The sequence below is a fragment of the Amblyomma maculatum genome, chromosome 1 (genome assembly GCF_055883805.1).
Source record: "Amblyomma maculatum isolate TAMU_Amacu chromosome 1, ASM5588380v1, whole genome shotgun sequence".
Lineage (NCBI taxonomy): Eukaryota > Metazoa > Arthropoda > Arachnida > Ixodida > Ixodidae > Amblyomma > Amblyomma maculatum.
In genome coordinates, this window is record NC_139344.1 from 317,528,907 (window position 1) to 317,653,809 (window position 124,903).

The 124,903-nt window shown below is 47.1% G+C and overlaps 2 protein-coding genes across 2 annotated transcripts; both read left to right on the forward strand.

Moving 5' to 3' along the window:
- The first annotated feature begins 46,367 nt into the window (after window positions 1–46,367).
- LOC146207200 (metabotropic glutamate receptor 1-like) lies at window positions 46,368–81,860 on the forward strand. The gene is made up of 9 exons (XM_084576388.1): window positions 46,368–46,577; window positions 49,367–49,832; window positions 52,316–52,562; window positions 62,476–62,711; window positions 63,320–63,566; window positions 70,021–70,195; window positions 72,487–72,613; window positions 80,067–80,533; window positions 81,213–81,860. The coding sequence occupies exons 1-9, from the start codon at window positions 46,368–46,370 to the stop codon at window positions 81,684–81,686; spliced, it is 2,649 nt and encodes an 882-aa protein (XP_084432514.1). The 3' UTR covers window positions 81,687–81,860.
- Window positions 81,861–86,377: 4,517 nt separating this feature from the next.
- On the forward strand, window positions 86,378–121,125 carry LOC146207201 (metabotropic glutamate receptor 1-like). Its single transcript, XM_084608361.1, has 7 exons — window positions 86,378–88,003; window positions 102,901–103,150; window positions 103,701–103,939; window positions 105,669–105,912; window positions 112,641–112,815; window positions 113,688–113,814; window positions 117,768–121,125. The coding sequence occupies exons 1-7, from the start codon at window positions 87,274–87,276 to the stop codon at window positions 118,703–118,705; spliced, it is 2,703 nt and encodes a 900-aa protein (XP_084464487.1). The 5' UTR covers window positions 86,378–87,273; the 3' UTR covers window positions 118,706–121,125.
- The last annotated feature ends 3,778 nt before the right edge of the window (window positions 121,126–124,903 follow it).

Below are 124,903 nucleotides of genomic sequence, written 5' to 3' on the forward strand. Positions count from 1 at the left end.
GACAGTTTTAGAACCCACTCCACCCTAGAGGATTTCCTTGAACAGAAACAATTTACTGTATAGCAAGCCTTTTTTTTTCTTGCAGTTAATGTGCATGAGAATGCAGATGGGTTATATTTTGAAATTTTCTTTAATCTAACTTCAGATATGAATGACAACAAGCCTAGAACACACGTCTACAATCTTCTCGTCTATGGGATATCCTGAAAAATACTACAAAAAATATAACAAACACTTTGTCTTGTGTAGCCTAAGATAAAATTGGATAGCCTTAATAAAAACATCTTGAGGAAATTGACACGAGTGTTCACAGAATGCTTGAAATTGTGAGGTCGTCAAGCAAAAGAGATCGATACTTTGTAATAATTTTCGTTACGTTTTGCACAGCAATTTCGCAACAACGCTGCGGCAGCAGATTCCCTCACCAACTATAGTAAGCCGGCGCTCGCCCCACGAACAGCTGCCGGCGGCTACAAGTGTGTCTTTCATTCGGTCTTTCGCTTAATAGATGCGCACGAAATGACATGAGTACTTACTTATCCGGGTCTAACAGGTAGCCGCTCTATAGCAGACGACGCGGCTCGGCCAACACCTGCTGGCTAGGCTCGCACTAGCAGCACAGCGGCGGGTCGTACGTATACGAGTAATCTCCAACTCTCAGCCATTCGCCTTGATTATCTGACTTTATCATGAATTCGAAATTTCCTTACCCTTCGCGAGCAGTTTACGTTAGTTAATTATTACTCCTCATCAGCAGCTTATGTCACCTCAGGTTTTCCACAGGACAGTGTTCTCGGACCATTGTTGTTTCTCATATATATATATATATATATATATATATATATATATATATAAATTATCTACCAACTAATACTTATTGCTATGTGCTTTTGTTTGGTGATGACTGCATAATTTACCGTAAAATACAATCTGCCCTAATAATACGCTCTAGGGGGCTAGTTGGTGCATGATTTCAAAAAAACAAGAAAGACGGATCCGAACAAACCAAAAAGAGTGAAATGCCAGAAAAAACACGCGAAGCCGTTCGTGAAATATGCAGTGGGCGTAGTATATCAGATCCCGCTGACATGTGGGAAATACTACATTTGCCAAACGGGCAGATGAATTAATGATCGCCTTGCAGGCCATAATCGCGCGATTAAGAATGACACGCGTACTCTCGTACCACCCCATTGTATAGAATGCGGGGAAAAAGAAAAGAAAACACGTGAAGCGAAGCTGAGGGAAACAAAAACCTGATAAGGGGCAAAGACACCACAGCCCGTGAACTTGTCGAGGCTTATCACATAAAAAGATCCGGAAACGATTGTATAAGTACTCCCTCGGTTGTGATATACAAAAATGAAAGTGTGTTTTTGAATACGTTCTGAGTCATGTTCTCTTTTTATATTTTTCTACAAGTATTAATGATGCCATTTTTTTTTTATTGTTCTATAATTTTTCGATCATGCTGATGTGGGATCATTCATTTTCCCTTACCCTTTTTTGGTCTATATATTCACTCGAATGTAAGTGAATAAACAGCTGTTCTTTCTTCCATCAGTGTCGTCTGTTTTGCGCACTGTGTTTTTGTTTTTTTTTAAATACACTCTGCCGATGATCACCTCTCCAGCAGGACCTCAATTTTGTTCACGAGTGATGTGAAAATCGGCTAATGATGTTTAACCCCATCAAATGTAAAGTAATGACTCTCAGCCGTAAACGAAAAAAGTTCTCCTACCTCATAAATATTGCAAAGTGTGACAGAGACTTCATCCTACAAATACATAGGTATTCAATTAAGATCAAACCTTTTCTTTTCCGAATACATTACTTCCGTCTGTGCTAAATCATCCCGTGCACTTGGTTACCTCCGCTGAAACTTTAAGAAAGCACCTGCTCATGTTCGTAAACTTGCGTACAATAACATAAGTACGGCCCCAACTGTAATTTGCGTCTGCAATATGGTCACCATACCAGAAATACCTGCAAGCAAAGCTGGAATCAATACAAAACACAGCTGCCAGGTTTATCTCCAACAATTACCGTCAACAACTAAGTGCATCTGAAACGAAAAAAGAACATCTCCTTCGGTCCTTAGCTGGTCGCCGCTCAGTTGCACTTCTGATCATGTTGCAAAGGTATGCCTACAGCGATAATTTCGCGTAATATTCTGCGTCATAATGCATGCTTGGTACACGCGCAGGTATTTACATATAATTGTACAGGTGGACGCGCCAGAATTTCAACATGCGGCATCCACGACACTGTGGACTATATATTATTGGCGTGTCCATGTATGCGTGCGAAAGAAGTGTGCTAGCCGCTTTCTTGAAGCGTTTAGACAAGAGGCCTTTGTCGGTGGAACTGCTGCTGGGCGCTTGGCAGGACACGGGGAAGGGTGTCAAGGCAGTGCGCAGAGGTGGGCAACCTCATGAGGTTTCGACCTCATGAGGTCAACCTCAACCTCAAAATGACCTCAACCTCACGCAGTGAGGTGAGGTTGAGGTGAGGTCGGCCACACCTGAAATATTTTTGAGTGAGGTCAGCAAATGAAACCTCAACCTCATGCGTGAGTTTGAGGTTGAGTGAGGTCGTAACTTAGTGAGGTCGGTTTGTGAGGTCGAAATTATTGCTTCCCACAGAGATAAAATAGCCAGAAAAACACCTTTCATAATACCTGTCGTGTACACTCTTTTGGCTCTACCAACGCGCACGTAACGAACGGTTTGCGTCTGTGCGTTTGTGTTCGACACGAAAAAAAAAGGGGGGGGGGGGGGGGGGCGTAAAGTGCAGCGCGGCAAACAAGTGGGGTCGGACGAGGCTTGCAAACTCGAAAGAAAGTGAAACAAGATCCCGCCACCATTCCGAGCGAGTTTGGGAAGTAAAGAAAGTCTGCGCAAACTCGAAGGCTTTCCAGACATACGTGGGTGTGCCTACTTCTGGGAAAAAAAAATTACAAAAACTAGAATAGTAGAAAAGAGGGAAGCGCAAGATCTAACAACCAAGGAACTGCTTGGGGAGGACGGCCCGAGAGAGGAGGTTTCACAGAGGCATATGGAAAGAACAAGGATGCAGAAGAAACGAGAGATGAATGGCTTGACGATAAGTCGCCCCACGAATTAGTAAATAAAATCTGCTTTTGCTATTGTATATTGTACGAGTTAACGCGAAAGACAGCAATAGGACTGGTTGTATCTGTGCAATCCACTCTTTCATTATTATTATTATTATTATTATTATTATTATTATTATTATTATTATTATTATTATTATTATTATTATTATTATTATTATTTCTGTCACTAGACATTAAACTAACCCTCGCACAAAAAGCTGAATTTTATGTGCCCTTCTCGAAAAATCATTGAAGAACGGTTATAGTTTACAATTGAATGTGCTATTTTGTTTGTTCTATGCACTGAAGTTGATCATCTGTATATTTATCTTCTTTATTTTTATTAGTATATATTCTAAACGTTGTTTTGTATGTTGTACTTTAATACTAATTACTTGTTACACTGCTTCCCATTTTTGCTTTACATTTCTACCTATCTTGCTTTGTTCTGGGAGGTCCCCCCGACAGTCTTGTACTACGGGACCTTATGTATGTATGATATAAACTTGAAACAAACAAGTGACTGACGACTGCCTGCAGTCATTCCTTTCTCATACCCTATGTGAGCTAGCGCCTTTTTCATTTACTTGTTTGTTTATCGAGGGCCTCCCCTCCGTTTTACAGCTTTTTGCAGCCAAAGTGGCGGGCGTGCCTTTTGTTCGTAAGCTGGCTTGCGTTCTTTCGGCTCCGCAGCCAGTGTCCGATCTCAACTAGCGGACGAAGCGCGGACCCGGGAACCCCTCGGCATTTCTTGGAAAGTAAGCCTCTGTTTTGGGGTTCCTTCTGTGAGTTTGTGAGCTTTAGGTATTTTTAAGTGCGTTTCTGTCAACAGGTCGAGAGTTACAAGGACAGTGGCAGTGTGGGCGAGAGAGCGAGATGCGTACGCGGTGCTCGAGCGTGTGAATGCGCGAGTGAAGATCTGCGTCTCCCCTTCTCTTTAGTTTTCCAGTACACTTGCACACCCCTATTTTTCCTCCTTTCCTACTTTCGTTTTGTGTGGTCACTTACCAGTGCCCCCTCTCGCGTTTGTGCACCCGTTTACTCACAACCATCCGCTTTTCTGCGGTACGGCCGATTGTAACCCCCCCCCCCCCCCCTGCCCTCCTCCCCCTAAGAAAAAAAAAGGAAAAAAAAAACGATTATTTCTCTCACAACAGTCTTTTTTTTTTTTTTTTTTTTTACTTATTTGGCTTTTGGTTGTGCGCTACCTCCGACTGGCGTATTCCTGTTGGTCTAAAGAAATGTAAAGACAGGCCCTTCTCGCTTCTCGGAACGCCGCGGCAGCTGCGCGGACTTCTGTCTCTTGTCGACCATGCAGCCATCTCATCGTTTCGCAGGGGGGACACGCCAGTCAGTGTTCAAACTCTGCTCTTCCTCGTAGACTCGTCGCCACCCTGCTCACCACCCGCTGGCTTTCCTCTCTTGACTGATGTTATGCAGTCGAAGGAAAACAAAGCGACTCCCGTAACATGGGTTAAGTGTTCGCGCTTCATCCTTCCAGTGGGCGTGCTTCTCTCGCCGCGACTAGAAGCTGGTGTCTCAGCCCATAGCAAAGGAGGCTACCCCCCCGTTGTCATCGACACCAATCGTTCCTAGAACGTCTGCTTGGAAGTCACCCCCAAACGGCGTCGGTTAGCCGCCCGAAATTGGCAAAAAAAAAGGCAGCATCTAAACAACACCCTATGTTCTTCGCCATTTACCGTGGCCGTCTTTTTCAAGCGAAGAGACGCAGCCATGGCCGTGGTCGGCGACTTGCTGTAATTTATGACGAAAGTTTCCGCCCTTTCCAGCTCATGTCTGCCCTTCTTCTTCGAGGTCTATCGCATTGTTGCGTTCAGCATCGGGGGAGCATGACATGGTTTTCGGCTATAGCAGATGTGGTTATGGCAGATATAGCGAAAAAATCTAAATATGCCGATAATGATATGTACGCGCAGTTGTCCAAATGACAAAGACATCGAAGGCCATTTCCGTTGCATTAGCCACGCAAAAGAAACGAAAAGCACTGTAAACTTGGAATGCATTCACTGCGACATGACGCTGTGTGGACGAGCAAACCAGCAGTTGAGCTTCTCTCAGCATGTCAAGGTAATGTGCGAATTATCTCTCTTTAATTTACATCAATGAAAAAAGGACTGTTTTGGGGCTGCATATTCACCGTTAATAATTATATGTAGAAGAGGGGGTAATCTTTCCAATAATTTGTCATGGCGTTTGTTCCATGCAGCACAACCCAATCGTCAGGATTATCGAAAGTATCGCAAAGTCAAAAGTCAAGCACGCTTTACCTTTTCCTAAAAGCCGCGTTCAGACTACGTGCGCAGCGTCTCTGCATATGGCAACATTTTGTTCCGTCCGCGTCTTGTGATCAGTCCAACGTGAGAAGTCAATTTGATAAAAGAATGTCAATACGCTGTAAACGCGAGATTACTAACACATCTTTTTTTCATAAACTGGCTAACTCTGAACTCAGCTACAAAGTCTACGAAATGAGAAACATCGATAAGTGGCATATTAAAACACACAGAACAGCTTACAGCTGTCAAACACTGGAAAATACGCTGCCACGTCTCCTGAATTCCCTTCATTTCAATAATATCCCACTAGAATATAGCTCATACAAAAAACTGCTTGAATATTTCCTACTTAACGACACTCCATTATGAAAGTAAAAATTCTACATGGTGATTTCATTTTGCATGTGAATAATTATGTATGTGGTTTTATTTTTGTTTTTGTGACGAATACTTGTCATGTGCTTATGTAGTTTTCTGTGATACATGTATTATCGTTTCTCTAAATATTGTGTACTACTTTTGCTGCCAAAGTAAACGGCTGGGTGCCTGTGGCCTTGTCAAGCTGCCCAAGAGGCAGCTTTTACTGTAGGCATACTGCCACCATATACTTTGTGGTGGTGAAATAAAGTTATTATTATTATTACAAAACAATGTTATGGTACTACAACTTCCATATACACGTAAGTGGTCGATCTATTTTTTTTTTTTTTTTTGTAACAGAGACGTAACACTGAAGAAACATTAGATTGCTTTTGATGTTGTCATCCGATTCGATTTCAAATCGCAGAAAAATGTCTTCACCAAGAAATTATTACTTGCTTGTCATAGAGGAAACACTGTTTGACGGTCACAGAGGAAGTCACAGTGCGGCGTTTCACTGTAGACCTTCGGACGTTCGCATCCAGCCGCGCCAAGGACGCAGAAGCATTACAGCGGGAATTAGGTCAAAAGTCACCATATCAAAACAATTTATAAAAATAAAATTTAAAGAGTTGAAACTGACCAATTATGCTGCCGTTATTAAATCAGCCTGCTATAAATCAGTAGCCTCGCCAGCAAATGTTCATTTCAATTTTCTTTTTTTTTTTACTTTACGAGTAAGCCTCATCATGTTCAATGTTGTTTAAAATTTCTGCCATCATTCTGGCGTGTCACTGCACAGAACTTGTCTCCTGACGTTTTATAGTTAGTGTTCTCAAGGGAAAAATCTTTTCTTTTTTTTTTGAGGTCGCGCAATCGACCTCAAACTCACACTTTGAGTTTGAGGTGAGGTTGAGTGAGGTCGGTGGTGGCATCAGAAAAATTGAGGTGAGGTCACCTGGTCAAACCTCAACCTCAAAGCATGAGGTTGAGGTTGAGTGAGGTCAGGAAATTTTTATTGAGGTTGAGGTGAGGTTACACTTTTTGAGGTCAAATGCCCATCTCTGGCAGTGCGTGCTTTTTGCCGTTTTTTGTGCACCAGCGGGCTTGTATTCGCGCTGTAAAGCAAGCTGCTGTGCCTGTATATATATTTCCTATTCCTTCTCCCACATCATCATCCATCATGAACCTCTTTCTTCTCCGCTTCCTCAGTGCAGGGTAGCAGGCCAGATTTTAATCATTCCGGCCAACCTCTCTGCCTTTTCCGTCCGTCCGTCCGTCCGTCCGTCCGTCCGTCCGTCCGTCCGTCCGTCCGTCCGTCCGTCCGTCCGTCCGTCCGTCCGTCCGTCCGTCCGTCCGTCCGTCCGTCCGTCCGTCCGTCCGTCCGTCCGTCCGTCCGTCCGTCCGTCCGTCCGTCCGTCCGTCCGTCCGTCCGTCCGTCCGTCCGTCCGTCCGTCCGTCCGTCCGTCCGTCCGTCCGTCCGTCCGTCCGTCCGTCCGTCCGTCCGTCCGTCCGTCCGTCCGTCCGTCCGTCCGTCCGTCCGTCCGTCCGTCCGTCCGTCCGTCCGTCCGTCCGTCCGTCCGTCCGTCCGTCCGTCCGTCCGTCCGTCCGTCCGTCCGTCCGTCCGTCCGTCCGTCCGTCCGTCCGTCCGTCCGTCCGTCCGTCCGTCCGTCCGTCCGTCCGTCCGTCCGTCCGTCCGTCCGTCCGTCCGTCCGTCCGTCCGTCCGTCCGTCCGTCCGTCCGTCCGTCCGTCCGTCTGTCTGTCTGTCTGTCTGTCTGTCTGTCTGTCTGTCTGTCTGTCTGTCTGTCTGTCTGTCTGTCTGTCTGTCTGTCTGTCTGTCTGTCTGTCTGTCTGTCTGTCTGTCTGTCTGTCTGTCTGTCTGTCTGTCTGTCTGTCTGTCTGTCTGTCTGTCTGTCTGTCTGTCTGTCTGTCTGTCTGTCTGTCTGTCTGTCTGTCTGTCTGTCTGTCTGTCTGTCTGTCTGTCTGTCTGTCTGTCTGTCTGTCTGTCTGTCTGTCTGTCTGTCTGTCTGTCTGTCTGTCTGTCTGTCTGTCTGTCTGTCTGTCTGTCTGTCTGTCTGTCTGTCTGTCTGTCTGTCTGTCTGTCTGTCTGTCTGTCTGTCTGTCTGTCTGTCTGTCTGTCTGTCTGTCTGTCTGTCTGTCTGTCTGTCTGTCTGTCTGTCTGTCTGTCTGTCTGTCTGTCTGTCTGTCTGTCTGTCTGTCTGTCTGTCTGTCTGTCTGTCTGTCTGTCTGTCTGTCTGTCTGTCTGTCTGTCTGTCTGTCTGTCTGTCTGTCTGTCTGTCTGTCTGTCTGTCTGTCTGTCTGTCTGTCTGTCTGTCTGTCTGTCTGTCTGTCTGTCTGTCTGTCTGTCTGTCTGTCTGTCTGTCTGTCTGTCTGTCTGTCTGTCTGTCTGTCTGTCTGTCTGTCTGTCTGTCTGTCTGTCTGTCTGTCTGTCTGTCTGTCTGTCTGTCTGTCTGTCTGTCTGTCTGTCTGTCTGTCTGTCTGTCTGTCTGTCTGTCTGTCTGTCTGTCTGTCTGTCTGTCTGTCTGTCTGTCTGTCTGTCTGTCTGTCTGTCTGTCTGTCTGTCTGTCTGTCTGTCTGTCTGTCTGTCTGTCTGTCTGTCTGTCTGTCTGTCTGTCTGTCTGTCTGTCTGTCTGTCTGTCTGTCTGTCTGTCTGTCTGTCTGTCTGTCTGTCTGTCTGTCTGTCTGTCTGTCTGTCTGTCTGTCTGTCTGTCTGTCTGTCTGTCTGTCTGTCTGTCTGTCTGTCTGTCTGTCTGTCTGTCTGTCTGTCTGTCTGTCTGTCTGTCTGTCTGTCTGTCTGTCTACAGCGATAGGCCTTCGCCGCTTCCACTTAACACTCCAATGCGCACATCTAGGCGCTTACACATTCATATCAGTTTCTCGCGCATCTTTGGATGCACAAGAGTAAGATTGAAAAGCGTTGGGCTTAGTACTCCACCCTGTGGGACTCCACGAGAAGTGAAATGAGATGTTCTGCCATCCTCCGTCTGCATAAAGTGAGAACTGTTGGATATATAACTGCGTATCCAGGAAAAAACACGACCGCCAAGCTCGGCAGCTTCAAGAGCGTCCAAAATGGCCTAGTGAGTGACGGGCTTGTCGACTTAAAACCACAATCGCCGCAACTTTCAATATATGCAGACGCTATCAGTATCTGGGCATCAGGAGTTACGCGCCCATAGGTTAGAGCGAGGCTTCAAAAGGCGGCAAGTATAGTTGCGGCCTACCTCCTCCAGCAAGGTCTACACATATCAACTGAAAAGTGTTCACTAGTTGCATTTACACGCAAGAACATGTCACCTTACACCATACGCATTGATGGAAAAACAATACCCTACGAAAGCAGCCATCGCTTTCTGGGAGTTATCATTGACCGAAATCTTTCGTGGACTCCCCATATTTCATTTATGAAAAAGAGGCTGACAGCCATTACTCACGTACTTGTCTGTACTGGGGGAAAGTCATAGGAAGCGTCCGCGCGGTCGATGGTCCAACTACACCGTGCATTATTCATGGTGTACTGTGATAGTCAGCACTTCAGCCATCGACATGCACCTGTGCGTTGTGCGACGAAGACAAAGAAGAAGTACGCTGGGCTCGCCGTTGCAAGGTCCTGTCCTCACAGCTCTCCATCTGAGCGTCAATAAACGCCCTATTACAATTGGCGGAGGTGCCGGAAACGATCCCACCCAAACTGGAACTGCGAAGCCGTACACTACCCTCTACGACCGCCATGCAAGACGAGTCCACTTCGACGCTGCCGGCCGTTCCACCCACGATCATGTGTGCTGGCGTCGTGCGCCAGCGTGACCCTTGCCTGTTCAGCGGCACGGCCGATCAAGATGTCGACGACTGGCTGTCATCGTATGAAAGAGTAAGCAGCTACAACAAGTGGGATGACTCATACAAGCTCAGTAACATCATATTCTATCTGACGGACGTGGCGAACTTCTGGTTTCGAAACCATGAGGCTGACCTGTCATCTTGGTCGACATTTAAAAAGAATTTCGCGGAAGTGTTCGGCCGCCCGGCAGTGCGTAAGCTTCGTGCCGAACAACGTTTACACGATCGTGTTCAGCGCGCTGATGAGACCTTTACCAGCTACATAGAAGACGTCGTTGATCTCTGCAAACGAGTCGACCCGGCCATGCCGGAAGCAAACAAAATCCGCTATATCCTCGAGGGCATTTCTGAGGACGCCTTCCAGATGCTGGTAGCGAAAGATCCCACCAGCGTTAGTGAACTCGTGAAGCTTTGCCAGAGCTACGACGAGCTCCGCAAGCGTCGCGCTTCTAGGCGCCGCTCCAGTGTGTGCGACGAAGGCGTATCCGCATTAGCCCTGGGTGGTTCGCCAACTTCTGAAGGGAGCCCGCTGAATCAAAAGATCAAAGATTTTATTCGTGAACAGGTCGCACGTCAAATCTCACTCCTTCCCCATTTTCAAGACTCGGGCCGCCTCGTTCCTGAACTGGCTCCATCTTTGGCCCCTGCTATACGCCGTGTCGTGCAAGAACACGTCGCTGATGTCTTGCCGTCCAACCCCGTGGTGCCGCCTGTGACGGCACCTCTCACGTATGCCCAAGTAACGGCTAGGCCATCACCTTCGCCCACGTCTGGCTCCTATGTGCAGGTCCCTGCCTACCGTTCACCGCCGCATGCTGAGCCTTCGTTTCAAGCCCCACCCTCAAGGTTCCGCCCTCATCCTATGAAACCTTGGCGTACTACGGACAACCTTCCGATTTGCTATGCCTGCGGTCGGCCGGGCCATGTTGCGCGCCTTTGCCGCCAGCGCCTCCAACCTTCACAGCCTGACATTCGACTTTACCCGTACGATACCGACTCACGCTCGCAAATGATTCCGCCCGGTTCTCAATTTGTCCCACAAGATCGCCAAACCTATACCACTCGTCGATCACATTCTCCTCGGCGCCGATCGCTTTCTCCAATGCTGCGACGTTCTACCAGCACCGTTGAGGGAAACTAACAGTCGCAGTTCCGGGGGCAAGAATTGCGCTTGTTTCGAATTCCTCAAGTCCTCCATGTCGTCCCGCTAATGTTATCAAAGTTTCTGCAGAAGGCGCCACAGTTCTCGCTCTCGTCGATACCGGTACAGCCGTCTCCGTCATCAGTGAAGCGCTCTGCCGTCGAATTCGCAAAGTGACCACTCCGATTTCCGACTTTTCGCTCCGCACCGCCTCATCACAGCACATTCACCCCTCCGCATCTTGCACAGCCCGTGTGCTCATTCAAGACGTCTTGTACCCCATCGAGTTTATTGTTCTGCCGAACCGCTCGCATGATATCATCCTCGGATACGATTTTCTATCGACTCATCAAGCCGTTATTGACTGTGCTCGTGCGCAAATTGCCTTCGCCCCCCTCTATGATGCCCCCTTCTGTGATACCCCTCCCCGCACTGCAAAACTTCTCGTCGCCCATGACACCGACATTCCTCCGTTCTCTGCTGCCCTCGTACCACTGTCTTGTGAGTGGGTAACTCCTTTGACTGCGATTTTTACACCTTCCGAAGCCACCTCCCGTCATCCCTGCCTCCTTTTTCCGTTCGCAGTTCTCGAAATTCAAGACGGCAAGAGTGCACTTTACGCCTCGAACCCATTTTCTTGCCCAGCAGTCCTGCTCCGTGGCGAATGCATTGGACGTCTTGAAGAGCTTGATCCCAGTCATATCACCACTCTTGCTGACTCAACCCCCTCCTTCGACGTTAGTCTGTGCTCTTGCGATGTTGCGACCGCTTCGACGCCCTCCGACGTTTTCCAACATGCTATTGATGCTGATCTTCCACTTGCGCAACGTGATCAACTTGTCGCCCTCTTGCAGAACTTCGCTTCTTCATTCGACTTTCCTCAAACTGACTTGGGCCGCACGTCTGTCGTAGAGCACACCATCGACACCGGTAAAACTGCACCTTTGCGCCAGCGCCCCTATCGCGTGTCGGCTTCGGAGCGCCAAGTAATTGCTGATCATGTGGACGACATGCTCCGTCGTGGTGTCATTCGGCCATCCCACAGTCCCTGGGCGTCTCCAGTTGTGTTGGTACCTAAGAAAGATGGCTCCTTCCGGTTTTGTGTCGACTACCGCCGGCTCAACAAGATCACGCGCAAGGACGTCTATCCTCTGCCACGCATCGATGACGCACTAGACTGCTTGCAGGGCGCCGAGTTTTTCTCCTCGTTGGATTTACGATCTGGCTACTGGCAGGTGCCAATGGCTGACGCTGACCGCTCTAAAACTGCCTTCATCACACCAGATGGATTATATGAATTCAACGTCATGCCCTTTGGGCTTTGCAACGCCCCGGCCACATTTGAACGCCTCATGGACACTGTGCTTCGTGGATTCAAGTGGCGAACCTGTCTTTGCTATCTCGATGATATCGTAGTCTTTTCTACCGATTTTCAATCCCACCTGCTCCGACTGAAGGACGTTCTCACTTGTCTCGCTACCGCCGGCCTCCAGCTGAATCTGAAGAAGTGCCGCTTTGCTGCTCGCCGACTAACAATTCTAGGTCATGTCGTTTCTAAGGATGGCATTCTTCCCGATCCCACCAAACTTCGTGCAGTTGCCGAATTCCCACGCCCAAAATCACTGAAGCAGCTACGAAGTTTCATCGGCCTGTGCTCCTACTTTCGCCGCTTCATCTTAAATTTCGCCTCTATTATTGCTCCTCTCATCCAGCTCCTCTCCGGCAGCTCCGACCTCTGCGCATGGACACCTGCTTGTGATGACGCCTTCAACACTTTACGCCGTCTTTTAGTTTCGCCTCCCATCCTCCGCCACTTCGACCCGAATGCGCCAACTGAGATTCACACTGACGCTAGCGGTATTGGGATAGGCGCCGTTCTCACCCAACGCAAACCTAGTATCCGAGACTATGTGGTGGCGTACGCAAGCCGCACCTTGACCAAGGCAGAGTCCATATATTCTGTTACGGAAAGAGAATGCTTGGCCATTATTTGGGCTATCGACAAATTCCGTCCGTATGTCTATGGCCGACCATTTTATGTGGTCACTGATCATCACGCTCTGTGCTGGCTGGCGTCCCTCAAGGACCCGTCCGGCCGCCTTGCTCGCTGGGCTCTTCGCCTCCAAGAGTATGACATTCGTGTCATATATCGCTCAGGCCTCAAGCATACTGACGCGGACGCTCTTTCGCGCTCACCGCTGCCTCCCTCTTCGTTGTCTGATGAGATCTGCGACTACGATTTGTCTTCGCTTGCCACTATCGACATGGCCATGGAACAGCGGCGCGACCCGTGGATATCTTCACTTCTGGACTTTCTTTCAAGTCACTCTCCAGGTCGTTTGTCTCCGGCGCTTGCCCGCCAAGCTCATCATTTTTCAATTCGTGACGGGCTGCTCTATCGCCGCAATTATCTTCACGACGGAAGGAAGTGGCTTTTAGTCATCCCCCGTCATCTCCGCGCCGAAATTTGCGCTGCTTTCCATACTGATCCCTAGTGCGCCCACGGCGGAGTGTTGAAAACCTACACGCGCTTGCGTCTACGCTTCTTCTGGCGTGGAATGTACCGCTTTGTCCGCCATTTTGTCCGCTCTTGCCAGTCTTGCCAACGCCGAAAAACTCCTCTCAAGTCCCCTGCTTCATTGCAGCCGTTGCCCTGTCCTGCCCGTCCGTTTGATCGTGTCGGCATAGATATATACGGTCCCCTTCCTACAACTTCAGCTGGCAACCGCTGGATTATCGTGGCAGTGGATCATCTAACCCGCTACACTGAGACATCATCATTGCCCTCTGCTTCCGCACGCGACGTGGCTGCCTTTATTCTGAAAAACCTGGTTCTTCGCCATGGTGTCCCTTGCGAACTGCTCAGTGACCGCGGACGCGTTTTCTTATCAGACGCTCTTGAGGCTCTCCTGAAAGAATGCCGCATCATACACCGCACCGCTACCTCGTACCACCCTCAGACGAATGGACTGACAGAACGTTTTAACCGCACTCTCGGTGACATGCTGGCTATGTACGTGAACACCGACCATTCCAATTGGGACCAAGTTCTACCGTTTGTTACTTACGCATATAACACCGCGACACAGGCCACTACTGGATTCTCTCCATTCTTTCTCCTTTACGGGCGCGAGCCACCCTGTACTATGGACACACTTTTTCCCTACCGCCCTGACGTTTCCGAATCTTCCCCGCTATCCGATGCCGTCACGTACGCAGAAGAATGCCGTCAGCTCGCCCGCTCTCTCACAACAGAAAATCAGTGGCAACAAAAATACCTCCGTGATACCGGCGAAGCTTCGTCATATCTCCCGAACACACTGGTGTGGCTCTGGGTGCCCTCCACAACCCCTGGCCTTTCAAAGAAGTTTCTTGCTCGCTACCACGGGCCATATAGGGTCATCCAGCAAACATCTGCAGTCAACTACGTAGTTGAGCCCGTCACGCCCTCTGCGGACTTGCGTCGTCGTGGTCGTGAAACAGTTCATGTGAACCGATTGAAGCCATTCTATGACCCCGCTGTGCTTTCCGCGTCATAAGTCGCCAGGATGGCTCCTTTTTTTTACCCGGGGGGAAAATGTACTGTGATAGTCAGCACTTCAGCCATCGACATGCACCTGTGCGTTGTGCGACGAAGACAAAGAAGTACGCTGGGCTCGCCGTTGCAAGGTCCTGTCCTCACAGCTCTCCATCTGAGCGTCAATAAACGCCCTATTACAATGGGATTTCTGCGGTACAGCTTACCTGCACTTGGAAATATCAAGAAAACCAACTTAGGATTTCTACAGAGCGTTCAAGCTCAAGCTCTGCGAACCTGCCTGGGATTGCCGAAATGTGCCTCTACGGCTGCTACCATTTTAATTGCACAGGAGCATCTCATATCTACCTACCTAACAGTTGACGTCCTGAGGGCACATTTCCGACACATCTATCGGGTTCCCTGTCATCATTTGGCCAGTCTTCCTGTTACCAGGCCGCGTACATCGTTTACAAACACCGTTGATGCGCATCGCGCTATACTGCCATCCCAGTTTACACCCGCATCTAGATCGTCCTCTTTACTATAGAGCCTGCATAAACCACACGTGCTTCTTTCAATACCCGTTATAAGTAAGAAGGTCGAGCTATCGCCGACAGAACTAAAACAAATCACTCTTGAATACTTTCATGAGCACCATGCAAATCGTTTGCACGTCTACACCGATGGTTCAGTGAATGCGGTGAGTTCTTCAGGCTGCATGGTCATACCCTCAATTAATACAGAAATAAAAGTTAGGAAAATTCACCAGACTTCTTCAACAGCTGCTGAGCTAACCGCTCTTCGTGTCGCAATTAGGCATATCAGTCAGCAGAGTCCCCAGCGGTGGTCTATTTTCACAGATTCAAAAGCAGCCCTGCAAGCCTTAAAAGCGGCTCTTCGCCGTGGATCCTATGAACAACTCGTTGCGAAAATACGACAAATTCATCACTGTGCAATTAATGGAGGACATGACATCATCTTCCAATGGCTTCCAGGGCACATCGGCATAGCGGGCAATCTTCGGGCGGACGAGGTCGCACGAACGGCCCACCAAGACAGCGATTGTGTGTTGATTCCCTCTTCCAGGGCAAAGGCAGGCTTCGCGCACTTGCGCGAGAACACACACTCTCCTTGTGGAATTCTGGCCAGTTTGCGAACTGCCGCTTAAAATCCCTGGACCCTGACCTGAAGCTCTGCCTTCCACCTGGCCTACCCCGACGCGAAGAAACATTGCTGTACCGCCTATGGGTTTGTGTAGCATTCACAAACTCGTATTATTTTATGATAGGCAAACAGCCCTGCATGTACAAACTGTGGATGCGACGAGTCTATAGGCCACATTCTTTGTGAGTGCCCGATATACAGCGAGGAAAGGCAGTGTCTGTGCCGTACGCTGGAGCATCTAGATGGACACCCATTGACTGAAATTAAGATTTTAGGACCCTGGCCACGGCGATCGTCTGCGGTGAAGGCCTCCCAGGCACTGCTCCGCTTTATGAAAAGCACAGGCCTAATCGAAAGACTATGAGTTTGCTATGGCATGACTGTGACGTGATGTGATGTGACGTGTCTGTTATGTGATTTTACTAACTTCAACTATCCCTCTTTCCCAACGTTTATATCCACTCATCCCCTTCCCCCAGTGCAGGGTAGCAAACCAGTTGCTTTTACTGGTTAACCTCCCTGCCTTTCCTCCTCATCTTCCTCCTCCTCCTCCCTTGGATGCACAAAAACCTTCAAATAATTAGGATTATCTCGCGCCATACCACTCTGGAATGATCTCCCCGAATCAATTGTTTCATTAACTGATCTTGTTGCATTCCGTAAACACGTGCCAGACTTGTACTGTTGATAACCCGTCCGCATTATTGTACAATCTTGGAGTTTTGCTGTTATATTCTGTATGCATTTCATGTATTTGTTCCGTGTAACCATGCTTATATTCCGCAATTTCTTTTATGTGTTTTATGATATAACATCATGCATTGCTTGTTGTTTCGCCCATTATTAATGACAGTCTTTTCTTATTGTAACCCCCCTCGCGCAATGTCCATCGGGGCCTGTAAGGTTCAATAAATAAATAAATAATAATAATTGAAACATGAAAACTGGAAAAGGAGGTTCAAAGATGTCGAAATGACCAGAATTAAAGACTAATGCTTCTTCCCAATTATTAAATATAGAGTATCTAATTTACACTTGCAGGCAAAATCTAGGTTTGCGACAGTGCATGCTTTCGTCCACAACAGGCGAATACAAGAAGGGAGGCATACTCATCTGCATTATTGATATCGTAGCAGAAGCGGCCAACGTAAGTATACCTAGCGATCATTCTGCAACTCTCCGTGTATCGCCTCTCTGCTACGCGGCACTCCAAAGCCCGAGCAATGCTATATGCTTCAAAACTGCTAACTGGTGTCTTGACACAATGAGAATCACGCAGGAAGCTGAGGCACTGAAACTGAAACTGAGACTGAAACTGAGGAAACTGAAAGAGGTGCGTGCATGCTTTCCAAGCTGTCCCAATTTCAAATAAAAAGATAGCTATCCCAATGTGACGCTGCACCTATTTTGCTCTGAAAAGTTATCCAAAAATCAATATCCTAAATGACAAACAGTGAATGGATATATGATTCAGCATACACTTTCTCGTATACTTATGCGAAAAGCGACGAAGATGCACAATGAAATGTTCACAGTACGAAAGTTGTATATTAAGATGTGTTCTCATTGATAGATCAGGTTCAGCTTGCGGGATATATATTTCGCGAGAACTTTTGCCAGCAATGGAGCGGGAGCCATAGACCACGAAAGGCTCGCTTTTCCCTTGCATTGTTCGCCCCTCCTTCCCCCGTATGTAGTTTTTAGGTGTGTGTGTTTTTTTTTTTCAGAACATAGCATATTGTCAATATTCCTTCCGTAAGGTATATTTTTTAGACAGCTGTCGACTTGAACGTTAGAAAATGCAAGTGTAAATACATTGTTCTTAAGTACAATGAATTATTTAAGCATGTGCTGTTGCAAAAAAAAAAGTTTCGATGCTTAGCCTCCAGCTGCACTATTTACGGAGAGGCTACCGAGCAGAAGGCAACTTGCGGGGGACGAGGTGAACAGTCGATAACGCACCATGAAGTCCCTAGATCAGCAGATCAAGAAGCTTTAACATGCCCTGCCGTTATGTGGCAGACCCATCTGGCGAAGTAGAATAGTTACGAACGCTCCATCTCTGTAATCATCTTTGGTTCGGTTCGTTGGGTTTAACGTCCCAAAGCGACTCAGACTATGAGAGACGCCTTAGTGGAGGACTCCGGAAATTTCGACCACCTGGGGTTCTTTAACGTGCACTGACATCGCACAGCACACGGGCGCCTTGCTTTTCGCCTCCACGGAAAAGCGGCCGCCGAGGCCGGGATTCGATCCCGCGTCCTTGGGAACAGTAGTCGAGCGCCGTAACCACTGCGCCACCCCGGCGGGTGTGTAATCATCTTTCGAATGCAAAGAAAACTCTTGCCATGTATGCTAAGCTAAGTATGAATGTGTGCCATGTAATCATTAGTAAGTAAACATCTCTAACAAAAAATAGTCATCATTAGTAACAAAACAAAAAATAAATTTAACGCAGAGTAATATTCTAATTTGGGAAATTCGACAACAATGATCGTGTGGCATGCCATTGTCGTCTCGGCAAAGATAGCCGCAGCGCGCCTACCAAAGCACGTGGTAGCAGGATTGAATGCCGGCGGTTCGCTGTCCCGTTACCGCCTGGCACAGCGGGTATTGCTAAAATATATTTGTGGAGACCCGATGAGGAGTTTCTGTGGTTCATCTCCAGAATCGCAGCACAAGCATAAGAAGAATAAAATGCTACCTGAACCTTAAATCATTAATCTTTGACCATCGACGCCTTATTTTTCCTTCCGCTTTGCACTTAATATTCTTTATCCCTAAAATCATCTTATGACTAATTCTTGTCAATACCAACAACAACAAAAAATCCCAGCTTCTGGTCGAAACGTCGAGTCCAATAAATGTTCCTTTAAATGAAGCATACACTTCGCTCTATAGTTTTGTGTGTGTGAAAAACTTTATTCGGAGGAAGCTTGAGGTAGCCGGGGCAACCTCACGCAAACACTAGGTGGGCTCCTCAATACAGGAGCCCATTGGCGACCGCTGCGGCTCGGGCTCGGTGGACTAGGGCCTTCTGGCTTGCCAGATCGGAGCAGCCGAGCAGGGCTGCCTCCCAGTCCTCCCGGGTGGGGTTGGGGGTGAGGTTCGGGGTTGACTGACATGCCCACACCATGTGGAAGATGTCCGAAGACTTCTCCGCACAGTGCGGGCACTTTCCTGTACAGGCAGGATCAAAGTGTTTTAAAACTGCCGGACACAACAGCGTTTTGGTGTAAAGGCGGAGGAGTGTGCGGTCCTCCACCTTTGTAAGGCCCTTACAAGGCTTAGGATAAATTGCATGGCCGAAATGAAATAATTCAGTAATTTCTCGAAAAGTGAGAGCCGGATTGGATATATATATATATTGTTATGGGGTGTACCACGCTGGCATTCAGCAATGGAGAAAGAAGTGTCTGGGTGTGGTGACGAAGACGACGCTCAGTGTTGAGTTGTGCGGCTAAGCGGTGCCCATCGATTTCAGAGTGCTAAGACCCATCAGTGCGTGAATTCCACTCGTAATATCTTTGTTGGAGGTGAAATCATCGATCCCCGTACAACAGGCTGGATCTCCGCAGTAGACGCCACATCGGTACCGTCACCATGTCCACAGACCCCAACCTCTCTACGGCCGCCGCCCCAAATGTCATCATGGCTCAACCCCGGGACCCCGGCACCTTCTGCGGGACCGCCGACGTTGATGTGGATGACTGGTTGGCACTCTACGAACGGGTAAGCAAACACAACCGCTCGGACGCAACCCTCATGCTGGCAAATATCATATTTTATTTGACTGGCACCGCGCGCGTCTGGTTCGAAACACACGAAGACAAACTGACATCTTGGGACATATGCAAACAGAAGCTTCACGACCTCTTAGGCAAACCCATTGGACGCCGCCTTGCTGCCAAGAAAGACCTGGCATCTCGCGCCCGAACAACGTCCGAGTCATATATTCCCTACATACAAGACGTCCTATCTCTGTGCCGAAACGTCGACTCGGCCATGAGTGAGGAAGATAAAGTGGGCCACATATACTAAAGGGTATAGCCAACGACGCTTTTTACCTCCTCTTATGCAAGGACTAGGTGCTCCTCGATTCGGCAGGCGACGTGCAGTTCACGCACAAACACACAATGAGACGTAGGTCGACGAACTTGCAGTAACAAAACGAAAATTAACCTTATATAACAAGAACACGAAGCACAGGGTACAGAAAACTTATTCACACGTGACAGAGAGGCGACACACTTCTCAAGAGACTGGGCGAAAGAATAACTGCAAACTGAGCGCATCGCTCTTTTTACGACTTCTCTGTCGGGGCCTGCCTGCTACGCTGTCTTCTCCTCTCCCAGCGAGAATCAAACCAAAATCAGAACAACCAGAACCGTCGATGGCTGCGCGGCGCGCTCTAAAATACCCAGCGCAGAAGCTTCTAGGCGCGGAGGAGGAACGGAAAACAGCTTAGCGCTGCCAAAGCTATGCCTTCCCCCCCCCCCCCCCCTCGGCCCTCTGGAGAGGTCACGAATTTACTCGAACATGGTCAGCACGCGCGGCCCTCTGGCGCGAAGCGAGGAGGAGGGCCGGGACGCGTATTTGGGTTTGCTCGGTACGGTGGCCCCGCAAGGGACAAAACGACAGAAGAGACGAAGAAAGCGGGCTGTTCCAACTGGCATCTATCGCCCCCAGGAGCCGAGCAGCCTAGCGATTAGCGGCGCATGCTTTTTCAATGGGCGTCATGTTGGACGCGGCACTAGCTTGAGAAAGCCTATACTACTACTACTACTATTATTATTATTATTATTATTATTAGCAGTAGTAGTAGTAGTAGTAGTAGTAGTAGTAGTAGTAGTAGTAGTAGTCGTAGTAGTAGTAGTAGTAGTAGTAGTAGTAGTAGTAGTAGTAGCAGTAGTAGTAGTAGTAGTAGTAGTATAGAGGAAGACCGTTTCGCTAAGTTGGCACTGGATTGTCTGTAGGTAACGGCCAAATTAACTGGCTAAATATTACCTTCCCAGTTTTAGTTAATAATGATAATAATAATAATTGGTTCACAGGAAGGGAAAGGCGCAGTATCTGTCACACTTGTGTCTGTGGACACCAAGGGATGAAGGTGTCCACAGACAAGGGAGGAAGACAGAAAGAGGAGCCGTAGCGGAGGTTTACGAAGCAGTTGAGGTGTCCACAGACACAAGTGTGACAGATACTGCGCCTTTCCCTTCCTGTGAACCGATCATTATTATTATTATTAATTAAAACTGTGAAGATAATATTTAGCCTGTAATTCGGCCGTTAACAGTGCCAACTTCGTGAAACGAGTCTTCCTTTATACTACTACTACTACTAATGATAATAATAATAATCAGCAGATATATTACTGTGTATTATTATTATTATTATTATTATTATTATTATTATTATTATTATTATTATTATTATTATTATTATTATTATTATTGAGTAGTAGTAGCAGTAGTAGTAGTAGTAGTAGTAGTAGTATAGGCTCTCTCAAGCTAGTGCGGCGTCCAACGTGACGCCCACTGAAAAAGCATGCGCCGCTAATCGCTAGGCTGCTCGACTCCTGGGGGCGGTAGATGCTAGTTGGAACAGCCCGTTTTCTTCGTCTCTTCTGTTGCTTTGTCCCTTGCGGAGCCACCGTACCGAGCAAACCCAAATACGCGGCCGGGACCGTGCGGGGGAATGCACGCGTGACTCCGCCCATGACGACGAGGGCGAGTAGGCGCGCCGCGGTGGCCGAGATTACGTAATCGGTCGCGTCGCGTTCTCGTAGCTTGTAGAACATTCCATCGCCGTCTTCTGCGGCGCGCGCGCCGAAACATTGAAGGGCCACCGCGGCCTTACAATGGGCATCTCTACTGGCCACGTTCCGGAAACCATCAACTCCAACTCAGCCTCTCCTGTGATCACTGCAGCCTCTAACCCCAGCTTTATGCCGCGAAACCGCATAGAGATCCTAATAGAGAGATTAGAGAGATTTAGCTTACCGTGATCCGCGATCCGCCACCCTGGCTCTCTACCGCGCGTGGGCGGGGCGCTCAAGCTGATTGGTCCCGACGCGGCAGGTCTGTGTGCCTACATCTAGTATGTGGCGCCATCTGTCGGCGTCAAGGGGGGTCTGAGCATGCGCAGTGGAACGCGCGGTGGCGGATCCCAGTAGCGGATCACGGATCACGGTAAGCTAAAACTCTCTATTTAGCTTACCGTGATCCGCGATTCGCCACCGCGACCCTCTACAGCGCTTGGGCGGGGCGCACAAGCTCATTGGTCCCGACGCGGCAGGTATATGTGCCGACGTCGAGTATGTGGCGCCATCTATCGGCGTCAAGGTGATCTGGGCATGCGCAGTAGAACGCGCGGTGGCGGATCGCGGTAGCGGATCGCAGATTACGGTAAACTAAAACTCTCTAATGACTGGCGTACCGCCGACGATCGCCCCATCTGCTTCAACTGTTCCCGTGTTGGTCATATCTCCCGTCACTACCGCAACCGCTGGTCCATGCCGTAACGCCCATACTATGTCAATCGCAGTGGAGTCTGCACCGCGCCATTTCTCACTTCAACCTGACCCGTCCCGTGCAGATCCTGTTCCACCTGTTCGCGTCTGCAGCCGGTCGCCTTCCCCGCAAACCCGGCGTTCCCGCTCTCCTCTTCTTCGTCGTAATTCTTCACAGTCCTATGCCGGCCGCTTCTCGGAAAACTAGACGATGCAGCTCCCGGAGGTGATGCTGCATTCGCGACCCGGACTGAAAAGCCTCTGTTGACCTTTGTTCCACATTCTAATCTTATCGAAGTCTTTGTGGATGGTGTTCCTTGTTTTTTTTTTATTTGGTTTGTGGGATTTCTCGTCCCAAAGCGACTCAGGCTATGAGAGACGCCGTAGTGGAGGACTCCAGAAATTTCGACTACCTGGGGTTCTTTAGCGTGCACTGACATCGCACAGCACACGGACGCAACTCCGTTTCGCCTCCATCGAAACGCAGTTGCCGAGGCCGGGATTCGATCCCGCTTCCTTGGGCACAGTAGTAGAGCGCCGTAACCACTGCGCCACCCCGGTGGGTTGGATGGTGTTCCTGTCTCTTCCCTTATTGACACTGGTGCCCAACTCTGTCCTCAGCTCATCGTATTGTCGTCGCCTGAAGAAAGACCTGAACCAGCAGTTTCGCCCACCGTTCGTGTCGCCAATGGCAGTCCTGTTGCCGTGCTTGGTATGTATGTACCGCCCATGTAACCATTGCTGGTCGTCACATACCAGTCTTATTCACCGTGCTCTAGGAATGCCCCCATGACCTTATCCTTGGCCTTGACTTCTTCACCACTCACTCAGCCCTTATTGACTGCTCAACCAGAATTCTATGCCTGGACCTTCCCCTCTGTTCTGAAGACCTCTCCACGCCACCTCGCCTCCGCTCAGAAATATTCCCACCCCCCCTCGGGAAGCTGTTATTTATATTCCTATGTGCCCTTTCCCGCCCGTGCCCGATGGAGACTACCTGGCGTGCCCAATTACAGACGTCGTCCTGCAGCGTCACGTCATCCTCCCACAACTCATCGTACACGTATCCCAGAACTGCACCACTCTCCCAGTCCTAAACTTCAGTTTGGCGACCCAAGTCCTCCCCGACGGAATTTCATTAGCTCAACTTTCCCCGCTGACCGACTGTGAAGTTTCAGCCCTAACTACCGACCCTGCTTCTGCACCTTGCTCAGCCCCTACCGCTCCTATGTCATCTCCTTTACACCTTGACCCTGTTTCCAGAATGATTGCGGCCGACCTGCAACCCGATTCTGTCGACGCGCTCTACAAACTGTTACTTTCATATAGCGGCATTTTTTATTTTGGGGCCCCACCTCTTGGTCAAATGTCTTTGTAGCCCACCGCATCGACACCGGCGATGCTGCTCCTGTTCACAAGCGACCGTATCGTGTCTCTCTTTCTGAGCGCCAAGTGATTCAACGTGAAGTTGACAATATGCTCGCCGACGACATCATTGACCCTTCCAACAGTCCCTGGGCGTCCCCAGTTGTGCTAGTCCAAAAAAAACATGGGAGCTGGAGATTCTGTGTCGACTATCGCCACCTCAACAAGTTCACCAGAAAAGACGTTTACCCTCTTCCGCGCATCCACGATGCACTTGATTGCTTACATGGAGCCAGCTACTTTTCCTAGATCGACCTTCGCTCTGGCTACTGGCAAATCTTCGTCGATGAACGAGACCGTGAAAAAACGGCATTTATCACTCCTGACGGCCTCTACTAATTTAAAGCCTTGCCATTTAGCCTATGTCTTGCCATTTAGCCCTGCAACTTTCGAACGGATGATGGACTCGTTGTTGCGCGGCTTCAAGTGGACGACTTGTAGACGACGTCATTGTTTTCTCGTCCACGTTTGACAGCCACCTCTCTCGCCTTTCTACCATTCTCGAGCTATTCCGCCGCGCTGGCCTTCAACTCAACTCCAAGAAATGCAGTTTCGGCCATCGGGAAATAAACGTTCTTGGCCACTTAGTGAATGCTGCTGGTGTTAAGCCTGGCCCCGATAAGATTCGCGCCGTTAGTACTTTTCGCACACCACGTTCATCTAGTGATGTTCGAAGTTTTCTGGGCTCGTGTTCGTATTTTCGTCGTTTCGTCCATAACTTCGCAGCCCTTGCTCGCCCTCTCACCGCCCTACTGAAAAAAGATGCACCTTTCTCTTGGGGCCCTGAACACGCTGTAGCTTTCTCCGAACGTATCGCTGCTCTCACCAATCCACCCATCTTGGCCCATTTCAACCCTTCGGCCCTTACCGAACTCCGCGCTGACGCCAGTGGTCACGGCATTGGAGCTATCCTCGCTCAGCGACACCACGACCGCACCAGAGTGATTGCGTATGCCAGCCGCCTACTATCCATGGCAGAACAAAATTACTCTGTCACAGAGGGGGAGTGCCTAGCTCTTGTTTGCGCTATTGCGAAATTCCGTCCTTAATTATTTGGAGGACCCTTTACTGTTATCACGGACCACGATGCCTTGTGCTGGTTATCTACACTCAAAGGTCCTACTGGACGTTTGGGACGCTGGGCCTTAAGGTTGCAAGAATACACCTTTTCCGTGGTTTATAAGCCTGGTCGGCTTCACCAAGATGCAGACTGCTTGTCCCGCCATCCTGTCGATCCTCCCAGCTCAACGGCCTGTGTCATTGACGCATGTGTTCTGTCTTCATCGGCCATTCCCCACATAGCCGACGAGCAGCGCTTGGACTCCGTACTCCGGTCTATCATCGACCGTCTGACTACCGGCCAGTCTCATCCCGCCCTCGCCATGTTCTTACTCCAAGGGGACGCACTATACCGCCGCAATATGCGACCTGATGGCGCTGAGCTCTTACTCGTCGTTCTGAAACATCTGCGCTCCACCATCTTGGAACAATTTCATGATGCTCCCACCGCTGGACATCTTGGCGTGTCCCGCACGTATGACAGTGTGCGCCGACGTTTTTACTGGCCGGGTCTCTATCGCTCAGTTCAGAATTTTGTGGCCGCATGTGAGCTGTGCCAGCGTCGGAAAAAACCATCTGTTCTGCCATCAGGACACCTGCAGCCAATATCCATCCCAACTGACCCGTTGTTTCGTGTTGGTGTTGATTTGCTTTGAACCCTTCCCGGTCTCTGCGTCGGGCAACAAATGGATCGCCGTAACGACCGACTATGCTACGCGTTACGCCATTACCCGCGCGATCTCGGCTAGCTGCACTACAGACGTCGCTGAGTTCCTCCTCCACGACGTGATACTACAACATGGTACCCCTCGTGAACTACTCACGGATCGTGGTCGCTGCTTCCTCTCCACAGTGGTTGACGAGCTACTTCGTGTGTGCCCCGTACGCCACAAATTTACCACCGCCTATCATCCTCAGACCAACGGATTCACAGAACGCCTCAACCGTACACTCACTGATATGTTATCAACCTATGTTTCCAGCGACCATCGAGATTGGAACATTAATCTACCCTTTGTAACATTTGCCTATAACTCTTCTCGTCATGATACCGCTGGCTGCTCTCCCTCTTATCTGCTCTTTGGCCAACACCCATTACTCCCCTTTGATACATCGCTACCCACTACTGATGCCGCCACTAGTACTTACGCTCGTGATGCAATCTCCCGCGCTAATGATGCTCGCCACATTGCACGCGACAGGCTCTTTGCTTCCCAAGGCTCTCAGCAATCCCGTTATAACGGTCGCCATCGCGATGTGCACTACGCCCCAGGCTCTCTCGTTCTGCTCTGGCTCCCATCATGCCGGGTGGGCTTGTGCGAAAAACTTCTACCACGCTACACAGGCCCCTACTGTATCTTGCGCGGAGTCACCGACGTCACATACTAAATCGAACCTTTGAACCCCAAGTCTTCTGCACCACGAGCTACTGACATTACGCACGTGACACGACTCAAGCCATACTATTCACGCCCTGCGTCGTTTACCTAGAACGCACCCGGACTGTGCTTTTGCGGCGGGGGTAATGTTATGGGGTGTACCACGCTAGCATTCAGCAAGTGAAGAAAGAAGTTTTTGGATGGACGGATGGATGGATGGATGGATGGATGGATGGATGGATGGATGGATGGATGGATGGATGGATGGATGGATGGATGGATGGATGGATGGATGGATGGATGGATGGATGGATGGATGGATGGATGGATGGATGGATGGATGGATGGATGGATGGATGGATGGATGGATGGATGGATGGATGGATGGATGGATGGATGGATGGATGGATGGATGGATGGATGGATGGATGGATGGATGGATGGATGGATGGATGGATGGATGGATGGATGGATGGATGGATGGATGGATGGATGGATGGATGGATGGATGGATGGATGGATGGATGGATGGATGGATGGATGGATGGATGGATGGATGGATGGATGGATGGATGGATGGATGGATGGATGGATGGATGGATGGATGGATGGATGGATGGATGGATGGATGGATGGATGGATGGATGGATGGATGGATGGACGGACGGACGGATGGACGGATGGATGGACGGATGGACGGATGGACGGATGGATGGATGGATGGATGGATGGATGGATGGATGGATGGATGGATGGATGGATGGATGGATGGATGGATGGATGGATGGATGGATGGATTATAGGAGCGTTCCCTTTGAAACGGGGTGGTAGCAGTAGCTATCATGCTCATTTTTCTCCCTATATCTTAATTATTGATTTAGAATGGTTAAATAAACCATCATTCTATTTATTAAATTTTGTTCATACATTACGAACATTATGTCACTTCTCTGCTTTTAAGCCATCAATCTTCCAGTTGTTTTTTGCTAGTTTCCATCGCCGGTTTATTCACCCGGCCACTGTTATCTCTAAACCCCAGAGCTTCAGGAACAGTGATTGCGCCTGCACCAACTTCCGGATGGATACCATTACATTCGAGTATAATATGGTCAATTATTTCACTGGAGTTTCCACATACAGCACATGCGTCATCTTCATTGTTAAATTTCTTTTTGTAGCTGCGTGTTCTAAGGCACCCTGATCTAGCTTCAAAAAGTAGGGCACTGTCTCTTAAGTTATCAAAGAAATCTTCCTTCCTGATCTTCATTTTCCACTTTCGGTATAATTGCACACTCTGTTTCTCTTCCATCGAATTTATCCAGTTTTTACCTTCTGTGTTTTTCACCTGTTGCTTAATGCTCTTTATTTCTCCGTCCTTGTTACTAGCATACTTACTTGTTAGTTTCCTAGTTCTTTTCCTCCATTGTGAGTCAACGCTTTTTAGGTACAGGTATTTAAATACTTTAGCTGCCCATCTGGGTGTGATGACGAAGACGACGCTCAGTGTTGAGTTGTGCGGCTAAGTGGTGCCCATCAATTTCAGAGTGCTGTGACCCATCGGTGCGTGAATTCCACTCGTAACAATATATACGGTACTGTATACGGTATATATATATACCGGATGTCACAGCTGACTTGAACCAAGGGTTACAAAAAAATATATGTGAGGTAGATGAGTGAAACCAGTTGCTCACAACCGCCAGCCTCCTTGTGTACCACGGGCAATTTTTATTTTGCAATTACTTAATTTAGCTAATTACGTGAATTTGAGCGAACGTGGTTTGAGCGAACGAAATCAGCTGCGGCCGTGATCCGATGGTCGCGCTGCAGCGGCAGGCTGAAATGTTGGTGATGGTTGGAACGAGCTCGCCCGTCGCCACCGAGATCTTGGCAAGGCCTGCGCACCCCAGCAGCCTACTTCACGACAGGCGGATGGCATAAAGTACCAGCAAATGAAGGTGCGAGCGCGAATCTGAGTCGAGTCACACGATGTCATCTCGCCGCTTTACGCAAGCCTGTACGCGCAGATTCAGTGGCTGATACCTTAAAGGTCAACTCCGGTAGTTTTTCCATCATTCTGTGTTTTTAGTTGAATTACATTCCTCGGCATGTGCTGACTCGAACAAAAAAAAACGTTTTTCGAAATTCCAATTAGAAGTATTTTTAAAAAGAAAAAACAGCAAATCGAAACCGAAACTGCTTTCATGGCCAGAAACGACGTCCCAGGTGACGAAATAGTGACGTCACACTCAGTATTAGAGAAACACTCGTATGTGCGTTGGATGGTGAAAATAAAGTATGGAAATCATGAAGCATTGCATAAAATGTCTGAGGTAGTTCAATATAAGCCTCACAATTTCATAATTATGCGTGAAGTGGACAGTAACGCCGGTATACTGTTTGTGACGTCAGAAGCTCAGTGTTGCCGGCAGAAATAGTCTCAACTTAAGCCATGAAAACAGCACAATTTAAAGTCGTGTTGCGCGCGAACGGATTATCGTACGGCGCCCAAATTTTGTAGAATGCGTCAGGACGGAGAGGAGAGTCTACAGTAAAATTTTTATTAGAATATTCGAATGCCAAAAAAAACCCCGGAGTTGTCCTTTAACGGTCATCCGCTTCTCGTGACGTTCGCTGATGGGAGACAATGTGATGCAAAGGCCTTGTTAGCGGGTGGTGATGGCTCGCAGCGCTCGTTGCTACTTGCACCGTCACGTGGGCCGGCTGTCTGACGCAGACGAAGAAGCCATCGCAGGCGTATTGGCCTGCCGCTTTAACAGGGTCGGAGACACGGCCGCAGCCGATTTTATTCACTCAAACTACGACTGAGAGCACCACGATCGTGGAGCGCGAACGGGCTAGTTACGTGGTTTCATTTGTATTCCGACGGCTTTTTTCTGAGCCATACGTGATGCTTTCGTTATCGCAATCGCTGGAATGGGGGTTTCTGAAGGCGCTCTCCGACTTTCCCATTCACATTCTTGGTCTAAAGTGGATATTTATTAAATTAGAAAAATTAACATAATTAGCCAACTGTGTTGCTGTGTTAGCCAATTAAGTAATTTCAAAACAAAAAATTGCCTGTAGTGCGCAAGGAGACTGGTAGTTGTATGCAATTGGTTTCACTCACCTACCTCAAATATATTATTTTGTAACCCTTGATTCAAGTTAGCTGAAACACCCGATATATATATATGTGTGTGTGTGTGTGTGTGTGTGTGTGTGTGTGTGTGTGTGTGTGTGTGTGTGTGTGTGTGTGTGTGTGTGTGTGTGTGTGTGTGTGTGTGCGTGTGCGTGTGCGTGTGCGTGTGCGTGTGCGTGTGTGTGTGTGTGTGTGTGTGTGTGTGTGTGTGTGTGTGTGTGTGTGTGTGTGTGTGTGTGTGTGTGTGTGTGTGTGTGTGTGTGTGTGTGTGTGTACGGTACTGCCACACAGCACAGTACCGTACCTCGTCTTCGTCAGTAGCTTTACATTTCCTCCCTACTCAGCCGAAGCCATCTGGGCGTGTCCATAAGTGGTGCTAGGCTAATACGGCTTTAACGAACGAGGTGGCACAGTTCAGTTTTCGCAGACCGACGATCCGATGCGGTCAAGCGGGTTTTTTTTTTTAAGTTAAATCACTTATCCGTTTGACTACCACAACAAGGGTTTTTTATTTAGGCCGCGGCGCCGAATTGGACGCCACAGCCAGACGAAATCACCTACAGAGTGTGTACACGCTGGTGACCGACATCATATCGTGCTTTGTAGTGTTCCTGTGAAGCAGCAGACCGTAAGTGGGCGATTATTCGAGCTTCTTCGGTGAGGCAGAGGGTCTCAGCCAGGCAGGGGTCTTCACATCTTGAGAAGGACAGGATGGTATTCAGGGAGTAGCGTGGTGGCCTGGCATACAACAAGAAGAATGGGCTGTACCCAGTCGTCTCACGCGTAGCGGTATTAAGCGCTTATGTAATGAAGGGTAGTATATATGATGTCCCAGTTCTTGTGCCCTGCATCCACATACATGGCTAGCATGTTGATAAGCGTTCTGTTGACGCGCTCAGTCAAGCCATTTTATCTGGGGACGGTATTGGCGTTGAGTGTCGGGAAGTTACGGCGCACAAACGCATGAGCTCTTCAACAACATCAGCGGTGATTTGACGGCCTCAATTTGTGATGATAATTCGTGGCGGCCCGTGTCGTAAGATTACCGATGTCAGTAGGAAAAGCGACACTTGATGCGCCGTAGCAGATGGAATAGCGGCGGTTTCACAATAACGTGTGAGGTAGTCTACAATCCAGCGATTTTCATACAAGGACTTTGGTAACGGACCTACGAGGTGAAAGCTTACTTGATTGAACGGAGTTGTCTTCACAGGGTCTTCACAGGGTGTAGCAAGCCAGGTGGAGCTGTGGCGGGACGTTTGTGGCGTTGACATTGCTTGCAACTCGCAACGTATTGTACAATCGTCGAGCGCCTTCTGGGCTAGTAAAATGTTTCTTGAGCACGGTGAAGTCTTCGAACCGATCCTAAATGCCCAGAAGTCGGATGATCGTGCATGACACGCAATACGTCAGTGCAAAGCGCCTTGGGAACCACGAGTAGGTATCGCTGGCAGACAGGGGAGTAACTCTTTTTCCACAGGCGGCCATCATACACACAAAAATGGCTTGTAGCTCCGCTGACCTGGGTGGCTGCGAAACGGGCCGCTAAGCGGCCCTTTGCTCTTTTGTTTTAAATACTTTCGGGTCGCGGAACGCCAACCCGAGGGCCGATATATAATTGTCGAAATTATCGATGTCGGATTCGGTTGTGGCAACTGGCATCCTAGACAGACAGTCTGCGTCTGCATGACGCCGCCCGCCTTTGTGAACCACGGCGAAGCCATATTCCTGTAACCGGAGGGCCCAGCGGTTGAGGCTACCGCATGGGCCTCGAAGGTTCTGCAGCCAACAGAGTGAATGATGGTCGGTTACGATGGTGAACGACCGTCCGTACAAATATGAACGGAAAAGCTGCACAGCGAAAACGACAGCCAGACATTCGTGTTCAGTTACTGTATAATGTCGCCCTGGAAAGAAAATTTAGCTGACGGAATGACGCGTCGCACGCTGGTGTCCAGTGAAAGGTGGCGCTTCATTGCGAAAACAATACTACGCCAGGTGTAACCGCTCGTCGCTGTGTGCCGTGTCCTTGTCCGTGGTTCCCTGGCAGGAGCTGCCAACTTGGGTCTCTCGTTTCACATGGACGGTTACGTCATAATCAGCCTGCCAGGACCCTGGCATTCACGTTACCCGTATAGGGTACTAAGGCACGTTCATATGGATTGGCTAAAGGGGGTTTTATATGTGGGCTGCGGTAGAAGAAAAAGAAGAAGAACGCTGGGTCACCCGCAGCTAATGCTTTCGCTCCATATTCGGTTCAGCAGCGTTGAACCCTTCTAATCTTTTTTTAAGGCACGTCAACGGGTAGGCAGTGTCAGCAAAGCGACATATAAAGCGTCTAAAATACGAACACAACCCTAGAAAAATTAGTTGTGGTTTAGCTCTGGTTAACCTATAGTGGAATTGCGAAAGGAACGGCAGAAGCCTCTTTTGCCTGCTACATTATTCCCCTACGGGCTTGCGTGTCGTAGGGGTAACGAGAATGCAAACGGTTCTGGTAGGCTGATTCTGATATCGCCCTCCCGTATGAAAGGAGCGACCCGTGGCATAGGGGTAACGTGAATTCGAACGTCATGGCAGGCTGATTTTATAGCGAAAGCTATACTACGCCAGGTATAACCGCTCATCGCTGTGTGCCATGTCCGTGGTCCGCCATAAAACAAATCAGCCTGCCATGACGTAACAACCCCAGATAGCGTTAATCGTCCAGTTTATTCACAGCTTGTGTGCAGTCTATCCTCGCTCCGCAGTAGCATAAGCTGCACGTGTTTTTTTCAGACATGTTTCCTTCTTATCACTTCCTGGTTTGGTTGACCATTGAACCCTTTTCTTCAGCATGTGGCAAGTGTGGTTCGCTTGATTTATTATTATTCTGTTTCTTTGCTTCTTTGTCCTTCTCCCCTTCCTGTCGGAAAGCTTTTGAGAACTGTTCCCCTGCAGATGTACTCCTTATCAGGACCCTTTGGAATGTCTGTCCCCTTTCAAGAAAGGCGTGCCAGCATCTAACCTGGTTTAGGTGTTGATTCCTCATTCTTCCCGCATTGTAGTTTTTCCTACTGCTGCCGCTTTTTATTTTCCTTCTCAGGCCGCGGGATCACCGGTTCCAGGCTGAGAAATACATACCGGATGAACATTTTTTTTTCCCTCCTTGAGCAATGTTTCTGCCCCCCCGCCTAACATTTCTTCTTGGGAAACAACAGCGTATTTAAACCCCTGCCAGTGATGACGGCACTACCCAGACGAAGGCAAGTCCACTTGTCGAAACTTTGGCTCGACTCGCAAACTGAGGCTCCCCCTCTACCCTTGTTCAGTGCTCTTGTTATCCATCTTCTTTATCTCGTTCTACCCTTCATTCCATTACGTCATTTGGGGCGCGACACGGTGTAATAATCGCACCGAGCAATGGTGAAAGCTGAAAGCAGTTTAGCCGCGAAATTGAACAGAGTCGCCACCTTGCGGCGCACTTCTGAACCCGACAGAGCACCGGACGCGAAATGCAGAGGTCATGGTTACAGATCCCATCGGCAGCATGTGGTTGCTTTTACTATTGCCTTGTTATCGTTAATCTCCATACCTGCATATTTCACATTGGTCAATACAACAAAATCACTAAAGCTTTCCTTGGTGTCAATGTCTATTACCTTCTTTTGTGGGTATCTAATAAAGAGCGGCTCAATTCCCTACGTTTTTTTTTTTTCGTGGTTACCATGACTCCGGAAACCAAGTTCAAGGTTAAAGCTAATTGTGACTGACTAGCACTAGTTAAAACTGTTTGAAGCACGTGTCTGAACACAAATTCGCGTAATTACGCTCTGCTAATCTTAATTTATCGAAGTAGGCTCAACTAAGCCAAATAGGCCCAACTAAGTCTTAGGTATGTAAGGTCATATTGCAGTAGTGCGTTTCTGTCTGAACACACTCTGGCCGTAATTACAGCCCTCTAAGCCTAATCAATCTTCATTTATTTGTGACAAAGACATTTATCGTCCATGGGTCTTTACCGTAGCGGGATTAACAACATACGATGCCACAAGCAAACCACATATTAAGAACACATCAGCAAGGTAACACAAGATGCAAATGAATTATTCTTAACTAAACTAGTAGGCTAGCCAAAGCCTAACAGGCATAGAGTTAATACACTGACTCTAGAGGGAAAGCTGCCCACTTGGCCCATGAGTGGGACGCATGAACGCCGCCATCATCAAACGATTTGATGGTAGATGATTTACACCTGTCGATGAACGAGGTTTGAACCTGGCACCGTAAATCGTGTGAATAGCGACGTGCAGTGTAGCTGTCGACTGCTGTAAATGTACCTGTAAACAACAGCAAAATTGCTGCGTCTGGAGAATTTCAGACGCTATGTTGCGTCGCATGCATACTCAAACCTCCCATAGGTATCTGAAGAAACGTAATTTAACAGAGCACGTTGTTGGGCTAGTCGGTCATACATACTTAAAAAAAGGGGATCGCGCTAAAATAGACACGGACGAGAAGAGGACATGGACGGGCGCAAATTTGCGCCCGTCCATGTCCTCTTCTCGTCCGTGTCTATTTTAGCGCGATCCCCTTTTTTAAGTATCTGAAGACTACGTCAGTTTCGTCCATCGAGCACACACACATCCCTTCTGTCCTCGAGCGCCTAGAAACAGGTCGTAAATATGTTTTGGCGCAACAAGACGAATGCAATATATTTAAATGGTGACGAATTACGCAGCAGTGGCCCTGTCTGGCTTATTCTGGATGGCCAACGCTGCATTTATTAATAAGCCAAAGGGTGCTCACGTGTTTTACTATTCACTTTAATTGCCTCCGTTCTTTTATGAACGACCGTTCAAAATCTTGCGAGCAGAGAAACATATTCTGGTCTAATTTAGCTATGGTAATGCGTAGCTCTGAAACACTTGTCCAGCTGTTCCTGTAAGGAAATCAGCGAATAAAAATGTTCAGTTCACTTGGTGTAGGTCTTTTTCGTCCAGCGGTTTTTCGTCCGAACGCCTTGCAGTCCATAGTTCACACCTAGTTTTCGTTGTGGAAAGTAAAGCCTGTCATGAAATTATAATGCGGCGTGTTTACTCACACATGCGTTAGGCGATATGCCGGTGCCTTTTGAATTTTTGTCTTTCGTACAAGGCAAGAAGGTTCCATCGCGGTATACATGAAAGCACAAGCGGCTATTTCTTACAAATGGCTTTTTATTTTAGGTCTGACCTTGCAACTGCAAGCTGGAGCGGAACTCGAAACAAGAAATTCAAAATTGAAACAAAAAGAGCGTATGCTCGCGAACATGGATCATAATCTTTCTGCATCAACTCCTTGTGCCACAAACAGTTTTTGAAAGACCTCAAAATATGTTTTGAAACAGAAAAATGTAAAAATTCTGAAAAGTTATGTTATTTACAGTAGCTTTTAAAACTTCAGACCAAACCTTGCCTATCTCTGACTTAGCCAGCGAAAACCATGTTGGCCACAGTGATGAGCTTGAAGATGGTGGTTCAAGGCAGTGCCAATGCAGTGCCTCCTTGAGCTATCCGTGCCTGCAGCGTTGGAGGTTTTGGATCCCGCCAAACCCTCTGCCTCTACTGCCACTCCCTTTCCCAAATAGGGCGTAATTCTAGCTCCGCCTCGCAATCACGTTGCGAAGTTATTCTTTAGAAGCATGGCCTCTGAGATCCTGAAGCCATGCTGGCAGACGCTTTTCGCGCCAGCGGGGCAACTTTCGCGCATTTTAATGGTCTTGAAGGTGTTTCAAACCAACAGAAAATCAAAAAGGGGCTACACATGCAAAAACGCACTTGCATATGTTTCGCGCGCGCGTACCACATGTATTGGTATAGGGCGTAACGCTAGCGCCACCACACAGTTCTTCAGCGAAACAGACCGCCAATTTCATTACTACGGAGACAGGCGCGACGCTGCAGGCACTGTTCTCCAGGAGGCACTGTTCAAGGTGGCGGCGCCCTAGTGAGCACCTCTTTTCCTGCTCAAATTTGCATCCATGCTAATAAGCCTAACTATGCCTATACACTGTTGTGCATCTTTATTGCGAAGACTTTTTAAAATTTGCCTGCCTTAATCCCTATCTCGGGGAGATTTAAGGTGCATCCTCACTACCGGATGTCGCGCGGCTGTGTTTAAGCCGATCTGTCACAATTACGGGAAGCAGTGACATGCTAACGACCTGCTCGGGACAGCTGCTCATAAACCGATTTTCTGCTATGTAGCGTCATGTAAAATTCACAAGCCGATCCGCGGAACGCCAAGAAACAACCACCTAACGCGACACTTATATCCCGACTCCTGCCTTCCCAGGAAACTCGACACACCGAGCGCGGCAGCTGTCTAGGCGGCATGTGCTCAAGTATCATTTTCACCAGAAGCATCGTGTAGGCTCCATCAGAGAATTTTCGCAGGCGCACCTGCATGACACCGTAAAGTGTCTTTATTGTTAAGTGTAACAAGAACCCTGATTTCACTTGCTAGAATAAAAAAAAAACGTCAAGAGCAAAAAATATATCCATTTTTTTAACGCACACAGATATGTCGCGCGTGCACCCATATGCTGCCTTTTGCGATTTTGAGAAAATAATCGTAAATACTTTTTTTCTGTTGATGATTAGCGATATGTTTTATACCCATCAAGTTCATCCCGTGCCACCCCGTGATGCGTATCTTGGCCTTATCTCTACCCATGATAGCGGGGATGCAACATCTTGCATCTTCAGACGCACTCGTCATGGGAGCCAGAAGAAAGCAAACTTACCTTTGGTAGCGCAGTTTCTCGTGCATGCGCCCTTTGGCTGGTGAGGGATTGTGCGCCCAGCTGCTTCGAGCAACCATAAGCACGGCTGCACACGACACCACTGGCTATGTCTTCGCAGCACTGCAACTTTCTGGGCTTCGAAAGCCACACTGCACAAGAATACACTCACTACCTCCTATTCGAACACACTGTCACGAGTGTCCATGGCTGAAGGGAACACGAGATCAAGTTATTGACCACGAGGCAGCAGATTCCAAGAGAGGGCGAGAGAACAGCTTTTCGGCAGGAAAATCTGAGTCGGAGAGAGACGTCTTGTGGAGACAGTAAAAAAATTCCGCTCTCTTTTACGAACATTTCATGTTGCTCAGCGACAGTTCCCCAGAACAGGTCGCGCTTTCTTCGCGATTCACCAATATGTGAGCGCGCCTTCACTCGAGATGAGAAGAACGCGTGATAACAGTTACTTTCCTTGCCCAACCAACGCACCACTCTCACATCACACGCACGCCTTAGTGGCGGCTCATCGGCGATATCTCCCTTATCAAAGTTGCCGTCGACGGCAAGCGACAAACCAGTCATCCGCGACGCTGACTACGCAAACTGCAGGAGGCATTACGCGGCGATGTCACAACATCGAGGCTCCAGTGCAAATCATGCTTTAGAATGGGAAGGGGCGAGGGGGGTGGGGGGGGGGGGGGGGGGTAATTGTTATTCTAGGGCTGGAAGCGGTGGCATATGGCGGTGGCGTTTTCAAAAGCGTGCTCCCTCCAGTCACGCAAACGCGTATATAACGGCGATCACTACTGCTTACATCAGTGCGGACGAAACAAGGAACGAGTTTAACCGTGCTTGACAGTGAATAAAATGCGACGAAGGGATCCTGAAAGGACTGGATTTGATTCCAAATGCAGTCGGCAATTTGAAGAAGCTTCGGGGGTCTCCGTTCTGCGCGCTGGCGGCTTGAACAACGCGGCCAAGAAGGAAGCCGGATTGGAAGAGGGTGGTGCGCCGATGCCAGCGCCGCCGAACAACGCGCGCCGCGAATGCCGATTCTCTTCGCGCGGACGCCTTCACAGGTGGCGCCTGTGACAATAATGCCGCGAGACAGGCGGTGAGGCGATTTTTGTAGGCCCGCTGCTCAATGATTGCGAACCGAACGGGTCGGCCAGGGCATTTTGTTTTATACAGCTCCAGCTAACTAATGTTGAGCTGAAATGAAGGAGGACCTTTTAGCGCAAAGAAGCTTATGCAAAAATAAAGTTCTAACTTTCTCCACCTTCTTTGGGGTGGTGTTTGAGCCACAAAGCATCATGTTCTAGTAGCGCATTCCAAGAGGCACTACTAACGCGTCTTACTCAAACAATGCGGTATTGTCGATCCCGACCGCGGCGGCTGCGTTTCGATGGAGGCAAAACGAGGAGGCGTCCGTGTGCTGTGCGATGTCAGCGCACTTTAAAGATCCCTAGACGCCCTACCTACTATTCCGCATGCACTCAGATGCTTTCACCCCATCTTGTGCGTTTTGCTTTCATCCCACCGCTACATTAACACATATCCTGATGGAGTGCCCGGCTGATCCTCCCCCGCCCGGCTCCGAGCTCTCCACCTGGTAGGAATTGGAGGCCTTACTACGCGCGACGGACCCCCATCGGCAGAAGACAGCCATTACGCGGGCCGCGGATGTGCTGCAGCGACATGGACTGTCACACATCTAGTGCAGTGAGGCCTTGCCTGGCCCGGGCTAGCGGCCCACACCAGTGAACAATAAAGTTCTCTCTCTCTCTCTCTCTCTCTCTCTCTCTCTCTCTCTCTCTCTCTCTCTCTCTCTCTCTCTCTCTCTCTCTCTCTCCAGGGGGTCGAAACTACTCCGTAGCCCTCCACTATGGCTGCTCTTTCTCTTTATCCACTTTAACTCCCACCCTCCTCCGATCCCGTACGGCGTGGTTCAGGTGTCCACATAACTTGTGACGGATACTGCGCCTTTTCGTTCCTGTGAACCTATTATTATTATTATTATTATTATTATTATTATTATTATTATTATTATTATTATTATTATTATTATTATTATTATTATTATTATTATTATTATTATGAGGAGGAGGAGGCGCTAGATAGTTTCGTTTTTTCAGGCGTGCACTGAATGGTCGTAGCGTATTGCGACTTCATATTACCACGTGATGTGGTCGGTCTGATGGGAGCTGCCAACTGTAGTGCTTCTCAATTGAGATGGGGATCGGGGGATGAGCGGAATCGAGTCTTCCAGGAGCCTTGAATCGACGCAGGCACGGTAGTGCAGCTTGGTTAAAGTTTTTACCTGTGTCGGGTGGCCTTTCACATAAAGTTGGGTTATGACTGCATACTAATGAAATATGGCCGAGGCAGAAATTAAAAAGTTAGAGATTAAGCGAGTTGCCACGTGCATGTACGCGAACCCACAAGAGAAGACGCAGGCATTTAACGCTGTCGCATCGTACCCTCAGAGGCGGAGCTTAAGCGACCTCTCATACCCCCTCTCGATTTTCCTCTCAATAGCGACTAGGGTGCAAAGATAACGCTTTAGGGAGGATAGCTGCACAGTCGCAATCATCATCATCGGCGACCGAAGCGACCGTGCGTCAGGCGGCCAGGAGAGCTTCCGGAGGCGGAACAATTTTCCAGTGACATTATCACGGACGCTCTGCCCTTGTAACTTTCCCTTTATTCTCAAGATAGATTTCATTCATACCAATGAGAAACCCAGTGGTGATGTATCCTTAGCACCGCAGGTACGTAAGGATTTGTTAATCAGTAACAAAGCACTCCGACGTTCTGGAAGTGTGCCTAAATCGTAATCTTTGGCAGTATCGAAGATATGTTTGATACAATTTTTCGGTACGTTTTGTGTATGGCATTGGGTATTGTGGGCTGAAAATAAGATATATATGAGTATCAGTAACGAAGATATGCTTCCATTTCTTTTAAAAATTAATAAATTATCAATGGCTCCTGATCTGTATCCTAAACCGGTGACGTCTAGGGCAACACAAAATAGACACATTGAATCATTAATACCTCACTTCGCCAGAACATTTTCAATTTTTCTTTATTTTTTCGCACACCATAACCAAATAAAATCAACTACCATTATCATCACTCCTTGACACTGATGCCTTAGGAAAGGCTGTTCACTGACTTGCTGTCTTGCTGCAACTTGTCTTGTACTTTGTGTTTTGTTATTGTTGCCTCTCCTGACAGGGCCCTTCACTGGACCTGCAGTAAGCTCGAGTAAATAAATAACAAATGCGAGGAAAACTAAATTTTAGCGCAATATGCAAGCTGTATGGTTTTTCATGCACTTGTATCTTCAATGTCCGTACTCTCATCGAGATGCAACAAACCGTCTGCAGGACGCCATCAGAATGCAAACATAAGCAAGTTTTGAACTAAGTGCAGCTGGTGCAAGAAAGAACTTTTCGGATAAGGAGATATTGATGCGTTTTAACCAAGACTAAGTAGCAGGGAGTTCAAAATGGAACGAGATCAACGTTCGCATCATGTGTTGGCGACTGATGCGTTATCCGCCCTGTGTTATTTGTTCACCTCCGGACACTCTTAGGAATTGATTAAAGTCGACCCTTCCGGCTAAAAGGGGAGCGAAACGTTCAGGTTTTCTCACAGGGTTTACTCTACCTCTTGGCTTCTCGGCTGTACCTATAACAAAATATGAAGTCAAATTGACAATCCACCGATGAAGGTGAGGAATATCGGCTTTCGCAGGAAAACTATAATTTTCGATGTAATCCCTAGTAGCGACAAAGCAGGTCGGGCAATCCCAGGCTCCATGAACAAAACACTCCTTCCACCGGTGACCTCGACTCGGCATATACTAATGCAAAGGACTAAGGTTGGCATTTTTCTATCACTTATTTTACAGCATGTACTTTTTATCTCTCGACCATTAGGCTGTTTTCGAAAAAGAAGGATCCGCATATACTCGCGAACGCACTGTATCGCCGATGTCGTCACGAACCGGCCCCACTGCATATAGCGTGTCGAAACTACCGCAAGTATAGCGAATATTAATCGTCTAATTCTTTCAGACAGCATTTGCAGTCCTAGAAAGAAAGTATTGAAAATCATGGGTACGCGCCCGTGCGCAACGGGCCGTACGTATGCGTTTCATGCATACTATTCCGACAGCGCAGGAACACTGCAGTGACCGCGAAAATACCGCCAAGGCCCAGTGAGCGCAGCCGCTTCCGGTGCGAAGCTGCATTCATTACCGGAATAGCTGCTCGCCGCATCCAAGCTATTCTTTGCGGCGATTGCAGAAGCGATACAGCCCTTGCATAGGACGGGCAACCGTGTGGATAAACAGCGGAACCTGCGCAAGATCAAGCCGGTGTGACGCAGGACGCCGCCCACCATAAATCTCTGCGAGGCGGGATCTTCACTTACGGGAGCGGTTCACTGTGGTTTGAGAGCAACGCCGACGGCAATCTGAGTTTAACAGTGTGTCATGGTGGTTGAATGGCTCGACTCTGGAGCATGAGTAAGGGTGGCATCAAAAACTTGGCTCTACAGGCATGTCACGTAAGTAACCAATTTGCTCTCCCATCTATACCAACCGTGCAACCAGTCTAGAATAGGCAGCATTGTTAGCACACTTAAATTACTTCTTGGCTCGCTGCTTCCTCGTTTGTTCCTTTGTTTTCGGCAATGCCAATAACCATGTTTGGCCTACTGTCTTCGTTTTTGAGCAATTTTAAGCCACCCAGCAGACACTTTACGGATAGCAGAAGAAAACGTATTGGTAATCTCAGCCTTTGAGATTGTGACGCGACAGCGTTAACGACTGCGGCTTCCTTTAGAGTCCGTGCACTTTACTTCTCGACTAACCACTAATCTCTAAATCTGTGCCTCTTGATTAGAACAGAGTCGTGAGCTACCATATATTTAAAGGGCCATCAGGCACTGATATTGCCACATTCTTAAATAATCCTGCGCCATCGTCACTCTGCCGTTTGGCTGGCCTTATCCGTCCTAGAGGCCAGTGATTTTTCTCTCCTCTCGACCGCCTGGCTGCTTGGCACGTCCTAGCACGACCCAGTAAAGCACCTCTGGCATCACCATTACTTTGTCGGTGACTCTACAAGGCCCTGCTTTAACCGATCCGCACAAGCATGTCTGCGTGGCCTAAGACTACCGTGCCTGACTAGAGATCTAAGGGTCCCAGCAGATTCGATCCCCAAAGAAGGAGACCTAGTACGCAGCTTCTGCCGTGTCATATGATCTCGTGACGCAATATTATCGACTGACCAGCGCTCGCCCATGTCACCTGCCACCTGCCACCTGATAGAGCCATGGCCGGCATTTTCCGCCCGCAGCGCCGAAAACGCCAACAACGGCGGAAAGAACGGAGCTGTTGACGCTACAGCGGTAATATGTAGTAGTAATATCCCCAATTCAGAGGATTGCAGTTATTATTGTACGGACCCAAAACTTAAGCTGTGATAACGAAGCATGCGTAGCGCAGCCGCTATGTACAATGAAAAAGTTTAGTGTCAGGACTACAAAACGCTGGTGCATTTTTGCAAATAGCAGCCAGTATACATGCACAATGCGCAACCAGTGTACAGAAGCTGGCAAAACAACGTGCCTTTGAGAGCGTGACTTAGTTAATTTGCCTGCTGCCTAAAGTGGCATTGCATTTTTTTTACCACCTGACAGAATTTATATATATATATATATATATATATATATATATATATATATATATATATATATATATATAGTTACTGACATTCTAGTGGAAATTAAGAAGAAATGGGCATGTGCAGGACATGTAGTGCGAGGATAGCATAACCGATGGTCGCTTAGGGTAACAAACTGGATTCCAATGAAAGGAAAGCGTAGCAGGGGGCGGCAGAGAGTTAGGTGGGCGGATGAGGTTAAGAAGTTTGCAGGGGTCAAGTTGATGCAGCTAGCACAGAAGCGGGTTAATTGGAGGAATATAGGAGAGGCCTTCGCCCTGCAGTGGGTATATGTAGTCAGGCTGATAGGCTGATGATGATGATATATACATGGTTCGCTTGTTACTAATGGGCCAGAGTTAAATTCAAACAGGATGTCACACAACTTTCCCGATTATCCATTTTATTCCAACAGTTTCGGACGGTGGACCGTCCTTCTTCAAGGTATAATTAGAATAAAATAGATAATTGGGAAAGTTGCGTGGCATCCTGTTTGAATATATATATATATATATATATATATATATATATATATATATATATATATATATATATATATATATATATATATATATATATGTGTGTGTGTGTGTGTGAAGGAAAGAAACCAACAGTCGGCGAGGCCAAGGAAAGCATCGGGGATTGTATTTTTCTTTATTTTTTTTTTCGGTAATCACAGAATTTAGTAATGTAGTCTGCTTAGGGGAAAGATAATTAAACAAAGTAGAAGAAAAAACAACGTGCCGACGGTGGGGACCGAACCCACGACCTCCGAATATCGCGTCCGGTGCTCTTCCAACTGAGCTACATCGGCCGCTGTCCCCCCTGCTACTTTCTTGGGTATTTATGTTGTCTGTATACGAACCTTGAGAGTGTTCACCAGAGCCACCCTCAACCATAGCGGCGGACGTGGAACGTCCTGTGTTACCGCCAGCGTCACGTAGAACGTGATCAAGAGCGAGGGCGTAAGCTGTGCTAGAACCCTCTTATGCTACCTATGGCTTACCTATGGCGGTAAGGCGTGCAACCCGGTAGTTTAGTTCGCTAAACTTACATACGGGCCAGTTTAGCGGGCCAGCATTTTCTGGTGCAAGCCATGCTTCCTCATAGGTTTCCGAAGCCAGACTAGGTCACCGGGGCGATAGGTGACCTGGCGATGGTGGTCGTCATAGCGAGCTTTTGACCTGTTTTGTAATGCCAAAGTCCGCAATCGGGCTATCCGCCGCGCTTCTTCAGCCAGGCAGTGAGTTTCCGCTAAGCATGGGTTGTCGTCAGAGGAAAATGGGAGGGAGTATCGTGGGGAGCGGACGTAAAGGAGGAAGAACGGCCTGTATCCTGTGGTCTCATGCCTGGCAGTGCTGAATGCGTTATGTGATGAACGGGAGATACAGATCCAGTTTTATGGTCTGAAGCGACGTACATTGCAAGCATATTGGTTAGAGTTCTGTTGGTGCGTTCTGTTAAACCATTTGTTTGAAGGTGGTAAGGGGTTGAATGCCTGAAATCAAATGCGCATAAATGGATTACATCGGCAGCAAACTGACGGCCTCTGTCACTTATCACAACTCTCGGTGGACCATGTCGCAAAATGATTGAATGCAGCATAAAAAGCGACACTTGGTAGGCTGTAGCGGCGATAAGAGCGGCCGTCTCACAGTAGCGAGTAAGATGATCCACGCATACAACAATCCAACGATTTCCTTTTTGCGACTTTGAGAAAGGAACCAAAAGGTCAACTCCGACTTTCTCAAAAGGAGCCTTGGGTGGCACTACAGTGTGAAGAATTCCGGGAGCTACACCAGTAGGACTTTTGTGACTTTGACACTCAGGACAGCTGGCCACATACTGGTCAATCGTGTGGCGCATCTGGGGCCAGTAGAATCGCTCCTGAGTGCGATGCAAAATTCTCGCCGATCCCAGGTGTCCGGAAGCTGGATTCCCATGCATGACGCGTAACATAGACAGACGGAGGCTTTCAGGTACTACCAGCAGGAACCGACAGCCAGTGTCTGAGTAAACCTGCTTGTATAGCAGGCCATCCCGGACACAAAGCTGGCTGTTCGAGGCTGGGTCCTGAGCAGCATTCAAGAACTACTTCAGGTGCTGGTCGACATGTGTTGCACTGTTCGGAAATTGCGAATATCGGGAAAGCTTGTAGATAAAGTAGCGATGTTGTGCTCGAAGATTTCCGCGTCACATTCTGTTGTGGCAAGTGGCAACCGCGAGAGGCAGTCCGCATCTGCATGCCATCGGCCACTCTTGTATGAAATAGTATAGTCGTATTTTTGTAATCGAAGAGCCCAGCGGCCCAGGCGACCAGACGGATCACGAAGATTGAATAACCAACATAGGGAATGGTGATCTGTTACCACTACGAAAGGCCGTCCGTACAGGTAGCAGCGAAACCGCTGCACGGCGAAAACAATCGCGAGACACTCCTGTTTGGTGATGGTGTAGTTGCGCTCAGTCTTAAAGTCCGACTGGCATAAGCAATGACATGTTCGCGGTCGTCATAGCACTGAACGAGGACAGCATCGATGCCTATTCCACTTGCGTCAGTATGCAGTTCCGTTGGAGCAGAAGGGTTGAAGTGCAGTAAGATAAAGTGTGAGGTTAGGAGCAACTTCAGTTGCCGGAAAGACGAGTCACACTCAGATGTCCACTCGAATGGAGCGTATTTATGTAGCACGCACGTGAGCGGGTAGGCGACGTCTGCAAAACGAGGGATGAAGCGTATGGCGGCGCCACACGGTATGGCTTTTGGCGAATTGGGTACGTATGTCCGGTGTCAACGCGATGATTGGTGCGTGACTCAGGAAAAGAGCGGGGGCTCGTGGTTTTTGAGAAGTCAAAAACGGATGAATACGTCGATAAAAGATCTTCCAAAGCATCACACTCTGTGGCATTGAGGGAATTACTAATCATACCACGCAGTTGAGCTATTCACTGGGGATGCTGCGACATGCCTCTCTGGTGCATCTGTAACCAAGGCCACTGACACTGGCACGTCTTCTCTACAAGAGGCAAGCTTCATACCAGCTGATAAAAGAATTGGCTGCGCGGAGCAATTAATGTTCCACAGTCGCGTGCAGCGCTGGCTTACCGACACCAACCAACGAGGAACCAGGAGAGATGTCTTCACGCAGTTCGAATAATTAGGCGTCACGACCGCATCAAAAGCTTCGGTCGCCCGGCGAGAACAAGAAACTGGAACACACTGAACAGACATCGGGGGCACAACAGCATCGTCGCACACGCAAAACACGTCATCACAAATCAGAGGGTCCTCAAAGAACTCTGTCGGAAGGCTGCCTTCAACACTGATCTTGCCCGTGCGACAGCCTACGGTTGCGCCACACATGCGCAGAAAATCAATACCTAGAATTACATCATGTGTAGAACGGGGCACTACTACGAATTCCACCGAAAACACGGTTCCTCCAAGACACACATTGGCACTACACACTCCAATAGGGTACAACAAATCGCCGCGAAAGTCATGAAAATTTGCATTTCCATCCCGTGAAAACATTACTTTGGGTCCCAGCTGGTATTTAAACGATAAGCTTATAATCGAAATAGTTGCACCCGTTTCCACTAACGCCATTGTAGAAATACCGTCAACAAACACACGAATCTTATTTTTTTAGCATAGTCACAGAAGGAGATATTTCAGCGAGTAGCAATCGTTCTCCGGCGGCCTCACCTCCATCGGCCGCGGCGCCTAGTTTTCTGGCGGTGGTGACTGGGAGCGACGCCGCGGGGACGGCGAACGGCGGGCACGGAAAGCGGGTGGTGGAGTCAGACTCCGGTAGGAAGCCGGAGAGGGGTTGCGCACGCCACCGTGCTGAAACCGGCTCTGTGGAGGAGGTGGCCAGTACTTAGGGGAGATATAATGATAGAGAGAGGGAAAATGATAGGTAAAAGTGAAAGGGGGAAGAAATACAGGAAGCAACAAACAAGGCATCAGTAAAACCATAGGCGCTGTAAAGCCAAAACTGTCGCACAATCGTCAATGCTTTGAAAAATAGAAACAGTGTATTGCTTGCCTCGAGGGCATTGCATAACCCTGTGGCCGTAGTACCCTGACTGTACTCACCGTCAAGAGCGAGGATCGAGGCAGTATAGAGCAAGATTACAGGACGTGCACTAGACAGATTCTCTACTGCCTGATCACGGCCACCGGCATCACACGCAGGGCTGCCGGTCATGCGAATGCGAAATTATTAATGATTTGCGAAAGGAAACTGATATAAAAATCGACAAACCAATGTTGCTTGCGCATAGCGAAAGACAATGGAGAAGACGGAACTGCCGTTTAAAGACAAGTGAGCTGATTTTAGGGTAGAAATTTTGACCTGAATTCCATGCAAGCAAATTTTTAACGAAATTATGGGGAAGAAATATGAAAATATGTGAAACTGATTGAAATTATACTTGGCACACAAGGAATAAACTGACTCACCAATTTAGGCAAGCAATTAGAGCAGTCAATATTGCAATACGCGAGCTAAGCCTAAACAAGGAACTTCGGTTTTTCTTTATTTCTGCACCGCTAGCAGTATTGGTGAATATGTTCCTTCTCCGAAGTCAGCGTAGTTTGTCGTGAACGAAAGCTCCCCCGTTTACTCGCCGGTCAGCGGAATCTGAACCAAAACGAGGAAAAGGGGAGGAGAGGAAGTGGGAGCGCCTGAGAACGTTCTTTGTTTGGGCACGTGATCCTGGTCATCCTCCTTGTAGAAGGTATCCCCTCGATGCGTAAGTTTATAGAATGAGCTGGAGAGAAGCGAACGTAATTTATCTATCAATGCTGCCTCTACTCCGTCCAGGAAGGCGGCAAAACCTGGAAGCTCTCCTGTCCGTTTCAGAAGACGGCACGCTAGGAATCATGTCGCTGTTGCCTGCCCTCATCACGCTCATGATGGTGACGGGATGCCGTTCGGCTCGCTACTACTACAAGGCGGGAGAGGACGAAGACTTCCTCATCGGTGCCCTTTTTTCCATCCACCGGCCACCGTACACCAAAGAGAACATTTCGAGGAACTGCGGTGGCTTCTGGGAACTGCCGGGCATCCAACGGATGGAGGCAGCGCTCCAGGTCAGAGTTGCAAACGTTGTAAATGGCATCATCGCCATCATTGCAAAGTACACTCAAATACACTCAAGGTATACTACGAGAAAAAATACTGTCAGTACACGCTGTGGGAAAATACTCTGGCATACGATACGTCACGGGATAAGTTTGTAATCTGGTAAAAGGTTTCACAACAATTATTTGATGTGAAAGCAACGATATTACTCAGCAGTACTCAGACACACTTCAGGGCTCAGGGTAAGCCCCAATACTTTCTGCGTATTATGAGGCTTATTATAGACCCGCTTTTTAGACACCTAAAAAATCTGAATCATTAGGTTCTGTTTTATAAACTATCCATTTCCATGCATTTTAATGGAACAAAGATTGCTGGATTTACAGCGGGCTTTTATGTGGGTTTATCCTGAAGGTATATATTTATATGCCTATAGCATACACTGGGGGCGCTACTAGAGAAAAAAAGTGCAGCTCAGATAAGTATTATAACAATATGAGTACTTTTGCTCCTCTCTGCATCAAAGGCTGGAAAAAAGATCAGCCTTCTGTGTATTCTTGATATTTTTAATAATCAGTCAGTTGTAACTAAAATGGCATTTTTGAGACTTTTAAGGTCGAAAACGGAAAACAAATTTGCCTTTATCTACAGATGAAATCAACAGACACTCAAAATTCTAGACACCAGCTATGTCGTTCAATTACTCTTTAACGCTTCTTTTCTTGCCAGTTTAGTAAGCGTTTCTTTTTTACTTTTTAGGATAACTTCCCACAGCAGACACGGCTTAAGAGGAGGAGACTCATTGCCGTCAACTTCAACTGAATTCTGTATTATGAGTGCAGGGAATATACGTGCTTTCAAAACTTGAGTGATCGATCAGAAACATAAAGGGCACGCAATTCCCTCCGGGAACTCCGCCTGAAAATTTCAAATTCTTCATCCAGCAAATCAACAGCAGATGTGCTCGCACAACCAGGGCCATATTCAAGAACTTTTCTGGCCTCGGCAATATCTCCGATCAGTTGATTACTGTGGGAGTGAAGAGTCCGTGTCTATCCTGTGTATACCCTCCTTTTCATGTCCAAATGTTTGTGTCAGCTAAAAATCCTAAAGCAATGAAGAATTAATTACCTCATCCCAAGACGTACCTGTCCAGCAGCCTTTATTCTGCCTCACGCAACCATATCGGAATGTAGATTCCTGGTGATATCCGAAAACCATTGGAACGTCATGTATCAAAGAACTTCAATTTGGGTAATACTGACATCACTAAATGCGATCATTAGGTATAAAATGGTAATTTTGAGATGTACTGTACATTCGATGAAAAACATTATTTGGTGTGTGTACTCAGACAGCGTAATTAAAATGTTGAATGACTCACTACCATTCTGAGATTTGCTTGTGGAGACTCCTGTTAACAAGCCCTGGCGTTGCTAGTTGGAAAACTATGCCGAGATGAACTGATTTGGGTAAATATGTGTGTAAAATTAACTTGCTCACCTAGAGGGCTTTGTCTGCACAACAGGCGTCGCAGTTTTTTTATGACGGAACATGAAAAGTGTCGCTATCGGTACCGGACATGTAGAAATACATATCCCAAACAACCTCAGGTATCTTAGTGAGCACTCGTAAAGACACCATAGCCCAGCAAGAATCTTAGTCGCTGTGTCTGATTCCTGCCTCGCCCGTCAGATCGTAACATAACAGTTCATGTATCCTGGCGCACACAATTAAAAGTACTTCCACGCGGTATCAGCAGTCTCACCAGATTAAACCCCAGATTCTAAGTCTCACAGCCAAAGCAGAAGAAAAGCTACAAAACAAATCCAAGAGGGCGAAGAAATCGCGCCCTTCACTCGAGGTAAGAAAAGCCCTGCGCAGAAAACGATCTTAGCGCATGGGTGCGACACCTCATTCGGCTACAAAGTGTAGAGCAAGTAAACATGACTAACCTCCGCAAGGGAGCCTCAAGCTCCCGTTTGATAGCACAGTCATCGGTTTCGGCTGCCACACGCACGTCCTGGAGACTTTTGTCCCCGATCGTGCTTATCTTCATTGCCTCTACAGTTATGCAAGAATAAACTCAGCTAAGCAGCCTTCTAATTTTGTTTCTTAAATCATTTATATAGCATAACTGCGAGAGCATGAAAGCTCCCGATTCATGGGGCGCTCCCTTTTGTGAACTACATTTGAAATCCACACAGTTGTGGCGCCGCGAAATATCGGAAAGGAATGTGAGCCAATGAATTATGTTGAGCAAGGTATTGGAATTTTAATACTGATAACAAAGCGGGCGTCATTTTCTTTTCTCCCATTTAATCCTACTCTGCGTACGTAAGGTGCGCTTCTTCTGGAGAGCCATATAAAGTATATTTAACAATAACGTAGCGCAACCAGCGCGAGAGCTAAAATAACGGCAAGCAACGTTTTCGTGTGCTTGGCCCTTTATGTATGTTCCTCAGGCAGCCCCTGTTTCCGTCATGGTGCAGCTCTCCGTGCTGTTATTGTTTCTATCCTGCTTGAGGCACCGTATCGGCCAACAAGCATTAAGTAATGTGGTCACTTAAAGCCCAGTAAACCTCAACATCAGGCTTTCACTCGAGACAACAGGACGGTTGACGCATACCGAACAGAAACCGAGACAGTGCGATTTGGTATAAAGGTATGGATATGCATTCTAAAGCTCCGTGCAATAAACTCTGAAACTGTTGAGCAATGTATGCCCGCAAAATTTAACGACAGCGCCGTAGTGGTTACTGCTTATTCGACCTTCGCCCCTCCTCCGCGCGGATAGGCCGTGGACGACATCAACTCGCGCGAGGATCTGCTTCCTAACTCGAAGCTAGGCATCCAGATCCGGGACAACTGCTGGTACGCAGCCATCGCGCTAGAACAGGTCTCGCAGCTCATCCGGCGCTCGGCATGGTCCAAGATCGAGTACCGAGAGGTCTCGCATCCGTACCAGCGGCAGCAGGACGTGGACGACGGGGCTCAGTGCGAGGACCGCGGCCCCGAAAAGAACCTGGTGGCTGTCGTGGGCTCGCTGCTCGAAGGCGGGGCCGATGACGTGCACAGCCTGCTCAGCCTCTTCAGAATCCCCCTGATCGGCTACGCGTTCGCCGGTCAGGAGCCAGAGCTCAGCTCATTGCTCGGCTACTTCGTGAGCGTGGCCCCCTGGAGCGAGCCAGTGCAAGCCCGCGCCATGGCCGACCTGGTAGCTTACTTCAACTGGACCTATGTCTCCACCGTCTTCACTAACGGTACATTTTTTATTTACGTACATACTGCAGACCATTGGTGAGGTCCAAGCAGGAAGGGCAACAACAGTGAACAATACAATAATATACAACAATGAATACAGCATAAGCAGACATGATTTGGCAATGCAATAATAATATTAATGTAAATGTGCAAATTACTACGTCAAGTTCGACTGAACTGTTAGTGAAAAATACGAAAAGGAAAGAAAGTTGGCGATTTATAGTAATCTCGAATTACTGGATATAACATAACACTGGAGTATCAAGGTCGAGCTGGGTTGGATAAATTAAATCATAAAGAAAAGGAAAACGCGGTGACTGTCTCACTTTGCGCAGATGCTACTATATTACAGTATTTATCGCTGCCAACGCATTTGGTACCAGCAGGGTTGTCATACCCGGCTTAACAATCTCGTTCTGCGGAGCACACAATCTACATATGCGTTGAACTGATATAACAACATCGCCGACAGCGTTTGAGACTAGTCACCACTTAAGTTTCAATTTCTGAACACAGCGTGTTTAGGTTACGCCAGTCGTTCGTGTGAGTCGCTCGTACGTTCACAAGTGGATTTCCATTCTTAAAACACTCCAGAAGACAACCGCTTCGTTCTAGTAACTATGCCACTCTTAGAACACGAAATGTTAGAAAAATGCAATAACCATTCTCCAGAATCTCCTTGGGTAACATATCCAAGAGGAAGGCATGGGATAATATCAGAATGCTTTTATTCGCTGTAATCTTGCATAGAGGACTATAGAAAAGTGGCTACCATCATCTAGATTAGTCTCCGTATAAACCTAACCCGGGACCGAATTCGTTCTTATAATCCGCAGCCACCACCCTATTGTCGGGGCAACACCAAGACGGTATTAGAAACTAATGCAAAGCCGACCATTTTCAGATTGAGAGAAATGCTAGCAAGTAGATACCGATCATGGCGCCTGGATTATTTTTTTTTTTTATATTTCGATGCACCGGAGTGTCGAAAGCCCGCCCATAGTTTTCCTTACACATACTCATGTAATACAACCACGCGCTGCGCTTTTCTGTGGTGTCAAATCGAAATGTTTTAGACCTACCCCGTAACCAAAAGTTTGTCAGTGCCGCTCTGTATTCACAACTACACTGTGGACTCGCCCTGTGGCTGATAACGGATTAAACGTGAACTTGAAGCTGGTAATAATATTGAGTGTTCTACATTTTTTCTTTACTATCGGCAATAGGCACGTTAGGAAAGAATCAACTGTTCAACCTTGCGTCTCATACTTGCCGTTCATCCTGCAGCACCTCTTGCAATGATTGTAAGAGAGGCGCACAGTATAACTCACACAACGAGCCTGACAATGGATCTGGAACTATTTCTAACATGTCCAGGTAATGCACCTTTGCCGTGTAACAATTAACTCAAAAAGACTATTTTTAGGCTCTGCCAGACTGTTATGTGGCCGTGAATAGATAAAGGTGATACCGCTACTCATCCTAGCGCTCCTCGCTTTTGATACCATACAAGTACTTTAAGACCCTGCAGATCCCCGCTACACGCGGATGATGCTTCATTTTATGCTTCAACGGGGTGAAAAAAAAATTAACTACTGCACAGCGCTGTTGTATGTATACGCATTTTCAGAGGTAGCTAAATGCACTGTCCTAAACACAGTGTTTCGGACTCTATTTACAAAAATAGTCATAGAGCAAAAGCAGTGAGCCTTGCAATGAAGAGGCCGCCACACTTCCATATAAATCCTCTCCGCATCTCTTGCCTACATTTGTGTCAGCCAGTATGGTGCGCCTTTGAAAGCGTGTACCGTTCTTACGCGGACTAAAGGAATGACATCCGAACATAGCAACAACGATATTTCATATCAAGTCATGATAGCGGCTATCCCGAAATGAAACTGCATAGACACAAAATAACTATATTTGAGCTAGATTCTGAAGCTTTAGTAACGAACAAGTCTCTTCTGGTTGCTTTTCTATGCACAATGATCTGCTTTGCTACCTTCTATGCTGAATCCCTCTCCTGTGATCTCATCTGTTCTCGCCTGTCCTTATCACATCAACCCCATCCGTGTCTTCTCGGCTGTGCTCTGCTGCCTCTGCTCTGCTCCATTTTTATCTGATCTGACTTGGACTGTTCCGATCCGTTCTGGCTCTATCCCGCCCGTCCAAACCTCATTCTACCATGCTCTGTGCTTGCCTCTCTTGTCAAGCCCTGACTCCTCACTTGTTATCTGTGCCATATAACATGTTTGCTCTTCTTTCAAGCATAGCTTTTTGCATTTTTGTTTTGTTTTTATGATTCGCCCAGTTTGAAAAGCCTGCTGTACCCTACCTTTTGAAACAAATCGCAATAGACCAATAAGCATGTTCCCTTTTGTTTTCTCAGTTATTCAGGCAGATAGAAGAAAAAACATTCTTCCCAGGTACTCTCACAAGAACTGAAAAAGATCAAACTTTCTCGCATATAATCTGCATGCAGATGCTTCATACGAAGATGCCCTCAGCAGGTTCATGGCACTGTCCAAGGACCGAGGAGTCTGCATTGCGCAGTTCCTGGCACTGAGCGTCGGTGCGACAGATCAAGAGTACAGCGAGGCTATCGCCAACCTGCGCAAGGTTCAGAGTGGGACGGTGGTAGTGTGCTTCTGTAATTACGTCACCGTTCTAGGCCTATTCACCGCCATTCGCGACAGCAACTGCACGGGACGCTTTACGCTTGTAGTGAGGTAAGGGAATCAGTTTCTTACTCTGCAACACTAACGGCCGCCGGCAAAGCGACTGCGGCTGTTATTGATTCCTCACGGATATATCCCTGATCAAATTCACCACACCAAACCTAGTCTTTTAGTCTCAAGCTAAAGAATGCGCTTATTCCAAGGGCGGAATTTGCCATAGAGAGACGATCGGGGGGCCTGATCAGATCCAATTCTTTGCGATGACGTACTCGTAGCGACCATCGACTCAACTCCTTGCGGGTGGTAGAAATGGGTTGAGCTCATCCTGCCGTCCTCCTGACAAACCATCGTTTTTCATCGTTGCTGCCCACTGAGTGCGATTCCCAGGTGTTCGAACTCAAAGCCATCTGACAGACCCATTGGACACCACAGACCATGCATGTCTGGCTTGAGCCTTGCTGAAGCAACCTCTTCTCTGTTTTCCCCCATTTTTTTCTTATATTCTCTTCTCATCCTTCGAAACAGGCTGTTGCGTTAACATAGCTTCTACAGAGCCACTAAATATGAAATGACGCCGAAGTCGAATTCTTCAGTGCGAGTTTACACAAGAGCGCGTTCAGGAGTGCATCGTGATGGCGAATAACGCTTGGACAGGCACTGCGAGCGTTTTCTATGCTGCGGCCATTCCTATAAACCGAGTAATTTTTATTGTGGAGTCCCTGCGCCTACTCTTGCTACAGATATCAAGCTGACTTCTTCCAGACCATCGAATACACAAACCCCGTCTGCACTAGATACATAAGAGATGCGAGCGACGCCCTTTTAAACACATGAAATGCTGAAAAGCCAAAGCAAAACAAAATTTCAGAATGACGCGTATATCTGATACGTGATATTTCCACATTTCATGCCAAATTGCCGATTAAGACTATTTAAAAACTTCCTACGATATTGACGGCCTCCGATTCCACACTACAATCTCGCATTCTAAAATCGAAAATTAGAAAGCTGGCTGATGGTTTCAGTCATCACATCGTCTAGTTTTTTTAATCTATCGTGTATAGTCGTATGCAAAAGTGGAGAGATCGCACAAACTCACAGAGCTGCCTTGTAGCGTTTGTCTGGTGGTGAAACGGCTGTTGCAGAGATCAGCACGAGGTGCCCCATCCCCCATCCTCCTTCCAGTAACCGTACCTGCTCGCCCAAGCCCTTCCGTCAAGCGCACCTTCTCTTAAATAAAAATGATGGTGAGTGAGTAGTCTTTAATAATAAATGAAGTTGGCGCGAAAGCCTATTCGAGAGAGAGGGGTAGTAGGGTCAGGGACGTCACATTTCGGTGTCAATGCCTGCCTCAAACTCCCAGAGGGATAGCAGGGTGGGTCGGGCCCGAGCGTCGCTGCTGCTCGGTATTGCCCAATCACGGAATGAGGTGACATGGCCTGGAAGGTGTATTTTTCTGATGTCTTAGTAGCCAGGGAAGTCCCACAACATGTGTTGTACCATTGGACGGACGTCCATGTTGCATTTTCTGCATAAATCTGCAGCCACGTTTTCGTCGTAATTTTGACGGTCTTCTGGCTCAGCTGCGAGGTCACGGTACCTGGGCTTTTCATTCAATAGCCATTTGGCAATCACACCTGCGGTGAGTGCGTAGCCCGTGCGCGCCCTATATAAGAGAACTTGGGCATCGCGGGGAAGCCCAGGTGGTAAGGGATTAGGATTAACAGGAGTCTGCGCCTCGAGGGCACGCCGTCTTTCTTGTCTGGCCGCGTTGACTCGTGCGATCGGGTCCGGTGCAGACCGGACCAAGTGTGACGGGAAGGAGCTGTAGTCGTCTATAATATCGCTCGCCAACGCGCGCACAGCCTCGTTGCCGATGCCACCCGCGCATCCCGGTACCCAGTCCACTCTTTCCTCCAAGCCATGGTTTCGAGAGAGTACGTGGCTCCATGTTTTGATGTTGCCCAATGTTTTGACGATTATAGGTACGTCTCCAAAGCGTTTGAGGGCTTCTCGCCTGTCAGTATATACAATTAGTCGGCCTCCCCATCTTCACTGTAATGCCTCTTCTCTTATTTTCTTGACTGCGGCCAAGAGCATTGAAAGTTCAGTTTGAGCGAAGCTGGGAGTGTGGTCGTATTGATGAGTAATTTTTCAGTCATCATTAGGCGACACCACAGCACGTGTTGTGCGATTTGTCGATGGGTTCCAGGCCGCATCCGTAAAAATTGCGTTTTCTGTTTTGTGCGAGCGTGCTGCAGCCAGTTCGCAATCGTCTTGAGAGCTGCATTTTTGAGTCAGCGGTTTGGGAAGCGTCACGAGCACGTCCCGCCATGGCCCAAAAAGTTTTGGGATTGATGGTTATTCCAGTTGATGTTGCATCAGGTGGGAGATCGTTGGGAAGTAGTTTGAAGAATTTACGCGCCGTCACTGTGTTCCGTCGTCGCACTTTATGGCCCTCATTATGCGCCTCGATGAAGGCTTTCAAGGGCGACAGGCCAGCGTATCGATGGAGTTCGTTGATTTGCGTATGTCGCGGCTGTCTTGTGATTGCACGCAGGCAGTCCAAATTAAATGTCTCCAGCTGTTTGTAGTGTGTTCTGTTCAGGCGGAAGCATATTTTGCTATGTAGCACGCCTTAGAATTGAGGGTGGCCAGGCACAGTGTCTTGATGGTGCAGGCGCCGGCGCCTCCAAATCGACTGCCGATGCAACTAACCAAATGAAGCTGCCGCCGCCAGGCAGGTCGGAGCTGGCGCAGCCACTCCTTCGGTCTTCCGATCTCGCTCAACGGCAGTTCAATATCCGCACCCATCGGCCCTCAAGGCGTACTGTGTGCCAACCACACAGGGTGAAAGAAACCGTCTCTTTCTGAATCTTGACCACCCACTAGAAAGAGTTAGGTATTCTTCTGCGAATGTTGCATGCCAGTGACCAGGAAGTACATTTCCAGGGTGTCGGGTGCTTGCTGCATAGTATCGCGTGCTTCCTCATTGGTAAGGTGAGCTCCCTTGGCTTCTACCCACAGCGTGATGTAATCTGAGTATAACATCAATCCGAGGTTCGGTATGCGTCGCCGTTTCACCGTCATGTTCCGCATCACCAGATTAAACAGGACTGTGGACAGAATTGCTTCTTGGGGCACACCTCTCGCGTTCTTGAATTTTTTCAGTTCTCGCCGCCGGTTGAATACCAAGTCACCGGAAGAAATATCAAAGCTTCGGTTCGCCAAGAACGACCACACAAAGTTCACAATCTGCGTACCCGCCCCGGCTTCGTGTAGAGTAAAAGGTATTGCCTGGTGCATAACGGTGTCAAACGCTTTTGTAAGGCTCACTGCAACTAATATACCGGGAGCCTTCAGACGGCCTCATTGATCCCCATCGACGAGTCTAAGGAGAAGGAAGAGGCCATACTGCGTGCCGGGATTCTCATCCTCCAGGTGGCAGATTAGCCGACTCAGCTCCATGCGCTTAAGGAGCTTCCACAGTCTCGACGTCAGTGAAATTGGCGTAAGGTTGGCGATAGTGTTTGGCTTTTTGCCTGGTTTAGGTATCGTGCAGAGGACGGAATGTTTCCACTCCGCTGAGAGCTCGCCTGTTCATCATTTCAATCATCCAGGATCGAGTTTCTCGGATTCGTAGCGATCCATGCGCACTCTGTTTTTCAGCACGACTGCAAATAGCGTTCACATTGCTGCGCAATCTGCATGCGCAGACTGCATTGATATACCTCTTATAGCTTTTAAATAGAAACCTGTAAGCAATAAAAATGTCAGCCTCTATAACGTTCAGAAAACCAGCAGTGCCGACAGCAGAAGTAAAGCCTCAAACGCAACACCAGCGAAATACGTTTTACAAACGGCCCATATCATGCGTAGCGAAATGTCTCCAAAGCCGAACGCGCGAAGGCTGTTTCACGCTTTGTTTGCCTTCTGTGCCAAACTGGTAACGCCGGCGCAAAGCATAGCAAAACGAGAAGGAGGCTCAAAATGCTTCGTAAAAACGGTACCCAGTTTCATATAAAGAATATGAAGAAACAATTACATGATGGAGCATCAGATGGTAATCAAATTGCAAGGGGGCGCTCTGACAAAGAAAGAAGACGTTGAAGTGAGTCCGCGAAGCTCCCCCGGCAGGACGTGCTGTCAACTGATGCTGTCGCTGACTCATTATTCTGGCTACTGTATCACATGAAAGTGTCCCACGCAATGTTTCGAGCGAGGAGCAGTAAGAGCTAACTATCTTAAAATATGGAAACCTACCTTAACTTGATTAGTTGTTGTTGTAGTAGTTGCGACTGAACGAAGAAGAAAAAATGCACGGGCCTACTATTGGCTCTGTAGCTGAGTCACCTCTGCTACCTCTAAGGGATAGAAGAGAAAATAGAGAAGAAAAAGAAGAGGGAGAGAAAGACGCGCGTCGCAACAGCCGTCATCCAGACCGAAACAGTAGCAGGTGCAATGATGGCTTACAACAGATAGAAATATGGTGGCAGGCTAGCCCCAGCAGCAAGCGGCGGTGACCTACCAGTCCCAGCACCGTAGGGCCAGGAGCAGCCACTCGTCAGCCTGGTGACCTTCAAAAAAGTGGCGTGAGTGCGACCTAATTAGATGTAGATGCCCATCATTCCATGATGTCTACCCAGAATATACAGTGCCAATTCCTTTCCCCACATAAAAAAACGGAGAGGCAGTCCATAACTGTTGTTGTTGTTGTTGCCAATTTCTGACACCATTTGCACTCCGGCTGAATGTCCGGGTAGATTTTGCTCAACACGTATGGGTTGAAGAAACATCTAGTCTGCAATCGTCACCAGACGCATTCCTGCGCCTTCACCAATTGCTTGTCCGGGGGTGGTTAAATCCTCCGCTCAAGTTTGAAATGATTAGTAATGTCATGAAAGGATACCAGCCCATCTCTCATGTACCTTCCCGGAACGTCCAGCTCACCTACTCGGCTGACGAAACCTCGAGCATTCATGTGAGCTGTCTCGTTCCCAGCGTTCCCAGAGTGGGCAGGTACCCAGACAATTTCCGCCTCCGTAGTCCCTCGCCCCGTGGCCCAGCAATCGCGCCGCTGTGACAGATATTCTGCCCCTCGCCAAGTTTCGGATGGCTGTTTTTGAATCGCTTAAGATCAGGTCAGCATTACTACTAGTAATTGCTAGTGCTATCGCCGCTTCCTCTGCAGTTTCTGGGGAGCGGGTTTTAACTGATTCAGAGGCAATCAAGCGTCCCCGCCCGTCCACCACCGCAATTGCAAATGCGTTCTTGTCCTTATACTCGGAGACATCTACATAGACTGCCCCGTTGTACTTCCCGTACTTAGCATGTAAAGCTTTGGCTCTTGCCTTCCTGCGGTCCTCGTGATGTATTGGATGTATTTTCTTGGGCAACGATTTTATGTACAAGCCCTTGTGCATTTCCCGCCTAATCTGAATTTTCGTGTCACCAGCTGGAACGTCAACTCCAATGCCGATCCTTTCCAATATGTCCCTTCCTGCTTTTGTTTTTGAAAGCCTACCGAGCTGCATCACCAAATGCGCCTCCCGTAGTTCTTGTAGGGTGTTGTGCACCCCTAATCCCAGCAGCCTTTCGGTAGACGCACTGTGAGGCAATCCAAGGGCCGCTTTATACGCCTGCCTAATCATAGCCTCCACCTTGCCTTTTTCGGTCGCGTCCAACTTCAAATAAGGCATCGCATACACTATTCTACTGAGCACAAACGCCTGCACCAGCTTACACAAGTCCTTTTCCTTAACACCTCTCTTATGATTGCCGATTCTCCTGAGTAGCCTCACTGTAGCATTGACCGTATTTTTAAGCCTTTCCAAGGACTCGCTATTCTTCCTGTTAGTCTGCAGATACATACCCAGGATCCTGATCGTTTGGACCTCAGCGACCGGTACTCCCCCCTTTTTAACCTCTAAAGGCGGTGGCGGCATATAGTGCCTCGCATGTATCCCTCTTGGTTTGTCCCTCAGCACAAAAAGCTCGGACTTGAGCTGAAAGCACGAGAGCCCTGCTTCCCCTGCTAGCTCCTCCACAATATCCACCGCGTGCTGTAGAATTTCTTCCAATTGTGCGTCACTGCCTCTTGTTACCCAAAGAGTAATGTCATCCGCATAAAATGTAAGCCCCGATATTCCTTGCATCCTGGGTGGTATCTTGATCAAGGCGAGATTAAATAGGAACGGCGATAATACCGACCCTTGCGGTGTCCCCCTGCCCCCCAATGGAAAGGGATTCGATTTTATTTCTCCGACTAGAATCTCCGCAGTCCTACCCTCCAGAAACGATCTGATGTACCGGAAGGTTCTACCCCCCGGTCTTATGTCCGATAGGTTCCTCAATATTGCCTCATGGGTAACATTGTAAAAGGCCTTAGTTAGGTCCAGCCCCAAGATAGCCTTGGTGCCCGTGCCGTATCCAGGATCAACCACGTCTTTTTTGAGCTGTATCATGACGTCCTGCGTTGATAAATTAGCCCTGAAGCCAATCATTGCTTCAGGTATCAACTCCTTGTCCTCTACATAACCCTGAAGCCTGTTCAGGACCACATATTTCATCCATTTGGCTAAACACGACGTTAGCGAGATGGGACGCAGATTCTCAATGCAGAGCTTCTTCTCTGCTTTAGGAATAAATGTAATCCTAGCCTGCTTCCACTCTGGCGGGATCTCCGCGGCCACCCAATATTTATTCATTAAATTCGTGAGTGCCCCCACTGACTTGAAATCCAGGTTCCTCAGCAGAAGTATTTTATGTAGTTGTACGTTCTCTCCCCTACTCCGAGCACTTCGAGCCCTTCGAGGATAGCCTCGTGCCTGACATTGTCGAAGGCCTTGGTGAGGTCTAGGCCCAGGATCACTTTGGCGTCTCTCGATTGCGAGTCTAGATATCATGCTCTAGTCGAAGCATTACGTCCTGCGTGCACAAGTGTGGTCGGAGACCGCCCATTTCGCACGGCCACAGATTGTTTTGCTCCATGAAGCACGTTAATCTCATCTGTATTACGTGCTCCAGCAACTTCCCTACGCATGAAGCTAAGGAAATTGGTCTCAAATTTTCCAATTGCAGGGGTTTTCCCGGTTTTGGTATTAGTATTATGTTTGCCGTTTTCCATTGATCTGGCAACTGGCTCGTTTCCCAAACTTTTCCAATGAATTCCGTTAGAAGACTAATATAGTCATCGTCCACATTCCATAGCATTTTATTGGTGATCCGATCGGGGTCCGGGGCTGTTTTTGTTTTTAGTCTTACAATTTCCGCCCTTACCTCTGCCTCCGTGATGGGGGCGTCAAGCGCCTCGTTGGCCGTGCCACCGTAGCTCGGGAGGAGGTAACGCTGGTTGTCTGCAACGTACGTTTTTTCTAACTTATTCATAAACGCCGCATCGTCTCCTTCAAAGGCGTGACTGACTTTTGTCAATCTTATTCCCCATTGAGGTTTTGAATTTGCTAAGTCCGGCAGATGCCGGAGCATGCTCCACGTTTTGGAGAGATTCATACCTCTTCGTCGCATCTGCTGAGCCAGTTTTGTTCGCACAATTTGATCGCGTAGCTTTCAATTTCCTTGTTATGCCTCGCGATCCCTTTTCTAAGATTCTTGTTCCACTTTTGCTTTTTCAGTCTGCGTTCCATGCTTTGTTTAGCGTCCCACATGTGGAGCAGGCGGCTATCTGCTATACCAGAAGCGTCGTCTCCTACCAGTGTCTTTGTCGCCTCACCAACGTGGCGTTTGAGTGCCTCCGTCCATTCCTCAATGCTCTCAATTCTTTCTAATTGCGCGGTTGCCCTGATTTCTCTAAATTGATCCCATTCCGTAACGACCGGTTGGCACGCCCTGTGCGTCTTGACGCCCTCTTTGAGGACCGAAACGACAATGAAATGGTGACTGCCAAAATTTTGCTCTGAATTTTGCCAGTCTAAACCCTGTAAGTTTTTTGAAAATATCAGGTCTGGGGATGTGTTCGCTCATAAGCTGTTACCCGTCCTCGTTGGATGATCGGGATCCGTATGGAGGGTGGGACATATATAGCTCGTGCGTGTCCTCCCATAGCTGCCTACCTTTGGTGTCCTGTATAGCATAGCCCCATTCTTGATGTATGGCGTTAAAGTCACCAACGATCAGCAAGGGATTATTCCCGGCCGCCTTGATGGCTTTGCGCATAAGGGCCCTAAATCTAATTTTCTTTTGCTTGAGTGAGCTATAAATGTTAAGAAGGAATAGACTGGGATCCTTCTTTCGTCCCGTTAATATCTCGAGAAATATGTTCTCGATATATCTCGAATTCATATCGTGTTCTATCACCGCTACATTAGACGGGTATGTGGTGACGTCCCCTCCGCGACGTTCCCATGGAGACCACCGCCGACGCCGCCATGGCCGCCCCTAGCAATGGTGACATCATGGAGAGCCGGCAGCGTGGCATGTCTGGGCGCGTTGGGGGTGCGCCGGTACGAAAAACCGTGTGCGGCATCAACGCTCACATTTACACAATTCCTTATTGCAGATTCTGCTGTGCTGTCGGAATTTCTTAGCAGCGATGCTGTTTAAGCTGTTTCTTCTATTGTGCGCAGTTGAACGTGTTCACAATTATGACGTCAACAATTAAGGTCAGACAGGATGTCATGACCGGATACAGACGGGACAACCTCCAGCTTAAACAGCAGCGCTGTTAAAAATATGAAGTCACGGACTGAAAAGGTGATGTTACATGGGTTATGGCTGCAGCACTCACAGGTTTCGCTCGTATCTATAGGGCCAGTTAGCAGGCCCGTGCATTTTCTTTTGCCTTTCCTTATAGTCGCAACTACAACAAGCCATGCTTAAACCCATTTTTTTTTACGGCGCAAGAGTAGTATTGTGTCCGGAACGAAACTAGTAGAATTAAGACCCGATGAAGTCGACGGCTAAGCGGTGGTATTCCAGTGGCGATTTATCTTCTCCTATTAACGTCATAACATTAAACGTCCGGCTCTCCTGAAAGTCCGGAATCAGCGTTGCCATTGTCGACCTCGGAGTCGCCGCAGAGAGTGAAAAATGAAGGGTGGCAGGGAGGTGGCAGGTGACACTGCTGAGCCGGGTGATGCGGCCCACAAAACCACCCCAAGATTGCAAGCGCTGCCAACTCGGGGCGCTCATTTGAGATGACAGGGTGATATGGGGCTCTAACCCTTCGATCCCTAGACAAACAAGCTATACCTAAGCCGAGTAGGCCCATTCGTACAGCTTGGTGGAAGTGGGGCTTTATATCTATATCGCATATTTGGTGACTTACGACTGCATGCTTGATGATATGTGTGAAAAACAGAGGCACAAGTTAAGGTTAAGGGATTAGTTAGTTGGTTGGTTTGTGGGGTTTAACGTCCCAAAGCAACTCAGGCTGTGAGAGACGCCGTAGTGGAGGACTCCGGAAATTTCGACCACCTGGGGTTCTTTAACGTGCACTGACATCGCACAGCACACGGACGCCTTGCTTTTCGCCTCCATCGAAAAGTTGCCGCCGAGGCCGGGATTCGATCCCGCGTCCTTGGGAACAGTAGTCGAGCGCCGTAACCACTGCGCCACCCCGGCGGGGTGATTAAGCCAGCAGCAAAGTATACGTGTACGTGACCGAGTATCCAGGAGGAGCGAAAGCTATTAACGCTGTCACGTCATACTCCTGAGGGCGGAGCTGAAGTGTCTCCGGATTTTTTTTTTTTCTGAGTACACATACGCATAAGCGTATATCCACACAAATTCTCCAGCGCATCGTAATTTAGTCAGCACTCCAACACTGTGCTTTAAGGAGAATGCGGGGAACAAAGTAATGGGTGTAACAGACATGTTGGTTTCTTTTGAAAACTATAGGGCTGTTTTAAGGCGTCTAAGGAAAACTAAAAACAAAGAATTTCTAGTCTCGACCAGTTTGACCGCCTGAATATCTCATTGTGTGTTCTTGTTGGCTTTTATTTTCCAGCGAAGGATGGATGGCAGATACGAAGCTTCTTCGAGGCCTCGAAGAGCAGGCTGCCGGAAGTCTGACCTTCCGTATTCACGTTCAACCAGATAAGGAGTTTGAAGCCTATTACACGAACCTGAATCCCACCACGAACATAAGGAACCCGTGGTTCGCTCCATTTTGGGAAGCAAAGTTTCATTGCTCTCTTGGCAACCAAAATATGGCTGTCAGCAACTCACTGCGCCAGTGCACAGGTAACACCAAAAAAATGACCTAAACTGTAGTTCAACGTTACCCTCTCATGTGAACATTCAAAGAGCTGGCAATCCTTTTTGTTTTTCGAAAAGTTCGAACTGTCCCAATACATCCTAGAATGCCAAAACTAAGCTCTCAGAAAGTCTTACCCTGCGCAGTCTTGTGCGCCCGCTACGCTCTGAATTCTCAGGCACTGTTTGCTCCGACTACAAGCGCAAGCGAGCAAATAAAATTTGCTCGGAACAAAAACATTGCTTTGGTACGACACCAACGCAAAGCTGTAAAAAATGGCGCTTATCGAGCTGCAGGTATTACTAAACACGTTGAACTTAACAACTGTTAAGCCAGTGCCTCATAGTCAAAATCTAAATATACATAGTCGCTCAACATGAAAGGGAACAAAGAGCGATTGACAAACAATTACTTTGTAATATCGATTACAAACACATTTTCCTGTCTGCTAGCTCCTCTTCTCTTGGTGTATATTATCCAGAATTGGTTTCGAGCTTTAGTAAAGAAACAACGAACAAATTAGTTTGTGCGAAATGATCTATGCTTCCTTGCCTCGTTGATTGTAGCTGTTTTCCACACTGTTCGTCTCTCGCAGGAGACGAGTCCCTCAGTGACGGTTATGAGCAAGATCCCCTAATCGAAGGAGTCCAAAGCGCCATCTACATGGTAGCACGAGCGCTGCACGACATGCTCCATGACTATTGCCACGGTAGAGGCGACGAGCAATGCTACCGCCGCATCCACGTCACCGGAGATCAGTTTCTCGAGTACCTTATTAATGTGTCTACACTGTATCGCCGGATTATACCTGAGCTCGAAAAGGAACGTAGCGTGGCACCACGGTATGTATGCAAAATCATTCATTAGGCAAAAAATCATACATTTAACCCTGGTTACACCCAAAATCGAGCACTAGTTGTAAGACTCTACTAGTTGAAACCTTTTTAACGACATGTGACTTGGTGTTGTAGCGTTAAATTCAATTTGACCCAATGCTAACTAATTAGTGGTGATGAATTAACACCTACAATTAGTGTAATAATAACCATACACTATATAATCTATCCAATGAGATATGACTACGATGTAGCGTTAGGTTAAATTCATAATTGCAAATAACTAATCGACTGTAACTAATTACAATGCGTGATTAGTAAAGCGGTCAGTAAGCCATGTAATCATGCACCAGTTCATCATAACACAATATACTAAGCGAGACTTGTCGCTACGCGGGCTAGGTTTCTGTTTTGAATTAGGCTGATCTTGAAGGTCCGGTTGAGGAAATGAGGCGTTTTCTGGGTTGTACCTAGAGCAGTAGAGCTATCACTCTAAAGGTGTGCTCCGATAACGAGGACGACAAATATCTCATTCTAGGAGGGCTGTAGGCCCGTATCCCTCTCTACAAGTGAAACTTTTTGTTGGGCTAGTTGATCCGTAACGATTTGGAAAAACTTCAGCGCTAATGAAAAGCACGAAGGCGAAAAAGGAACAGGAAAGAGCGCTGACTGACAACTAATCTTTATTGAGCAAAGATTAGTTGTTAATCAGCGCTCTTTCCTGCCCCTCCTTCTTTTAGCCTTCGGCCTTTTTATTTGCGCTGAAGATTTTTCAAATTCTCTCTACAAGCACCCGAAATACTCAAGTGTAGGTATACTCGTTCGAGCAGCCGCCTTATTCTCCACTCGTTGGGCTCAGCAAACGCACTGCCAGGTGATGTTGATGATCAACTATTAAACGGGGAACAAATAGAAGTCTGCCGGCATCGAAGTATAGATGCTGTAGAACAAGTGAATGTCTAGGAGTGGTTTTTTGTTTTAGCAATCCTACTCGTACCGTTTTATTTTACTGATTTAAATTGTTTTCTTAAGTATCTCCATTACAGAAACTTCTGTGCAATTAACTTCTTTTAGAGCCTCCCCTGATTTTCAGAACCTGAAATAATTATTTCCGACGGATGCCGGCGTATTTTCTGCGACTTGAGCTCCCCAATGCTATCGCTTTAAATTGGAGAGGTGATATTAGAAAGCTGTATCATTCAATCAAGGAGTAAAGAAATGTGTTTTGCTCTTGCACGAAGCGGGAGGCAACTCTCTGACTTCTGGGTGACACCTCAAACGAGCGGAAAGGAGGAAGAGGGAGGCGATGTAGTGGAGTGAACTCGGGACGAATCTGGAGCACCTGAGGTTCTTTATCGCAATTTGAAGTTCAATTTAACGCTCATCATTCCACTGGCACTCACCCGAAATCGCAGAGTTTTATTGGCGTGAGGAGAGTTAGTTTGGACATCTCTTGTGCCGTGTTTGATGAGAGATGGACATGAGAAAAGATCGATCGGTTCTCCCTGATGTTCTAGTAGCACTCAGCTACTAGAACATCAGGTTCAGAACAATACTTTCAGGGTATTGTCAATGTGTCGAGCTGTCCTTCAGTGAAACTCTTAGATATTAAAAGGCGCAAAGAACAGGACGAACACGAAAACAACAGGACGAAACGAAGGGTGACTTTTCTGCCCATGTGAAGAAAAACTTACATTATGTATGTTTCGTGTACGCAACAAACCACTTGTAAGTAAAAAGGCGCTTCGTCCCGTCATCTTCGGGTTCGTCCTGTTCTTAGCGCCTCTGAATATTTAAGAACGCACCGTAAACAACGGGCACAACATCAAGTTCTCTTAAGCTATATTTCAGTGGCGTTTGAACTAGCTAACGTTAAGCTCATCGGCTGCTGCTCAACAGGACAGTGAACTGCTTCTGCATTGCACTTGCCGCGAATCTTAGTTACGCCGCTTAATCTCAGTTAATCTTTGTTACGTCCCCTAGGGAGTACAATAAACAAAAGCGCGCTAGTATTTTGCAAATTTTAATTCAACGCTATCCAGTCACCGTATTTAACGTATTCGTTTTACAAGGAATAGTTTGGCCCGCCATCGCTGCATATGGTGGTTTGATGTGGTTTCGTTTAGTTTGCTTTTACGGCGATCTGGCGATGAGAATAAGCGCATAATTGTGGACTCCTAGTAATTTCGGCGACCCGGAAATTTTTAACATGCACTGACATCCAACAGCTAGGAATACAAAGATTTCTAATACCCACTGAAACGTAGTGAAAACAGATGTCGCCAATAGCAGCATGTGTGCAAAATTTTGAAGTGAGCATGTCAGCGATTAAACAAAAAGAGGTATTTTTATAACATTGTTTATTACATCAGGGCATGAAGGAATATATAGAAATAAAAAAAAAACAGGAGGTAGTAAATGAAAGAAGGTTGGGCAATCTAATAAAGTCCGAAAGGGAACGATGATGGGGCACCTGCGTCCAAACAATATAAGATGAAAGGTTCCTTGGCGAGAGACGCACTGCTGCCAGGTGCCAAATTCTCGTCGGCTTCAGTGCCAGGCAAACCCACACAACAAGTGGTGAACGTCCATCTCACACGACATCAGCCCGAACCCTGAACCCGGTAAACGCTCTGTGTGCCCTCGACGTGACCATGTCGTTTACGACCACGTTGCTGCGCTCCAATGCGACCTATGTGACCGCTGGTTGCATCGCACGTGTCAACGGATTACCCTTCCTACCTACCGTCTACTGGCTACATCGTCGTCCCAGTGGTTCTGTACAACATGCTCACTGCCATCATTTGACGACTCGCTCTTCTCTCCTGCCCGTCATGCCACCGGCTCCGCTGCAACGCCCAGGCCACCAACAGCAGATTCAACACGCTGCAGTGCGCAGCATGCAGCTGCTTCTTGGAACCTCTCATTTTGGTTCTCGAATATTCGCTCCGTCTGAAACAAAACACCTGAACTCCAGACCATAATGGCATCCATGCCCAGCTCCATCTTTGCCCTGTGTGAAACCTGGTTGGATAACTCAACGTTTGATAAACAAGCAATCGCACAGGATGTATACACTGTCTTCCGGAAGGACAGTCTATCTTCCCGTGGTGGCGGCGTCTTGGCCGCCGTACCTCGTTCGCTATCGTTCCGTCGCCTTCACAGCCTTGAGTTCTACGAGCTTGAGGCGATTTTCATTGAAATTTCCTTCCATCGACAGAAGTACCTGGTGGCCTGTGTGTACTGCCCTCCCGCCCAACGTGCAGAGTCTTACCACTTGCTGCGCTCCACGATCGAACGCCTCAGCTCCCTGCGCAATTCGTTTGCAAATGTTTAAATATTTGGTGATTTCAACACTCACATTGATTGGAGTGACGCCACTACTCCCATCCCTTGCGATGCCACATCGAAATGCCTCGTAGAAATAATAAACACCGCCTGCCTGACACAGCTGTGCACTGACCCCACATATTTGTCGCACAATGGTGCTCCCTCATACCTGGATCTTTGTTTCACCTTCAGCCCTATCTTTGTCCGCGCGTGCAATGTCGTCAGCAGTCTGACTTGCTCTGACCACCGGGCAATTCAGCTATACACGCTGACATCTGTATACTGTTTGTGGCCCTTATGCACGGCTGGTGCACTCGTACAACAGACTGAATGCCAAAAACATGACCCGGCTTAAGTTGCTGACCCCTTGGGACATTGTGCTCTCCGAGCCAGACATCGATAACACGTACGACATGTATACCTCACTGCTCCTCGCTCTTGCCTCTGACACTGTATCATCGAGAAGAGCTCGACGCAAACACCATTCCCCGTGGATCACGAGAGACATCCTAGCCTTGTGGAGGCAGAAAGAACAAATCTTCCGACAGGCCCGTAAAACTCTGTAGCCAGCCGACCTTCTCGCTGCCAAAGAGCACCAGCGTGCCCTGAAAAAACGGATTCGGGTGGCTTATCGGGTGTTTGTGGAAGACATTGCTGCTAGCGCAGCAAAGGAACCTAAGCTTTTCTGGGCATATGCTAACTCACAGCGGCAGAAATCGCAGTGCCCCTCCTTCCAGATTGATGGAGACTGTATGCCCTCCCGGTCGCATCTTAGAAGCATTAAACAAACACTTTCCTTCTATTTGGACAGACCATTCCATTCCTGAATTCGACCTGTCATCGTTACCAGAAGTGACCCTTCCAAATCACATGCCTATCTTGTCCTCTCTCGACATAACTCCTGACGATGTCATTGAAGTTTGCTCCCACATCCGACCATTCCAAAGCCTCGAACCTGATGGCATCCATCCCCTGCTCCTACAGCGTACAGCCTCTTATCTGGCGCCATTAATGTCCAAGATGTTTCAGCGCATCATAGATGCTGCGTGGTGCCTTCTGCATGGAAAGTGGCTCGCATCACCCCAATCTACAAAGGAAATAGGGCACAAAGTGACCTCCTGTCTTCGTATCGCCCAGTTGCATCAACATCTATCGTATGCCGCAAATTTGAACAGATTCTGAACACCAAGATTCGCAGCCACCTAGAAGAAAACAGCCTCCCGTTTCCGGTCCAACACGGTTTTCGTCAGCAGCGTAGCTGCGATGACTGCTCTCGGTGTCCACACAGTCAGTGTCCACCTTGACACCAGACAACTTGCGAACTCGTTCAGTTAGATTTTCTGGTGCGTTTGATCATCTCCCGCGCCATGGGCTCCTCTCAAGCGCTGCAGCTTTGTCCTTGGCAGAACTCAGCGCGTTGTATTCCGAGAGGCCCCTTTCACCTTTAGCGCCGTTCTGTTCGATGTACCCCAGGGCAGTGTTCCTGGCCCTACTCTCTTCTCCATCTTCATAGACAGCATTACTGTAAATCTAGGCTGCCTCCCGATTCTCTATGCTGATGACATTTCGTTACTGCAACCAATCCATACCCTAGCAGACTACTCCGTTCTTCAGAACGACCTCAATACCTGTCAATCCTGGCCACTACAACCAGTTGCCCTCCCTTAAACATCGTGATGTCGTTCACAATGACCTTCTCAACCCTGCGTTACCCTCGCCTTATTCCACCTACGCTGACCACCGGAAGCCAACCCATTCGGTGCGTGACAACCACGACAGTGCTTGGCATTGAATTGGATGCACGCTTGACATTTTCATGCCGTGTTCACCGCACACTTGCAGAATCCAGACGCATACTGGGTTTCATCAACCGCCTCACAGCAGACATGCCTCCCAGTGCGTTTCGGGGCCTCTACACGGCCCCTGTGCTGCCAATAGTGGAGTACTGTTGTGCAGACTGGCTACTAAACTCTGCTCCTTTACGTATCCGCCTTGCCAGTGTCCAGCGACGCGCAGTATATACCTATTATCGTCGGACTACTCCACGAAATCAACGCCTACTTTACGTAAATGTCTCATCTGCAACTCTTCTGCGACACGCATCCTGGCAGCCCCTCTCCTCACGCGTACAAGCTTCTACGATGCGCCTCTTTTGTCGCCTTGCCTTACCAGACCAGCAAACACTGATTGATGGCCCGCGCCCAACCGCCGCACTGGTACCCTCTAACCGCTTCTCGCACGCACTGTGCGCCACGAACAATCCTGGCCCCTCCGTGCCGTGCCGTCTCTATGTGGCGACGGTTGCCATCGCCGGAACTTTCCCGCCTCAAGCCTTTGATGTCTCGACCATTGCGAAGGCGGCGCCACGGCTCTCGTAGTTTCATCCTCTTTCTTCCTCATCCCTCATCTCATTCCCTCTCATCTCTGAATTTCATTCCTTCCCCTTTCCCATCTCACGCCTTGAGCACCTTGGGCCCCAGGTCGGGGTCAGCAAGTTGTCCTGGTATGGCCATTACCACCTTTTGCTACCCATGCATGCCTGGACCACCCGCCATGAATGCTAAATAAAGTATTATTATTATTATTATTATTATTATTATTATTATTATTATTATTATTATTATTATTATTATTATTATTATTATTATTATTATTATTATTATTATTATTATTATTATTATTATTATTATTATTATTATTATTATTATTATTATTATTATTATTATTATTATTATTATTATCTGCCCCCTTATTCTGGGAGCTCCACACAAGACACCCTGGGCGTGGATTATTCGGTGCTCTATAAGTCATCCAACAGGCGGTATATTTTACTGGACTATAATACCTCCTCAGCTCGTATACATGAACTGTATTCAACTAAAAACCGCACAGAGCCGGTACGATCTGTTTGTCGTGCCATTAGTGCTGTAGTTTCCCCTGAACGGCGCCGTTCAGGTAAGCTCTTGCTGCGCCAGAAAGCTGTCAAAACGTCCCTGTAACCGCAGCACAAGCAAAATTATTTTGAGCAACGCACCCTGACGTCGCCTAATATTCTCTCTCGTTGCTTATTCGATTCTTTTCTAATTGGCACGTGATCGCGCCCGCGTGTTTAACCCGTCTCCTACCGCAGGTACGACGTGATGAACGTCGTCAAGTCCGAGAGCGGTGGCCTGGACATCGTGCCCGTGGCGACGTGGTTCAACAGCCAAGTCACCATGCTCCAGTCGCCACAGTGGAATGCGCAGGGCAACACCGATGTGCCCACATCTGAGTGCGGGAGGCCCTGTGCCGCCGGGCATGTTAAGGTATGGTTTTATCTGTCTGACTGAAACATTGCATGCGCCTTTCAGTTGGCCTTCAAAATATATATGTCCCTTACACAACTCCACCTTTCTAAGACGCATTTTAGCTGTGAGGCAGCTATGGAATATGGTTTATGACGGTGCCTCCTCTCCTTTGCTGACAGCGGTTCGAGAATGTTATAGCGATAGAAATATAGTGCACATATAAGTACCTCGATTCGTTGCTTCTCTTACTGCTGGTTTGTATTGTGGTGGATCCGTTGAGTGATCATTCGGTTTAAGCAAGAAGTGATTTTACCCGCTATTTCCGGCAAACTAGGGCGGACGTCGTCCAGAAACATCGGCGAAGCTGAGGCCAAATACGAACACGTGAGCCTGAAGCTATACTTTAATAAAACACTAAATGTAGTACTAACAGTTCGACTCCGCCAACACACGTAGGAAATGTGCGAAAGGGCCCTAATATCGACTGTTCATCCGCATTTAAGGACTTTCTAACGTAATTTTAGAGGTGGACAAAGTCAGCTCTGAAAGTGGGTCCGCTCAATTTTTAAACTGAGGGAAGTCAATTTTGGGGTGCGCCAGCCAACTTTTGAAAGTGGTCAAATCAATATTGGGGGTTGGCCAAGTTCATCTTAGGGGTGGGCCTTGGCGGTTTTGGACATGGTTAGCTAAATTTTCGAATTGGGCAGAGTCAGTTTGGCGTTGGATCATCCATATTTTGGCTGTGGGCACATACATTATGGAGGGGGCCGAGGCAGTATCGCGACGTCCTAACCAAATTTTGTGAATGAGCCAGGCCTGTTCTCACCCGAACCCAACTAGATTTCTCAACGCTCACATTCTGCAAAGGTCATTCAACGGTCAAATTTCAGGTGAACCATGACATGTCCTGGACGCGCCCAATGTAGTGCATTGCCATTCATATCCTACAAGGTCATTGCCAAGCTGTCCATTGCTTGTTGCGTTGCAATTCCTACTCCGTCTTCCTTGAGTCCAGCTGAAGCCCCATGCTCTTTGCCGACGTCCGCAAGATCTCAATACGTAGAATAGAAGTGCTTTCGCAATAAAAAAAAAAAAAAAAAGAAAAGATTTTCGTACCAAAGTTTTTCCCACCGCCTCCTACGAGTCACCCTTAGACGTACTGCATGCATGCTTTCGCTGTCCAGTTACGGCCTCTTTGCTTATCATGTTGTGTGAGCTTTGACGATGACGAGCGGCTCCCCGCCCGTGTTACATGACATCTAGACAGGCAATCTGTCACTACTATGGTATCAGACGTCTAGAACCAACAGCGGTCGGTTGAGGCTTTTAGAGTAGGAGTGCCCAGCGTCCCAGAAGTGCAAACGCATGTTGAGGGAACAGCATTGCGAGCGCTGATTTGCAGCAAACGTATCCTGGCGAGATGAGTTCACTAGAGGGCAATCGGTGCATGCAAGAATCCAAGGAATGAAACGCAGCCGCTTTGGAAGAAGTTGGCAGAAGTCGGGGGCTTGTGATTTATTTTTATTTTTTTAGGATGTGATATACAGACACGAAAGAGATGTTTTAAAAAGCGACTCCGAAGGTTTTCCGACATTCGTGCATTTTCTAAAATATTTACTGTACGTGTTTATCTCCGCCTGATGCATTCTACCAGATTTGGGCGCAATGTGGTAATTCTTTCGCGCGCAACTCGACTAACATCTGCAGTTTTCGTAAACTCAATTCAGACGACTTTTGCAAGCAACACACAGCGTTTGTAACGTCACAACGTCACATTATACCCTGTTGCTGCCCGCTCACCGTGTGATCATGAAATTTTTAAACCTGTGTTAGGCTATCTCAGACGTTTTATGTACTGCGTCATGATTTCCAGTCTTTATTTCCGCCATCCAACGCGCTTTCGAGTATTCTTCCAATACTCGAGTATTTTTCCAACGTGACGCCACCGTTTTGCCAGCTGGAACGCTGTTTCTTGGCATGAAACCAGTTTCGGTCTTTAATTTGATGTTTTTTTTTTTCATTTTAAATATAGTTCTACTTGCAATTTCTAAACAAGATTTGTGCCGGAGTCAGAACACATCGAGTGATGTAGTGCATTCAATAACCCGAAATGATGAGAGAAAACAAAAATCCCGGAGTTGCCCATTGAGACAGGCTCGAAGAGTAGGTAGGTGTGAAGAGGAAATAAGGGCGGATGATTCATGCTGCTGGTGCACGGGTATATTAACAATAATACGGTATATTGCGTTTATATTTCGGTAGCCACTGGGCTCACCAGCTTACCGCTCGCTTCCTGCATGCGTGCGCAGGTGCATCAGTCTTTGACAAACGTGTGCTGCTGGAAGTGCGTCCAATGCGCCGACAACCAGTACGCAGCCAGCGAGTACCTCTGCGTGCAGTGCGAGAACGGGAAGTGGCCCAACGAGAACTTGGACGGTGGGTCGCGTATGCATGCACGTCAAAGTGTTCTGAAAGAGTGGCGGAGCAATCGTGTAGTCCTTGCCGGTCACCGCTTATAGCCTAGTACAAATAATGCGCGCTGCGTTTTGACAGTTTCGATGAGAATAAAATGGTAGTAGTTCCAGAACCACCCACACTCAGTGCGCACTATATGCTTCTCCGCTTGTGCGGTGCAAGCGGGTGTTGTGTCAAACAGTCTCGTCTTTTACATCACCTTCGAGCCTTCCGAAACCAAGCTGATTTTTTCTTGCAAGAACATACTCTAGTGCGTTGCTATGGTATACAAGCCACCTTCATAATTTCCATCGGGTGCAGTACTTTAGTTTAAAAAAAAAATCAAATTCATTCATTTCTGCCTTCTGAAGCCACAGACAGAGGAGGTGTATAAAAAGCTGCCAAATACAGCTTAACAAAGCCGCATCCTCTTTTCGCTTGGCAGCGGATTACAACAAGACTTATAAAACAAAGCCAATCGCACGGCATAATAAACACATATACAATTGTGGGCTGGAGCAGAAGAAAACAAAACAACATTATATAAAACTAAAACAATATCGCAATCAGAAAATACGGATGCAGCAAAAAGAAATAACAGATAGAAACAACTCTACATATTAACGTACATAGCACGCAAAGACTTGTTTGACGAACTGAACAGGTCAAAATTACTATATTCGTACCCATTCAAAAGGGACGGAAGAGTGAATTTCAGGAGTTCTGTATCTCAATTTATTCGAGGAGTCGGCACTCTTCAAGTTTATGCATGCCTTGTCGTGTAGCTTTTTCTCGGGCATGCAGTTCTGCAAGGTTACGTATATAATTTACATTTCTGTGTGTTTCTAGTTTAAAACGGACACTTAATCGATATTTATACAGGTTGTACATCTTTAGCACACCGCTCTGCAGAAAGAGATCCGCGCTTGGTGAGCGCCAGGAGACATTGTGAACGTGACGAAGGAATTTTTTCTGAAGGATATATAGCGCGTTGCACAACTACCGCTGCACTGTATAATGCTTCTCCCAGATAAACTGTGGAATCCTCGCAGGTCAAAGTTCGCACAGAAATGGCATTTTTTCGTTAGTATTTTTTAGTACCAGATATGTTTGGGGTAGTTTCTGGGGAAGTAGGATGTCCCCATCGTATTCGGCAGCGGCGATGCAAAACATCGCTGGGGCAGCGGCTCGTCTTGCATCGCCGCCGCTGAATTCGATGGGGACATCCTACTTCTTTTGATTGAATTAGAAAGGTACCCCAAGCAAATTTGGCATTAACAAATACTAACCACAAAACGCTATTTCTGAGAGAAATTTGGCCTGTGAGGCTTCCGCGGTTTAGCTGGGAAAAGCATTCTAACAGCGCACCGGTAATTGTGCAACGCGCGGTAGATACGCGGTAGATAAGGGTGGTTGTGCCCCACACTAAGAGGCAATAGTTTTAATAGGAGCAGAACAGGGGATTGTAAAAAAGCAACTTGATTGGCTTTGAAATAATGTGTCTTAGTCTACTCGTGACCCCAGTTATTCGAGCCAGCTTTGTTGAAATATGGTCCACGTGGTGTTTCCAAGACATGCTGAGAAGGAAACAACTCCCAAGCACTTAAATTTTTCAACCAAGTCTATACATTGTGGGTTAAGTTTGATCTCAATAGAGGAAGAAAGCACTTTGCTCTTGGGATGAAAGATAACAGCCTGTGTATTCTTGTCATTTATACATATATATTTGGATTCGGATCATTTTTGTTACTGAATCATGGTATATTCGCATTCCCTAACAAGGAGGTCAAGATTACTTCCAGCGAAGAAGATGCTGCTATCATCTGTGTAGATAATAAATTTTGCATTGAAGTTAATGTTTGTAATATCATTGAATAAACATCATTGTGGTAGTAATGGCCCTAGAATACTACCCTGTGGTACGTCAGAAGTAATAGGTGTTAGTTTTGATTTTATATTGTCTATGTAAATATCTACTTACTGTGGTATAGACATGATTTCAGGAGCATTTGCGCTTGTCCGCGAATACCGTAACATTTAAAGTTATTTAGGAGTACATTATGGTTCACAAGCTCGAATGCCTTTGAGAAGTCCACAAAGACATCTACAGCAAAAGCTTTCTTTTCAAATTATGTTAATAAGTATGCCTTTTGCTCGAGTGGAACTAACTCGACAGATTTATCTTTACGAAACCCAAATTGATTTGGTACCAGAAGATCATGCTTATCAATAAATAAGACTGTCTTGCATGTAGACTTTCTTAAAAAGCTTTTTAGAAGATTGGGAAAATAGACGCTGGTCTGTAATTTGCTAAATCATTTCGACCTCCCTTCTTGTGCAGAGCCGTTACTTTGGCTGTTTGCAATTTAGCAGGAAATGTATCGGTAGTAAAACATAAATAAATATACCTGCAAGAATATAGGCAATAACTCCTGAAACATGCTTCACAGGCCTGATTTCCATGTCGTCTATACCACATGTAGGGCTGTTATTGAGGTTTCGAATGACTGATATAACTTCTGTCGTAACCGGCTGCGTAAATATTGTTTTATTGTTATAAGAATTAATATAGTTAGCAAAGTCATTTAATGAGTTGTTAAGAGCGAATGTTGTAAAAAGTTGTAAAATTCATCTGCGAGTTTTCTCCCAGGACTCATTGTCCGTTTCATTTGTCATGACGTCAACGCGATGGCAGCATATTAGACGAAAGCTGCAAATCTGCCAATTGCAGAAATCACAAAGCGTCAGACTCCAACGTTGCCGATCACCTTCGACACTCGCCACGCGCATTGAATCGTCACTGACTACGATATGCAGCCAACAGTGTGGTCCAGTCTCTTCCCATGGGCCCATTAAAGCCGCATCTACGTCGTTTAACAGTGATGAATGCCAGAAGAATGAATGGAGCCGAAAATACAAGTGGGTAATGTTAAAATAATGTCTCTGGGGTGGAATATTATAACAATTCTATCCCATCGGGAAACGATTTCGTGCCATCGCCCTTCGTGGCCGACTGATCGGCCAAATTTTGAATATGGAGAAAATGAGGTTTCATTGAATGACGTAATGCGATGCCACAAGAAAGAGAAAAAAGGCGGCGTCAGAATGACGCTTATGCACTAATTATGCCCATAAGATGCGCATTATCATTGGGATCGTTTCAAGTAGCCCCGTTCGTGTGGAATAAAAGATGGCGGCGCGGTTCCTCGTGGTGAATGAATGTCTCATGAAACTATATACCCGGCAAAAAAAAAAAAAAAAAAAAAAAAAAAAAAAAAAAAAGCTCTAAAGCACGATATCTGAGCTTGCAGACCAAATTCAAGAATTCCAGAGGAGTGGACACATCGAAGGGTCATTCTTACACATAAACCTAACGAACTAGTCACCGCAGGAAATATGAGCCCCATCTCCCTTACTTCAAGCCTAGCCAAATTATTTGAGCAAGTCATACCGGCCAGACTGCACGCCCACATGGAAGATAGCGGTCAATATCCACACTCAGTGATTGCTCTCCAACCTGGCCTATCCGTGCAATATTCCGTGCTTCAACTTACAATAGCTATTCTGGACCCTCTCATACGTACACACACCAAAGCAGTATTAGCATTGACCTCGAGAAGGCCTTCGTTAATCTCAAGCACGAAGCCATCTCAAAAGCCATAATAGACCTACGGGTTGGACAGCGAACATGGACTTAAGGGCTTTCTTGCAAAGCCGATCGGCAAGCATGCGCGTAGACAACATTTGTACACGCCACTACACACTAGCGAACGTAGGCACTCCGCACGACTCCATGCTGTCACCTTTTCTTTTTGAAGCCGTACTATCCCGCTTTCGTGGAAGCTGCAGCACATTCCCCATCTCGACCTATAGCTTGTTCACGAATGATATCAACCTTCGTAGAAACTGGCGATCGGACGCCCAAATCGAAGGCACACTACAAATAGCCGCAACGGTAATACAGGAAGAGGTCCCCAATGTAGGACTCACCTGGTAACCAGGAAAATCTGAACTTCTCTTGATCCTACAGCAGGATAGAACGTACACCACAATCCCATCAGAATCTGCGTACACGGTAGAGAGGTCCCACAGTTGGGAACCATTCACATCCTGGGCCTGTACCTCCAAGAAGATCGGAAAAATACTGAAACCATCAAAGGGTTCAAGAGCACGCTAGCAGCCACTACGCAGCTAATACGTAGTGTCACATGTACAAGCTCACGGACTAAGCTCGGAAGCGGATACTGTGTGAGTGACACAAGCGTATACTATGAGTACTGTATTTTACCCCCATACCTCAAACTTAATGTAACTGAAACCCAAAGAATTAATTCTGTAATCAGACAAGCTACTGAGGCAGCGCTGTCTGCCCAAAACCACCAATAACGAACGCCTGGTAGAGTTCGGTGTGCATAACACCATACTAGAATTAACCAAAGCGCATTTGCAAGGCCAATATCTGTGCATAGCCAGAACCCCTACTGGCAGGCATATACTCTTTAAACTCCTAATTCGCATCCCGCCTGAATCTCAACTAGGTCTAATTCCACTAGCCGAACACACCGCCCGGATTCAAGGACTTCAGGCCGCCATCCAGGTGGCTGTATCTGTTGGATATTAAAGTTTTAGCACCACGAACACCCGCTAATCATGAATCCCTAAAAGCTCTACCCCAATAAATTCGTCAAAGGCCAGCGACGGGAAGTTCATGAACGACGGCGATGAGCAGAACACCATATTTGTTGCAAGCGACCAGCTGCAACCCATATGGCGCTCCAAGCGACCAGCACGGAGCCAGTGGTGGCGTGCACCCCGCACACCACTCCGATTAAAAAAGAATTACTCAGGGAAACTAACCTAGAAGAAGCAGAAGAAATAGCGATCTGCCGATCTTAAGCGCTATAGCGCTTGAGCTGCTTGAGCTTGGCAGCACCAGTGACACCTATATAACCAGCGATTTGAAACAGCACTGTTAAATTATGCTAGGGCCAAAATCCACCCTGCCACCTACCAAATACTGACCCAAAACTCCACTCCCTCTGCAGCACTGTGTTCATCTTGTTGCCCGCGCACTCTGGAAATCCCAGCGATTAGGCCGCCTATTCTTTAGCCCTAGAGTCTAGAAACCAAGCACAGGCGGACCTCATGGGGGATTTCTCAAAGGAGCGTGTGTGTACCTTGACTGAACTCATTGCAAAGGCCCGTGCCGACAGGCAAATATACCCACCTCTCGAGTCTTCCCTCACTACCAGGGAGCAACACCTATGGCGCCGTCTGCAAACGCGCGCCAACTTACCTCTCCATTCTTTCTCACTACCGACCCATCCCACATTCTTTCCCTCGGTACAATGAGTGAAGAAAAACCTGACTCATATCCTTCTGGCCTGTCTGGCTTCGCCTCCACCTCGCGGGCCGGTGCCAATTCAAACATGGGAGTACTACAAAGCATTACTACGCTCCACGAATCCGGCAAGGCAGAAGATCGTTGCCAGCCGCGCCGCCTGCGTCATGGACCTTCTAGGCATGAACGTTTGAGTGTGATAGGGTCGTACGGGGACCCAAGAAACCTGGAAGGCCTGAAATCCTCTGCAAAATAGTTTCTCTCTCGCTCTCTCTCTCTTTCGAGATGCAACGGCTGCGACCACCGAGACACTATCGGCGTGCAGACGAACAGTTCAGACGCGGCTTTTGACTGAGCAAGGAAACTATGCAGGGCCTGCGTGGCGAACTAACTGAATCACTCAGTGAGGTTCGCGAAACCGCTCTTCTATGGAGCGGTAGGGTTGCGCGTTGTAGTTTTTCGCTTGGAAGCTGTATAGCTTTGCAGCGAGAGAGCAATAAGACACATGCAATCTCTCCGTCAGTGTTGGCGCGTCATCGGATAAGCCATTTTCCGTTTTGGTGCGCAGAAATGGATCCACTTCCCAAGGACACTGGAATAAAAAAAAAGGTTTAAGAGAGGTTATCTCCGGTACGGCAGCATTCTTGACTTCATGGGTCTCAAAGAAGGCAGAATTTTTGTGTCGCAAGGCTACATGTCATTAACACTACGGCTGAAACGATATCTTTTTGTGCGGTATCTATAGACGCGTGCATGGCATTGCTTAGCGCTTCTCGACAATGCCTAACCGCAAATATGCGACGCTGACATTGGGCATTTTCGTCATCGATGCTCGACGGCCGGACTTCGCGTACTACGTATTCGCTTGGCGATGTTGAACGCTCAGACTGATCGCAGTTTGCAAAGTTATTCGCAGACGAGGGAGCCTCAAACAACATTGAGCCCAACCAATCGCACTCAACTGCGGCCACAAAGAGCTGAATTTTAATAGCCTTGGAACCGTCTGATCATATATGAACCAGCATGATGACGTCCATGCTGTCGTCACCTCATACGCAATTCTGACATCGTCGTCGGTGGAATGGAATCGATTTCGGCATCGTTATATAATTCCACTCCTTATCTCCATCCCACACCATCTTCTATTATAAAGCATGCAAAGAAATTGGGAAGTGCACTTCCCACATTTCCCGTTCCGTGTAAAACGTTCAAATCGCGAAGGACAATACATCATCATCAGCCTGACTATACCCACTGCAGGGCGAAGGCCTCTCCCATATTTCTCCAATTAATCCGGCTCTGTGTAAGCTGCATCCACTTGACCCCTGCGAACTTCTTGACCTCATCCGCCCACCTAACTTTCTGCCGCCCCCTGCTACGCGTTTCTTCCCTTGGAATCCAGTTTGTTACCCAAAGCTACCATCGGTTATCCTCTCTTCACACTATATGTGCTGCCCATGCCCATTTCTTCTTCCTAATTTCCACTAGAATGTCATTAACTTGAGTTATTTCTCTGACCCACTTTGCACGCATCCTATCTCTTAATGTTACCCCTACCATTTTTCGTTCCATAGCCCTCTGAGTTGTCCTCAACTTAAGTAGAACCCTCTTGGTTAGCCTCCACGTTTCAGCCCCGTAGTTGAGTACAGGTAAGATGCAATCATAGTTTTAATTAAATCGCGACCTCTTAGGAATAGTATTTTACTTAGGGACAGATTTTTTTGTATTTTTTCTTAAATCTGCCCTTGCAGCCCATCCCATATCCCAGACGGCCTCTTACATCACCTTCGCACGCTGCTCATCCTGCCATGCTATTAATAGGAATTCTTATAAACGTAATATAACAGACCCTCGCTTGCGAAGTTGGGAAGAAATGTCTTCCGTTTTAGTTACCAAAAGCGTGGCACGGCTGCTCGGTGGTATTGATGTTAAAAAGCTGGCTAGTCTTAAATTCGGCCTTCAAATGCTTCCATCGCCCCGTAAGCTTCAAACAGACGATTCTGCTTTGTCTCCCTTTCTTCAACGTCAAAAAACAGAGCTCTTAATCATGTGAAGTTCATATGTCGCTGGTTCGCGCTCTCCACACACTCGCAGGATGTGACCCTATACCGCAGAAGTACACGCAATGGACCGAGGCTGGTTCCATCGTTGTCATGGTGATGTCAACCCTGTCCATGACGAGCACCCTGTGCACAATGGTCATCTTCGCGTGGCACGTCCGCCTGCCACAGCTCAAAGCCTCCGCGCTCTCCTTCGTCCTGCTCGGGGGAGTCCTGGCCAGCGAGGCGGGAACATTCGCCGTCGTCTCCAAGCCCTCTGTGGCATCCTGCCTCCTCGAGCGGCTCTGTCCTGTCCTGGGCGTGGCCACTGTGTACACCGCCATCTTGGCCAAGACCTACGAGCTGCACCACGACCGCAAGGCGAGCGAGACGGCTGTTTTTCCCCGCAAGGCAAGCACCGTGAGCCCCCATACGCAGCTGGTCATCACGGGAGGACTGGCGGCCGTGCAGTTCTTCATCACGGCTGTGATGCTCATATTCCAGAGACCAGGAACCGTTCAGGTAATGAGCAAACGCTGACAAGCTCACTTCCATCGGGGCAGTAATGCGTTTTTTCCTTCTTTAAAAGGTGCTAAAAGAAGAACGGTGAACGCATTGGATCAATATCGCAGGATAAAAATTTGCAGTCGTGATTGTTTTGTACCAATATTTACTCTTCTAATTGCCATAGTGTGAGCACGGGTTATAATTATAGCTACAGCGTCTGCCTTCTCAGAAAGAAAAATATCCTATTTCGAAATTACTGTCTCTAAAGAAACAATCGCAGCTTGTCCGATGCTATAAAATGTAATACTAATGTACGCAAAAATACGAAAGAGAATTATGGTTCCCTAAAGCAATATTCATGTGCTTAACTCTTAGAGTTAGAGAAGCTCTCAGCCGTAACACTACCGTTGGGTTGGTTCATCCAACGTTTTTTGCCCGATTTCATACCTAAATATTTTTATTTACTGTGTTCTAAATCGTACGTCGTAACACTACCAAATCCGCTGTTATAAAAGCCTTTAGCGAGCAAAGCGACTGGATTTTTTATTCATTTCCCCATTTTTCAATCACTTTTATACCGCTGTGAGCTGTACCGCGGTACAGGAGCACGCCTTGTCAATCTGTTCAACCAGCACGAAACCGCCTCACTACACTGGGTCTAGCGTTCCTCTCCTCTCTTCTCCTACTGTCGCAGATCTACCCAGGGCCCAATCACTCGGTGCTGATGTGTGACACAACCGACCTGGCTTTCTTTCTGCCTTGGTCCTACAACTTCCTCCTGATCGTCGCGTGTACCATCTTCGCCTCCAGCGCCAGAAAACTCTCGGCCCGCTTCCATGAGGTCAAGATGATCGGCTTCGCCATGTACTCGAGCGTGATCATCTGGATCGCCTACGTGGCCGTGTACGTTGGCAACGAGAACAACCGCAAGCTGTCCCTGTGCCTCGCCATCAGCGCCTCGTCGCAGGTGCTGGTCGCGCTGCTCTTCCTGCCGAGGATCTACGCCGTCTTCTCGGAGCCCGTGAAGAATGCCTGCTGCTCCCTGTTCGGCTCGCGGCCCACAGCCAAGGCCACCAGCACCGTGTGCATTGTGCAGGAGGGCGGACTTAGGGGGCTGCAGAGCGCAGGTGCCTCGCTGGAAAGCGTCACGCAAGATCAGACAAATTGACCAATTGGTCTGACCTTTGAGAATCATGAAGGAGAATATGAAAAGGCAGGAAGAAAAGAACTGTAATGGGAAGAATGAGCACATATGAACGGAAATTAACTCCGGCAAGGTTTTACCACGACCGCCGGCCAGGTTGGCGCTGGCGGACACTCTCACTCTCAAGAATAGGTTACACGCAACATAAATGCCTAATAAAGTATAAGATTAAGGCAAGACTAAACAGCCGTCGCCGTCGTCCAGCGATAGGGTGCAGGTCATGGGTTCGGATCCCATTGGCGGTATGGGGCCTTTTCTTCTACTTCCTAGCCAATCACTTCCATAGTTAATTATTACTTCACATTCGTCAAAAAAAAAAACACTTTCCTTCATGCTTTCCTTTGCGTCACTGGATGTTGGATGCTTCCTTATGCATCTCATAAAGAAGTCTCTCATCATTCATACATTTGCTCGCTTAACTAACGCATGTTTGAGTTATTTGTTATTAATCAATTGAATGTATACATAGCTTGGCTAGTTCTGTGATGACTGTCGACTTTATATCGACATAACATTACATTACATTATTTCGAATGTATGGCCATGCTTATTTAGTTCGTAACATGTTTCAAATGACCACTTTCTAATGTGCTGTAATATTTACATTCAGTGTGTGCTGTATTTTTTGTAACGACTACCTAGACTTCTTCAAACTGTTTTCTTTTTTTTTTTCATAGCTTCTGGTTCATGTTACAGATTAGAAGATTCAGGCAAATAAAGTTGAATTATTCGTGACAAAGCAATCTACACATCATTTGGACACCACAGCGAATTTCGGCGCTGTGCTTGCCAACAACCAAGATTGCAATCGCCTTCCATGCGAACACTTCAGGGCGTTCAGTGAAAAAATCATCGATATGCTGTAACACATGTAGTACCCACAAAGAAGCCAATCTTGGACAGCAGCCGCTGTAGTTCACTTAGTAGAGAACAGTACACGATATGCAGGGGTTATGATTTTGAATCAGCCCCGCTGCATATCGTCTCTTCTTAACAATGGTGAACGTCAAAAATGAACACTGCTAGTTTTCGTTTTGACCGACAAGAATATTTTAAATATACATTACCGTATACTTTCCTCGGTATTCGGTGAATGTGGGCTTCTTTTGTATATATTACCGCATAATAAGACTTGTCCACAAAAAGTTTAAAAGCCTTGTTCCAGAGTCGAGCACGCAATGCCTAGACTTGTAACAAATAAGGTAATCATAACCAATAACATTATCTACAGCTAGGCTTAGCTTCACGTGGTGCGAAGACCGTTCCCATCACCTCTAATTATATTCCCTTCACGGGTCATGGTCTGTCTGCGCAAAACGCAATTTCTCATCTTCGTACCCAATTCTTCATTTCGCTTCCTTTGATATCCACGCTATTTCCGTAACGAACCACCGGAAAAGTTCTACAAAAACACCTATATCGCAGTCTAACTAAGACCGACATAAGTTTAAAATCTGCTTTTCAGGTCGCCTGAGAACTGATTTACGAGGGTTGCCGTTCAATATGATTTCAGTCGTCTCCAGCACTTTCAGGTCGAGCATAATTGGGCTACATCAATAAAATAGCCCTAGTGCACAAAGATACCGCTAAGTGTTGCTATGAAAAGCTATAAACGTTTTCTTCATTTTTATGCGCACTACTACCTGTGAGTGCATGCATAATCAGTAGCCAAGAAATTGCCTCAAGAAACCAACAATCGATTCGCTTAATTTCTGGTTTTATCACAAGTAAACATTTCTTGGCAGCATTCTGTAATGTTGACAAAACAATTTTCTGCTCTCGATGTTGAAATCACTAGAGTCCTTGTCAGAAAGCAATAGGGACCACAAATAAAATATTTCAAAACAAATTCTAATTTCCAGCTTCTGTACATCTTATATTCTTTAAACGGGGGCAGGAGAGGGGTCGGAGCGGGCAGTAGAATGAGTGATCGCTGAAGAACATCATATATAGCAAAATCGAGTGTGGCCTCTATACGGTCAAGTTAAGAAGCCTTTGGTTGGCGTACTCGACTAACTCTCAACCCTTGTTCATTGTGTTTTCAAATAACTGTGCGATTCTATCACCTTTTTGAAAATGTTAATGCTACAAAACCAGGGTTGTTGGAGATTATTACTAAACAAATGAAGGAAACAACAAATGGAATATTATTATCACTCCCACACTATGGCGTTGTACGTTACAAAACCCTAGGAGGTCAAAATTATCCCGATCCCTCTACTACGGCTTCCCTCACAGCCTAAGTCGCTTTGTTACGTTCAATCATGCAAACCAATCAACTAATTTGATGTACACGAAGGGTAGCCCTGAGATGCGCCTATAACAAAGGGAATTGAGGGGAGGTGTATGTTGCGCCCCCACGACTTCATTAGATTGCAGAGCACGGGCCTTTAACGCGATCGTGGTAAACAGTTTTTGAGCTATCTAATGACGTCGTGATGGTGCAACAATGACCTCCCCTCAATTCTTTTTGTTTACCGTCGTTGCAGGAGAATCATGGGCAGGCCTCTGACAGGGGCAGATGGCAGATGCCGTAGACGGGCACTGACCTGACGTCGGGTCGCGTGACGTTACAGGACCACATGGTGTCGCCGGGTTGGCAGGGAGTGCCAATTACTCCCTTGAGTCATGGGAAGCGATCCCGTCCAGACATTTAATCCCGAGACAGAAAAGCTATACCTAGGCCACGCAGGCGCGTTGGTATAAGGTTTGGTTAAAGAGGGGCTTTATATTTATATCGGGTGGTCTTTCATGTCATAATTTTGCTTACTTCTATATTTACCGAAGCGACTAGAGAAGTTCATTTATACGAAAAGTGCCCGCAAGCGGAGCATACGAATTTGTTTGCCCTATCAGACGTCTAATTAAGCTGATTACCTAATGATATCCCACAAAATTCGCTTCCCTCTAGGCTGCAGGTTAATGCAAGAGGATGTGAAAGCTGTGCGCACGTGGTGTTTGTAAAACGAGTTGAACTTGAATTGAAATAAGACTATTATTATATCGTTCACAAACAATTCACCTATCCGTTGAGCTTACTTACTCTCAATAATCAGGCTACCGCGAGGTTGCTTGAGCTTGTTCGCGACTTCGGTGTCCTCTCACATACTAAGTTACGTTTTTGGACTCACATTCTGACGTGCAAGAACAGAAATCTGCTTGCGCTTGACTAGATGACCCGTAATGCAGGCTCTTATGTAGTACAGCGTGCCATGTCGCCCTGTGCCGAAGTCTTGTCCTACCGAGACCTGTGCTTCCGTTGTACGGAATTTAATCTGCCCCACCTCTTCTCAAACATTCGAAAATGTAGAGAAATTGTTTCTGATGGGTGTCATACGTTACGCTTATCTGCTTCCAGAGACGATTACAGGGCTTCCCTACACGCTATGGGACTGACCGACTTGAAGACTAGACGGCAATCGCGAATCCTTGTCTTCCTCTTAAGTGTTTATGCATGGGCCCGTTAACTCAACGCACCTAGCACTTTTTATCAAGCTTCGGATGCCTGGATGATCTGTGCGAAGAAGCCGTGTGTTTGATGGGTAACAGCTCAAATTAATCCCCATTAGGCGAAATGTAGGTTTGTATAATACCATGGCACTACGTGGTTCGGCTATATTTTAGTTCGATGAAACCAGAGCTGCAATGCCTCATAGTCTCTAAAACTTTCTGAATGTAAACTGTTTATGCACATCTCGACTGCTGTCACTGCTGGTTTGCCATTATTTTTGTTATTATATTATACTTTTCTCTTTCACTGCTCTTGGGGCACCGCAGTAAAAGATCTATTGCGGTTAGCGAGCACCTCACAATAAATAAATGCATAATAAAATAAAAATATTTTCAAAGGCATAGCATAAGTGTCCTACGAATTTTTTTCTCAACTAAAGCCTATTCGCACAGACCCACCTTGCACCGTTAGCTTCACAAAAGAAAAACATCGACAAAATGCTTCTCTTGCCTTAGTTTTAAAGTCGGGGAAGCATGTGGACCCCTGACAGTCCCTGCTCAACACGGTGTCACTCGTCCGGGCAGCCTTTACCCATCAGTTTCTGTTCGCTTCACGCCATAGTAGCGCTCGCTCGCCGAGGCACTTATTTGGTCAGGGACCGCTGAGCATACCGTACCGGTGCCACACTCCCGAGCTCGGCCTTGGCAGCTGAAACAATGAACAAGGTAAAAGAATATAATGACGCGGGAAAGCGAAGCCAAAGCTGCGGGCCTGTTGCGCAGTGAAAGCACCGACGCGTATCCAACAGACGTCATGCGCCTGCTTCGACCAAAAACCGTGAGCGATGTTCTTTAAGCGGCGTGCGCCGATTAATAGAGAAGCAGCGACCAAGTCAAAGGTGAGAAGGGGCAACATGGTAAATGAAAAGCTGAACTTTCTGTTTGTTGTCGAACGCCGACGTGTTGTTTAGTGTTTAGCTTCCCTCTTACCTCTCTGCTTTCCGTTTAGAGAAAACACGCTTGCACGGTGAAACTCGGTCCAAATAAAACGCTTCGCTCCTGCTAGCGTCCGTGGACGTAGGAGGGCGCCACAGTTGACATTGGCATTGAGCGAACACGGGAAGCCGTACCACTGCTGCTACGCACACAACCTCGGCAGCCCGGAAGACAGGCCTCGACGCTGCTGTTCGCGCTGGAATCGCGAGTGGCGGGATTATAGCCCGATATTAAGCGGACGCGGGTCCGGGGATGACAATATGCGAAGCAGGCGATGACGCTTGTTTTTCTCTACGCTTTCATTTTGTCGCTAACTGTGGAAACGGCATAGCACGTGGCCAAAAACAAAGGCTGCCGCAGTGAGAGGGTAGCATCATAGGAAGCAACGGGAGAGCGAAGCTGCTGCAGTAGTTGTGGGTGTAGTGCTCGTGCGAGTGTCGATGAGGAGCCATTCCACGAGTAGACGGTGAGCTGCGTCAGGATTAAGTACACAAACAGTTTTGGAGTGTTTGACGATGATGTTATCTCACCACCTACATAGTCACTGCATCGAGTACGACACTGCGGACTGCGTTTTGGGCTCCTTACTACGGCAAGAACAGCGCCAGCAGGACAGCTCCGGAGGGAGGATTTCCGGAAGCTCTCTCTGACAAAATCGGTGAGTCTTCAGGCCACGCCTCATCTACCGCGTTCGTGTTCTCTGAATTGTCTTCACTAATTGAAGCCGTCGCAAAGCTGAGTTCGAAAAGTGCTGGCTCCTACGAACCCAAAGAAGAGCCAACGTATTCCACAGCCTTCACACAGCGTTACGCAAGAAAACACCGTGACAAACGAATGTTCAGGGAGGAAGTGTAACCAGTATAAATCCAAAATAAATATAATAACGGAAAATAACATCAGTCTAATGCTTCTGTTTAGCCAGTAAAACAAAATACACAACAATCTAGAAACCTAAACTTTTGCGGCAAGGAAGTACAAGCTGACCACAATATCTAACATAGAAGTGACTTATGCAAAATTTTGACGCATCCCACTTAACTGTCCACATAACAGAGCGCAAACAGTATGGCTGAAGTACATTCGTCCAAGACGTTCGCCAGAGGACATGCGCAGCACTCTCGGAGATAGCGTCCGCTGTCCCAAAGTAAAGCCTGGAGTGATGCTCCTCGCCGTTCATTTGGTGTTGCTGCTAAGCTTTGGACTACTCCTGGCCGTGCAAGGCATCTCCATCACCTACTACTACAAGGCCAACGAGTCCGAAGACTTCCTCGTCGGCGCTCTTTTTCCCGTGCACCGGCCGCCTTACACGCGCCAGAATCTAACTAGACTCTGCGGCGAGACCTGGGAGCGCGCCGGCATCCAGAGGGTGGAGGCGGCGCTGCAGGCCGTGGACGAGGTCAACGCCCGCGACGACCTGCTCCCCAACTCGACGCTGGGCATCCAGATCAGGGACTCGTGCTGGTTTGCACCTATCGCACTCGAGCAGGCCTCCAAGTACATACCGCTGTCCGCGTGGACGGGCGCCGAGTATCAGGAGCAGCCGTACCCATACCAGAAACGCAGCACGGAGGAGTGCGAAGTTGAAGAGTCGCGCAAGAACCTGGTGGCCGTCGTCGGACCACTCGCGGCGGCCGGAGCGTCAGAAGTGAACAGCCTGCTCAGCTTGTTCGGGATACCCGAGATTGGCTACTCCCTGACGGGCCAGGAGCTAGGCCTTCGCGGCCGCCTGGGATTCTATGTCAGCGTGGTTCCCATGGAGCAGGCGCAAGCAAGGGCCATGGCGGACCTGGTGCGCTACTTTAATTGGACCTACGTGTCGGTCGTCTACACGGAAGGTGAGTGAACGCCGAGGAATACTCCTACTCCGCACCAGCGCCGAAGGGCGGCCACTGCAAAGCTCGCTTCGCCAACACATCCCCTTCAGTCACAGCATACATATGTGCACGCAACCAGTCTCGTGTCGGCTTGAATTCCTGCTCAGACATAACGGGCCAAGAATGGTCAGATACAGCTTATAAAGCATTCAAAACAATTCATGACATGCTGCATAAATTCAGAAAACCTTTTCTATACAGGAACAATACTATATATTCCGTTCCACAAGCTGTTTGCAGCCCAGTGCACGGTCTGGACCCATCGGGATGATATGTACAACATGAATGTTTCCCTTATTACAGCGTGGTGATCTGACGCAACCCTTCATGATTGAACACAGGTCGACCTTACCGCGCAAAGTGCTGCAAACAGCTTCTGAAACGGAGTGTGGATCACTGCTTAACGCTGTTCATCAGCGTCATTGCCGTCCATAGCGACGGACGTAAAATGTCTTTAATGCCGGGAGTGCCACGTACAACAAGGTACTTCATAACAGGCCTCTCATTTTGATAGTACTGTCTGCTCAGTTTTCCAGCCGATACACATAGCATGCACTGCAAACACTCATTCGCGTTGGGTGTAAAAGAATCGGCACTTTTGTCTGGGCCACTTGGTTCGTGTCTGATTGATGAAGAACACCGCCAGAGAACGCTCCTTTGTCTACAATACTTCAACGGCTCAACTGATCAGGGTCTTAAAATACAAGGCCTTGAAATACCTAGAGTAGCAGAATATAAATATTTGGGGGTATGGGTAAACGAAGGATTGGCACACATTGGAAAGCATGAGCAATCACTTAAGGCCAAATGGCGAAGGAATGCCGGGATAATGAAGCATAAGGCATTGTGGGGATACAATAGGTATGAGGTATTGAGGGGTATTTGGAAAGGAATTATGGTGCCCGGACTTACTTTCGGAAATGCGGTTTTGTGCCTAAAACCAGAGGTACAGTCGACATTAGAAACAAATCAGAGATCCGTTGGACGATTAGCACTAGGTGCCCACGGCAAAACTACAAATGAGGCGGTACAGGGAGATATGGGCTGGGCATCTTTCGAAGTACGGGAAGCTCAGAGTAAAATATTATATGAGGAACGCCTGAGGAAATTGGACAGTAACAGATGGGCAGCTAAGGTATTTAAACACCTGTACTTAAAAAGCGTTGACTCACAATGGAGGAAAAGAACTAGGAAACTAACTAGTAAGTATGCTAGTAACAAGGACGGAGATACAAAGAGCATTAAGCAACAGGTGAAAAACACAGAAGGTAAAAATTGGATAAATTCGATGGGAAAAAAAAACAGAGTGTGGAATTATACCGAAAGTGGAAAATGCAGATCAGGAAGGAAGATTTCTTTGATAACTCAAGAGGCAGTGCCCTACTTTTTGAAGCCAGATCAGGGTGCCTTAGAACACGCAGCTACAAAAAGAAATTTAACAATGGAGATGACGCATGTGCTGTATGTGGAAACTCCAGTGAAACAATTGACCATATTATACTCGAATGCAATGGTATCCATCTGGAAGTTGATGCAGGCGCAATCACTGTTCCTGAAGCTCTGGGGTTTAGAGATAACAATGGCCGGGTGAATAAACCGGCGGTGGAAACTAGCAAAAAACGGCTGGAAGATTGGTGGCTTAAAAGCAGAGAAGTGACATAATGTTAGTAATGTAGGAGCAAAATTTAATAAATAGAATGATGGTTTAGTTAACCATTCTAAATCAATAATTAAGATATATGGAGAAAAATGAGCATGATAGTTACTGCTACCACCCCGTTTCAAAGGGGACGCTCCTATATTCCATCCATCCATCCATCCATACTTCGCGCTATTTCTTCTTCATCAATGTGGAAGAGAAAGAGGGAGCAGAAAAGGGAACGACCACACGCAGATACTTTTTGTTTTTAATGTAGCCCTCGTTTAGAAATATAAATAGGAACTTTGAAAATTAGCAACAAATACCGTAGGGTACGTGTACTTTGATAATCAGAAAAGCAAGAACCGCATTCATATTTAAAAAAAAAAAAAACGTTTTAGCCTATGCCGGCTATTCCAGCCACGTATTTTTATTGGAGAAAAAGAAATTACACTTACGTATGTTTACTTGGCACTTGTACTCTTGAACGTCTAGTGGGTGATTAGTCAGGAAGATATATATAGCTGTGTTTATTCGCGCAGGAAGCGGACATTTGTTCCTGTTTTGAAATAACGGCCGGTCCAACTTCTCACGTAAACGACAAGTAAAGGGTTGTTTAGAAGCTTTAGATCCGCCAGAGACAAACTCCGCAATTGGATAAGACACATGTCCTGAATATTTCTCTTCGTGGGATGGTCTCAAGCGGCACGAACATATTTAAATATGGAACGTACTTCGGACATGTATAGAGTTCTTTGAGTGCAGTAGGAGCAGGTCAAATATTTATGGGAAACCCTCAAGGTGGAGAAGATTTGTAATAAGGGAATAATTATTCATTGACAACCACCCAAACGCCGCCGTTCGTCTACAAAGGAAAGATACAGCTATCTCAGAAAGCTGTATAGCTTTCCTTCGTAGCCGAATGGCTGCGTCTGGGTGGATTTCAATGAGTAATTACTCCCTTGTTATGGTAGGATCACTTTAGATGAATATAGAAAAGTCTAACTCGCATATTTTTGTATCTGTAGTAATGCAAAAGACATTAGAATACATTCAACACAACATGATATTCGCCTCCTACCATTAAGTAAGTTACAATTTCATTTCCTCTTCCCATGCTGTTTCTGTTCGGTTTTATTGACCAAACGAACATTCTGACGTGAAAAAAGTGATTATGTCATGTGAGGCATGAAACAATCTGCAATACTACCATTATTACTTTTTTTTTATTATTCCAGCTCTTGAACCTGGCACGGCTTAAACGTTGTAGCGAGCATAAACTGCGTATCTGAGATTATATTGCTGTTTATTCTGTGCATTACGTAACCTAAAAGCTAATTTCGCAGAAAGTCACATTTCGGTTTCTAAACCGAAGCCGAAAGCACGTTAGCAAGAATATCAGCTATAAATTACTTAGCGGCCATGTGGGATACCACACTGGACCCATGCACGCTAATGCCTATAACGCCCTGGCCGCGACGGCCGCTCTTCGATCGAGGCCAAAAGCAAGACGCCCGTGTGCTATGCGATACCAGTGCACGTTAAAGAACTCCTCGAGGTTGAAATTTCCGGAGCGTTCCACTACGGTGTCTAGCCTGAGTCGCCTGGGTGCTTTAAACCCTACAAACCAAAGTAATGTGTAACGCATAATAATAAAAAGAAAAGAAAAAACGCTAGCGAAGATTTGGTGTCCATAGTTTTGTTGAAGAAATTTATTGTGCGACTTTCTCTTTAATTGAGAAATAATCGACGGCGCATTCCATGATAGGTCGCTGGAGAAAAGGTTTGGTTTGGTTTGTGGGGTTTAACGTCCCAAAGCGACTCAGGCTATGAGAGAAAAAAAAAATACTCCCGGTTCTTGTGTACGCCGAGAAGCTAAGAGAGTGAATAAAATATTTGAAGGAATCGCTCTTTCAATATAACCCTGACTGAATTGCATTTTGAGAAGTTGAAAGTAACGTATTTTTTTCGCACCAGCATAATGAAGTTGCGCTTGCCCTCTCGTGTAACTGAATCTGCTACCGAATAAATTGAAAATGTCGCAGTAACCATCGGTATAACGTGTTATACCGCATGAAGCATCGCTAGAAGGTAACTTAAATATATAAAAAGAATAGCGCCTGAAACCGACCCCTGCGGAACACCTTAGGTCACGCACTTACGCACACACTTACTGAACTAGTACTGTCTTAAAATATGCACTGCTTTGTCTCATGCACAAGGTACACTCCGATCTACTCTAAGAGGGCGGTAGAAATGGTTGGAAATGGGAGCGTCTACTATAACAGGTTATGAGCGACCTGAAAACCTTTTCGAAAATCTAAGCTACAAGAATCAGTCCGATCAGAGGAATTTAAGTAAACAGAACGTTATTTGTTGTGTATGAGTTCTATGAATCGTGGCAAACGTGACTTGTACCGTTGCGTCGGGTGGAAGAAAAAAGAACAATTGCTTTGTAGCTGGCTAATTAACCTAGAAAAAATGACATTCTTCAGTGTTTTAGACGACACACCCACCAGTCACGTGTTTGTGAGTAAAAGATCACGTGCAGGGTCGTCCACTATTAGGATGAGCATGCCAGTGCGTGGCCGCTCTCTTCAGGGCCGACTGCTCTGCGAGCCAAAATGACATCCCAGTATGCGAATCCATCTGTTCGTCTGTGTGCTTGAGAGGTCGGAGACAGTGGCGCTTGGAAAAGAGCGACCACCTCCTTGCGTGTTCACATTGGTAGGTGGACGGGAGACGTGGCCAGGCTCTGACTAATCGGTAGCGTAAGCTTCCAACTCCTTTGTGATGGGAGATGTATTCGAGCCCTTGCCCTTGGATTCCGCATCGTGATCCCTAGGTCAAGCAGCCGCGTTCATGGGTTAAAGCGGGCCTTTATATCCGGGTGGGCTTGCATAGGCAGCTCACCACTGTGTGCTACTGTGTGTGTGTGTGTGTGTGTGTGTGTGTGTGTGTGTGTGTGTGTGTGTGTGTGTGTGTGTGTGTGTGTGTGTGTGTGTGTGTGTGTGTGTGTGTGTGTGTGTGTGTGTGTGTGTGTGTGTGTGTGTGTGTGTGTGTGTGTGTGTGTGTGTGTGTGTGTGTGTGTGTGTGTGTGTGTGTGTGTGTGTGTGTGTGTGTGTGTGTGTGTGTGTGTGTGCGCGTGTGCGTGTGTGTGTGTGTGTGTGTGTGTGTGTGTGTGTGTGTGCGTGTGCGTGTGCGTGTGCGTGTGCGTGTGTGTGTGTGTGTGTGTGTGTGTGTGTGTGTGTGTGTGTGTGTGTGTGTGTGTGTGTGTGTGTGTGTGTGTGTGTGTGTGTGTGTGTGTGTGAGAGAGAGAGAGAGAGAGAGAGAGAGAGAGAGATAAGACAAGTGCACATTAATGCACAGTCGTGAGGCAAAACCTATTAATGATTCCTCAAAGAGCCAGCCCAAGCAGCAGAAGTTTAAAACAACATACAAGTAAACATGTTTTCTCAGGTACTGAAGCTGATTTAACTTCAATTTCTTATTGCAATGGCATAATTCTCCCTTCATGGAGCTGATCATTTGTTAGGATGTTTGGAAAGCAAAAACTCGTACATGTTAATAAAAAAAGAAGTTTTGCAGAAACCTTCCTGGGTTCTGCAGTTTTGCATTGAGAGACTGGCACAGCAATATCAATACATGTAAAAGTCCCTAGGGGATGGAAATTATATCGTATGGTGCTTCTCTATTTACCCCCTTCTTCCCTTCCCCAGCGACAAGTGTAAAGGATACCACATCATCATTTTTCTATACACCAAGCCTCATTTTACGCATAGTTTGCAGCCGCCCATGTACTCCGACATGTCAGTGCACGTTAAGAATTCCAGGTGGCTGAAATTTCTGTAGCCCTCCACTACGACGTCTCACAGAGCCTGAATTGATTTCGGATGTCAAACCCTATAATCTAAATTAACTAAATTAATTAAACGCCTTTAGTTTATTTTGGGTAAAAGAAAAGCACAGTATCTGCCTCACTCCTCTGTGGGCACCTACAAGAAGCGGACACACTAATGTCAAATGATTTTGCTAGTCTAAATCTGCGGATTAGTGATTTCGGTCTAATAAAGGTGACTCTTCTGCATGGTTTTCCCATCACTGCCAAACTCTACACCGCCTAGAGCGTTAGGTATGCACAGCATGAGACTGTTAGCTTTTAGCACTACACTTTCAGCTCATCACCTTCGACATCTTTTTATCTTTTCAATCTGAGCTCCCAAAAGCTAGGTTGCAGTCATACACAAAAATTCTGGTCAAGCGCACTCTGCCAGGCATATGATAAGCTGTACTATTATATACAATCAATACATTCACAGATCACCATTCGGTTTTTCATACCAGACTTAACTATTCGGTGTGAGCGCAGGGCAAACTTTAAAAACAAGGTTTTGCTACGCATCAGAAGCTTGATCATTCCCGTCCGTATGTTTCCATCAGTAATCGCCCTACAATATTTCACACAACACGGCTGCTGCAAACAAAGACAAGCCGAACATTACTGTCAAGGCTGCTTCATGAAAATTCGGGGATTAATTTTGAAAACCGCAAAAGGAGCAACGGATCACTTCAGTTTTGCACTTTGACAACGAGAATCGAGTTTTCATAAATGAGCACATGTGTCATGAAAAAAGTTATGTTGGGTAAAGAGCTCAAAGTTAAAAAGAAAAGCAGTAGAAATTTGCTTGAGTATCATATGGCAAAAACCCTGATGCGAGAGGCAAAAAATTCGCATGTAACCTACACGAATGATTTCGCACACGTAATCTAGAATCATGGCATCTTCCATTGAGAAATCAACGCTAGACGGAAAGAAGACAAAAGCATTTCCCCTTTTCACTACATGGCCCGCTGCATAATAAAAACCTACACTAATAAAGTGCACATGTATCGCAACATTTTTTTCTTATACATAAACTGATCGCTGTAACCAGAACCTTTGTCCCTGTAATGACTTTTTAGAAGCCGTTAGGAACAGTTTAATTATTCTGATACCGATACTAATCTGTCAAAAGGCGCCTGCCGCGATTACGCATTTTCGCTCGAGTCATGCAATCTCAAAAATGTTATCAATTTGCCCACTAGAGTCAGCAGTCGGTTTTTGACAATTTATCACATCTTATGTAACCGCAGTATCGACTTTTGTGCTGATGTTGTGACCGAAATATTAATTCGAAAGCATTTCTCATCGTATGAGCGGCAGTCGGCAGAGTGCATTAGTGTATGTTCGCACGAACTGTCAATATATTGCAGGGGTAATAATATAATAGTATATTAAAAAATCGTAAAGATAGAAATAATTAGTTCACTGAACTATTTAATGAATTTCCAACAATAATCACTCTTTCAATTACTCAATTACTTAAAAATTGATGAGCAGTTTCATCACTTCGGTGAATTGGTAATTACTCATGAAGTCAATTTATCAACTCAATAATTTGCTTCCTTCAACAAATTAATTAACTACTTCAATCGGTCAATTAGATATTAATTGGGCACTTTTAATTCAGGTTATGCTTTAATTACTCATTTATGAAATTATTCAATGACATTAATTATTTCATCGCCAACAGCATAAAAATGAACACGCGGAAACAATTGGCATCCGTAAGAGAAATGCTTTCCCATTACTGCACCTAAGCAGACTTAAATGCAACCCTGGAATTTTTTTACTGACCACTGTCTAACTTCTCTTCTCGCCACGTTCAGGTCTACATTATAATTGTCCTAAACGCGCCAACATATACTGTCGGCTGACGGCGGCACTCATCAAACAACTACTACAGTAGTTGTTTGGCGGAATTTAGCAAGAACCCAAATAATGGCTAAGCACTCTTTTTCAGTAACAGGATAATCGGATTCAACCTTCGTGAGCGTACGGCTAGCATAGGCGACCACGTATTCAGCATAGATTGATTTGCGCTGAGCGAGGCGCCTAGACCAACACCACTGGCGTCCGTGTGGACCTCGGTATGCGCTGTGTGGTCGAAGTGACGCAGGACAGGCGGTACCGTGAAGATGAGGAGCAAAATATTGAAAGCATCGTCGCACGTTGGCGAGCACAGCGAAAGGTCGCAACTGCCGGACAGAAGTTCTGTCAAGGGAGCAGCGATTGTAGCAAAATTTCTAATAGAGCTATGAAAATAAGAGCACAGCACGAGGAAGCTACGTAGGCCTTTGATGGAAGTCGGTTCGGGAAAGGCTGCTACAGCAGAAAGTTTTGCAGGGTCTGGAGACACACCTTCTTTGGAGATAATATGGCCGAGTATGGTGAGCTGGTGGGCGGCGAAACGACATTTTTATTATTTTTTTTTTTTTCAAATTCAGCTGCAGTCCGGCATCAGAGAGGCAGGTCAAAACGTGCTTCAGACGGTGGGTGTCAAATTCGGGATAAAAGACGACGATGTCATCGACATAACATAGGCATGTCTTCCACTTTCAAGATAGCAGGTGTTTGAGGTGTGCGTCGTATACGACGTATACGGTATTAATTTTGACACGAATGTTCATACCGGATTTGCTAATTATTAGTAAACGCTATTTTAGACGCGATTATCAAGGTAACCTGTAAGTATTCACGGTGGAACTGTGAGCATGCCACATGCCCTTGAATTACTGCTGACATACTCGCAGTATTGAAAAAGAAAGCATTCTTACTAAAACGAACTCAAAAGCCAGAGTGAGCGCCCACTACCTAAGAGGGTGCCGAGACTGCGACAGGACAGCTGGCATAACTTACATAAAATCCGGACTCGATATTCCATCCCATATTATTGCGTAGAAAAACTTTCCGTCTGAGCCTTCTCCGCAAATTTTGCCATCATCCTACGCTCTGCAATCAGCTCGTCCCTTACCTTCAATATATACGAACCATGTGGATCAAAAAACTGGGCATGGAATAATTGAGCATACAAGCTCAATCGTTTTTCTTCGTACCACACCACCCGAAAGGGGAACCACTTTCCCACGCAAAATGTGAATATTAGCGATAACAACCTTTCTGGCTCTGCTTTAGATAATGATGTGCACTCAAGTTTCCTGTAGCCTTGTGTATTTCGAGTAATTCATTTAGTTTTCTTTACATATAACATGTATCTTCCTTTTAACCCCACGTCCCTTCTGTAATGCATTTCACCCTGCGGGGTAAAATAAATACATGAAATGTAATTCCATGGCACTGATGAGAAAATCAATGCATTATTGCAACCTTGTTCGTCTTAATGGAAGGATAAAAAGCAAATGAGCGAGGTTGCAAGGAAAGTTACCGGAAGAGTTGAGAGAAAACGCGCCTTTCCTGATAACTTGTTAATCAAGGATACCAACTAATTTAATCATTTTTTCATAGCATACGGCCAGAACAGAGGAAATCATGCTCTGCTGGCAGTGACGGCAAACATTCCTCGAGTTAACCCTATATTTAATTTTCCGAACATTACAAAATAATGAAGTTAAACGCATTGTAGCAAGCATAGCCACGATCAAATCCATCGGGTCAGATGGAGGCCAAGAGGATCAAACAGAATGTCAAATGTGCTGGATGTTCCACTGTGTAGAATATTTAGCCACGTATTATATTCCGGCCTATACCCTGATATTGTAAAAGCTGTACATTTCTCCCGATATTCGAACCCTAGCAATCCACCTAGCTATGAGCCAATAACAGTACTGAGTATCATAACTTGTGATAACATAATTTTACAGCAGAAGCATGGCTGTAATTGTCTCTAAAAGGTCCGCCCGCATACAAAGCAGGGTTCAGTCTCTCAGAGCCTGAGCTCTACTCTTCGAACTGAGACCAAGGTATGTGTGCACTATTGGTGAATGCTCCACAGACGCCCATACGTTCAATATATAGCGGCTCATGGGCACTCCAGCACCCCCTGAAAATTGCGGACCAACTAAAGTTAATGACGTTGAATGAAGTGAGAACTACGTATAACGTTGGCGCGAATTATAAAGTGTCATTTTTCTGGATGCGCCCTACCGTAATTTCGAAGCCATCCTTTTAAAAAGCGCCGCTCGCCAACCTTTGCCATTCTATTGGGCTCGAATCCTGCTGTTTGAGTGCAGTTGACAATCAAGCACAGCAATTAGAAGACGGCACAGGAGGGGAGCAAATCAGCACCTCTTCAAAAGGGGCAGACTAAGCGTACTTGTACAGCATGACCTGCAACGTGCTGGCTTGACGAACAAGTATATCTCGAAAATATTCGTGTTTTATTATACCAAGTCGACAAATAGTCCTCAAATACAGTGATAAAGCCTACCATCAAAATGTAAAACAAGGACTGCCCTGAACAGTATATGTATAAGTTACCAATACGCACACGTAAGGCAGACTATACATATGCGGACGGGAACTGACGTGTGAAAGCCCTGTAGGAAACAATGTAGTGTGACACTAACGGTATATAGTCCTCGCTGTTGCACGTGTGTCAGCCCTTCGCATGCCGCTAGCTCAATTTTATGGGCGCTTTGAAAGAAACAAAGAGCGTGCCGCAACAAGGCTGGCAGCTCGAAAAATGATAAAACGACGCTCGTACAAAAGTGGGAAGCATCCTGGCTAATAGCAATAACTGAGAAGCAATTTGCATGAAAGTCTTAAACTTTTCAACATCTTCAGACAAGTGAGCTAGCTTCGTACCATTCCAGGGAGCGATAAGAAACTGAACAACCATAAAATTTTGGTTGGGCCTGTTGGTTCATGATTTTCTGCGGAATTGAAGAGTGCAAACAATAGACAATTCACACAGAAGACGCTGGTCAGTGCCTCCTTCGCAAGCAGCCAGCAAGGCCTACAAAGTCTCACCAATGCCGATGCAACATTAAAAGGGGACGCAACAAGAGTGATGCAAAATTAAAAGAAAATGAAGTGGTTTACTAAAATAGCTTACCTCTTTCATAAAGCAAAGTAAAACATATTTATTATTCTTGTGTTGGGGCATAGCTTTTTAATTCGTAGTTTTGTCATTCCTTCATTTGAGTGTTCCCCGACCAGTGGCTGTGCTGCAGTCGCGCTAAACCACTTTTGAGCCTAGCCTTCACCACCAGTTTACTTCCGCCATGCTACGACTCCCAAGGTCATTCGCTCGCCCGTTTCACATTGAGCCGCTGTAGTGGAGGCGCAGTCAGTGACGTCACTCCACGTGACGCACTTCGTAGAGGTGCAGCTGCGACACTCACTCGGAGGTTCTCCGCTGTAATACCACGTGACTGGACTGGGGTTTCAACAACTTATTCGCCGAGCTTGGTCGCACAGTCTCGCCATTAATGAGATGCTTTCCGGTGCAATTGCGTTAACGCTTCGACATCCGGCTCACGAGTAGGCATACTTAACAGAGCTTACGCTCGGATAGCTATGTTTAACAGGGATAGACATCTGCAATTTTTTCATGTGCTCTTTATAATCACAGCGTTCTAATAAGCTTGTTTATAGATATAAAAAAGGCTTTCGACCGTGTTTCACAGTCCACTTTGTTAACGAAACTGGGAAAATGTGATGTACGTAAAAAGGTTCTTCAATTCTTTAAAAGTTATTTGTCCGCACTGTTATCGTTAAGAGCTTAGTTCTGCACGCAGAGGTATCACATGCGGTGTGCCACAAGGCTTCGTTTTTCTTGTTTTCTAACGAACTCCAGAAGACACTCCTCAGATGATACCACCACTGCATTTCTGGCACCTATCTTCAGATGGTGGAAAATAGTGTAAATAGTGAGCACTCATGACCAACTCACTTTAAGCACTAAAAAAGAAAGCCATAAAGGTTGGTTCAAAGCAAAGGGTTACGATTCAAATATTCTCTATCTACTTAGAATGACGTTATTGAAAGTGTATCTACTCAGATATTTAGGAGTCATATTTTTTTCGTAACTTAGGTAGGAAGGAGCCGGTGCACAGAGCGTAAGAAAGTTGCATATGGCTGTTATATTGTGTTATATTGACAAAGGGATGCCAGCTCTCTTCTCGCACTATACTTCGATCACTGTACTTTGAATTATGTCATAGCTACTTTATTTATTGCAGTGAGTCATGGGAATTAACATAAGAAACATGTATGTTACCATCGTTGTGATTACATAAACGCGCCTTAAAATCTATGGGATTATTACATTCAGACAGATCGCAATAAAACTTCTGACGCGCTTCATATTAAGTCACTTAAGGCATTACGCGACTATAAGATGTATTTCGATTCATAACAAATGACATCATTATCTTTCGAGGACGTTTAAGCGCCGTCTTAAGTGTATGGCGCGAGAGCGTTAATCGCTCCCTTTTTCCGGCTCTCATTGCGTTATCTCGTTCGCGTTCATTCGCTTCATCCCTTTATTTGTGTCGCTATTATCCCACTCGTGCTGATTAGCATACTGTCGTACAATATGACGTTATATGAAATAACCTACGAGAGAGGCAGAAATCCCCGCTTCAACCAAGATGTACGACCACGCCTGCCCGGCCTAAGCCGGAATCCAAGTGTTCTGGAAGGCTCAATTCTGATCTCACGCTCTCATCTCAAAGGCGCAGCCCGAGCTGGCAAGATCATCCATGTCACGAGGTCTAATGACAGCGCGCAACATGACAACCAGACAGTGCACGGCCATGTGGGCGTTATGAGCAAAAAATCGCGGGCATGACCCTGGCAGGTGGTTGCAAGCAGGTGATGTGGCCGGGTACTGATTTTTCGGCAGGCTGTGTGACGTCACGAGATCATATGACATGGCAGGACCTACCGGCTCGGGCTTTTCCGTTGAGTTCGGTGGGTGAGGTGAGAATCGCACCTTGGGTAACACACGCTATTCCTAGGACACGCGAGCGCGCCCATGCGACCTGGTAAAAGCAAGATTCACATATATCTATGTAGCCTTTCACATTAATGTACAACTTACGATTATGTTCTAATGAATATGCGCGAGATAATATAGGTACAAATTAAGTGAGTAAGGGAGCAGCAATGTGGATATTGCGGACTATAATTCGCAAGGACAGCCTTCCGACGGGAGTCATTAACGATACCTCGCCATAGCCTTGAACGCGAAGTGTGCCCCCAATTTTCTTTCTCTTGAAACATACTCGGGGAGTGACCAGGCAGCGAAAAAATCGCGGCTGCCTTTAACTGGTCACCAGCAAAGTTACCTGTCTGTTATCCGGCTCCTCCCTCGATCATTAAAACTCGAGCAAGCAGCACGTGATGTATGTGTGACTGCGTCGCTTGTATAAAAACGCTTTGTTTCATTCTCATAGTAATTTTGTCAACTTGGTCGCGGTTACTAGTGAGAGTTTTCCGCGTCACAAGAATTCGCTGAAGTTCGGGCAAAGTTTGTGGGACGCGGCGCCAGGTAATCCTGGCTGTAGATGCGTTCGCGACCTGAACTTCGCCAGGAGAGCTGCGAACGCCGTCCTTGACCGTAACACGGTTCTGCAGCTGTGAACACACGCAGGTGATCTCAGCACTGTTGTACACCTTCATCGTGAAGCACAGATAAACGCCACTGCATACAGAAATGTAGCGGCTCTTTGAGGCACGATGCTCAGGCGCCTCTCCCAGCCTCTCTTCATGTATTAAAGTAGGCAAAGGAAGGGGGAGGGAACAAAAGTTTGGCGGCTGTTATTTTTACATTACCCTTATTGGCTGCTCTACTTATGCAAAAATTGTTCATGAAGTAAGGCCGCCCTTACGGGAATTAAAGGAACGAGAAGGGCAGGACATCTACAGGCCCATATACGGGGCCCTTGCGCCGAGGAAAACAAATACGATCTATCCTTGTTAGCTCAGGACACCCTAGCTAGTGCCATGTCTATTTTACTAATCTTTGATGTCAAAACAGAGTATATCGGAGCCAAGAAAATGTTCAACCGTTTTTATTTAGCGCTCATTTCTATCGTCAATGGACTAAATAAAAAAATGCGAAAGTGCAACAAAGTCCTTGTCGACAGCTGGGGTCTGATGTTTCATTTTCTCTCCATAAAATGTGGCAAGGCCGATGGCGGCATCATCGCGGTAGTTAGAGAACGACCCGTGAAACAGCTGCGCTCAAGTACGCGCAGAGCTGCCGAGAATGCCTCGTTTAGGCCATGCACGGGGCGTCGCTGTTTTCCATTCGCCCCCGGTGTGCACGCACGGCTGCCGGTGCACGCAGAGACAAAGCTTCGTGGAGCAGAGAAAACAATCGGCGGATTGCCAATGAGCCGACACAGTACATTCCGCATAGGAGATGAAACTGCGCCGAGCTCAGCAACGAACACTCGTAAACAGCTGCTGCTTAGCGGAAAAACAGCCCATTACAATATTCCCCTGTTTGTAGTAGCACATTCGTAAGAGCTGTGTGCAGAGTGCAAATCTCCTTTTATTCAATTCAGCTCGAAACAAAGAGAGTCTCCGCGCTCGGTTGGTTTGGATTAGTCGGGGGGTTTAACATCCCAACGCAAATCAGGATATGCGGACGCCGTATAGGAGGGCTCCGGAAATTTCGACCACCAAGGGTTCTTTAGCGTGTATTGGCATCGCACAGTACACGGGCACCTTGCTTTTCATCCCCACCGAGAAGCGGCTGCCGCGGTCGGGATTCGATTCAGCAGTCGAACACCCCAACCACTGATCCAGCGGGTCGTATACGTGGGTTGTTTTCATATGGGTTGAAAAAAAGCTCGCAATATTGCCATATTTTCAGTAGTGTAAGTATATACTCCGCATTAGAAAAGTCAGGCAATGACGCAGGTGACGAGCGGCGCCAATTTCATTCGCGCGAAGCTCCGTGGCGACTGACGTTCGACGCTGGACTGCATTGCATTCGTGTTAGTGAGGATTGTATTGTGGCAGCACGCGATAGTCGCCGTCATTGAAAAGCCGTGGAATTGAGTGTGCTTAAGACCAGAGACGTCCAGTTTAGTGGCTTTCGAGAATCTTAGGGGCGCTTAAAAATTCATGCATATAGAGCCTTGAATGCGGCAAAGCAGATCCAGAATCAAACGTTGCCATTTTAAAAGCCAACTGTTCGGTGCTACGAAAGCAGAGTCATTGTCACGATGCAAAAATGTCGGCGTCTGTCTGCTTTTAACATCTGAGTGTGAAGCCCTCCAGAAGCCTCTTACTGACCTAAGGACATTTTTTAGTCTAGAAGCCACTTCAATCTAGAATAATGCCGCGATTCAGAGCCGTTCACTTATTATATTCTGCAAGTGCACAGATGCCAAATTCTGACGTTGCATTCCTTGGGCGCAGGCGACAGCTCCAGCCAGGCAAGCCTGGAGGAGTTTGCGGAGCGCTCGGCGGCCAAAAACGTGTGTGTATCCCAGTGGCTGGGCGTGGCGGCCAGCGGAACCGCCGCTGACCACCTCAAGGTCGTAGAGAGCCTGAGCAAGACGAGCCGCGCGCGTGTCGTGGTCTGCTTCTGCACGTCCGTCACCGTGCAGGGACTGCTGGCCGCCATGCGCACCGCCAACGCCACGGGAGAATTCAACGTAGTGGCCAGGTAGGTGATACGCGTTTCTATTTCTTGCGCACAAGTCACGAATTCACGGTGCATCGCAGTGGAAGGCTCCTCCGCTATTTTCGACTCTTACCGGATGCCTACACGGGTGTGCCGCCTTGATAGCGAGTAAAACCATCGTCAGCTTGCTTTGGCAAACGCACATAAGGCATTAATCAGTTACAACAGGTTTCAACGTTCTCCGCTGACAGTAGTCTGTTCAACCATCCCTCGAATTCCATGCGTCCTGCCATCTGCTGGCTGCCCTATAATTACGTTGTGTGGGAAAAGTGGGTGTGTCGTCGAGATGGTAGTCTCGCGTTCATACCTATGAAACCTTCTCTTCCACCTGCAGATAGCCTAAATGGCAGAATGTGTGTCACTTCGGTGTGACGGTCGCACTTTCGCGCTTGTGACGAGAGCACACCTTTATCAAACAAACAAGAGCCGAATACACTGACCTGCTTCTCTTCGTACCAGGACGCCTGCACTCTTTATAGTGCACTATTCCCTTGTTCGGAATAAAAACTCATTCTTTCTGCGTGACTGGCAGCGATGCCTGGACCACCGATGCGCAGCTACTGTCAGGCCTGGAAGCCGAAGCGCTGGGGACGATGGCGCTTCGCGTGCACGTCCTGCCGGACCCGGAGTTCGAGGAGTACTACACGCAGCTCACCCCGGAGAACAATACCAGAAATCCCTGGTTCGCCGAGTTCTGGCAGACGCAGTTCAACTGCAGCCTCTGGGACCGAAAGGCAAACTGCACCGGCTATTGCAGGCCTATGTGTACAGGTAAGCGGCCTTCGACAAAAAGCGCGGGTAACACGAAAAAGAAGGGCGGCACACAAAGGATGCTGACTGGCTTTCCGTTGTTGAGACGCAAATAGAGTCATTCTTCTCAAGAGGCAGCGTAAAACTCCTCTTGAGAGAGGGACTGTTCGGTCGTTTTTGCTCTACTTATAGGTTTAAGAAGTACATTTCAAATAACCCCGTTCGATACTTGGAGTTCTATTTGGAGACCTTGTACCTTTCAGTTGTGGACTGCATTGAAGGCGTTTTCTACCATATATGAGGGGGCAGATTCGCTTCCCGATTAGGGAAGACTCAGTGGTAGGGGGCGACTGGCAAGATCACTGTGTACAGACACATTTCGGCGAGTTGTACACATAGCACGATCTTTCTCCATGACTATCTCGAACTACTTTATTCTACTGATTAACCTGGACGACCACAATGCATCGAAATGCAGCGATGGGTGTATTCGAGCAGCTCCTCAGCTTGCACAGGAAGGAGCCAATGACCTTCATTGGATTGGATTGGATTAGATTGGATTGGTACTGAGGCTTCCTTTTTTTACCAGGTGGACCAGAAAGGTCCTAGCCAAGTAAATTCCCTACTGTGACGGAGTCTGTCCCGCCATGGCGCAAGGCCACCAAAACTATCTAGTATGCCTTATCCAGTTCTCAAGGCGTCATTTGGTTGCCTCCACAGCCACAGCCCTCTCATCGTCACTATGACGATGACGATGATGATGAACTTTCGTGTTGCACAAGTGCCACATGAAAGTTCAGTGTAAGTTTTGCGGATCTTTAATAAAATTCTGGATATGTGGTTAATGCAGTTGACATTTTTCATTTTCTAGGTTCCGTCACCATGCACCCAACCACACATAGGTTAAGCCCATGCACCCAAGCTCTTGTCCTGTGGTTGACTAAGCACCATGGCTTGAAAGTTGCGAGTACTCCGCAGTATTTGTGCCTCTTCTCTTTTTAACTACCTTCATTATTGTATGGTAGAACGAGAGGAAGAAGATGGCTATACAGTATGAAAGAGCACTGAACAGAGGTAGAGACGGAACCTAGTTCGCGAACCGAGACAACGCTTCGAAACGTTGGCTCGGCTTGTGAACAGAGACTCGCCCTCAACCCTTGTTCAGTGCTATTTCATACTTCATTATACTATGGCACTCAAACTGGTCAAAATTGGGATAAATCTTAAGCGTACCTTTCATAAAGCTCCGGGCTCTCGGGCATCTCCATGAAATTGTCCCTACCCACTCTGTCACCTTTGGCAGAGCTTTTGTTTTCTTCCCCCCTCCCCCTGCTCTCTTGACCACCACGTTGCTGATAGCTTACGTGTCAGTATTGCTGTTATACAAACTTCCTACTTTTATACACCCATCTATCTTTTTCCCTCCACCTTTAGCTTGTTTGCTTTGAAATCCAGTCTATAGGCCTTAGCGATCACCGATTACGTCTTGCATTCGCATTATGTGCTCTGCCATTTCTTGGGATTGGGAAGTTTGCGGAAATCAAGTGAATACAGTGACTCTAGTCCGACTCATAATGATCATCACTGAAACACGGCGAAGGTGCCGCTACCTTTACTTTTTAATTACATATTTTAATTGCATGTGCCCCTACCATCCCGTACGTACAGATGGCAAAGGTTTTTTACTGATTACCAAGTTTTTGCAGGGGTTTGTTCGCTTGACGTGAAAGTATACATACCTTCCGCGCAGGCAACGAAAGCCTGCGGCACAACTTCCACCAGGACGAGATGGTGACGGGCGTCAAGAGTGCCGTGTTCATGGTCGCCTACGCCCTGCACGACATGCTCAGCGACCACTGCCCAGAGGGTGACCCCAAAGTGGCGGAGAACTGCTCGCGCCTCGTGCACGTGTCCGGTGAGCGCTTCGTCGAGTACCTGAGGAACGTCAGCGTCAGCCACCACGACCAGGACATGCAGTTGTACGCTCACGCCTGGTGCGTAACTAGCCACGCTTTCACACGCGGGGACGCACTGGGTTACGTGCAGTGCCTCTCAGGCTACACAGTCGCAACCAAATACGGCATGCGTGCATGTTGCACGTGCGTGTGTATAGCCTGAGACACCATTCAATTTAAAGCCAAATTAGTATCATGCATCTCGTGTCCTAGGCACGTCTTAAAAACAACAAGCAAGTGAATGGAGCCGCGTTTACAAAACTAGCCTGTATGCTATTGCTAAGAACAGGCACGATGTTTGGTAGACCTCACCATAAACGAACGAAACTGCCTAAATATGCAAGGAGCGTCGACTGATCGACGCTACTCGGCCGGAAAAACAACACAGAGGAGAAAGCATGAGAGGGCGCCAGCAGAATTCCCTCTGCTGGAGTGAGCGTCGTCCGTTTTGATCAGTGCGACGCCACTCCTGCCATAATCAGCTTATATATGCCGAACCTCAGAAAGGTGAGACCCCGTATTTTTATCCGCTGCATAGGGTGAGGTTGATATCAAAAAAGCGCACACATTTAGTATTAACAACCACGTTTTCAAGAAGCCAGCTGCAATGGTTACTTAATCACTTCCCTTACGGCGCGGTTCAGGTGTCCACAGAGCAAGTGTGACAGATACTGCGCCTTTCCCTTCCTATGAACCAACCAACTAACTCTAGAGGACCCTCGATATCGGCCTATTAGTTGAGCTAAAAGAAATGCCTCGAAACGGTACTCGCAAACGTACCCGGAGCCTATAGCATCGTGTTCAGAAAAAACACGCCGGAAATAGAACATGAAACAACCCCGCAGCGGTGGGAAATAGTTATACGCTCGACTGCTGTTCCAAAAGACGTGGGATCGAATCCCGGCCGCTTTTCAATGAAGGAGATAAGCAAGGCGCCCGTGTTCTGTGCGATGTCAGTGCACGTTAAAGAACCATAAGTGGTCAAAATTCCTAGAGCCCTTCAGTACGGCGTCTGTCATAGCCTGAATCGCTTTGGGACGTTAAGCCCCATAATGCAAGCCAAACCAGAACATGAAACAAACGTGCCGTACAACTAGCTTAGCGGAGTTTGCTGCGCACGAAGTAGAAAAGCCAATGAGGCTGGCTGCAGCAGCACGACCGGCACGCGTTTCCTCTCCCGACTTCCGCTCAGCTTCTCCTCGGCGCCGCTGCAATCGGTGCTAGCGGTACACATTTAGAAAATGGCCGAGTGTACATATGTAAAACATTTCGTTTCCTTCAACTTTTCAGCACCTAAAAGAAAAAGCATGAAAGGCTTCTTACTCGGAAAAATATCTTCAAGAACAATGGGAAATGTGGCCCCTATGTATTGACAAAAAGCTAAAGTCATCGGCATTGCTCTATTAAAGGAGAGGCCAAACGAACAAGGGTACAAAAGGTGCTCGTGTGCTGAGCCATGGACGTTAACGGGACACAGAAATTATTTTGACGGCCGCATTCTAATGAAAAAGTTCTGTGCGAATTCGAGTGGAATTTAAAGCCTCGGCGTGGAACCTACAAAATTTAGAAATAATTTGTTTTTGTTTTTTTATTTTCTCATCGAAACTGATAAGGCGATGCCTCAGTGAAGTTTATTTGCCGCCCTTTCCCCGCCTACAGATAGCCGGGGCTCTGAGCAGTGTTCTCATCCGCGGCCAAGTGTTATCAACGGAACGAGGTGCGGCAGAGCGCAGTCAAGATCTGTTTTCTTTGTTTTTCTTGTGCATCATCGTGTTCCGAACTAAGCGGGAGGGAATTAAGGGGAATCATTTTTTATCACAGATATAATTTCGGCGTTAGTGAAGCTGGCTTTAAAATTTTGCAGCGCAGTGATGAATGACAGAAAATAGAACTTGCCTGCTCTCTGCCTTGGTAAACATCGTTTCATTGTACCTTAAAATAATCTAGGTGGCCAAACGTATTCCATAGTCCTGCACTGTAGACAGACTGCAGTGATGTTTGCTGTGGCGATCGCCGCGCCGTAGCACATATCCTAGCGAGACAAGCAAATACTTTTGAGGTGGTTTCGTAGGGCGTTTTCACGTCACCTTCTTAAGCTTACAGGGATCATATTGCACGCTCTATCGAAGCTTTGCATTGCGTGTGTCATATAACTGGGCTACATCGAGAGCGCTCGGACAAAGACGTTATCTGCCACACGCGTAACTATAATGGTGCTGAATATGATCGGTCGTTTATCGCGAACCAAGCGGCTAACAGCAGCATTTTTGCTGTAGGCAAACTGCAGCGCCACCTAGGCAGTGCAGGTTCCCTATACACCTTCTTCTGTCTCTTTTTTTTTTTGCTGAGCACAGTAATTAGCGCCTAATCAGCATGTTCGAAAGACAGGAGAATGTACGCTCTCATGAAAGTTTGTCATGTACTCCTCCTCTCGGCTTCTGGATGCAGCTAACCTCAACGATACGACGAGCTCACTGAGGCGACCATTGTACAAACCTCATGAACGCAAATCTTGAAGAGTTATCGCGAACTCTCGCGAACAGCTTACGCGTGTTAGGTTAAGTTTGGTTTATGGGGTTTAACGTTTCAAAGCGACTCAGGCTATGTGGCCGTCGAGGCCGGAGTTCCATCCCGCATCCTTGGTAGCAAAATGGATGACCTACCTAAATTGCTAGCTTAACCATCACATTTCACTACCGCTGCTTTCCTTCGCCTGTGTTTTTTTTTTTCTTGTTTGAATTTGCGGCCTTCTTTTAACGCAGCTGCGTTAAAATATGTGTTCACAGAAAATCTGGCGTCGGTATTGTGAGCGAAAATTCATGCGCATGGCAGGAGCCGCGCGCACTGACCTAACGTAGGGTTGCCTGGCGTTACGTTTGGCTTTAGCTGCCAACTCGAGTCTACCTTTCATATGGGATGGTGATATCAGAATCAGCCTGCCAGGAATCAGGAATGACTTGCATTCACGTTCCCTGTAGGTCAATCAGACACGTTCATACGACTTGGTTATAGCGGAGCTATCTATATATGTGGACTGGCAGCATATATCGCATCGAACCCTTAAAGGCGGAGCTAAAATGTCCCCCATAATGTTTGTCGCTCCATTGCAGTAAGAGTTTCAGTTGCTAATAGTGTTCGTGTTGTTTATTTTGTACGTTTAGCTATTTCTACAATCGTGCGAAACTGCTCAGCTTGACTCCCTGGCTTCATCGCTTCTCCGCACGTCGTGGTTCAGACGTCCACCGAGAAGTGAGACGGTTTAGCTGTAAGCGAGAAGTGAGACAGCTGCGAGAAACGCATGCCCTGAAATCAGAGCGCCAAAGGCAAAGTTAAGGTAGGGGCTTTGTTTTCTCAGCAGCACGAAACCTCCGCCAGCTGTTCTTATGCAGAAAAAGGCAGAAAAACACCAGGCAGATTCGTGGTGAAAAAATTCAAAACACAAAGGTAGTACTTAATTTGCAATGTCCAGCGAATCAGACGGCATGAGGAATGCGTGTGCATGCTGTCAGGAAAAGCGGGGAAGTGTTCTGTGCGCTGTGGAACCTGGCTTAGACGGGAAAATGCACCGGTCTTAATTTTGTAGCAGTCGCAAACCCAGACACCGTCTTAATTATTCGACTGCGAGCCATCGGTATTCCTTGGCTATAGAGTGCACCGTAAAGAGGTCTTAAATTACTTTCGATCAGTTATGAAAGAGCACTGAACAAGGATAGAGAAGGGGGGAGGAGCTCAGTTCGCAAGCCGAGCCATCGTTTCGACAAGAGGACTTGTCTTCGGCAAGGGTTTAAATACGCTTTTGCTTCCGAAGAAGAAAAGCTGGGGAGGGGGAGGGAGGAGGGGAGGAGAGAAGAAAGTAGGTAAAGGAGTGAAAAAAATGTTTCTTCGGTATGTATCTTTCAGCCTGGAGCCGGTGATCCTGCGGCCTAAAAAAGAAAATAAAAAGCGGCAGCAGCAGGAAAACTACAATGCGGGGGTGGATGATGAGTCAGCCTCTAAAGCAGGTTCGATGCTGGCACTCCTTTCTTGAAAGGGGACGGGCACTCCAAAGAGTCCTGATAAAGGATACATCTGCAAGAGAACAATTCTCAAAAGCTTTCCTCAAGGAGGAGAGAAGGACAAAAACCAGATTAGAGAGTTGGGCTTCTAAATTACTGCACATCTTAGTCTTAGCTAATGAGTGTTTTATCATTGTGCCTTCATACAAGTGCTACTCTATCAGCAGAGAATCGAAATTGACTTCATGCTCGACATATGCTCTGTGTTCGCTCAGCGCGATTGCATGCGCTCAGTGAAAGGCTATGAATCATGCATTCTATACTCTGTTTCACAAGCTGTTCGCAGGTCTACGCAAGGTGACTGCGACTATAGGTGCAATCAGAATGACGCGCCCTACATGATTGTGCTCGTGCCCTCTTGTGGCGCTCTAGATGACAAAAGCCTAAGAGCACAATCAAGTAGGGGACACCATCTTGACTGGCCCTTGGCTTTCGTAGTGCTGCACACACCTGATAAAACTGAGTATAACGTGTCCATGCATTTCACTATAGTAGCACTAAACACGAGCGGGCGAGTGTAACTTGAAACACGCAGAGAGGATTTGTTTTTCTTTTTTTACTATGACCTTAAGAAAACGCATGCCTACGGATTTCGAGGCCCGCTAGCCGGACGGGAGAAACAAGCATTGATCGTTTTAGCGCTGAAGGGGCGAAATCTCGCTATTTTTGTGTTCTCGTTGTTATCGTCCTAGTTAGTTTTCTTATGATGGCTAGCAGCAGCCAAGCGCTTAAGCAGTGGCTCATTTCACCGCATAACAATATTCGTACTGAGCGTGAGCTCCAGTTGTCGAAAAATACAACGCCAACTTCACAACTCCGTCGAAACGTTTCCGGTGTATTTTTTTATACGGATGCTATGATACTGACGCACCCCAAAGTTCTCGGCAAAATAATAGACTTTCATCATATTATTTACATATTTGGTGTGAAGAAGGTGCCACAGAAGTCCGCATAGGGATGCGGCAGTTAGTGATTTCACTTCATTCGCAAAATAAGCCTCTCGGGTAACGTACGGACGCAAACTGGCCCAAGTTCACGGAGGGCCCATATTAGTGAGAAAAAATGTCCTTGAATGACGGCGTAACTCCACTACCAGTGAACGGTGTAGCATTATTCGCGTGACTACAATACATTGTGGAATGCGGGGACGCTAAACAACCACGCGGTAACCGTTCAGGTAGCCTTTTAGCGAGAAGCAAAGTTGTTTCAGGAAGCGCGCTTTTAGTGTAAGAGGAGCCTGTTCCCAGCGATTCCAACGATGTCTACTACGAGGCAAATAAAGCATCAGTCAGACTCAGTAGATGAACGGGTGGGTGTGGTAAATTGATCAAGAAAAGCTCAATTTGGGAGTGGCTCAGCAGGGAAATGGTGGCAATAAATATTGCGGCCTATCACACAGGTCCCAAACATGGTTCAGAAAGCACGAAATTCGACATTGGGAAAATCGAATTTGGGTGTCGATGCATTTGCCGGGGCTCAGTTGGAAGAAAGGCCTATAGTCTCAAAGTGGCACATTTCCCCAAAGTAGGTTAGCCCACTCCTAAAATGGGTCCACCTCCAAAGTTGACTGCTCAATTCGACAACAGAGTTTACCCGCGCCAGAAACCAACTTGGCCAACACCCAAAGTTAGGTCGGAAAGTCCTTACAAGTGGGTCGAGATCTGGACGCTTTAGCGCTATGCTATTCGTTGACTGGCGGAGCCATACTGTCTCTCGTTTTTCCTTCTTCTATGCTGTCTAACTCACTGGATGCAGAGGAAATTTTCCTTTTGCCTAAAATTTTGGCTCCAGATGCCGTTTTTTAAGTGAAACTCATAGCAAAGTGCCTTGGCAAGAGGCCTGCCAACGTGATTCACCAAAGGATTTTAAGGCCCATCATCATGAAACCGTCAATCTGTTGCAAGTACGTTATAAACAGTAGAGGGAGAACAAAATAAAGGCGCAGGTGACGACGGCTGAACCCTGTTCGACTATCGATGCCTTCTCTGCTGATTACGGCTTCTCGTACACAACACACACAACTCTCGTCTCCCAGCTAACTATACAGCCCATTATAAGTAGGTAGGCAGGTCGTATAGTGTGAGTGCTAAGAAAAAGATGGTAGCAGCAATCGCGACGATTGTGTCACCGTCCGCACCCGTTTCTCCAGTTCTGTAAACTCACAAAAGGCAGGGTGTCACCTATCCGAACAAGCTAACAGATCGCATGTATGAAGAGCGCGATGGGCCAGTCTACCAACTTCAGTCATGTGCAACCATAAAAATTATGCCATTAGAAAAAAATCGACCAGAGTCTTCGAGCTCTATACACTGACGCGTGTCTATTTTTCATGGCATGATGGACGCAGCAATGACGTGACTTTTGCGAACCGAACGAGTGCGGATTGAAATACACCCTGCATTGAAAATTAAATTGATTACAGGCCGCTCGTGCTCACAGCCTTGAGCGTAAGCACTGAATGTGTGACAGAAGACAGTCGTGTTTGTCTTGTGGCGCATCACTTCAGTGCACGCTTCCCGCGTCCGCGTCAAGCACGAGATATGAACTCCCGACTCGAACTGTACGTTGACTGCATTCGCGACTCTTGCTGTGCGCTTTACCATTCCAAACATGGACTAAGGGGAGGCACGAAAACCATTTACCAGTCTCGGAGAAAATTTTAGTGACGATGCTTCGACGTGCAACTCTTTCTGCTCTTCTTCGCTCTTGCAGCTACGACATAGTGAACTTCCAGGCATTGGAAGATGGGCAGTACGAATTCGTGGACGTGGCCACTTGGTCGGACGAAGACAAAATTGTCATGTACGGAGAGCCCATGTGGAACACCGAGGACGACACGGTTCCTCTCTCCCAATGTGGACAGCCGTGTCCCCTTGGATACATCAAGGTACGAGAATTGGGCGCAGGTGTACGAGCGTCCGTGTCCGCGCGCGCGCGTGTGTGTGTGTGTGTGTGTGTGTGTGTGTGTGTGTGTGTGTGTGTGTGTGTGTGTGTGTGTGTGTGTGTGTGTGTGTGTGTGTGTGTGTGTGTGTGTGTGTGTGTGTGTGTGTGTGTGTGTGTGTGTGTGTGTGTGTGTGTGTGTGTGTGTGTGTGCGTGCGTGCGTGCGTGCGTGCGTGCGTGCGTGCGTGCGTGCGTGCGTGCGTGCGTGCGTGCGTGCGTGCGTGCGTGCGTGCGTGCGTGCGTGCGTGCGTGCGTGCGTGCGTGTGTGTGTGTGTGTGTGTGTGTGTGTGTGTGTGTGTGTGTGTGTGTGTGTGTGTGTGTGTGTGTGTGTGTGTGTGTGTGTGTGTGTGTGTGTGTGTGTGTGTGTGTGTGTGTGTGTGTGTGTGTGTGTGTGTGTGTGTGTGTGTGTGTGTGTGTGTGTGTGTGTGTGTGTGTGTGTGTGTGTGTGTTAGAATATTTACAAAATTAGTGGTCGGCTGCCCTACAAGAAAGGGTATCCAACATGTGATAAGTCTTCTTAACTAGTGCCGCAACTTTATCTTGTGCCATTGAGAGGAAATTGCTATTGCCTTAAGTTCGAACACATATTGAAGACAGAGTTTAGAAAAGCCTAACATTAGAGACCACCACAAATTTATTTATTTATTTGAAAATACCTTACAGGCCCATTAGGCATTGTGTAAGGAGGACATAAAATCTATACAGTGCAATATATACATAAAAAAAAAATGAGTTGTGCAGCCTGAGTTAAGCGCAGTACCACCACTTTCACTGCCTGGCCTGTTTGGTGCTTGCGAAAGAAGGGAATGTACTTTCAGGTTCCGGAGAGCAATTCCAACCTATGCTGCTGGAAGTGCGTCCAGTGCGGCAGCAACCAGTACGTTCATAGCGAGTACAGGTGCGGAAACTGCGAAGAAGGCACCTGGCCCAACATCACTCTCGACGGTCAGTATGTGTGAGCCCTCTCTCGCTTAGTTTCGGTGGAGCATGAGTAGACGCTATGCAGTTGGCCCTATAGTCGCACACAAATGAAGAAACGCCAATCAATGGAGTAGACCGGTTCTTAAGACGCCGCGGGCAATCTGAGTAAGACGTGGTGAATCTCCTTTCATCACCCACGCCCTGCGCTGCCGCACTAGCATGCAGGTCTATGCAATCCCCGTACAGTCATTGGCTGCCCAGAAGTCATTTGAAGGGCAAAAACCGCGTTTTTCTTGAGTTATATCCGACTAAAGCAAACCAAACTCGATTCCTCAACACATCCCTCTTTACTAACGCGGTGTTCCTGGCTATATGTGACTTTGGTGACCCTTCCACTGGATATCCTCGAGGCTTTCGCTGGCCGGACCTTCTGCTATTGCATACCTATCACATCTGCCAAATTTAGCAGGAATGAGGCAGTCATGCAACATTCTCGTCAACTATATGTTTCAGGAATTCGCCGGCGCAAGCTGTAGTTAAACATATTCAAAAAAAGAACGAACATCCGACGCCAGCGTTCCGTGCATCACTAAGCGGTGTTACAGTGTCCATTTAATGGCATGCAATGTGATGTGGAACCACCATGCAGCTTAAATTATTTCAAAGACCTGCAGTTCCATGCTACCTTTTCATCCCATTTCTCACAAATGCTCCAGGTTGACGCATACGCTAGTCAGTGCATTTCATCTGCTCGCTCGGCAAAGCCAATTTCCGAGTTACTGCAAGCTTCTTTGAACAAAGTTCTCCAGCCTGAAAAATTGTAGAGACATCAAAATTTTATAACGCATTCTGTCTTTAAAACGATGCGTAAGACATTATTAAATGTGTATCATCGCGTGCAATAATACGCTAAGAAAATAAGTGAATAATTGATTTGCCTGTGCGGATTCAGTTTCGGGTGTTGAACGGCGATTAAGAGGTCAGAAGCAGGCATCACACGAGGCACACAAAACATGCAATAGCTGTCTGTTCCCATCACTGTCATTCCAACTTCGCAAGCAAGCTAGTATAAGAGTTAGAGCAAACTAAAACGGCAAAGCAGCAATTGTATTGCAGTTTTTCTATGCTTCGCCAGGTTTCATACGTATTTAGAACGACTTTGTTTCCGTTTCCCGGATTCGAACCAGGTCGCCGGTGCCGCATTGCGGTAGAGATAAAACTCAAAAGGCGGCCGTGTGCTATGCAATGTCAACTCGTCAACAATCTTTCATGGTCCAGTCACATACCAGACATCTGCAGTTCTTCATTAAGAAACGTGTGGTTTATCAAGCGGAAACTTAAAACGGCTCCGATTGAAACAAGGTTGCTTGTCTAAAATGTATTTATTAGGACAAAGCTCGAATATGCTGCGGTAATTTGGGTCCCTCATAGCAAAAAAGACATAAATCTGTCGAAGCGAGTACAGAGAAAAGCTATTCGCTTTGTATTTAGCAAATACAAGCGGCTAGATTACCCATCACTTCTGATAAAGCAACGCGGTATCCCCCTATTACAGACTCGTAGAAAAGTTATCAGGTTAATATTTTTACACAAAATTCTTACAGGTAAGGTAAGTATAGATTCACGTAATTGCATAAAGAGATCTACAGCGTGAAGAACCAGACATAGCCACAATAATTCCTTAGTCCCAATTTTTTCGCGCATGGAAGCATTCAAACAGTTTTTATTTCCATGAAACCATTGCAGATTAGAACTCCTTGCCAGTAAAAATAACTGAATCAAGTAATTTTCCAAAGCAGCTCTAAGATTATCTCAAGTAATTTTTCTAGTTTGCATTCTGTCAATCATTACCCATCGTTTTCTCCAAGATTTTTTTTTTTATATTTTTGCGTGTTTTTTGGTTTTGAGCAATGTGCTCCATGTATCAAATTGCAAGCTAGCTTTTGTGTATTGTGCCACTCCTGCTTGGGTCGAAATGGCTTGCAGTATTTGTAAATAAATAAATAAAAGATACCCAGATGGCCGAAAATATTCCGAAGCCTTCCACCATGACCATTTGTCTTCTTTCATTGCCACATTCATTCTACCCATCATTGCGCGCTTAAGGTGCTGTCGCGATTCGCTGTGAGGTTAGGGTATCAAGGCTCCGTGTCCATGCGATGAGCTGAACAAAATGTGACGTTATACGTCATTTAGTCATGGTCATGGTAGTCATAGTCATGGTAGAAAAGAGAGCAACATCGGCATGGGAGCCGAAAGCTACGCTGTACGCGCGACTGTCTCCGCACAGCGACGGCCAGAGAGATTCTTCTGCGTACCCTGTAGGCGAGAAGCACTGGAGAGAAGGCAATACACTCACAAAACCGAAGCATTCTAGAACACCACGCAGACCATCCCAACGCTGCCAACGAGCAGTCGCGATTCTAGTCCTGGTGCCAAGGCTCCGTTCGCTGGCCGCGGCGGCCAGGGAGCCACTCATTTCCTCAAAAGAAATCATCACCGTTAGCCTAATGAAACTAAAATTTAAGAGAGCACGTTGTTGGGCTAGTCTAAAATTGCAAAAACAAACTCAAAAACAAATTATTCACAGAGCGCAGGCAGGTTGCACTGCTTGGGGACTGATGTGTTCTAAAGAAAAAACACACCTTCGAAAATATAAACATTTGATTGCACATGTAATCCATTATTAACCGATGGTAGCCACACTGCTTTTGTAAGGTGCCCCGCCGTGGTGGCTCGAACCCTATGGACGCGAATCAGAGCGCGACCACGGCGGCAGCGCTTAAACAGATGACTTCTGGTGCCGCATTGTCTATACCAACAACAAGACGTCCACACCGATGATGCGCACACTACCAATTGGCTATTTATTTGTGGTATGAAGACGAAGAAAACCTGGAGAAAACATCCGGAGGAAGCTATTGAAGGAAAAAATAAAACGAAACCTATAAGGGTGTCCAGACGAAGCATTAGCAATTTCTTTCTGTTGAGAATTGCGGACGGTACACTCACGCACTCCTCTTCCTGGCCCGAAATCTTTTAAAGGCTTCAATAATCTTTCGTTTCAAAGTATCTTTTGCCCGAGCCAGCACCTACGTTTCCGTGAACATGGCCACAGAGTGTTTCACCCTTGTATTTTGTTCAGTGCCATCCTTTCCACACCGAGAGCAGTGGGTAGCCTAGTTCCCTGGAGACGACAGTGCTTCACTCGCATTCCTGTGCTCCCTTAACCAACTAGCCCGCACGCAAGTTCTAGTAAGCGTATAGACGGAGGCGAGACCTTATGCTCTAGCGTGTGCTGTGCGATGTCTGTGCAAATTAAATAACCTCTTTAAACTTCTTATACCATATCATACCATGATCGGCAATGTCTGCTGCTCGTACTTTCATTGTGGCGCATCTACCTCACACTATTTGCGCCAATACAGGGGAAGAAAACAGACCCAGATACAGAATGGACGCATGCGCCAGACTTACCAAGAACTGTTTTCAGACTGTAAACACCCAGCAACGAACACAGATGTACAGTGAAATTCAAAAACGTCACGAAACCGGAACTGGTAGCTTTAAAAACACGGATAACGCGCCATATGCTTTGTCAAAACGAAAGTACAAATGAAAACTTCGTGTAGGAAATGGATATATTTTTCAGCTGCTTGGCAGCTTCAATGGCATAGGGCCAACAGATGGCCCGTACTATGCCCACAGTGGTTCCCTCCAACGTGCACGTTTCATACTGAAGCAGCTGTTCGACGGGAGGCTGAACTAAAGCGCCGCCGTGCACATCCGCGCTTTATTTGACGTCAATTTTTCTGCATAAAACAAAAAGAAGTTATACAGTGACAACGTCTACTAAAGACACCACTTCCATGAACTAATTCCCCTTGCCCAATACAACGTGCTGTTACACCACAAAACGCGAGAACTTATTCCGCTTGGAATAGCAATACCAACCGCTGTCTTTTTCTTTACGGCAGGGTGCGACCCGATACCGCAGAAGTACTTGCAATGGACCGAGTCGGCCGTCATCTTGGTCATGGTCATCTCGGCGCTGGCCTTGGCGACCGCCGCCTGCGTAAGCGTCGTGTACGTGCGCTACATCAACACACCTCTCATTAAGGCCTCCTCGCGGGAACTGAGCTTCGTCATCCTGGTCGGCATCATCATCAGCCAGGCGAGCACGTTTGCCATCCTGGCCAAGCCGTCACCCACGTCTTGCCTTATGGAGCGGCTCTTTCCTGTGCTGAGCGTGGCCGCCGTCCACGCTGCCATCTTCACCAAGACCAACCGCATAGCGCGCATCCTGGCCGTGAGCGAGAAGAGGATCTTCAGGCGCAGGCTGCGCTTCATGAGCATCACGGCGCAGCTCACCACGACGGCGGTGCTCATCATGGGGCAGGTCGTCATCACGGGCACCATGCTGGCCGTGCAGGCGCCCGGCACAGTCCTCTTCTACCCGGTGCACAATCGGGCCGTGCTTCTTTGCGACACGACCGAGCTGGCCAGCTTTCTGCCCCTTGCCTACGACTTCGTGCTCATCGCTCTGTGCACGGTGTACGCGATCAAGACCAGGAACGTGCCTGAGAATTTCAACGAGGCCAAGATGATTGGCTTCGCGATGTACTCGACGGTGGTCATCTGGGTCGCCTACATTGCCGTCTACATTGGCAACGAAGACAACCGGGAACTTGCGCTCTGTCTGGCCATCAGCATCTCGTCCTTCATAGTGCTAGTGCTCCTGTTTCTACCTCGCGTGTACATTGTGCTCTTTCGTCCGGACAGGAATCGGCGCAGCTCATTCCTCACCTTTCGTCAGGACACCATGGAGTCCAAAGTGAACACTGTCTCTGGCAGCGTAGTTTCTCACGAAAACGGTGGTGCCGATGTACCGCGGTCGCATGATGATTGCAGCTAGGACGAGTGTTGCGTGACATCGCTCTGAGGTGGTGGTATTTGTCGCCTGGACGCTTGCGCGAGAGAGATTGCGGGCAGAGATGACTTTTACGATGTGCCAAATTGCATACGGAGTTTGAAAGCAAGGCTCCTTGAAATTCAATCTGTTTTGTGAACAGGCCGCTCGCATTCCGGCAAGTCAATCACGGCTCTCTTCAAACGACACAACAGCAACCCAGCAACGTCCGGGGGATGCATTTCGGGATATGCTTTTAAGGATATTGCGTAGTCTTGTGAATGTTATCTACTGATCCTTAGGTCCTCATCTAGTCTAAGACTTATTTACACTTGTACCAAATGTCCTTTTCGATCCTTTTTAAAAAAGTAAGGCGGCGGTGGAAAAGATACATTATTTACCCAATTATGGGCCTCATTCATGAAAATTGTGAAAAAGCATCTTTGTCTTTATGCGTGCTGTGTTCTGAACAAATCTTCAAAAGTACGCTGTATTCTGAAAACAATCCTCAAAGATGTGGCCCAATCAACGAGATGGTGAATATTTTGATCACCAAATTGCTCATGGGGATCACAGGTGCTCTTCAAACAAACATTTAAACTTTAGCACTCTGGACCAATGTCGTCAAAATGCGACAGAGCCAATGAGACAACCCGGCGAGCATGCCTAATGTGACCTTAAAAATCTGAACCGTTCCCATCACAAGATGCGGTACGTAAAACCCGGTTAAATAGAGCACATATTTTAAGACAAATCTCTTTAATGTGTATATTCCTTTAATTATATCCTATTGCACACAAATTTTTATTGAATTTGCAGCTTTTATATACGGAGCGCCGCACGCGCAAGACAAAAATGGCTTGATTTGAACTAATATCGTCCTAATATCGTCCTCTTATTACGTTTCTAGGATGACAGAAATTTTCGTCATCACGTCCAGCAGTGCACAAACTGTGAACATCAGAATAAGGGTCGTTTGGCCGTGATGCACTCCAAATGTACCCAGGGCATTCAGTTCGAAATTACGAGACTTGGAGCATTTGAGAACGTTCTGGTGACATTGGTTTCCTATGAATGAATGCGTATGTTCTCTCTATGGCCAATAAATGTAGGAACGAAGCGGACTGATGGTCCTGCTTAGAATATGCAAGGTTTAACGAGGGGCTGCTAGTCTCTCGGAACAACTTGCGTTCGGTCAAGTAGAATATGAGCTGAACATAGGCATGAAAATTGTTGCATTTATCATTTTAGATGCAACCAGTGAAGCAGCGACGCCGATTAAGGAAGCGAAAAAACGCGTGAAGTGAATCAAACGTATTCTTTGTATATAGCGTAGTCTTCTTGTCGTATTCTTTGTAGCGTCGTCTTCTTGTCGGTACAAATACAAAAGTGGTACGAATGCAAAGATATGTGAGTGGGGGTGAGGGCACTTATTACTAAAAGGTTTCGGATGTGTTGCTTTCAGCCTTGTCTCGCTCACACTCTCCAAGTATTGCGCAATGGCGGCATGCCATGTACGGTGATATGCCACCAATTGGTGTCACGCATCATATCAGCTGTTGCATTAATAATGACTTAAAGGACGTATGTTAGACACAACGCAGCAGAGTCGAACTTTACGTGCAAGTGGGATACGGTAGGCTGCTAAACGCGAAAATACGGAGCGCGTCCTAGTGTGTGAACTCTTTGTGAACATGCATGGAGATTGTGTGCTTATTTCGAAATGACTGTATCATTGCTGTGTCCTGGTTCTATCAGTAATAAGTTGCCCATGCAGAGCCTACCTCATTCCGCCAAATCGTGAGCACAGGAGCCTTGAAGCGCCAAAGGATATCACATGCCTCCACTCACAGACATATTTGACAACGATCAGCTTCATAAGAGCACGGCAGTGCGTGCTCTTTGCCGTTTTTTATGAGCCAGCGGACTTGATTCACGCTTGTAAAGCAAGCCACTGTTCCTGTAGATATGTATTTCATATGCCTTCTCCCACATCGTCACCCATCACGCCATCACAATCTTCTTTCTTCTCTCCTTCCCCTTCCCCAGTGCAGAGTAGCAGGCCAGATTTGAATTATTCCAGCCAACCTCTCTGCCTTTTCCTTTCAATAAATCCATCTATCTATCTTCATACGTGTACTGGTTCACCTTTACGTATACTGGTTGTACATATAAAGTTTAGTCAATGGTTCGAAATAGGCCCGGTAGTCACTGTCACTCCAGTCAAACGTACTGGATGCCGGCATGAAAGCCTGCCCGCCTTAACTCCAATGCTCCGAATGCCTTTAAAGGCACGTCTTCAAGAAATATTTCGTTTCCTTAGCGATCAGGTTTTCCGATATCTTGGATGTACGTAATATGGCAGCTTGGCCGACATCGTGGTTTGCGGCTCTGCCATGGCACTGCGGCTTGATTTTGTGAAAACTACAAATACGGCTGCGAACTGACGCACTCATCGAACTTTTTGATCCAGACCGCAATGCTTTATTTTCCGGCGAGGGACGTTATCCGGAGCTCATCCTGGACATTCGGAAAGCCGTAGTTCATAGAATTCGGCAGGAACCCCGAAGTTGCCCCGTTCCACTGCGGTCTGCTACGGGGTTAGCTGTCCACTAACCCACAGCCGTCCTCCAGGCGAAAAGCAAGGCGCCCATGTACAGTGCAATTACTGTGCACCTTAAAGAACCCCACGCGGCCAAAATTATTACCACGTCTCTCGTAGCTCATGTCGCGTTGGGACTATCACCGACCATACAATTCTTCAGAGGCGCCTACCTTTACTACACAGCTTGGCCGCTCGGATGACTCAAGCGCAAACCCGCGCGCAACACACGCACGCGCTAGAAGAAAGTGACAGACTGACCACGGCTTATTTGCTGAAGAGGCGGACGTTCAACTGCCACTTCAGGCGGGATTTGTGTTGGAGAGGCAGTGCACCAGTGAGTGTGTATAGGAAAGGGAGCGCTAAGCAGCTGCAGCCGCCTCCGCGTCAGATTTTGGACCAACGACGAATATTTCAGCTAAGCCGTAGCTCAGTTTCGCCAATAATTTATTAGTTCTTTTCAATCAAGTCCCGCCACACTAAAAAAAGAACAATAAGGTTCATGCCGGCGAACGCAGCGCAGCACTCATGCTTTGCGGCCACCGACTAGACCGACCAGTCGGAGGTGAGTAGCTCTTGCTACTTACCTTGTATGCACTAAGCCAGGATACTTAACCTGAATCAGCGCTATGGCACTTTCTTTCCATGGCCTTCTTTCTGCTTTACATCTGCCTCCTTCATTTCTTCCTGCTTACTACCTGCATGGAGCAGCGATAGTGGCCACACTGGTGCCACTTATTTAGCCCTAAAACATCTCTCTCGCATAGGACAAATAAAAAATGTCTGCGTGCTTTCACTGTCCAGGTTTCTTTTCGCTATCACTTCTATAGGTTGGCGTGGACTAAACTGGCGCACAAGCTTCTTCTCGGCCTCCTGCAACCCGCTGAGGTTATACCGTACACAGACGTATCGGACAGTCTGGTGAATAGGAGCGTTGGGATCCTGAGGAGCCCCCCGATACTGTCACGTCCTATATTTAACAGCAAAGCTTAAATGTATCCAAAATCAGGTGTTCCTGGTAGCCAGCCTATTGCAAGTGGCAAAGTCCAACTGGGGCACACGATTCTGTTCGACCACGAGCAACCTTCCTTTGTCATGCGGACGTCCAGCTCGAACAGTTTGGTGAACGGCAGCGTAGGGATACCAAAGGACCCCTTAACGTTATTTCGTGACGCCCTCAAAAGCGAAGGTCAACTGTCTCACAAAATTTGTTGCATGCTCAGAAAAATATGCGGTAGCGTGCTGAAGAAAAAAAATAAGAAAACTAAGCATAGAAGGGAATTCGCACAACCGCTTTCCGCGTTCAAAAACGCAAGGCTTACTAATGCAATGTTCCACAGAACCACCCAGAAACAGCGCGTTTTATCGAGCTCTCATTCGCTTTATAAAATTTATCCGATTGGCCGCTAGGAGACGCCACTCAATCAGAAAGCGGGCAAATCAGGAAGCAACACAAGGTAGCAGAATACAAAGCAGCTTAGAACTGACCAATCTAAACTGGAAAAAGGCAGAAAAAAATATTCCTAACAACACATCTACAGGAATAGGTGGAATTCCGATCAAGCTGATTAATGAACTTGCTCCAAAAAGTAAGGAAACGTTGTTAAAAGCTCTGGAAACAGTCATAACAAATAAGCAAATTCCAGACAGCTGGCGGCAGAGTAAAATGAATTTGATTTATAAAGGGAAAGGAGAAAGGATGCACATAAAATCCTACAGGCCGATTACAATAACATCTATTATGTACAGGTTGGCCATGTAGGCGGTGAAATTAAAGGTGCAAGCATGGGTAGAAAGTACTAGCAAGATACTCGGAGAACATCAGAACGACTTTAGAAATGGTAGGCGCTTAGATGATAGCCTGTTCGTGCTTACCCAATGCATCGAAATATCTAGAGTGGAAAATAGACCTTTGTATTTGGCCTTCCTGGACATAAACAGGGCGTACGACAGCGTAAACAGGGAACTCCTGTGGAACAACTTAAAAGAAGAAGGTGTCGGTTATGAGATTATGTTCCTACAGGAAATATACCGGGATAACAAAGTAGAAATTACATGGGAAGGGATAAGAAGTACGGAAGATGTCAAAGTATGCAAAGGATTAAGACAAGGCTGTCTTTATCACCGCTGCTGTTCATGCTTTATATGATAAACCTGGAACGGAGGATACAAGACAGTAACCTAGGGTTAACCTGTCATATAGATTAGGTGGAAAGCCGGTAGAGCAGCGCCTCCCCGGTTTGATGTATGCAGACTACATTGTGCTGCTAGCTGAGAGTCGAAGAATTGCAAACTCTAGTTAAGTATTGCGGAGACAAAGGGGACGCTCTAGGTTTCAGTTTTAGCGCAGTTAAGTCAGGTCTGATGATTTTTAACGGCTCAACTGATCAGGGTCTTAAAATACAAGGCCATGAAATACCCAGAGTACCCTCCCTTTTTGTCCGTGTTTAGCTTGCGCTGTTACCCCCTTGCGATGAACCAACTAGCCCGCAACGTTTTGTTCAAGAATATAAATATCTGGGGGTATGGGTAAATGAAGGATGGAAAGCATGAGCAATCACTTAAGGCCAAAGGGCGAAGAAATGCCGGGATAATGAAGCATAGGGCATTGCAGGGATACAACAGGTATGAGGTTTTGAGGAGTAGTTGGAAAGGAATTATGATGCCCGGACTTACTTTCGGAAATGCGGTTTTGTGCCTAAAATCAGAGGTACAGTCGACATTAGAAATAAATCAGAGAGCCGTTGGACGATTAGCACTAGGTGCCCACGGCAAAACCACAAATGAGGCGGTACAGGGAGATATGGGCTGGGCATCTTTCGAAGTACGGGAAGCTCAGAGTAAAATATTATATGAGGAACGCCTGACAAAATTGGACAGTAACAGATGGACAGCTAAAGTATTTAAATACCTGTACTTAAAAAGCGTTGACTCACAATGAAGAAAAAGAACTAAGAAACTAACTAGTAAGTATGCTAGTCACAAAGACGGAGAAATAAAGAGCATTAAGCAACAGGTGAAAAACACAGAAGGTAAAAATTTGATAAATTTGATGGAAAAGAAACAGAGTGTGGAATTATACCGAAAATGGAAAATGTAGATCAGGAAGGAAGCTTTCTTTGATAACTCAAGAGACAGTGCCCTTTTTGAAGCTAGATCAGGGTGCCTTAGAACACACAGCTACAAAACGAAATTTAACAATGAAGATGACGCATATGCTGTATGTGGTAACTCCAGTGAAACAATAGACCATATTATACTCGAATGTAATGGTATCCATCCGGAAGTTGATGCAGGCGAAGTCACTGTTCCTGAAGCTCTGGGGTTTAGAGATACCAGTGGCCGGGTGAATAAACCGGCGGTGGAAACTAGCAAAAAACGACTGGAAGATTGGTGGCTTAAAAGCAGAGAAGTGACATAATGTTAGTAATGTAGAAACAAAAATTTAACAAATAGAACGATGGTTTAGATAACCAATCTAAATCAATAATTAAGATATAGGGAGAAAAATGAGCATGATAGCTACTGCTACCACCCCGTTTCAAAGGGGACGCTCCTATATTCCATTCCATCCATCCATCCAGCCAAATAAAAAGGAACAG

Coding starts and splice junctions, on each gene's coding strand:
- LOC146207200 (XM_084576388.1), top strand. CDS start 46,368: ATGTCGCTGTTGCCTGCCCTCATCACGCTCATGATGGTGACGGGATGC. Junction 52,563..62,475: donor CGCTTTACGCTTGTAGTGAG/GTAAGGGAATCA, acceptor TTTATTTTCCAG/CGAAGGATGGATGGCAGATA. Junction 72,614..80,066: donor GCCCAACGAGAACTTGGACG/GTGGGTCGCGTA, acceptor ACACACTCGCAG/GATGTGACCCTATACCGCAG.
- LOC146207201 (XM_084608361.1), top strand. CDS start 87,274: ATGCGCAGCACTCTCGGAGATAGCGTCCGCTGTCCCAAAGTAAAGCCT. Junction 112,816..113,687: donor GTCCCCTTGGATACATCAAG/GTACGAGAATTG, acceptor ATGTACTTTCAG/GTTCCGGAGAGCAATTCCAA. Junction 113,815..117,767: donor GCCCAACATCACTCTCGACG/GTCAGTATGTGT, acceptor TCTTTACGGCAG/GGTGCGACCCGATACCGCAG.